We start from the raw sequence: 141162 nt of genomic DNA, 5'->3' as shown, positions 1-141162 counted from the left end.
AAGGTCCCTTCCAGCCCTACACTTCTATAATTCTATGAAAATTCAGAACACGGTGAGCGCCACTCAAGGGCTCACAAATTATTTAAAGGGATACTACCCATTTCCCATACTAACCCAACCGGCCTGGCCTCCACTTAAGACTTAGGTTGATACTCAAGGATGTGAAAAATCCATACCTGTGTGACATAACTATGCCAGTCTAGTGTAGATGCAGCTAGGTCAATGGAAGGATGCTTCTGTCGACCTAGTTACCAGTGCTCAGGGAGATGGAGTTCCTACAGCAATAGGCGTAGGATATCTCCACACTATGGGGTTATGCTGGCATAGCCGTGGTGATGTAGCTATGCTACTATAGTTCCCATAATGTAGACGTAGTCTTACAGACGAGGAATTCTTGTTTTCTAGGGTACAAGAGTGTTTATTGGTTGTGTCTACACCAGAGAAATATGGTGTAATAACCAGAGTTGGTTTAAATTTTTCATGTAAACTTTTTTTGGACAAAAAATGTGGGTTCCCCCCCCCAATCAAAATAAACCAAATTGTCCAGAAGCTGGAAATTTGTCAGTATAAATGTTGAGGTTTTTGTTTAAAAAAAATAAAAATCGGGTTTTGGTTTGGGACACTTTTTTTTTTAAACCCAAAACAGTATTTTGAAAACTGAACCTTTTATGGTTTTCAGATAATGGAAAATTCCCCCTCACTCCCGACCAAGAACAATGGAGACGCTTCACCCCTCCCTCTGCTGAAAGCACATGAGTAATCCGTTCCCACTCCCACCACCCTTCAGAGCAATGGCAGCTGCTGGGTGCTGAGTGCTTTAAAAAAATCTGACCACAGGCCTTGAGATTCTCAACCCTGAGTCCCGCCACTGGACCACGCTACTGTCCTGAGAAGAGCAATTGCTCTACTGTCTCTGCTTTCCCGTTATTTTGTCTTGCACCAAGACAGTACCTTGATAGGGTGGAGGGATCGGTGGTAATTCCAGTTTTCCCATGTGCTAACAGACTTAGGAAAAATAAGGAGCATTGTCCACAGCTAAAGCTGATTGGAAAATGTTTGTCAAAACAAATTTTCTGCTGGAAAATGCCATTTAGGCTAAGCTGGCATTTTTCTCTGAAATTTTATCGATTTTGATGAAATTTCATTTTAAAAAATATTTTGAAGCTCTTGAAACATCCCAGAATTACTTTTGTTTCTAAACGTGTTGCATTTTCTATGAAAAAAGTAATACAAACAGGTCTCCGTTGAAATGAAATGTTTCAAATGTATCAAAACAGAAGATTTCAAGCGACCCAACGTGATTTGATTCGATTTTTTTTTTTAAATTTGTTTCATGAAAAATTTAGAAATTTTGGCTTCGGGATCTAACAAAATCTCAAACTTTTTTTTACAAGATGGAAAATCTGTTTTCCAGCCAGCTCTCCCCACAACCCTGGGATTAGCTTTACGGGCTCCTCCCTCCAATAGGTGCAGGATTTTTCCTCCTCTCCAGCCCTGCAGCCTAGACCAGCTGTTTGGAATGTGATCAAATAAGTCAGCAGGGTGGTGAGTCCTAATGAACCCCCATCGCTACAACCTGAACCAATTAGGAGCAAGTTGCATTGCCTTGGCAAATCTATGGGGTTTGGATATTTTCTACATCAGACCCCCGGAGGCAGCCCTGCAGATTTTGAGGGGTCTGGGATGACACTTTGCAGCGGCCTGGGGAGAGGACTTGAGCTGAAATTATAAGGTTGCGCAATCCATGAAGAAAGCCAAGGGGGAAATAATTAGGAATAATTACAATCAAAAGCTCCCTGGAGTGTGTATAGTTCCTTATTGGAAAACAAACACAGGGATCAAGTTAGATCCAGGTAAAATACTGTTTCACTAACATAATGGATGTGACATGAACCAAGAGAAGCAGAATTTCCCAGGGCCAAACTATCTGTTATTATGGTGGTATCAAGAGGCACCAACTGAGATCAGGGCTCCATTGTGCCAGGTGCTGCCAAGACACAAGGCAACTGCCCCAAAGAGCTTGTGCTGTAAATGGACATGGCCAATGGAGGGGAAGCAAGTTGCCCAAGCTCACACATCAGCAGTGGGATGAGAATCCAAGACTCCTCAGTCCCAGCCTGTTGCCCCATCCAGTAGACCACCGCCTGTAACTCCATGATGTCACTGTGCTACCATCGTCCCTGGGGGTTCATGTGGGCGGAGCCATGGAACCCCTCCCATCGCCGCCTCAAGCACCGCATGGCGGGCCCTGCTGGCTCTGGCTGTTGTACAGGTATCGCAGGTGTTGCTCCCCACAGGTGTGCCGCAGAAGAGGCCTCCACAGAGCCCAGGTTGTTTTACCAGTCGGTTCTTCCCTTCTCTCTGTGAGTCTGTAAGCGAAGCGACGGTTTTCGTTGGAGGAAGTTCCTAGCTGACCAGGCTGGAACAGATCTGCAGGGACGTGGCCTTCGGGCTGCTCACAGGTTCCATCGGGTTATTCAAGCTCACGTCCCATCCCTCAGCCAGGCTCGTGCTCCCTCGCCCAAAACTGAATCGCTGCCAAGTGCCCCAGCCTGCCAGACGGCGTCTCCCTACGCACACAAACACACACCTTCCTACCGACACGTATCGCACACAGCTGCATGTGCACACACAGGGCCACCTACCTAGCCTCAGATGCACACTGCACATCTACACACCCACCCACACACGCACACTCACCCTCCCTTCGTTCATGCGCAGTGCCCAGCCTCCCAAAACCAAAGAGACCCAGCTGAATACATTTCCTTCCATCTCCCTCACAGAAAGCACCTGCGAGCGGTGAAGGAGCAGGAGAAAAGTCCGGCCGGCAGGCGGATTGTTCCTGACAGGTAAAACCCTTAAATCAGGGGCTTAGGAAAAAGTGCCCTGACAATAGGGCTGAGTGCACTCACGCAAGGACGCCTGACAACTGCAAACCTCGGTGAGGACATTGCAGAGCCCAGAAGGACGGTCTCACGCGAAGGATTCTAATCCCTCTCTGTGGCGACATCTGCTCCAGCAACACGCTGACCTGTACCTCCATACGACAGCCTCTGAGCACCTCACAATCTTCCATGTATTACCAGCCTCCCACCCCTGGGAGGTGGGGAATTGGTGTTATCCCTATTCTACCAGGCACAGAGACACCCGTTGGGGCACCCAAGATCACACAGGAAGTGTCGGGGAGAGCAGGGAATTGGACTCCCGTCCCCTGAGTTGCAGGCTAATGCCCCACCACTTGGCAATCCCACCTCTCTGGCACTACAGCAGCTCTCTAGGGAGGGTGTGGCAGCTCCTTCCCTGGAGGTTATCACAAGGAAGCCAGATTGGCTTAGACACAAGGAGGAGGGATAGCTCAGTAGTCTGAGCCTTGGCCTGCTAAACTCAGCATTGTGAGTTCAATCCCTGAGGGGGCCACTTAGGGATGGGGAGCAAAATCAGTACTTCTGCTAGTGAAGGCAGGGGGGCTGGACTGGATGTCTCGTCAGGGTCCCTTCCAGCTCTACGAGATTGGTAAATCCTGCATTTTGGCAATGGGCTAGACGTGACCCTTGCAGGCCCTGCTAACCCTATGACACTCCAACCACTAGCACACATGCTATAGGGAACAGCCCTGCAGTGCTCCATGGCCCAGATGTACAGCACCTGACGTCTGTTTGGTATGTGTAACAGCCTTGCCTGCACTCAGGCCCTCCAGTGCTAATCCATGGCAGCTTGAGGGAAAGGACAATGGTCCAGATCTTTAATGGTCGTCTAGGCTCCTAACGTCCAAAGAAATCAGTGGACGTTAGGAAATAAATACATTACCTTGAGGAGCTGGGTGTAAGTCCTCCTAGCTGGGAGCTGTAGCAGACTTGTGTCCTCTGTGGATCAAATACGGGGCCGGGGAGGACAAGACGCTGCAGAGGGGTTAGAATTTGTTTGCAAAGTGCAGAGCTGTGTATGGACCGGGGCAATTTTGTGGATGAACCAATAGAGACCAGGTAGTAGAAAAGTTTGAAATTTACCCGACTGGTTAAGAAATTGAGCACCTCCAATTATTTTTGTTACCCTGCTGCTTCCCCCGAAGCAGGTTGGAGTGGGTGTGTTTCCTTCACCCGATACAGCTTGTCTTTTAGACTAGGAGCTCTTGGGAGCAGAGACAGTTATTTTCTGACCCAGCAGGCCTCTGGGAGCTACCACAATTTAAATGTTCAGGTCTTCTCTCTCTTACATGCTCTCCAGTGGGCTCCCTTAGCGTCTTCCCTTGTGGACTTCTCTAGCACGTCAGCTGGGCTTGGGACAGGTTTCCCTAGCCCATCCAGTGTTGCCAACACTAGTGATTTCCTCAGCTGCATTTGGGAGATTTCTCAAAGCCCCAGCTCCTGGACTCCTGGGATTATGCAAGACTCCCAGCTTTCCTTTAAAAATAGGAAGTTTTTAGCCCTTGTGGTTGCAGAGGAGAGCTTGGAAACGCAACTCCTAAAGGTTAAAAAAAAATATAGGACCCCCCTTCCCAAAAAAATCATTATACAATATATTTTTTAAAAACTCATGGTTTTTAAATGCCTAGTCTTTACAGCGCTGTATCATTCATATTATAGAGGCACCTAGAGGCCTTATTATGCGGGTCCCTGCACAGACATTCCCTGCCCCCAAAGACCTTTCAATCTACACAGTGGAGAGGCAGGGAAACTGAGGCACACAGCAGGAAGAGAACCCAGGTCTCCTATGTCTGTGCCTTTCCTACTGGACCACATTGCCTATTAGTTTGCGGTTAGCTAGCATCTGTGAGCAAATGACAAGTGGCTTGCACTGAATTCATACAGAGCTGACCAGCAGAGGAGAAATACCTCTGGAAAAAATCAAGTTCTGGCCAAAGAGCTGAATGACCTCTTGATCCTTACAGGGGACAGTTGGGGAGGAGAAATGGATCTATCAGGTGATCCTGCATTCCGGGCATTCCAGATGGTGGGGACGGGGGTCTGGAAATGCCATGCCTGTGCCGTTATCTCACCATTGCTCAAAGAGGCACTGTGGTGTGACATGCCAAGAAAAGGGCTCTGAGACAGAGGGGCTACTGTCCCGCAGCCCCTGAAAGTCAAGACGCAGCTAATTAAGGCCCCAAGAGGTTCTGTAATGCAGAAGGAATGGGACGCGCGCCGTCTGCTTTTCGCATTCCTCACTAGCCCTGGCTAACATCTGGGGGTGGGGGTGGAAGGTAACGTATTGGGGGGGGGCGGGGGCTGTGAGAACTGAGGATGAAATGGAAGCAGTGCCCTCTCCAAGGTTTGTTTTTCTTTTCTTTTCTTTTTTTTTTTTAAGTCAAAGGCAAATTTCTCTCCCAAAGCTTGCCAGGTCTCGAAAAAGCCTTTAGATCTGGGAAGAGTGATCGTAATGAAGACAGATTAGCCGCGTTATTACACAGTAGGGTGCGAGGAAGGAACAGTTTCAGTTGGCCTTGGAAATAACGACTCCTTGGGGATCGCTCTCCTCCCCCACCGCCCCCGGCCTAGGTACCATGGGAACAGCACACGTATTCCAGTGGCTGAGATCCCAATGGGAAAAAGGAGATGCGTTCCCATCCCTCTCCATCCTGCCCCTACTTCAGAGTTCTCAGATTCAGGGATCTGGGTGGAAAGCTGATGCACTTCTCAGTGCTGGGATGGATGAGACTCAGAGGGGGCCAGGGATGGGGGTCGGGGGCCTTAAAATATTTGGAAAGGGAGGGGGGCTTTGAAGGGCGAGTCTGAACAGGTGTCCCCTGGAAACCTAAAGCCCTCCCTAAGTTGGTCAGTCTCAACAAGGTTTGGGAAGGTTTAAAGACAGAGGTGCTCCTAATGGAGCTCAGAGCTGGGCTCTTGCAAAAACCTGGTCTCAGCTGTGAGGTCTGAGAACTTGAAAGAATAGTCCAGGGCTCTTTTTAAAGTCCAGCCCCAGGGGACCAAATATTAGCATGTCTCCCAATCTTAGCAGAATCCCTGTGCTTCCTGCAGCTGATTTTTAAAGGCCTGCTCCAAAGCTTCCCATTGACACCCATGGGTTAGAGATCAGGCCCCAAATACGTGTCACGTTATTTTATAGATTCCGAGGCCAGACTAGACAATTGTGATCATCTAGTTTGACCTCCTGCATCACGCAAGCCAGAGAAGTTCCCCAAAATAATTCCTAGGGCAGATCTTCTAGAAAAAACAGCCACTCTTGATTTAAAAATTGTCAGTGATGGAGAATCCATCCCGACCCTTGGGAAATTGTTCCAGTGGTTAATTACTCTCAAAAACTGATGCGTTATTTCTGGTCTGAGTTTGCCTAGCTTCAACTTCCAGCCATTGGATCGTGTCAGCCCTTCCTTAATTAACAAACAGTGGAAGCAGCTAGTCCTTAGCAAGAACAAGAAAAAGCTCTCCAGCAATGTTCAGTGTGGGAAGCTCAGACAGGTTTGAGAGCACAAAAACCCCAAAGCACCTCAACGTTTACTTAGAAAATGCCTTTTCTCCCCTGCTGTTCCGATCATTCCAAACTGGCTGAACGCGTGTTGGTCCAGCTTCCAAAATAAATTGATCTCTGGGCTGAGCTGCAGGTTGGAAAATTTTAGCCCGGAGAGGTACAGGCTCCAGAAAATTATGAGCCGCTGAAATCAGGAGATTATCATGAAAGACCTGACGTGACCTCCATGACACTACGTGACCTCCACCCATTCCACGCCTGTTGTAATAGCTATCGGGAAAGTGTTTGTTCCATAGACACACGTCATTTTAGAAGAGGACTGCGAGTAAGTGACTCTGTTTTATTCTCTTTAGGTTCTTACACAGCACTCTTCTGAGCACCTGCCGGTCATGCATTAAGCAGCACAGCTAATGCCCCAGGGAGAGAAGTGTGCACGGGAGGGGGGGGCGGCGGTTTGGTTTGGCATTGTTTAAGAACATATGTGCACGCAGGTTGCTCCATGTTTATGTTCGGAAAGGCAGGTCAAAGCAATGCACTTTGCACTTGAAGCAGAAAGTGGGGAGGTCTGTGATGGTTCTGGGGGAGCTCATTCCACTGTCTGTGACTCCCCCCCCCCCCCCCCCCGAGAAACTTCTGTCTCCTGCACACGCGGGATTCACTTTTATTGTGGAGAGCTCCATGGTGGCAGAGGAGTGGGTTGTCAACCAACCACACACTTCATCCTGGAGCGTTAGTCTCCTTTAAGGACCCTGAGCTCAGGCCATGGAGTGTCTTGAAGATCAGGACCGAGGCCATGGGCTGATATTCTAGGAGGGGCCAGGGTAGGAAGCAGGTGGGATGTGCTTGTAGTAGCCGGTGTTGCTGAGGCACCTGGAGTTTCCTAAGAACTGATGGTTTCATGCCCATGTATCGTGCATTGCAATAGTCTAGTGGTTTTCAAGCTGTGCCCTGTGGGTCCGCAGACTCTGTCTATAATTTACCAAAGGGGTCTGCACCTCCAGTCCAAATTTTTTAGAGGGCTGCAAATGAAGAAAGGTTGAAACCCCCTGCTCTAGTCCAGCTCAGAGGGGACAAAGGCATGACTAATCGAGGTCAAGCCCATTAATGACTCAGTATAGTTGCTACATCCTCCTGGCCGCATGTGATCCGATTAACCTTTATTTAAAGTAACGAAGGCATTAATAGGGCCCCAATTACCATCCCATCCCAGCATTTCACAATCTTGAATGCATTTATCCTCCCAAGGAGGAGGGTACAAGACGGGAAGCCTCCTGATTCATACTGAGAAAGCAGGGCAATCGGCTAGTTATCTCAGGTGCATGTACACGAACGCAAGCAGTCTGGGAAAGAAGCAGGAAGCATAGGAAGTCCTGGCACAATCAAGGAACTTTGATATTGGAATAACAGAAACTTGGTGGGGCAGTTCACATGACTGGAGCACTGTCGTGGATGGGTATAAACTGTTCAGGAAGGACAGGCATGGGAGGAAAGCAGAAGGGGTTGCACTGTATGTAAGAGAGGGGCACGATTGCTCAGAGCTTCAGTTTGAAACCGGAGAAAAGCCTGTTGAGAGTCTTTGGGTTAAGTTTAGAGGCGAGAGCAACAAGGGTGATGTCATGGTGGGCGTGTGCTATAGACCACCAGATCAGAAGGATGAGGTAGACGAGGCTTTCTTCAAACAACTAACTGAAGTTTTCAGATCACAGGCCCTGGTTCTAATGGGGGACTTCAATCACCCTGACATCTGCGGGGAGAGCAACACAGCAGTGCACAGACAATCCAGGAAGTTTCTGGAGAGTGTTGAGGACAACTTCCTGGTACAAGTGCTGGAGGAACCAACTAGGGGCCGTGCTCCTCTTCACCTGCTGCTTACAAACAGGGAAGAATTGGTAGGGGAAGTAGAAGTGAGTGGCAACCTAGGCAGTAGCAGTGACCATGATATGGTTGAGTTCAGGATCCTGACAAAAGGAAGAAAGGAGAGTAGCAGAATACGGACCCTGGACTTCAGAAAAGCAGACTGACTCCCTTAGGGAACTGATGGGTAGGATCCCCTGGGAGGCTAATATGAGGGGGCAAGGAGTCCAGGAGAGTTGGCTACATTGTAAAGACGCCTTATTGAGGGCACAGGAACAAACCATCCTGATGTGCAGAAAGAATAGGAAATATGGCAGGTGACCAGCTTGGCTTAACAGTGAAATCTTCGGTGAGCTTAAACTCAAAAAGGAAGCTTACAAGAAGTGGAAATTTGGACCGATGACTAGGGAGGAGTATAAAAATATTGTTCGAGCATGCAGGTGTGTAATCAGGAAGGCTAAGGCACAACTGGAATTGCAGCTGGCAAGGGATGTGGAGGGTAACATGAAGGGTTTCTACAGGTATGTTAGCAACAAGAAGGTGGTCAGGGAAAGTGTGGGACCCTTACTGAATGGGGGAGGCAACCTAGTGACACATGATGTGGAAAAAGCTGAAGTACGCAATGCTTTTTTTGCCTCGGTCTTCCCAGACAAGGTCAGCTCCCAGACTGCTGCACTGGGCAGCACAGTATGGGGAGGAGGTGAGCAGCCCTCGTGGTGAAAGAACAGGCTAAGGACTATTTAGAAAAGCTGGACATGCACAAGTCCATGGGTCCAGATCTAATGCATCCAAGGGTGCTGAGGGAGTTGGCTGATGTGATTGCAGAGCCATTGGGCCATTATCTTTGAAAATTCGTGGCAATCAGGGGAGGTCCCACATGACTGGAAAAAGATAAATGTAGTGCCCAAATTTTAAAAAGGGAAGAAAGAGAACCCGGGGAACTACAGACCAGCCAGCCTTACTTCAGTCCCCTGCAAAATCATGGAGCAGGTCCTCAAGGAATCCATTTTGAAGCACTTGGAGGAGAGGAAGGAGATCAGGAACAGTCAACATGGATTCACCAAGGGCAAGTCATGCCTGACCAACCTGGTTGCCTTCTATGATGAGATAACTGGCTCGGTTGATATGGGGAAAGTGGTGGATGTGATATATCTTGACTTTAGCAAAGCTCTTGATACGGTCTCCCACAGTATTCTTGCCAGCAAGTTAAAGAAGTATGGATTGGATGAATGGACTATAAGGGGGCTAGAAAGCTGGCTAGATTGTTGGGCTCAACAGGTAGTGATCAATGGCTCGATGTCTAACTGGCAGCCGATATCAAGCAGAATGCCCCAGGGGTTAGTGCTGGGGCCAGTTTTGTTCAACATCTTTATTAATGATCTAGATGATGGGATGAATTGCACCCTCAGCAAGTTCACAGATGACACTAAGCTGGGGGAAGAGGTAGAAACGCTGGAGAGTAGGGATAGGGTCCAGAGTGACCTAGACAAATTGGAGGATTGGGCCAAAAGAAATCTGAGGAGGTTCAACAAGGACAAGTGCAGAGTCCTGCACTTAGGAAGGAAGAATCCCAGGCACCGCTACAGGCTGGGGACCGACTGGCTAAGCAGCAGTTCTGCAGAAAAGGACCTGGGGATTACAGTGGATGAGAAGCTGGATATGAGTCAGCAGTGTGCCATTGTTGCCAAGAAGGCTAACGGCATATTGGGCTGTATTAGTAGGAGCATTGCCAGCAGATCAAGGGAAGTGATTATTCCCCTCTATTCGGCATTGGTGAGGCCACACCTGGAATATTGCATCCAGTTTTGGTCCCCCCACTACAGAGGGGATGTGGACAAATTGGGGAGAGTCCAGTGGAGGGTAACAAAAATGATTAGGGGGCTGGGGCACATGACTTACGAGGAGAGGCTGAGGGAACTGGGCTTGTTTAGTCTGCAGAAGAGAAGAGTAAAGGGGGATTTGATAGCAGCCTTCAACTACCTGAAGCGAGGTTCCAAAGAGGATTGAGCTAGACTGTTCTCAATGGTGGCAGATGACAGAACAAGGAGCAATGATCTCAACTTGAAGTGGGGGAGGTTTAGGTTGGATATTAGGAAGCACTATTTCACTAGTAGGGTGGTGAAGAACTGGAATGGGTTACCTAGGGAGGTGGTGGAATCTCCTTCCTCAGAGGTTTTTAAGGTCAGGCTTGACAAAGCCCTGGCTGCGATGATTTAGTTGGAGTTGGTCCTGCTTTGAGCAGGGGGTTGGGTCACTAGATGACCTCCTGAGGTCCCTTCCAACTCTGATATTCTATGACTCTATTTGTAGTACTCTGGCGCAATCAGAGCTAGAGCAGGTCCGGCTCCTTTAGTGGCAATTTGCACCTCTAGCTCAAAGTGTAGACGTCCCCAGGATCACACAGGAAGTCTGTGTCAAATAAGGGCATTAAACCTGAATATCTTCAGCGCTTGGCTAGTATCTGAGTCTATGAACTATCCCTATTGGTAGTGAGTGATCAGAACAATTCCTAAAGTTCATGGTGGATTCTCCATCATTGGCAATTTTTAAATCAAGATTGGATGATTTTCTCTGAGATTTGCTCTAGGAATTATTTGGGGGCAGCTCTCTGGCCTGTGCTAGGCAGGAGGTCAGCCTAGATGACCACAGGGGTCCTTTTTGGCCTTGGAATCTATGAATCTAATGGCCACTCATCTCAATCTTTATCACACCAAGATCCCCCTTTTCCACGCTGGATCTTCCCTGCCCCTCTTCTATGGCAACATGGGAAGGGTGGTCATGACCCCATAGCACCTGTTCGTGAGCCCAAGTTAGGAATCCCTGTAGTAGGTGATAGAAATGGTGCGTCTCTCTCTTCATACCTCCATTTTCCAAGCGATCCTTTCAGACACAGGGCATCTGTGTCTCTCCTGACTCAATAAATCTACAATTTAGTTTATAGGAACTCAACCAATTATTTAGCTATTGGAAAATATGGAAAGGTTTATGTTTTTTTTAAAGTTTACCTAACAATATGAATGCCAATTGCAACATACAGCTGCTCCCTGCTCCGCATAAAGGTAATTTTTGTCTGATTTTTTTTCCAAGCAGACCTTGGTTAATGTTGTGTGTCCTTGAGCAGACTCACTGTTTGTTTCATCAGTAACAAACCCTGGTGCATGGGGAGACAAGTAGCTTTTGGAAACTGGTTGATAAGCTGAAGTCAGGACTTTTAACGGTATGTTTGGTAGGTGCTGCTTCCTGTTCTTAACTGGATCATTTTCAGTGCTGCTGCTGTATCTTCTGCAGCCATCTCTGCAGGAACGGCAGATAATATGAAATCCATGCTGCACTGGCACAGAGACAACTTTGATTGTGCCATCTTCTTGGACAGCCCATTCTTTCTTGTCCCATCAAGATAAGTTAGGAGAGACATCAGTATTGTTGCATGAGAAGAGCAATCTAAACTCCAGCAAGCTTTGCAATCTATTTTGTACAATGGAACTTTATGAATCCAAAAGAGAGACTCCCCTATCCACCCACCCACCCACCCATCCCCAGAGTATTTTAACAACAGTTTTAACCACAGTCCTCTCCTTGCAGTTGTGAGTGGATGATGCCTTCTGGCAACTTCCCTCCACTCACAGTTTGTTGTCCAGGTTGGAAAAGGCAAGTCACTCTGCTGTCCCCTAAACAAAGGGCTGCCCTAGGAGTGATTTCAGCTTTGATTTTTGGGGAGCCCACACCAGAAGCCTCCCAGTAAACAGTTGCTTCAGCCCCAGGCACCTCAGTGCTGCCACCTTCCTCAGCTCAGCTGCTGCCTTGCCTCCAAAGAAACCTTTTTATCTGGTACCAATAACTCTGCCTTTTTCTCCAGCTTGTCCCAGGTTCCCCTGACCAGCTATGTTTGTCATCACTCACAGTCAGGGTGACCCCTCGTCCCAAGCACATTTGCTCTAGATTTTTTCTCTCTTCATTTCCCAACAGGGGCAATAGCATTTTCTTGCCCCTGAACTCAAAACTTTACGGTATTTTAACCAAAATGCCCCCAAACTGTCACATAAGTGAAATGCAAATGAAGCCAAGCCCCTTCAGTCATTTCCCCTTGCTCACCAACAGATGGCAGCAGGGTCCTCTCTCCCCTATGAAGCCTTTGTCCCTCTGGCATTTGCTAGCAGTTCTGGGCTGCTCTTCTCCCCGTTCACCAACAGGTGTCAACACTGAGCTTCCTTCTCTCCAGGGCTTCGGGCTACAGGACTTATATCAGCACCTAGAAAGACAATTAGAGAGAGAGAGATTCAGAGACAGATGTTCGCCTTCCCTGACACCTGATCCTTTCAACACGCTCTTCCTCCTTCAGTTTATCTCAGTGTCCAGGACTGGTCCCAAGCTGAAGGGCTAAATGTAGCATGCTGGGTGTTTAAACGATCAGGGAGTATCGTGTCCAGTTCTGGGCACCACATTTCCGGAATAATGTGAACAAATTGGAGAAAGTCCAGAGAAGAGCAACAAAAATGATTAAAGGTCTAGAAAACACAACCTATGAGGGAAGATTGAAAAAACTGGGTTTGTTTAGTCTGGGGAAGAGATGACTGAGGGAGGACATGATAACAGTTTTCAAGTACATAAAAGGCTGTTATAAGGAGGAGGGAGAAATATTGTTCTCCTTAACCTCTGAGGATAGGCCAAGAAGCAATGGTTGGACATTAGGAAAAACTTCCTAACTGTCAGGGTGGTGAAGCGCTGGAATAAGTTGCCTAGGGAGGTTGTGGAATCTCCATCATTGGAAATTTTTAAGAACAGGTAAGACAAACATCTGTCAGGAATGGTCTAGATATTATTTAGTCCGGCCTCGGGTGGACTAGATGACTTCTCAAGGTCTCTTCCAGTCCTACACTTCTATAATTCTAAATACAATCCCTGCACCCTTATGTGACACCCTAAGGGTGAGCTCTGCGGAGCAGTATTATAAGGCTGTTCGCTCAGGCCTATTTGGTCTCAGGGTGTGACTACTAAAGACTGGACCTCCCAGCAGTGTTCAGGGTCAGGATAGGTAGCGAGGAGTCCAGGATGAGGAAATATGGGAAAGTGGAGCAGGAATTTGGGACCAGGAATCACAACCAGAAGCAAAAGAGACCAGAAGGGGACACGTAGAGAGGTGAATAAAGGTTTGTTCCTGTCCTACTTCTCCACAGAAAGCTGGAGATGTTGTATTTACTCAGCAAATTGAGAAGGAAGCCAAAAGATTGGCTGCCCTCCTCCAACCCAATATCCGCCACCGGGCACAGGCTTCGAAGCACTTTATAAAGGTGCCGTGTTCATGGGGTTGTTGGGAATGAGACCTGAGTCTGGCCTGGCAACCAGCTGCCCCTGTATTTGATTATACCTGGTCAAGGTAAATATTGGCTCCATTTGGCTATTCCAGGAGACAGGTAGCAAAGCTGGAACCTGTTTTGGAAACTGGAGGTGCCAGCTTGAAGGGCATTGCTCTGAGGAGACATTGTGTCAGTAAAAATACAGCTCTCAGTGAAGGGGCAATGAGAATCTCCCGGTCCTACAGAATCCATCAGGGGAAGGGACTTTTCCAAAAATGTGTATGTTCTATTTCAATTCAACATGCCCCCCAGCCCCCCAAAAACACCTTTTGAAAAGTAGGAGCTGGTCCGAAAATGGTATGTTATTTCTGGGGAAAATTTGCAAAGAATTGAAAATGGGGAAGGGGTTGGGGGGTGGGGCTTTGTGGAAATGTTTAGGTTGATTAAAAAACAGTGATGACGTATTTTCATTTTTTTTTGTGCCCCAGCTGAAAAGCGCTCGGTTTTCATCGTCAACCTGTGAAAAAAAGTCCAAACATGAAAATTTTCCCAGGACACTTCTTTTGTTGAGAGAAAAAGGGCCATTTTTATGGGGAGGGGGGAATATTGGTGGGAAACGTTTGCCCCACTGCATGGCAAAGGAAATTAACTTCGTGCGGACGAAGCATGCTTGGCTTGAGCTACTCCATAAGGCACAGCTCCACGCCATCCTGCCTCGGAACAGATCAACGAACTGCTTTCACTGACCCCGCGTTGCCTTTGAAGACGTGACTCCTGAGCGGCACTGGTGTCGGTGAGCGGCGCGCCAGCCCAGTGTATCCAACGGAGAGATCTGTAAGAAGGTCTAGCTAAAGTGCTTGCCCCTCCCCCCCCAAGCACCTCTCAGTCTCAGAACCACCATTGAACAGCTGGGAAACTGAGGCACAGAGAGGCTAAGTAACTTACCCATAGCAGCCCAGGGTCTTGAACCCAGGTGTGAGACTCCTTCCTCCACTTTCTGTAGAGGCCAGCCCAGACTATGCTATTCACTCACGTTCAGCCTCATGAACGTGATTGTTAGCTTATGGGCCAGGATCTGCTTTTCAAGAGGCTGCTGGGTAGATCTGCCTAGCGAGTGCACCACACCTAGCATTCTTTTCGATTCCCTATCGGATGCAGGAGGCTGCATTTCCTCAGCCGCTTTCACTCTCTCCGGGCACGTCTCATTTGTGTAATGTCCCGAGTCAGCTGGTTATTTCTGAGGCAGAGAGTTCCACCCTTCTGCCCGGCCAAGCTTTAGCCCTGCAGACCAGATACAACTGTTTCCATGGTGCTGAACCGTCTTCTCCCGTTCCAATTCTGAATTGTCACATGACTTGGGTTGCAAGCTCGTTGGGCCATGAACCATAGTTCTTCGTGTGTCTCTACAGCATGGAGCACAGTGGGCCCTTGATTTTTCATTGGTGGCCTCCAGGCGCTGCTGCAGTATTACTGTGATGGTGATTATGCTCAGGTACCTCGTGCTGGGTGATCTTATTAAAGGCTAGACAGACAGACAGACAGACATGGAGAATATTAGACTCATAGACTTTAAGGCCAGAAGGGACCATCATGATCAAGTCTGACCTCCTGCACATCACAGGCCACTCCTGTAATAGACCCCTAACCTTTGCCCGAGTCACTCAAGTCCTCAAATCATGGTTTAATGACTTCAAGTTACAGAGAATCCACCATTTCCACTAGTTTAAACCTGCAGGTGACCCATGCCCCATGCTGCAGAGGAAGACGAAAAACCCCACAGGATCTCTGCCAATCTGACCCATGGGAATATTCCTTCCCGACCCCAAATCTGGTGATCAGTTAGACCCTGGGCATGTGGGCAAGACCCACCAGCCAGACACCGGGGAAAGACATCTCTGTGGTAACTCAGAGGCCTCCCCATCTAGTGTCCCATCATGGGTTATTGAGGGAGGGACAGTGGAGTGGTTTGTGCATTGGTCTGCTAAACCCAGGGGTGTGAGCTCAATCCTTGACTTTTATCCTTAACTTAAATAACTCCTCTCCCTCCCTGGTATTTCCTGTGAGATCTTGGGCAAGTCATTTGATGGCTCAGAGCCCCAGATGTGCAAAGGGGATGATATTATTTCCATTGCCTACTTCAATTGTCAGCTCCTCTGGGCAGGGACTGCCTCTCTCTCTCTCTGTGAATGTACAGCACCTAGCAAAACAGGGCACCAATCTCGCTGGGTGGGGTAATGGCCAAAAGTTGACTGCCACTTCCAAGTACTACAACAGCACCATCATTTTTCTCTGGAAAACGTTGGGATGCCTCGTAATGCCAAAGGCGATGCTGAAGAAATTATGCTGTCTCGATGCCATAATAATGATGCTGTCTGAAACCACTTGCTAGGGAAATACTTGAATCCCGTGGAGTCTCGCGCAGCCGTCTGCAGGGAACAGAATGCATTTCTCCCTGGGTGTCCTGTCCTGTGTTCCTTGGGTGCTGCATCAATCAGTGCCGGATTAAGGAATTTTGGGGCCCTGTGCAGTATGGAAATCAGGGTCCCCTCCAATTTTGCCCCACTACCCCTCCATCATGGGGAGGGAAGAGGTGGCTGGGCCAAATCCGAGCGAGTGGCATTGTGACTCGGCCCACGGCGGCCACAGCATCGCTCAGGTTCGGCCCCCTGAGGTAGGATCCTCATGCACCAAGTGCGCATTGATGCGAGGCCCAGATTAAGCAATCAGTCGGCTCTGCCACTCCCTCATTAACCTCCCATCTATCCAGTCCCCTGAACGCCTCTTCTGCACAGCTAGCACCGTGCTGACCCTGCAGATTAGAGCAAGCCATGTGCACAATCACAGACGCGAAGGGACCTCAAGAGATCATTTAGCTCAGCCCCCTGGCTCAGACCTGACAGGCCTGTATCGAACCTGTTCTTAAAACATTCTAATGGTGGAGATTCCACAACCTCCTTAGGTAACCGTGTCAACTTGGTATGGTGAAATCCTCGTGGTACCAGGGTCTACACAGGAGATGCTATGATGAGCAATATGGGGACGTGTATAGGGCACTGGACTCTGGGACAGCTGTAGGAATAATCAGTTTTTCGGTTTATTCGCCAAATGGAAAAAATTGAGGGGAAAAAAATCATTTCCGGTCAACCTGAAATGAATCTTTTTTGGTGAACTGAAAAAGTTTGTTTCAGGTCAAATGAAATGTTGAGTTCGACCCCCAAGCAAAATGTTTCGTTTCGTTATTTGAGGGTTTGTTTGTTTTTTGGTTAACCTTTTAAAAAAAATAACATGGAAATAAACTTCAGAACACCAAGGCATTTCAAAGCAAAAAGTCAAACCATTTTGTTTTGAAAACGTCCACACTAAACGTTTTGATTTTTTTGTTTTCAGTTGGTTGGTTTTGAATGAAATAATTTGGCCAATTTCACATGAATTTGCTAAAGGTTTGTCAACCCAAATCTGCATTTTTCCATGAAAAAAAGTTGTGCCTGAAGCATTTCATCCAGCTCTGCTCAGATCTGGGTTCTGTTCCTGGGTTTGCAAGTGACCTGCTCTGAGGCCTCTGGTAGCACTGTGTTAAGCAACTTGGTTGTCAAAAATTGCATTTAAACATGGTCTGGCCTTAAAGTCTATAACTATGGTAAAATTTCCTAATATGGCCAATACCTTGGTAGGGCTCATTAAAACTGAAATGCGCTTTTGACATGGCTGGTCACTCAGTCTCATTATTTAGTTTCAATTCATACACACATTCCATGAAAAGGTGTGTCTGTCTTTTGCCCAAGGCACTTCTTGCCACAGTTTAAACAAACAGTTATACAAATAAATTCCTCCAGAGACCCAGATCTAACCGGCCAACTGCAGGTTCTTATTTTGTCATTTTTCAAGCTAACTTTTTTAATGAAACAGAAGAACGTTGCAGTGCTTCCAACTCTACTGATTTTAATCATGTGATGCTCGGTGTTTTTCTTAAAGCCCCAGCTCCTGGAGTCATGGGATGACCTCAGACTATCGGCTTACTTATCAAACTATAAGAGCATCTAGCCTTTCCGGTCACAGAGAGGAGCTAGAAAACGTGAAGACTTCCACTTCAAAACCCAGAAGGCACCATAAAAAAAAGCTCTTTAGTCATTTTAAGATCTCATGATTGTTAAGCTGGTCTCATGATTGATGGGGGCGGCCTGATCGCTTGTGGCTGGTCATTTTTGAACACTTAAGGTTGGCATTCCTGGGGTCGATGGAAGACTCTGCTGCACGGGTCAGTCTCCGACGTCACTACCAGAAGTCCTTCCAGGGCCACCCGGCCTTCCTGTAGGCCACACAATCAAAGGCCTCCCAGTTTCTAACCTGTCAATTTTGCCCCCCTGTGGTGTATTGCACCACCCTAACGAGGGCTCTTTCTTAATGGACCTGCAGCTGCTTTTATTTTTATTGCAGTGTGAGCCTCCACCAGCCAGCAATGAGAGAGCCAATGCCAGGGGAGCTTGCTGAGCTAAACATCTCAGCCACTACACCTTGTGCTAACAGACTAAGCCCCAGCACTGACACACCGGTAACAGACTTGTTCTCAACGCATCAAGAACTGATGACTAGTCAAAGTTCCCCCCAAGCCAATGGCTCACTGGACTGACATGGAAAAGGCATGTCAGTTTCACGTCCAGCAGCACACAAGGGAGAGATGGACCGGGCAACATGTCCCACCACCTTTGACTGGGGTCAGGGACCCATTTGGTAGCTGGGTAAACCGGAGGTGACCCTTCAGCGTGAGATCAAGCGAGACTCAAACCCACAAACGTCAGGATTGTGGTCAAGCCCCCGTAACCGCTCAGCTACCAACTGGGCAAAACTTTCTAGAGGAATCGTTTCTTCGATTAAAACAATGCTCTTCTGGTGGACCCGGAACGATCCACAAAGGTGACATGAATCGTTTTGGCCAGTCACAAAATGGCTGGGGGAGGAAGAGATGGTGCTGCCCCCAGACCCACTGCTGCCTTATAACTTTTAGGCCAGAGGTTAGGGCCTCACAAACCCTATAGAGGACCCCTCTTCAACCCCCTCTCCTAGAACAAACACAAGCTTCTTCCGAGTCACTGAAAATGACAAACCGATTCAGATCTGGTTCAGCGTGAACTGATTTGATTTATTGACTTCGTTTTTGGACCTGTCACCAAACAGACAGATCAGTTATTTGCTCAGCTCTGCTGTGAACATGCAATGGCCAGGGGGTGACATAGGAACCTCATCCTGAGTATCTGAGATGCACAACAGTTCACATTTTGAATAAGTCCCTGCTTATCTGATGGCCGACACTGGGGATTGAACCAAGGACCTAAAAATTGTGAACTCCAGTAGGTTGAGCTGAAGAAAAAGTACCTACAGCTAGTAGCTGGAACAGATCACAGCCTCTGTAGATCTGGGGACTATTGACATATAAGTCACCCTATTTGTGCCCCTGGAGGTGCCTAAATTCATTTCAAATATATGAACCATGCAAGATACAGTCCCCTGCTTCTGGGACCAAACTATTGCAAATGGCAGCAGCAGAAAGAGATGAATGGAACATTGTGCCTTCAGCTGGGAGGCAGCTCAATAGGTATTTACAGACACTGCTTGCGTGTGTGTGTTTGTACAGAGTTTAAAAGATGCAAATAACTGGCCTGTTGGAAACATTGGGTAAAATTTCACTCATGTCTAGAAATAAGGATGCAGGAAGGAGCAAAAGTCAACATGACCTGAAAAAGCCCAGACAGGGATGGGCAGGCAGGCTGGGTGACATGATTTATTCTGTTCATAAGGCAGGAGGGTGGGTAGGAAGAAAAGCTGAATGCATATTTCATGGGCACGGAGAGATGCCAGCCTGCATGCCGGTATCTGGATGGAGCTTCTTTAGGTTACAAGCGAATCTTTGCAAGCGTGCAAAAAAAAGGCACAAGCGGCCTTTGCCACGTCAGTTTGCTATTGGTTGTTAGGAGCCCATGAGCCAATGAAAATAAAATAGACTCTTATTTGTTTTGTTAGCAACACTCTGGAAGAGGCTCTTTCAGACCCAGGCTTTGGGGAGGCCAAATCTATCCATGACTAATAGTCATTCTGGCCCTACCTGGGATCAGAGGCCCCATCATGCTACGAAGTGAGAGACAGTGCTTGCCCCAAAGAGCTTACAGCCTAGATAGGCAAGACAGGGAAAAGGGTGGGAGGAGAAACACAGGGAAGCCTGATCCTCAGTGGTATTTAGGTGCTTAATTCCCCGATTTCAGCTCCTAAGTACCCTGGAGGATCTGGGCTGAAGTGACTTGCCCATGGTCCTGGAGCAGAGGCAGGAATTCAACCCAGGTCTCCTAAATCCTAGTCCAGTGCTGCAGCCATCGAACAAGGCTGCCTGAGAATTGGAGAAAGCAGACCATGAAAATGCAGCGTGCGCTCACATGACCTTAGCACTGCCCCCTAGTGGCACTAAAAGGCAGAGACAAGAGGGAAGTACCATCTAAACCAGAGCCACAAACAAAAGTAGCTGAAGTGTGTGATTAGTGGCTGGGGCTATTATGGGGCAGAGTTAAAGCCGGCTGAGCGCTCTCACTGCATTTCCACACCTGGATTTTGTTTAGGTTTAACCTTAAACCAGAGAGTGTCCTTGATCTGAGGAAGAATCACAACAGCCCTGTAATGTATTTGACCTTAAATTACCAATATGTGCTCTCAACTGCACCTTAATGTGTCTTTTGTTGGGGAATTTGTTAGGCCCCAGAACACGTGCACACAACCCCTTTGCTTGTTTGGTGTCGATAGTCACCAACGTGCTTACCTTTTTAAAGGAACCAGCTCACAAACCCACAAAGGAAGCACCACAAGGCCCAACTTATCACAGCGCCTCTCGTGTTTGTTTAAACAAGGAGCAACGTAAAGGCCAGGGAGAGGTCTCCTCTGCAAGTCAGAAGCCAGTACATCACTTTGACATTCTACTGTGGGGCGGGGGATCTGCTCTTATTTTGCATACGGATGTGTGCTATGCAGGGGTAGGGTGGGCATGGGCCCATGTTTGTTCGTTCGCTCATGCTTCAGGGTTTCAGCTGACCGCCTGCAGGGGTCAGGAAGGGATTTCCCCAACCCTACCTCAGTGCATTCTGGGTGATGGCTTTGTTTAACTCCTTCCTCTGAAACCAGGATGGCCACAGCTGGAGCTAGGACATGGGGATGCAGGCAGGACTCTGAGGTGGCATCGAGCATTCCCTCTGTCAGCTGTGTGGCTGGCTGGTTTTCGCTCATGCGCTCAGGGTCTAATTCGTCACCAGATGAGGTCAGGAAGGAGTTTTCCCCAGGTCAGATTGGCAGTGCCCTTGTGGGATTTTCACCTTCCTCTGCAGCATGCAGGTGTGGGTCACGTGCCAGGATTATCTGGGTGTCTCTCACTTAATTCTTTCCCTGCCATTGCAGGGGCTTGGGTACCGGTGCACCTCAATCCCCCTAGGCTCTGCCCATAATGGTCTAGTCTCCTGGGTGCTGTAATACTTTAGTCTAATTTTCAGTGGCTGGGTTTAGTGTGTGGGTGCTGGTGGGGGCCTGTCCTGTAGAGGTCAGGCAGGATGACCGGGTAGCTCTGTGACTCCATTTCCAGATTGTCAGAGACTTGTTTTGAAGTAACCTTCTCTTTACCTTTTTAAAAAAAGTTACGTAAGTACCTTAAGTGACTGATGCATCGTTATCAGCTGATTTTTTTTCTGGGACAGGCCAGCTGTTTAAAAGTTGTGCTAAGAATTGCTATGTGGCGCTTTCGTTCCCACCCGCCATTGGGAATTAGCACCGTAAACCAGGCTGGGATTCCTGGTGGGGTTTACAAGGGCTATAAGAAATGAGGACACACGGAGTTCAATGGTTAGGGCACTGGCCAGGACCTTGGAAAACCCAGGTTGGTTGTTTGTATGGCAGTAGCACCTAAGAGCCCTAGTCACAGGCCAGGATCCCATTACGCTAGGCGCTGTACAAACACAAAATAAAAAGATGGTCTGTGGAGCTTCCAATCTAAAGATGAGTGACAACAGAGGGATACAGACCAGCCGACAGAGGAATGCAAGGAAACGACAGGGGTCACTGTGGTAGGCAGGGGTCCTTCATCTATCTTCTCTTTGCAGTTTGTAAATTCTTTGCAGTAGGGACTACGATATATTGGTACCATCTAGTGCGACAGGGACCCTGATCCTGCTGGGGCTCTCGAGGTACTGTAAGCCACCCTATGGTGCCTGTGAGGGAAGGGGACACTTAAAAGCAGTGTAATACATGCACCAGGTTAAACCTGCTGACACTGCAGCAGTTTGGATGGTTAAGTATGATCCCCCAGCAGACTTCTACAACCGCTTTTACACGCACGCTCCACAAGCAGCTCCAGGGAAGTCAGTGTCGTGTCGTCAGGTGCAGATGTCTTTGCAGAAGCCGGGTGAGAGCCGGCAGGAGCGGGAGCCCATCTGTACTGCTTGTGTCAGCTAAAAGCACAGTGGCTTTGGTGCCAGATCCACATGTCTAGGAAGTAAAGGGCACGTACATATACAAGGTCTCAAGGGATTAAAATCCAACTAGAATTCCAAAGAATAAACCACCCTTCTCTCTCTTTCTCCTGGATTTACTGACGCAGGAGTTAATGACATTACTTGGTGTCAGCTGTTTAGGTCTCCACCCTACACCCCTGTCAAGACACCTGATTGTTACGTGACACTGCAAGAGCAGATTAAAGAGGCCTTAAAGGGGCTTTAAAGGTGGGTAGAAATGGCCTTTTAAGACTATAACCTATGTATGATCCTCCCCCAGTTAATGCAGAACTGGTGTAAGATGGCCCTTGCTCCCAACCCCTGGAAGGGGGGATAACCAGAGTGCACTACAGCTTTTCCTCTGCTTCCAAGGGACCATGGGAAGCCAAAGTTAAATTAGAGCAACCTGGAGGCTGCTCTAAGTTACACTGGGAAGGAAGGTGGGTGCACACAAGGCAGGAACCTTCATAGTCCCTGAACTGGGTGGCTTAAATGCAGGAATGAGGTTACTGAGAATCAGGCCCAAAGCATCTTAAAGTACAGCTCACACAGGTGGTGTGCCAGAGGCAAAACGGCAGCGTTTACATGATACCATAATAATGGGGATGTGCCCCAGATGGGAGCAAGTCCACAGATAGTTCATAGAAACCAGCTGAACCAGAGCCAATGATTTAAAATGTCTGAAAAGGAAAGAACCTTCGAGCCGGAAGCTGGGAATCCTCCACAAGCATCTTTTATCATGAAATGCGTCTTTCCTCTTAGGGACCCAGGTGAAGAAAGAACTGTGGGGAAAAACTAAAACTAGTCAGTGTAGACAGCTTATTGAAAGTGATATTTATTTCAAAATACAAAAAAAAATGTATTAAGTCTATTTGCCATCCATACATATGAACAGTTTGTTAGAGAAAAAACGTTGGAGTCCCTTGGTTATTAGGACAGACAGTTTTACAGACCATTTTATTTAACGGCGAAACTTTACAAAAAATACAGTTTCCATTTTCAGATATTTACTTGCCGTCCAAGATTTTAAAAAGGTACTAAATGAGCTTGGTATAAAACACACACAGACAAAGGAAGTTACAAACCAGTCTATGAAGAACACAACCTAGTCGGGGGCAAATTTTGTACAAAACTACTGCTTATACAGGTACAGGAAAAAAAGGTATAAAATATTCCCTATTCGGAGACAAAATACAAAAGCACATTATTGAATTCTTTACTTGATCATTAAAAAGGTACATACGTTGGAGAGAGAAACTAGGGTTGGTGGTTTGGGAAACTGTAGTCAACCCCCCCACCCCCACTCCCTGACACCACCACCCCCCCCCCAAAAACAAAAAACCCACCACCAGGCTTCAAAATAAATTAGACAGCTGAATGCATCAGCAAAAACAAAGGCTGGGATTTTCAAATGATAGTAAGGGAGTCAAACACCCAGGGGAAAGTTTTCAGAAATACCTAAATGACCTAAATGCCCAAATCCCATTGACTTTCAACAGGCTTAAGTGCTTCTAAAAATTTTTATTTCTAATTCCCCACTGAACATCAATGGGATTTTGGTGCCTAATTCCCTTAGGTTCCTTTGACAATCTCAACCTGAATGTACCTAAAAAATATGCCTCTGGAAGCACGTTTTAACCTCAATCAAGAGCCTGGATAACACACCACAGCGTCGCACCTTGTGTCATCATTTATACCTAGGCAAAATGTTACCAAGCAGCGAGGGGAGAATGCAGATAAGGGGGTGTTTCGCACCCACGCTGCTCAGCTGTAAATGCATGCCCACGAATGAAGGTGACTGGCGAGAATCAAACCCATGGTCTCTTGGTAGGACTTTAAAAATCAAGGAAGCAGGAAAACAGCTGCAGAACAAGATACATATTAAATTGTTTGTTCTTTGTTGCTCTGGGAAACACTTGTAATATATAAATATAAGAAACAATCATAATCAATACGTTTATACTAACCTACAAGAAGTTGTATTTGTACCTGAATTCCATAAACAACATATTATGTTAAAAAACGGGAGACTTGTTTTCCTTGGTCAGAAAAATGATGCTGCAGAAGTGGCACCTGAGCCAAACAAATCCATCCCCATGGATCATCTGACTCCTGGCTGCTTAAAAATGTGCTCGCAAAAGAAACTATCTTGTTGTTTTCCTGTCAGTTCTACAAGAAGCAAGCGCCATATCCTAATCTGTCTCAGACACCACAGGCGCGATTGATAGGTAGGCACTGATTTCAGGGGACAGGAGGCCAAGCTTGCCATTGGCAGGAAAAAATGCTGGCTTTGCAAGACAGCAGAGTTCATATGGGAGTCGCTAGCAGGACAGATACAAAGAACCAACGAGTCCTTGTTAGAATCACTATTTCTGACCATCAACCCAAAGGGCTTACGTTTTTCTGTCCAGTTCCTACCAGCTGCAAGCATATCTATTTGCCGGCAATCAACAGAGCCGCGGTTTCCTATGTGCTGGTATCTAACAGGGTTTCTTCTAACATCAGCCCACAAAGCTTCCATCCCCAAGTATTCCCATTCCATAAAATCCCACCCCCACCCACCAAGAAGCGTAAGAGTTAAGTTCTTCTGCTCACAGTGGGAATGCTGAAACCCATGCCATTGCCTTCCCCTTCCCTGAAATCTAGACACCTGTAAGTGTAGAGCAATCAGCCCTGTGAAACGGACAGCGAGAGTTTCTAGAAGCAGAAAATAAATTCCTTGAGTGTCCAAAGTTGTTTGTAAAAATAGGTTTCAAAATACAAAAAAAAAAACCCAAGAAAAAAGGCGAGTGTGCTTCTGACAGTTTCCATCATGCACTGGTCCATGAGCGGAGTTCATAAAAACTCTTATTGAGTCATTTAAGATTTCTTTGATTGGAAACCAGTGCAAGTCCCATGTCTGTTGGAGTGGAGGTTGCTGATTGCTGAGAGGGGCGAGTCTGGATGCTTTTGACAGACTCTCTCAAGGATCCAGCTTTTGGCACAGTGTCATCATAACAGCTTGCGATGGAGGATCTCCCAGGCCATCCGCTTGCGGAAGTAGGGCATGTGTTGCTTGGGGGAATGGAGAGAGAGAGAGAGAGAGAGAGAGAGAGAGAGAGAAAAAACACACACACATTAATGTCCCTTTTCCTAATAGATGGTTTCTACGCCCGATCGCCACAGAGTGCGCATTAATTACAGATGTGCCTGTTCCCCATGAAATGGAACCAAGTGCCTGAATTGAAATTCAGTGGGATGTGAGCACCTAACTCCTTTAAGCTACTGTGAAAATCTCTGCATGTGAGCAGAGATGAAACCGTGATCGTTATGTTCTTTTCAAGCCAATCTACTATTAACCTCTTAAAAGGTACAAAAGAGAGTTTACACTGGGAGGGGATGGGGGTGCTTTTGGTAGCACAAATTTGTAAGGCCAGTAGAAATCCTCTGTGCCACTGGAGTCCCAGTAAGGCCTACTCTGAGGACTTCAGTGATGCACACACCTTGTCCTTTGCACAAGAGTGAGCTTTGTAAAGAGAACAGCACAGCTAGCAACAAATAGGGAGCAAGGGGGACCCTCTAAAATAGATATTGATGAAGGGGAAAACAAAATCTGAAGATAAACAAATATGTCATCTAGTCCTATGGATCCTGGGGTGTTAAGGGACCTAATGAATGATTGTGCTAAGTGTGGAAAATGATTAGAAGCTGAGAAAGGAGCAGAAGATCCGGAAAATAAAGACATTCAGTGTCTACTGGCAACATTGTTATTGTTATTGACCATCCTACTACCGTTCCGTGTGAGCCAACCCGCTGCCAATGGGACCCTGCGTTAGTCCCGCAGCGTACACCACCATGTCAGTGCCCAGCTTACCTGGGTGAAATTGATCGGTCTGTCTTTGGTAATGCAGTCGGCATATTTGCAGGCAAACATTCCACAGTCGCTGCCATTCATTTGTTGAGGGATTTCCTTTAACAATAAAAACAAGCCCTGAGCCTCTAGATTTCGACGAGACCAAAACTCCCCTTAACTTTAGCAAACGCCCCACGGATAAAGGGCCACAAGCAATGAAGCGGGTAAGAAAACCCCAGGGTGTCTCCATGTTCTTGAGATTTAGGGAGTTGGGGGAAAACGAAGCTTCGAAACAGATGGGCCAACAGTAGCCTGGGCAAATGGGGATTAAAAACAAACAAAGTGTGGAGCAACCCACGCTGGGAAGCAACTGAAATGAGGAGACTGATGGTGCATCATGGACTCCAGGTAGTCGTGCCTATCTAGGCACCCTAAGGTCTGAGGACTTCAGTCATTCGTGAACTTGTCTTGACAACACCCCTGTAGAGAAGCGGGGAGGATTAGCCTCATTTTACAGCTGGGGAATGGAGGCAGAGAGAGCAGTGACTTGCTTTAGGCCACATAAAAAGGCTGTAGCAGAACCAGGAACAGAACCTGGGTCCTTCTAACTCCCATTCCACTGCCTTAACCATATGACCATCCTTCTTCCCTGGTGGGATGGAAGCGCTATGCACGGAGAGCGAACCCTCTTGGGGCTGCTGCTGACTCGTCTTGGAGAAAAGCGGCTTTCCCATGCACAATCTCTCACTGTCACCTGATAGTTAACAATGGGGAATGATTAGGCCACGACACAATTTGTGCAGCTTTCTTGGTCCCCTACTATGGGCTCTAGCTGCACGAGACCAACGTACCTGACTCTTCTTGCTGAGCAACAACCAGTTGTTAGCATCAAATTCTTTCCGTTTTTTGTCAAGACTTTCCTGTTTTAAGTATTGCCTGCAGGAAACAGGGGACAGAGAATGTGCTTAGAGAGGGGAAAAACCAACAAACAAAAACCCAATTGTTTTTAATTCACAGTTAACCTAAAACGTCCATCTCCAATTAATTCTGAGAACTGGGCTTCGGAAGCTTAATATTTTCCTCTCTCCTGCTTGGCAGTTCTTGCCTTCTTAACACGGAATTTTAAAGTTCTGGGCAATCTAAAGGCGGACTGAGCAGAGCTCTGAAACTCATCCCCAAAATATCCACTGTCAAAGCCACAAACCTGTCCGCAGAAATCTCCTGATTAATCAAGGAGTGACTCATGATATGGAAGAGCCAAAACAGCCACCGGCTTGGCTGGAAAGGCTCCTGCAAAATGAGCTTTAGGTTTGGAGACTGAATTCACTTCTCCAATATCTAGAGCTTCCTGTAGATTGTTGCCTCTCACATTTTGCTGTCTTCATTCATCATCTCCTCCTCCCATTTTAATTTGCTATCCTCGGTGAATGTGGACAACAGCAATTTGTTGCATGTCTGTAGATGTTACATAGTAGCCTGGACACTAAACTTTGAAGGACACTACGTAACTTGCTAACTCTGCAATGTTTCTTCCAGATCTCTTCACCCAGGGTTCCATTCTGTCATTGATACAACGTTTGATCTTCTTCTTACCAATATGGAGGGACCGACAGAGTGAGTGAGTGTGTGTAATAGGAAAGCTTAGAACTAATGGCCATGAGTTATTTGAATGCAACATAGTAATGCCGGGCAGAGAAGGGGAGGGGCAGGGGTGCTTCGTGCAATGCAATGTCTCAAGGATTAGATTTCAAGGCAGCATCTTTTGGGAATTAAGCAAATCACACTCAGTCCAACAGTGGGAAAATGGGACATCTGAAAACACCAAAATTAAGGTGCATCAGACCACAAAAGCCATCGAGAGAATGCAAAAAAACAAGAAGTAGCCAAAGTAACTCCAAAGACGTGCAGGGAAAAAATGAATTTGCACCAGAAAAAAGAGGAGAGAATCCAACAAGAATATATCAGCTATATTAGCTAAAGCAGCAGGGGAATCAGGGCAGCAGAATGAGCTATCCGCTCGCCAAAGGGGAACAGACAGGGCTTTTACAAATCCATTGGGAGGAAAGGAATACTAGCAACGAAGTAGATGCATTACTAAGTCAGGACAACTCCTATAGAGAAGTCTAGAGAGGCCAAGCTATAAAATTGCTCTATAAAAACTGTCTACAACACGAGAAATAATATTTTCAGAGTTTAAGGATCAAGGAGACCATCAGATCAACTATCCTGACCTTCGGTATATCACAGGCTATTAATTTTCACCCAAATACTCCTACATTAAGCCCAAAGTCTTTAGTTAGACCAAAGCGTTTCAGTCCTCAGTAGACTAAGCTGTGTACCACATACAGAGACTAGGAGAGACTGAGGTGCCCAAGGCCCCTGCAATGGCAAGAACTGATTGGGTGAGATATGCCCAGAGGATCTCATGTAAACCATGCCCCATGCTTTGAAGTATGCAACCCCCCAGTTCCCTGCCAATCTGACTGCAGGGAAATTCCTTGTAGACTTCTATCTTGATGACACAAAATGTAAAGGAAAATAGGAAAACAATCCATTCAAGAGAGCAAGCCCAGGTGAAGTGCAGCCTAGGGTGGCCAAGGAATAGGCTCGTGAATTTATTCACAAGGTGGCCCTCACTTCTGAGCAATCACTGAGATCAGGGCAGGTGCCTGAGGACCGGAAAAGGGCAAGTGTGGTACCAGTGAAATAACAGAAAATCTGTTGCTTAGTTATTTCTGTTCTGGAAAGGACCTCTGCCCCAGTCAGACATTTGGGCCACGCCTCTCTTCCAGAGACAACTCAGACCTCTCTTTGAAGGCCACACCTCAAAACAATCCCTCTCCAGGCAAGTGCTTCCACACTGCATTGAAACCCGAAATGTCTTATCAGTAGATTTATTATAAACCTCTTATGCAAGCTGTAGGCATGGACTCCAAAGAGGCCATCACAAAAATCACCTGAAGAACTAATCTTGGTTGGGTGGACTGGAGGTGAGGTCACTCCTAAAAAGGGAAATCAGATTTTCAGTTCTGGACCTTGATCTCATTCCCAGCCCCAAGCAAGTGGAGCGCAACTAGCGGTATGGAAACACTGGCAGGGCGGGAAGAGAGAAGAATGTTCAAAGAATGCAATTTCCCCCTTCCCTAAAGATTAGTATTTTGGGACTGCTCCAGGGAACACCTTCCTGCTGAAGGAGGCTGCTGCAGGTGCTGACGGATGACCAGGGGCCAGCTTTGCAGGTTGGTCTCCTCAGTAGTAGCTAAGGCACTTTCTGCTCAGGATGCTGGGGCGGGTTGACAGGGCTCCGATCCATTCTGGAATGGGTTTATCAGAAGCTGTGCAAGCCATGATGATGCAGAGCTCTGCCTGGCGTGGGAGGATTCCGATGCTCCACCAAGCCCAGGCGTTAAGGCTGCACAGTGATGAACAAATGATATTTCCCCTCAGCTGTTCGGTTCTCCTAAGGTAAATTTTCACTGCTCTTCTGCAGTCTAGCACATGCCAGGCTTTTCCTTTCAGCTACCTTGGACAGACCAACTAGTTTCCTGTAAGGTAGGGAATGCAGACTTAAATCTTGGTTACAAAGGACTCTGAACTCTAAAGAAAATGCTGTCCCGTTGGAAGGTCCCATAGGGTTTGCGTCTTCTCAAAGCAGAAATTTCAGAGATTCTTCTTGCCGTGGTGGTTTTGATCAGGAAGCATAGAAAGGAAATAAGAGATTAAATACCATGGGCTTGAATGGATGGGACACAGAAGCCAGTAGCACAGTGGGAAGATCCCAGCTCAGAAACATGGGCTTGGTTATCAGTTTGGACAGAGGTGCCAGCCCCAGGAAATGTGATCCGGTGCAGACTTGCCTAAGCCAGAGTTGATGACACATGGCAAGACACGAGGTGCAATGGTAGGATGCTTGAGGCCCAGCTCAAGGCCACCCTGTAAAGAAGTCCATAAGAGCAGGGGTCAATCATTCCATCTTGGCACTAGTAGGAGAATTTTCCCATAATCCTAAAGGTGTGGAGAAGCAGAGCTTCACCATCCAGCTTTACCTTCACACACACACACACACACACACACACACACACACACACCTCCATACCGTCTCTCTTGTACAGAGATAACCTCATGGGCAAGGCTGCACCTAAGAGAGTTTCAAGGATTCCTCTTAGATGCCTGGAAACAGTCTCAACATAAAGGAAGGTGAGGAAGCCAGCCAGTAATTCTGTCCGCTGGCTGGAGGGAAAAGGAAAGCAAATAGCAGAATTCTTCCTTTGCAAATCCCATTGGAAAATCCTGCCAATGGACATAAGCCTCAAGACAAGCAGCATAGATGGGGCTCTTCCATCCATGGTGAATGTGGTCAAGGTTAGAGAGACTCCAGGGCATCAGCTTCCTAGAGATAAGAACAATCAGGTTGTCTATCCCCGATTTCCAGGATCATCTGTGGAAAGAACAAGACCCGGGGCAGTCCCAAAACATGACCGCTATGCCAGAAGTATTTCTTCAAGGAGTTACAAGAAACTGGAATCTACATGCTGAAATGATGGCAAATTCTGTCACGGGCAGAAAGTCACTTAAGCTTCTATCAGAACAATCTACACAAGATGGGCACTGAATATAAAAGCAGAGTAGCTAAGCTGACAGCAGGTAGATAACTTGGAACAGCCCTGAATGAGGAGTGGGAGCTAGTCCATCCTTCCTTCACCGACGTGTCCATTCCTGGTGATCGCTGGTCTGTATCCTTGGAGAAAAGGCAGTCTGGATGCAAACAGGGTCTGGTGGGGGCAGTCTAGCTCCCTGGATATCAGCTGGAATTAGATTGTTCCGAGCAATATATTTTCTACCAGTGTCTGCTGGCATGGGGGGGAGATGGAGAAGCCTCAATAATCTATCTAGACTCCAAGCCCGTTCACTTGGCTAAGCAAGGACAATGGCTTCTAAGTAGGGGTCTCCTCGCCCTTCACTTATTCCAGCTGGCTGACTCAGCCAGGCTGTGAGGAAAGAATGGTGTCAAATACATGAGAGGAGGTTGCAAGATGGTGCGGTTCTGGAGAAGAGCCTTCTCTGGCTGGAGATTTATTTTAAATCTCCAAGTTTTGGCCCCAGACAAGGAAAGAGGTTGAGTGGGCGGGGAGAGGCAAATTGCTCACAACTAGCCCTAAACTCACAAAAAAAAGGTCTGTAAACAGGAAGCAGGGAGAGCTGAGCCCCCACCCTGTGCAGCCGGCCTGAGGAAGAGAATCTTGTGAGAGAATGTCTGGAGGTGCGGCAGAGCCCCCGTGCAGAAGTCTGAGCTTCCCACAGTATATACTGGCAGATAGGTGCAGCCCAATCCTATGGTGCTGGGGGGAAAATGTCAGGATCTAGGGAAAACAAGAACTTGCCCGTCTCTTATTCTTTGGTGCTTTGTATCTTTCACTGCACTACACAAGCACTTTCAGGATTTTTTTTTTTTTTTAAAAGAAGAAATCATACCAGTCTCCACATCTAAATTCAATCCCTAGTAAAATAATGGCATAACCACAGAGAATGCTGACCTGCACACACTCTAAAGAGAATACCACTCAGAACAATAAATAGCAGATTTATAGAGAATGCACCATGCGAGATCTACTGGAATGGAAATCAGAATGAGACCTCAGTTCTGCAACTGGATCTACGTGGGTGAACCACGAGTCTCTGGGCAGGCCTGGGGAGCCAAGAGCAGGATCAAGGTGTAGCAGGTAAAGGAAATGCAGCAAAGGTATAAACACAGCATATGAGCTCTAGTGAAGAACTAGATTCGGCGGCTCATGTAATCTAGAAATTTAGATCTAGAGTCATTGCAAGCCATATTACTGCAATGCTGGGGCTGAGAGGGTAAATGCACAAAGGCCAGGAAATTCTAGATTATGGTTTCTAGAACAGCACGGGAATTAACAGCAACATACATATCATTAACAGTGACCATCTCTTAGGCTGTTTTTCAGAAGTATCCCTTGGTGATTTACAGTCTCCACATATAAGGACCACTCACGGCACCACATGAATGTAGCCACAATAAACAAACGTGGCAACAATTGTGCATAAGCAACAACCGAAAACAAGTTTTTAGGGAGAGAAAGAAAGATGCATCTCTCCAATTGAAACTGCATGAGGAAATTTATGGAGGCAGAAATTTAATTTTCCCAGGTTGCATTTGGTCATGACATTGGGATTGAAAGGGATAAATCAAATCGATATAGTCAGGTGTTTTTTTTAAAATAGTATAGCTAAGAGTCTTCAGCTCCTAAATACCCTCCTTCCCCCAATAAATTTCGGTGGATTTATAATCTAAAATTCAAAATATTTTTCCTTCCAAGACCTTCACAAACAGAAGAAACTGACTGATTCTGCAGGTAAAACATTGAAACCGATGACAAATTTGCTGCTACATGCACACGGTTAAAAAAAACTGAAAAACCAAGGAAAATGTTCCCCTATCTTTCAAGTTCTGGGCATTCTTAGATGAGACTCGTAACCAGAAGTAAAAAGATTTAATAAGTATGATTTTTAAGTCGTCCCTTTAACACTCCTATTCTTGAGAAAATGATACTGAGATTTGTAATGACCATAAGAGGTTAGGACCTTAGTTTTACATCTGGTGGCTAGTCTACCCAAGAAGTGCTACTGATGCAGCTGCGCCACTATAGTGTGTCTGGTGAAGATGCTCTATGCTGATAGGAGAGAGCTCTCCTGCTGGCATCATAACCGCTTCCGCGAGAGGCGGTAGCTATGTCGGTGGGAGAAGCTCCCCCGCCAACATAGCACTGTCCATATCAGTGCAACTTACGAAGCTCGGGGTGTGGCTTATTCACACACCTGAGTGACATCAGTTATGCCGACATAAGAGGTAGTGTGTACAAGCCCTGAGTCAAAACACAAAATCTGCTAGTATAGCACAGGTCACTTTGCTACCAGGCACTGGATTTATGAAGAGGGATACAATCAAAAAAACAACTGAATAACTAGCATCACCTTCTTGGAGGATCTCCCATCCAAATACTGAGCAGGCCCAACCCTACCTCGCTTGCAAGATCTCATGCACAGCTACCATGACATTCACATACTCCAGACCCCCAAACAGCAGCGTAGAGCACAACTGCCATGACATTCACCCAGCTAGAGAAAGCTGGGGAATCATTATTCATTCCTAGCCATGTGACCTTCAGCAAATCACCGACCCGCTCTATGCCTGAAAATCATCCCCATCAGTAAAATGGGGCTAAAAATCATTTAAAAACTCACCACCTTCAGGAAGCTCTAAAGATTGAAAGCATGAAAGGGTCACTAACCATGAATAGGACCTCCGTCCCCTCTTCCCGGTGTGATCCTCCCAGTGCATTCAACCAAAAAAGCCTCCTAAAAGGAAACAAAGGGAAAAGCAATTATGGCACGGGCAAGAATGAGCTGTAATCGCAGGTTGCTACTGTCGATTCCAACTGTGCTGTTAGCCAATAGGCTGAAATCTTGGGTCTCAATCTCAAATCCCACCTATCCCATTAGCCAATAGGCCAAAATCCAAGGCCACTATGCTGTAGTTTAACAGTTTTGTTAGCTAGCGATCTAAAGGGCTGGGTCCTCTCAGCCCAAACCCTAAATGCACTGCTAGGCAGAACCTCCTGAATTATTTGTGTATCAGAGGGGTAGCCGTGTTAGTCTGGATCTGTAAAAGCAGCAAAGAATCCTGTGGCACCGTATAGACTAAGGTCTGTTAGTCTATAAGGTGCCACAGGATTCTTTGCTGCTTTTACTGAATTATTTGATCACATCTCAATTGTAGCGTTATTTACCGGATGTTGGTGACTTCTTGCTATTGCAACAGCAGTAAGTCTGAGACCCCTGTATTCTAAGCCCATTCTAAGTCCATTTTCAGAGGTTTTACATTTTTCTCATAATTCTTCCTCTCACGGATTTGTCTCATTCACATTGGAAATAAGGTGTACATTTTTAACCATGAGATCTATCAATCACTGGAACAATTTACCAGGGTCATGGTGGATTTTCCATCAATGACAGTTTTTAAATGAAGACTGGATGTTTTGCTACAAGGTCTGCTCTAGGAATTATTTTGGGGAAGTTCTCTGGCCTGTGCTATCAGACTAAATGTTCACAATGGTCTCTTCTGGCCTTGGAATCTATGAATCTCTCAGCCTAGCTGCTTAGAAATGGAAGAGAAGCCATGGAGCTATTTTTGTAGTGAGTGAAGTGATACTGGTATATGGAACTGAGAGAGCACTTGGAGATCTTAAGGGATGAACGGTGCTAATTATAATCAATATTATATTGAAAGTGATTCCTACCTAGGCATTTATATTTCACGTCCATATTTCATTTACATAACATTTACATTAATTTAGAGTATTGCCGACTGTTCCAATTCTAAATATGACTCGCTCAGTGCAAACAGAGAGAAACCAAAAAGGGTTTCAGAAAAAACACAGAACATATCCCCTGCAATACCGGAGCACATCACTTGAGTGTGCTGTGACTCTAAAGAGAGATTTAGCTACCAGACCAATTTAACCCTAGAATAAGAAATACTTTAACTGACATAGGAGCCTGAGTCCTATTTTCAAAAGTCGCTTGAGTCTAAGTCCCACTGATTTTAAATGAGACTTGGGGACCTCTGCATCTCGATGATTTCTGAAAATAGGAGGTGGAAACCTTTGAAAGTTTTGCCCATTTTGTATGCTGCTGCATTTGTAACCCTGCTCTAACGAACCAGCTTCTCGGTTTGGGAAACTGCAGGGGCTGCTTCAAACTGGATGGCTTTGTCTCATTTCTTTTCTTGACTTTGCAATACTTCAGATGAAAGCTCCTTTCAACTCTCCAGAATTTTGGGCAAGCATGTTCACACTGAAGGCTCCACACATATCCTAGAGTCGTGCTCATGGGCATGAAGGCAGGACCTGATTGTCAGCACGAGTCAGAGAGAGAAAATATCTTAGTCCCAATCCAGGTTGGTAACAGTAGCTAAGGTATGTTCATGCCTTGAGCTTCATCAGGGACATAAATGACATGCACAGACTTTCATCAGGAGCTCTGGTGCTCAGCACAAGACAAAACACCCACCACCTAGGTCATCATGGTCACCATTCACTATGTCTTAATGATCCTCTTGGGAGAGTGATACGTTTCGTGTTTTTTGGGAGGTGGAGGGAAAGCGGGAGGAATGCGTCAGTCTGTAATGGAGGAGCTAGGTTACCAAACTATTTGCCATGGACAGGCCAAGGTAAGGACATGGGCACTAGGTTTGCAAAATCCAGAGGGGAAACACCAGGTTCCTTCCTGGAGGAGATATCAAGAGGTGCCATCTCTCAAAGAGGCGGATGTTGGATTCTTGACCAGAATCCATCTCTTTGATCTGAAAATCAGTCCTGCTTTCTTTCTTTTAGGGAAGATTGTGATGGATTGACAATATCCTGTACTATCCAGAGCAACCTTAATGGAGTTAAGATTAAGTTTATTGAATTAAATTAAACCTCATTGAATTAGTGTTTTTGGAGGTCATTGTATTACAAATGCAAATGTTTATGTACTATTGTGTGATTTTACAGAACTTCTGTAGCAGAAAGACAAGATTGCGTTAATCTCTGGAAGGCATGAGGAAGTCTAAAGGTCTTTTTGGAACAATACATGAGAAGTGGACTATCTTGAGGTGAGGAGAATACAAAATTTCCCACTCCAGAGCCAACCTTTTGAAGGTATACCACAGGGAAGAGAGATCCTTTGCATACTACCTGCTCCTGGCAACTCCTCTTCAAAGACCTCTGAAGTGTATAAAAAGCAACTGAACATGTTATGAGTGTGCTTGTTTGGAGCTGAGTCTCTGATGAACTGGTGTGGAGGAAAATGGCCTAAGGCCTAAACTTTGGCTAAACTTTGGTCAAGTGAATTGTATGTATGGTCAGGTGAACTGTATGTGTGGCCTGGAGGAAGGAGGAAAGGTGTGGGGTAAAAGGAGAAGGGTAGACAGAAACGACAAAAGCAGAACTAACTGTAGAAATTATAAAAGCAGAACTAACCTTTTGTAACAGCTTATGATTAACAGCTGCCAGGTGACAGAGCAAGAAACCGCAAAGGGCAAAAGTAAGGAAAAACAGAAAGGGCTTGCTTTGCTTTATTCCTTATATGGATGGAAAACTTTAAGGAAGTATATGTAATTTTTGTGGTTTTATCCTATATAAGCTCTCGCATTTTATCTGTCGGGGGGGTTCGGCTGCCTTGGCTGACACCCCCATGCATGCGTGTTTGATTGATCAATAAAAGGCGCCTCAGGCTGTCTGATCCAAAATCAACCGTGTGGTCAATTTTCCACAAGGATGCCCCTAAGGAAGGATATTAAAAGACTGCACCTGACAGGCCTATATAGAGGTTGGGCCAGTGGTTCCATTCCCTGGACACAGAGAATCGCACTGTGCAATAGTGGTGCACTGATGGACCTCTTATCTAGTCCATCAGTGCACCACTATGTGGGTGCACCTCTTATCTAGTGCACCCATATAGTGGTGCACTGATGGACCCCTTATCTAGTGCACCCACATAGTTCTATTTCATCACCTTTCTGTTCAACATGAGTGGTGCTTAGAAAAGCTAGCGAGGCAGTGGGCTACAATGTCTTCAGTAGACAGATGTCACAGCTCCGTGCGTTTATTTCCTTAGGCCCAGATGTGGCAGAAGCTCAGATTCCCCAGTGTCAAGTAGAGGCTGGGTTTTGGGATGAGAGTTAGCGAGGTTAGGCCAACCCCACATAAAACAGAAGTTACACAGTGGGGAAACAACTGGAAGAAAGGGTGGTGACGCCTGCTCCCTCAGCTAAGAGGGTGTGCCATTGACCAAAACACGGTGGGAGTGGGCTCCTGCTGTATCCTTAGCTGCTTCTGGATGTTCAGCTACTAGCTGTGGAAGAGCACAGCTTTCCATGTAGTCTTGGAATCTTAAATTTCTCGTGTGTTACTTCATCATTTAGTTAGGAATATTTGTAACATTTAAACAAAACAGTGACACTCAAATACAGATCGGCTACTCACAACAGTATCCTGCAGGCTTCATTGTTTATGCCACCCATGGAATCGTAATAGGTGATGGTTTTCTTCCTGAAGTCTATAACCTACATAAAGAGAAAGACTTGTTAATAATACAGTAAACAAAGTGACTTCCTCTTTCCCAGGAAAGAGGTGTCTCGGAGGGACCACGGAGTTGTGCAGATACAGCAAGAGGGCTTAATTTGGCCCACAGAACCCTTTATTACTGGTAATCATGAATCAGAGTGAAAAACCTTGACTGGCTGTCAGAGCGTAGGATGAGTATGTGGGATCAATGGGGTGAAATCTCTTTATTCAAAAAATTAGCAAATCTGATATGAATCCCAGCAAGGCAAAAATGAGGTCGTCTCATTTTTACAGAGACACTTTTCGGTTAGAATCACGCTTTAAAAATGACACATATTTTGTGGCTCTCCATAGAATTCCTGATCTTTAGCCATGAATGTGAATTTCTCAGGGCATATCTGCCTGGTGCACAAACCACAAAAGAGATGGGGAAGTTTCCAGCTTGAACATAAATGAATTCATGCTGCATCTGTTCCAGCTAGTTCATTCTTTTTAATACAACATTAAACAAATTAATACTCACGGCTAGGCACCAATGGACTCCAAGATGAATAGGCACCAAGAGAACATCCACAGAGAAAACATCTACTTTTTTTGTCCACCGTTTCACTGCTTGGTACCCAGCAGTTTTTAATTTAGTAAAAAAGAAGGTATTAAACGCATGAACTGTCGGCAACCCCTTCTCTTTGCTTCGCTCCATCAGCAAATTCATGTAGAAATTAATTATCTGGGAGGGAAAAGCATCCATGTGTATCAGTGTTATACTGCTGGTAACTTTACAATAATTACTTTGCATGCACATGGAAAAGTGAGTTCTCTGAGCAAAAGAATATTTCTAAAAATGGATTTCAGAATTAATTTTAATTACTTGGATTTTGACATTTTGGCCCTAAGCACTACTAAGTAGTAGTTATTTCTTCAGAGTTCCTACAGTGTAGCTATAGGTAGCCGTTCTGCACTATGGACAACTATCGCTTAAGTTAAAATTTAGCAAAAGAGCAAAACGCTGCCCCATTCAGATTATCCACCATCATCCCACTCCTTCCCCAGTAGCCTTAGAGAAGGGGGGGGGGGCGGAGAGAACGGTGACACGTTTACTCACTTTAACTTACTACTAGAGCAGGGGGAAAAAAAATGTTCAATAGTAAGTTGCTGAAAAATGAATGTTTTGGACCAAAGAAACTAGTTTCAAATTCGGGTCAAATGTGGTGGATTTTTTTTTTCCAGCCAAAACTGAAGGAAAAAAAAAAATCAGAAACGTTGATTGGAATTGACATTTGAAGTTTCATTGGATCCAAACTTTTTGGGGGGGCCACTACACTGAAAAAAGTTAATTATGTGCTCGGCTCTACTTACTACCCAGGTCTGCTTGCATGCAGTAAACTAGGGTGTGAATTTAAAGCGCAGCAGCTATTCTGCCCTAACTCTCCATGTGGACGCACACAGCGTGCACTACAAGGGCCCTCGGACAGTTTAGCTAAGGGCACTCAGTGTGCCTTAAGAGTTCGTGCGGAGTAGCTACTGCTTCCCCCAGAATCTTTTCACTTTTAGAAGTAAGGAACCCGCAGTCGCGTTGGTGAAGGAGTTACCTCATCGTTAAGCCAGTTCAGGTTGTTCAGGGTCTGAATGTCTTTCCGGGTTATCGTTAACCGAAAAGCTTCACTCAGGACCTCATCCTGGTTTCCACTGCGGAATACGCTCTTGATTTCCTTCTCCATTTCCTACAGAGAACACAATTGTGATGGGAACAAAAAGGAATTTCTGATACTCCAGGCCCATAAACTCAAGCATTCTAGCTCTCTAAACTGGTAAAGAGATTTCCCTTTCCAAAGGGGAAAGGGAAAGGCTTGGTCCTATGACAACTCCAACAAGCAAAAAGATCCTGGAATGCCGAGCTCAGGAATCTGGCACAAAACCTATGTGGAGTCAAGGCCCAAGTTAAGAACAGGCTACCAGACATCTCTGAATGATGCGACAGTGACACTGCAGAAGCACAATGAGGATTTGGGTGTCTGGTTAGTTAACCCCACTGGAACAATACAAAACTGGCTTGAAGCAATGGCAATAGGAACAATACTGGGCAGAGACTGTCCATGTGGAAACTTCTCTGTTCTTTGGCTTCATTGGGATTCACGGATTTTAGGGCCAGAAAGGAGTCTGACCTTCTGTAGCACAGAGGCCAGAGAACCTCATCCATCAAGGCCAGCCTCAAGTCTGTAACTCCTGTATGAGCTATAGCATATCTTTCAGAAAGACACCCCGCCTTGCTTTACTTAACAAACAGCTTTTAGAGTACTATTTTCCCTTCCTCCCCGTGGTATTTTGATTCAATTTCAAGATCAACATCTGACACACACAGTGCTTCTCCAAGACTTGCTAATTGCCTCAAGTATTGTTAATCTATGCAAATCTACCTCTGTGATTTCAGGGAATTCCTCTTCGTTATCAGTTGATTTAGCATTCTCTTTCTCTTCTGGGAGAACTGTGACAGGGATCTCTTTCTCAAGAGGCACTCGAAGATTCAAATCCACTGGGTCCTGTATCAAATGTTCCTGCTCCTGCAATCTCTGAAAGAGAGATCTTTAGGTCAGCATAAGAGCCGAGGATTTTTGTAGCACCTTCTGGGTGTCAGGCGCCCAATTCCCAACCAGCGACTTGGACACAGGGACTCATTTTAGAGCTGAAGCTTCTCGTAAAGAGGCAAAAGGAGCAATGTAGTGGGTGAGTCCGTGCACTGAAGGCCCTAATCCCCAAACCATTACAGTCAATCATAGAATCATAGAATCTCAGGGTTGGAAGGGACCTCAGGAGGTATCTAGTCCAACCCTCTGTTCAAAGCAGGACCAATTCCCAACTAAATCACCCCAGCCAGGGCTTTGTCAAGCCTGATCTTAAAACCTCTAAGGAAGGAGATTCCACCACCTCCCTAGGGAACCCATTCCAGTGCTTCATCACTCTCTGAGTGAAAAAGTTTTTCCAAATATCCAACCTAAACCTCCCCCACTGCAACTTGAGACCATTACTCCTTGTTCTGTCATCTGCTACCACTGAGAACAGTCTAGATCCACCCTCTTTGGAACCCCCTTTCAGGTAGTTGAAAGCAGCTATCAAATCCCCCCTCATTCTTCTCTTCTGCAGACTAAACAATCCCAGTTCCCTCAGCCTCTCCTCATAAGTCATGTGCTCCAGCCCCCTAATCATTTTTGTTACCCTCCACTGGACTCTTTCCAATTTTTCCACATCCTTCTTGTAGCGTGGGGCCCAAAACTGGACACAGTACTCCAGATGAGGCCTCACCAATGTCGAATAGAGGGGAATGATCACATCCCTCGATCTGCTGGCAATGCCCCTACTTATACAGCCCAAAATGCCATTAGCCTTCTTGGCAACAAGGGCACACTGTTAACTCATATCCAGCTTCTCGTCCACTGTAACCCCTAGGTCCTTTTCTGTAGAACTGCTGCCTAGCCATTCGGTCCCTAGTCTGTAACAATGGGAGGAGTGCTTCGGTTCACGCCCTTAAGCCTTTGGCTGTGGAGGAAGCAACATAAAGCCAATAATGCCAGCTGGCTAGGCAGGCAGGGGCTAGAGAGAGATGGGTAGTGTTTGCCCTAGACAGCAATGGCCTCAAAAAGGAAAAAGGGAAGTGGAAGGATTTTGTTTGTTGGTTCCTCATGACCCCTTCTGATTTACATTTTAATGTGCAATCCCATTTATTTAGCAGACATTTATTTGTGATCCCCAGACCAGCAGCATATCCACTGGCCCACGCTACTTCCAACTCTATATATTTTAAGCCACCAACTATGTGGAGAAACCGGAAGGCAGCTTTAGACCCTAATGCTCAATGCTAGACATGGCCAAATGTTTTACCTGGCTCTGCAGCTGCAATGCCAAAGCTTTCTGCTCTTCTATTTGACGCAATCTCTCACGGGCTCGTGAATCGTAGACGCTGGTTCTAGAAAACAAAAGACATTGGTACAAACAGCACGTTTGTTTCAGGTGTTCAAGAGGACCAAAAAAAGGAAAACAGGTCATATTAAACCATCTACAGCCACGGGGTTAGCGTCTTGTCTACATTAACAGATTATCTGTGCACAGCTCTGGCACTACCGAACATACTTTGTATTACACCTCTGCCCCGTTATAACGCCACGCGATATAACACGAATTCGGATATAATGCGGTAAAGCAGCGCTCCGGGGGGGTGGGGCTGCGCACTCCGGCGGATCAAATCAAGTTCGATATAATGTGGTAAGATTTTTTGGCTCCTGAGGACAGCGTTATATCGAGGCAGAGGTGTATCTGCCATTCACGTTTACTTGGGTGGCGTAAACCGTTCATATTCTGGTAGCAGCAAAGGGGTTATGGATACCAAGTACCTGAAATACTGAGAATTGTTCACCTTCTGTTACTTGCTGTGCCCGTTTCCACCAGCACAGAACACTGGGAAGCTCCACAGTGCAGATTTCAGGCAGGTGGCGAACAATAAGAAGTTTCTATCGCAGCACCTCTCAGAAAGACAGCTGTGTCCTCTCCCAGCCCACCTGTCTCACTACAGCCCAAGAACTTCCAGAGAGGGAGCAGTGGCGGTTTGGTTTGGTTTTTCAAGGCAAAAATGGGATGAATCAGGTTTTATCTAACAGAAAGAGAACCACAGCACGGCCCAGAGCCAAGCAAAGCAATGGGAATCAGTGTCAATACAGCACTTAATACGTGGCTTAATCCTGCAAAGTGCCGAGCCCTCTGGCCCTGATCCAGCAAAGTACTTCAATACGTGCTTGACTTTACAGTATGTGAGTGTTCCCACTGAAGCCAGTCCACATGCACACTGTAGCTTGTCACCTGCTTCCCTGTTATAAGCTGGAAATATTCTGTAGGCATCACAGAGGAAGTGAACCTTATGAACGGAGCTGAAGGAGGATAAATACTGGGAAAAGTTTGTACCATGCTTAAGGGGATGACATGGGAGAAAGCACAGAGGTGCTTGAGGGAAAAGCAGACGAACAGGTAGAAAAAGCTGGTAGAAAGGTAGCTGTCAATGCTGTGATAGATCTGATAGGCTGGGAGGAGTTAAACTGCAAAGCAGCTTAAGGCAAAGGTCAAGAAGCTTGTATGCAAGGTGTGAAAGACAGAGCCGGGGATGGATTCTATGACAGCGGAGATATGATTGAAGCTAGGAAGAGGGCAAGATTCTGAATAGACTGAAGGGAGGCAAGATTGCAATAGTCAAGACATGAGACAAGACATCAGATAAGGGCCTGGATGAGAATTTAGCCATCTGGACGGGGGGGGGGGGGGGGGGGGGGGGGGGGGGGGGGGGGGGGGGGGCTGAAGATGCAGACAGGTGTGTTTGTAAATCACATTAGGTACCTATCTGCATCTTTAGGTGCCTACAAACCTTGTAAAACTGGTCTAGATCTTAGAGCTGTTAGGTCATTTGCTGACCTTCTGAATAAAAACAAACCGAAGCAAACGGAAAGAATCAAAATGTGAAGAACTTACAATTCTTTGATCCACAATTCTGCCTGGAAGAAAGGGAGGCTAAAAGAGGGGGGAAAACAAGACAAAATGTGAATATTGCCTCTACATGGACAGTAGACAAATGTTTTAATTGCTCACATAACAAACTACTGCAATCTGAGAATGCCACGACCCCTTGGATGAAAAGTGAAAAATTTAAGACCATCTTTAAAGTTAAGGTTCAAGTCAATTACATGCACATCAACCCAGTTATGAGAGGAAAGGAAAGTTCAACATCATAACATGATCAATCAACATGAGAACATGCGCCATAGAAGTATCAACAGAAACAGGAATACACATAAGTTCCTACAGCAACCTGAATTATTTCTCAGAGGACAAATATTTTCCCCCTAGTTTATTTTAAAAGTAACTTCAGCATCAAATGAAAGTTTAATACAGCATTAGCCAAAATTATCGGGTTAGTGGGCCTTTTAGTTGCAATCTGTAATAGAAATAATAACAACAGTAGTACACTTAAAAGTCAGACCAGCATAGTTATGTCAGTTAGAGATGTGATTTTTTACCATTTTACATTATACCATTGTATAGCTATGTACATCCTAGTGTAGATAAACCTACACCAACCTCAGAATGTCTTTGCCAGTTCGGGGAGCTGGCATAAACTATATCAGTGAAAGCACTTTTACCCCAGTACAGCTGTCACTCTACTAGGAAGGTTTTGCAAGTTTAATTATGCCAGCAAAACTATTAAGAGTAGCCCTGGCCTTGATTTTCCAACAGGGACTGCTAAGCACTTTGGAAAATCTGACCCTTAAGATTCTGTGCTTAAGATTTTATACTCTGCATAGAAACCATTTCTACACTTAACTTTCTGCCAGGATATCAGCTACGATACAAGCTGTGGGAAATAGGGGGAAGTCAGTTACATGGAAAATATCAAGCCTACAGGGGGAAAAAAAAACAGTGGGAGAGAAAACTAAAAAGGTCACAGTGCGGTGCCATTATGAAGACAGACAATATGCTATTTAAAAATGTATATGTAGGGAAATTGCTTGTAGTACTAGGTAGGTGACAGTACTGTTTGGCACATCACTAGAATTTTGCCACCTGGAATGGTCCTCCCAGTCCCATATATATCAATTTAAGAAGTGAAGAGAGAGACTAGGGGAAATTAAAATAGATGAGAAAGATGATACAAGGATCAGTGCATCAGACACTAAGGAGAGAATGGGGGAGATTTAATTCATGTAGATTCAAGTGCAGACTCAGAGACAATGCCACAGTCTAGAAATAGCTTCCAGGAAAGGTTTCCACTGAAGGGAATTATCCACAATCGCAGAAGAAAATGACATAAGGAGCAATGGCCTGAGCTAAGCAGAGAACTGTTTAGTGTAGGCTTTAGGAAACAGTACTCCCAGAGCAACTGGGCAAACTCCGAAGGGAGGTGCTCCAGGCACCATCACTGCAGACTCAGGGACATGCTAGATGTCAGTGGAAGCAGTGGAGGGAGGTACCCTGCATCATGGAGGTGATCAGAATATATGACTAACCTAGTCTTATGGAAAAGATAATCAAAGTGCAGAATCTGCGCAAGTTGGCAGGGACAGAGCAAAGAAAACAGCCAATTAACCAGAGGCAGGAAGATATTTTGAGGGTAATTACCACCCTTTTTATATGCTCCATTTTACAAAAACTTACCTTGGAGTCGGCGTTCTGGAATCTTTTATCTTGAGCACAATGACCGAGTCTGATCCTACTCAGAGCAAAAAAAAAAAAAAAGAATATTCATCAAACCCTGACTAGTTTTTACTATACTCCCTATGCAAATTTCTGTACCTTACGCCCCAGTCTCATACTTAAAACAGGTTTTCAGTCTGGATTCAAAATTCTGATCTTCATTTTAAACTTCAGACTGGGATGTTCAAAGGAATCTAAGGGAAGCAGATGCCCGATTCGGGTGCCTAATTCCCTTAGGTTCCTTTGAAAGCTCAGCTTTCAAGATTCTATAATCTAAACTTTAATGTAACAAGATTACAACTCATTCATGTTATCCTAGAAGATATTAGTGTTGAAAACTAAGTCTCAAACCATAAAAATAATCTAAAATAATACATAAAATTGTAACAGGCAGAGGAAGTATGAACGGCTTGAAAGAGGAGAGAACAGAACAGAGGAGACTAGAACAACAATGGGAAATAAGAAGCAGCAAGAAGGGAAAGAAAGAAGTAAGCTGTATGTTTGCTGTACTGTATTGCTGTATTTGATGCAATAGCTGCTGCTGCTGCTGTGTTTAAACTGACTGGATGCACAGAGTATTTGGAATGAACCTGGAAGAGTTTTGTTAACAGGTTCTCTAGATACATTTGTATTGAAACTACCACATTTGGGACCTGTGATTTTGATGCCAAGGACAATGCAATTTCGTAACCCCCTATTTATTATTAATTTATCCGGCTTTAAACTTTAACGAATAGGTCAGGGAATAGGATGGTGATAGAACTCCTCAATTTCTCTCTCTTTCCCTGCACTTCCCGACTTATAGCCCATCTATCAGGAGAGAAGATTCCACATGCATTATTGTTTGCAACATGCTTCGAGTCCCATGGATTAAGAGTGCCACAGAACGGCAAATAAGATTAGGAGTGTAGGCAGTGCCAGCTAAAACTGGCTGTCAAACACTTTCCATTATATGCTCATTTTTGAACAGCCATCTGAAACATACATCTTCGGGGTTGGAAACGGAATCTATTTGTGACCTTCACTACAGCAATCGCTACCAACGTCCACAATGATACGCTGACGTTGCCATCGACCTTGTAGGCATTTTGAACAAGGAGGCAATTTAACCTGTCTTCAAACATTTGCTGCTCCTACAATTCAGCAAAGCCGCTACAAGGACAGCAAATAAGGACCTACCCCCCATCTCCCACTAGGGGAATAAATTAGATCGAAGTCTGTCTGTGAACCGCAAGCAAAACTTGGGATGAAAGCGAGCAATGAGCATTGGTTTAAAATGTTACTCAAACCATTATTTGTTACATGTATTGCAGGAGCACGTAAGAGCCCGTGTCACAGGTCAGGGCCCCATTGTGCTTGGCGCTGGGGGGGAATACAGCACAAAAAGGCGATCTCTGACCCATACATTTAGTTGATCTCAATGTATTTTTACCTTCAGGCTGGGCGTTGGATGCTGGTGGATTATCTTGCTGATGCTGAGTGCAGGTATTATTGGACTCAAAAGTAACATTTGAGGGATAACTGGATACAGGGTACGGTGGTGGCTTGTGTGATGGCTGCTCCTGTGTTCCCAGAACACTAGCTGACTGGCTGCCTGGAGCGAGGCTGTATGTTTCAAATGGTTTTGCATTCTTGCATGGGGTTTCTTTCACTACGTTTTTACTGGAACTCAGACATCTGGGCCTACACACAAACAGAAGATTAAAGCTCCCAGAGAAGAAGAATTGGCACCACGGTACTGACTCTCAGTTGGGGAGGGTATTTCATATACTCACAGGTGGAGGGGGAAAAGCGAGGCTGGCTTGGATGTTGAGAACTGTTTTCCTGTGACCATCTGAAGCAGCTGCCTGTAGATCTCTCGCTCTTCCTCTCGAACTGTCTGTAGAGAAATAACCAGACACTTCACCACTGCCCTAAGACTCAAGTCAGGCTTAACAAATACAAACATTATCAATAATAGTAAGCGAGCAGGAGCAGAGACAGACACTGTGGATTATATACACTCTGCTAGAGCAGACACCCACCCGCCCACCAGGGGTCTCAGGAACATACAGAACTTAAGCTCCACAGGATCAGAGAGCTACCAGGGCTAGACTGATTGCAGGGCTTGCCAACTCCACAGGAGCAAGGCTGCAGTCCGAACTTCTGCCTAATGGTAACGGACAGTACATCAGAGGCAGGCACTACTCCATCGATAAAGGGGAACGTTGACTCTAGTCTTCAAAGTGCGCAGGAACCCTTTCTCAACTTCTTCACATCTCACAAGGCTGAATCAGGTCTCCTGAGGTTCTCTCGTCATTTCCCCCCTCCTGAGATTTCCTGGGGAAGTTGCCCCCATCCGGCCCACTCCAGTTGCAGCAGGATTTTGAAAGGGGTCTGGGTTGGAGTTCAGGAAGAAAGCAGCACTTGAACATCCCAGACAGCAGCATACAGTCCTATCCAACAGAAGATCTTGTATTCAAACTTAAGTCTCCCCTGCTTGTTCTTACCTCTTCTGCAGTGCTGACGAATCTCCTCTGGGTTTTCTTGGGGCTCAGAAGGCTGCGACGGCACGAGGGACTTGTAACGGGCTTGATTGGAAATGTTTTTTCATATGCGGATACGTGACAATGATGGTTTGACTTCCCTACAAAACTATTTGACGTTCCACTGTGGAAAGAGGACAGAATGTTAGTCTACAAAATAAGCATTACAATCACAGGCATGTATACATTTTCCCAGAAACCTCCTCAAAGAGCCAGGGGGAAAAGGAGACCGATGCAGGGCTGGAGCAACCCTTTTATTCTCTCTCTGGATTCCTGTATGGAGCAAGAATACAACAGAAACTCTCCCCCCAGGTAGCTCAGGGAGCAAGGAGAGCCTAGGGACACAGCAGGAAACTAGATTCTCCACTCTTCTCTCCAATGACCTGAGAAGGTGTTTAGATGTGCAGAGACTGCATTTCACTGCTGCCAATGGCATGTGCACATAGAGGGGGATGGGAGGGCTGGCCTCCGTTTGGGAGTGTTGATCCCAGGCCCACTCAAAAGATCCTTGTGAACATCAGCAGGTATGCAGGAAGCCCTTAGAACTTTTAATGATTTTTTTTTTTTTTTTTTAATATTGGGCCATCTTCTTTAAAGGGGGATCGGTCAGAAACTGGCATTTTGTTTGAAATTAAAAACAATCTAAAATTAACAGGAACACACACACAAGCTGAATTTACACTTATGTACAGTTCAAAAGTCTGGCCCCCAGATGGCACAATGATCCTGATTAAAACACAATTTTGAAAGTTAAGATGGATGAGATCTTAACTTGAGATGGCAATGATTTTATATTAAGAAGTCATATATTTCAAGAGAGAATAGGCCAGATCCTGAACTGGCGTAAGAGGTCATAGATCCACTAAAGCCAACAGAGCTACAATGATTTACACTAGCTGAGCATTTGGCCCTGTATTTTTAGTATCAGTTTCTATAGAGTCTTACTGCAAAGCTCTAATTTATTACCACCTAACTTGGTTTGTAGTATATCAGTTTTTTCCATTCTTATCCAGGTGCTCACCACACGAGATCATTTTCAAGGTGCGGTTGCTATGTGTATTTTCTTTTTATTGCGGAGAAGGATATTTCACACAGGGAGCAACAAGCTGAATGCTGTGTGTCTAGTTTCTGGGTATTCAGTGGAGTCCCAGCATCTCTCAGATTGAAACTTACCTTTCATTGAGCAGTCAATGAAAAACTTCCATCTATCAGTGTCTCCATTGCTATTGGTCAGAGAAGCAGAATTAACAGCTGCTTCACTGGTCTTGTTCTCACCTAGTCATATTTTTTTCCATTTCTCTCATCTCAGGCTCCAGAGAGTACAGTAATTCATGAACTCACTTTGCAATGCAGATATAGTGTCAATAGCTGCTCTATAGGAATTCCCATCTGTTCACAGTACTAAGTTTTTGTACTGGCATAGCTTTGTTAGGGATGTGCTTTTTTAAACAAATATAAATATACCAGTACAACCCCTAGCATGGACATATATATACCAGTATAAAGCTGTCTTCTATGGGAATAAGGTATACTGGCATAAATACCTCCATTCTAAAGGGGGCTGTACTGTTTTAACTAGATTGATATAGTGAAAGTGCCACAACTTGTGTATTCGGATAAGGTCTAAAAAGGAATTTTTAAACGCACTCAAAGTTGGCTTAAACCTGGTTCCCTTCTGAGTCTCTCTTACTCCCCCACCCTGCTCCCGCCTTTTCCCCCGATTGGCTGCCAAGTGACTATGGAATGGCAAAAAATGACCATAGCACAGTCGTGGAGAATGTTTCTCCAGCTATTATTTGATTGAGACTTTAAGGATCTCTGTGATGGGCCCCTCCCCCCAAAAGGCTATGTTTTATGCAAACTTTCTGAGGATGACAAATTATACAGCTGTGGCGATAAGATTTTCAGATATATCTACCATGTATGCAAGATAGCAGCTTGAGCCCAGGAGGCCCTTGGCCTCTATGAGGACGCAAAAGCAGAGTCACATTAGACACCAAATCATCACTCATTCAATGCTATACTGAACTTTGTTAACACATTGAAAGATTTGGGACTGTTTATCAAAGGCTTTTAAAAGATGTCATGCTGTTTGGGTGTCAGAGGGGGCAGTAAAAACTCCACAACACACGATTTCAATGACTGGTTTCTAATGAGGACCCTGTGGAAGAGTGTTAAAGATGGAGCAGAACCATACCCACCTTGGAGTTTTACGAGTGTCGAGATACAAGTTTCGACTCACTCTAGGTTTCTGTAACATAGAACCCAGGGTGGGTACCAAACCCCTCCCCTGTCCGTTGGCACTTGGTCCAAACGTTCTCAATTCCCCCGACACCCGGTAATAACTCTCAGAGGATGGAATTTCTGCCAGGAGAGAAATATTAAACAGTAAATAAAGAGTCCACATGTTCAGCTCCAACTATAAAGCATTAAACACTAATGGACCTCAGGTATAACTTGACTTCATTGGGACTGTCTACATGTGTAAGAATCCAACCACATGGAACAGCTTGCAGGATCAGGGCCTTAAGGATGCATTTAGAAATACCCACACTCCCCATGCCCCCCCTCAAAAAAAAAAAAAACAACTTGCACAACCCAAATGGCTGTAGAGATTTTATTCTAACTTTCCAAAAACATAATTCAGTCCTGGGGTGAGAAAATGGGATATTCAAAGGAACCTGGCCCTAACTCCCTTTGGAAATCCCAGCCTTAGACAATATTTGAGAAAATGTTATGCGTGACAAAGCAGGAAGTGCCAGCTTAGCCGGAGCTAAGTGTTTTAACGCAATGCTATAATTTCTGAGCACTTAGGAAGACACTTGCTGTGTAACTGAACTGACTCCAAGTAAGCATGTTTTACCTGAGTAGTAACTTGGACTGAATGATGCACTTCCCGTGGAGCATGTAAAAGATGTCTCCAAACTGCCAAACTTGTTTGGTAAAAACTACACAAAAAGAGAATCAAAATGATTAACTGTTAAGGTTATTATTTAAAGAAAAATGACACCGAGGCATGACCAATAAAGCTACGCTACTCTAATATCTTCTGCAAGTTACTAATCTATGACTGTGATCATAGGATGAGTTGCAACAGTATGTCAACACGGCAAATTTTCGAGATGCCCCAATCCACTACCAGCAGCCTTGCAAAATTCTCCCCTTCTGGGGTGAATTTTTTTTTATTTTATTTTATTTTTTGAGATGCCAGTAAAACATTAAGTTTATCATCACCACAATATGGGACAGGAAACCAGATTTCGTACCTAAGCTGGTAAATTTTCATAACTATCTTGCAAGTGCCCGGTTGTCTCAAAAGTAAGCATATGCAATTTTGTGTAGCTTCCATAAAATATATGGGAGAGTGTATACACACACAAGGGTGTAGCGTCCACAAAATATATATTTGTGTGTATCCATAGACGTGTGCAGCTTTCACATGATATATTAATATTAGTGTGTGCACACACATGCAAGTGTGGCTTTCTACATTGATCAGCAAACACAGACTGTACACTCTGGTGCAAGAGATTTTTTTTTTTGGTTATATTTTCAAAAGGCCTCAGATGTTACTGTAAAACAAATACTAAAAAGGTTGCAATTTCAAATGCGTATGCTTTTAGAATTCAAAGACTATCCTGCATCACTGTATTATCATTTATATTGTGGTAGCACCCCAGGACCCCCGTCACAGATCAGGGCCCACTGTGCTAAGTGTTGCAGAAACACAACAAAAAGACAGCCCCTGCCACAAGGAGCTTACAATCTGAGTGGGAGACAAGAGACCACAAGTGGATAGATGTATGGACAGGGAGAACACAAGAACATAATGAGAAGAAAACAGTCAACATGAACAGCAGCTGTCACAGCACATCAGTTGCCTAATTACTGTCAAATGTCTTGTACACATCACAGCAGAAAAGAGTTTGAAGGAGGGGTTTCGTTTTGAAACTGGCTCATCAGAAGATTAAAAGTAAGTTTGACCAACAGAAATATTCTGTCAAAATGATACATTTCAGAAACTCGAATTGGCAGATGTGAAGTTGTAAATGAGTAAAGAGAAATGATCCCAAACCTTGTCATCAGACAGTGAAAGCTGATCCCCTGGAATAGCAGTCTGTTGTAGAGGAAAGGCCTTGAATATCGAGTTATGATTAGCCAACGTTGCATCACCAGCTTCCATCCTCATAGGATCAGCAATCTCATCTGAGAAAACACAGCTCTGTATTCAATTCTCACAAAGGGCTCCCCATGAAGCAGGCATTTCCATGAAATCTCACTTTAAAAGAGTTTCTGTCCAGCTAATGCCAATGAATGGTTTAGTAAAAGCATCTGAACATACTGCAAAAGGCAAGGAGAAACAGTAACCCCAAAACAAAGGCATAGTCCTTTTACTTCTACCTAGAAAACATCCCCTCATGTCACGGAAACACCTGAATGTTTTGTATCCTTCTTTGCTTCTAATCCTCAGAGATCATCCCTCCTTCATAAATGATACAAAAACAGTAAAGAAGCCAATAAAAGTTTTATAATGATGATAAAATAATAATTAAAAAAACCACCCAGCTCCTATGTAATTTTCACCAGCAGATGATAAAATTGTTAATAGGTAAGAACCATCTACGTGCCAGAATATGAGAAGCAGCCCAATCTAGTCGGTAGGGCACAGAATTGGGAATCAAGACAATGGGGTTCTATTCCCGGCTCTGCCACTGCCCTGCTGTATGATCTGTGCCTTTGTATCCCCTCCTACCCTTTGATTGTAAGAGATGATTCTCTGCCCTAAAGTGTTTACAATCTCAATAGAAATGATAATGTGTTTGTCCGGTGTCTAGGACAATGGGGTCCTAACCTTTGTTGGGACCTCTAGGCACTACTGAAATACTAATATTAATTAAAGGATGTAAACGCCAAGAAGGGAGAGGAGTTATTTAGGATTGATAAATGGAGCTATAACTAGAGGAAATTAAGGGACAGAAAATTTAGGTTATCTGGAAACCCCCTTAGCAGCAAGCAATCTACTGACTGTGGAACAGTCTCACACATGAAGCAATGGAAGCCTCGCTGATTAAGACATTTAGTCCTGATCTTGCACTATCCCAGGTATTTTAATATCCTTGTTATATTTATGGGCATGAGTCTCCTCTCATTTATATCCTCTTATACTACCAATTTCAGTACACTTACTCCCAATTTATACTAATGTAACTGACAGCAGAATCTGGCCCTTTTTTCCCTCTCAAGTTTGCTACAGCACAGAATTGATATTGATCCTTCAATACAATTTAAACAGCATGAGGAATAAACAAACACGTGACTGAAAGTGCTATATCATTCGTATCAAGCCTGCTCCTAGTTCATACCAAAAGCTAGAGGCGGCAGAAGGGCCTGGAAATGAGATTCAGCTTACTGTGCATTTTGCTTCTTCAGTAAAAATGCAAGAACATTTTAGCTGCAAGTTTCTTTTACACAGATATAAGCCCAGGCAAAACACACAGAATTCCAGAGGCTGGGTGTGTCAAGGCAGCACTCAGATACCCTAGAGTTTGGTCCTGTACACACCTAGAGACAGCGCACCCTCTCTAACACAGTTTGGCAGAAATGCACATACACTTACCCATTTCCAGACTGCTCACATCACTGATGCTGACAACAAACTCAAGGGGACTGAAAAGGAAGAGAAAGAAAACATTTATACACACAATTCACACAACACAAGAGACCTCAAATAGCCAAATCAAGTATGAACCAAATTTCCAAGCAGACACTAGCTTTCCCTGAATGAAAAGAACACAGGGACAGCAGGAGAGATGGAACTTGCTACCCAAAGGTTTTAGAGCTTCCATCTCAGTCTGTTACACTGTGCACCCATTTTTCTGCACTAAATGTTGGCAGCTGCCATCTTTTCTACATGCCTAGGACTGCACCCTCCCTTCATTCCTGGGAGAGTCCCATTTCTCATCTGGTCTGCCAGACACCCAGTTGACTGGTGAGTTACCTACCACTATATAAACTCCGATAGAATGCTTCTGAAATGCAACAAATTACACTCACATCACCAACGACATAGGCCATCAGGCTCTCTAGCCCACAGGTATGCACGCTCCCCTCTGACAGAAGCGCCTCTGCTCCCCAGTGCAGCATGGAATAAGATTGGCCACGGAACCAGTGCTGGAGGATTTGATCTCCCATCTATTTGCTTTGAAAGAATGGACAGGTCTAGTACTTGAAAGGGAGACCTGCAGTTAGCTGCTGCAAGGTTCAATAAGTGATATTCTTGTTGCCTCAGAGTCAGAAATATCCACAAACACCCAGCTAAAGGGGGTTCATGAGCCATAAAACTGAACTCCTGATCACATATAGTCTTGAAGTTCCTACAGTACTTTTTGTAAGAGAAGATCCAGAGGCTTACACCCCTGCAGTGACAGTAAGCACCACATTAGGGCTTTTCTCCTTTAACTCTTGTAAAGAGAAAGCTTCCAACAGAAGGAACTTTTTTCTCTTTTCCCTTTAGTAAAAGGCAAGGAGATTACAATATTTTCCTTTCCTCCTGTTTATTCTGTACAAAGCACAATATGGATGGTGTTTGGTTTCTTTGGCTGGGATGGAGGCATAGAGGACACTAGGTGGTTTTAGGAGTTATGGAGGAACTACGGGGAGGATTTACAGGAGGGCTATATCAGGGGATGATGGAGATTAAAGGGTGAGATCAAGAGGTAAATTGGTGAGCGGGAAGTATTAGGGGTTACAAAGTAGAACGAGGGATTTCAGTAGCTGGGGGTGACACATACCAAGGTTGTTAGGAGCATGGGGGACACAGAGGAATGTTAGCAGATGGGATGCATACACACCAGGACAGGGAGCATTGGGACTACGGCGGGGATAACAGAGGGAGATGTTACTATGGAAGGGAGAAAGACATGAGGAGATGTTAGGAGTTATGGTGGGGGAATAGAAGGTATGTTAGCAAGTGGGGAAGGAAACACACATGACAAGGGGTAAGAGGTTAGATAGAGGGGAACACTAAGAATTATATGGGGTTACTGTGTGTATGTGGGGGGGGAGAACAAGGGGATAGGTCAGTGGAAGGAAAGGAGATCCACAGCAGCTTTCAGGCTTAGATAAGGGAGAAACACACCGGGTGCCTGACAGGGGGATAGTGGCAGATGCAGGAGACAATAACTATTAGGGATTACAGAAGAGATACAGGAGAGATGTTGGCAAGCCGGAGAGGGAGACACAAGGGGTATGTGTGTTTGGGGTCCCATGGGGAAAAGAGGAGACACAGGCATCTGACAGGGCAGGGAGGGAGCACACAGAAATCTGACAGAAGGATGTTAGCAGGTGGTGGGACACAAGGAAGTATTGGGGGTAAAGGTTATGGGGGTAGGGAGCACCATGGGGTCATGAGGTCTCAGAAGGATGTTAGCAGGCGGTGGAAGTGGTGGGACACAAGGAATTATTGGGGGTAAAGGTTAGGGGTGGGTGGGGAGCACTACGGAGTCATGAGGTCTCAGAAGGGTGTTAGCAGGCGGTGGAAGTGGTGGGACACAAGGAATTATTGGGGGTAAAGGTTATGGGGGGGTAGGGAGCACCACAGGGTCATGAGGTCTCAGAAGGGTGTTAACAGGCAGTGGAAGTGGTGGGACACAAGGAATTATTGGGGGTAAAGGTTGGGGGGGGGGGGAGCACCACGGGGTCATGAGGTCTCAGAAGGGTGTTAGCAGGCGGTGGAAGTGGTGGGACACAAGGAATTATTGGGGGTAAAGGTTAGGGGGGGTGGGGAGCACCACGGGGTCATGAGGTCTCAGAAGGGTGTTAGCAGGCGGTGGAAGTGGTGGGACACAAGGAATTATTGGGGGTAAAGGTTATGGGGGGGTAGGGAGCACCACAGGGTCATGAGGTCTCAGAAGGATGTTAGCAGGCGGTGGAAGTGGTGGGACACAAGGAATTATTGGGGGTAAAGGTTAGGGGGGGTGGGGAGCACCACGGGGTCATGAGGTCTCAGAAGGGTGTTAGCAGGCGGTGGAAGTGGTGGGACACAAGGAATTATTGGGGGTAAAGGTTAGGGGGGGTGGGGAGCACCATGGGGTCATGAGGTCTCAGAAGGGTGTTAGCAGGAAAGGAAGGAGCAGGGGAGGGGGGCGTTGGGGACACATTGGGGGAAGGGGTCAGAGTCTGACAGGGGAATTGCAGGTGGGGAGGGATCAGAGTGGGAGGCACTGAGGGGTCAGAGCTACCGGGGGGGGCACCCAGGAGAGGCAGCACAGCACCAGCAGTGGTGGGGGCCTCTGGGGGAGACACCGCCAGGGTCTGAGGGGAGGCTGCCCGCCGGGAAGGCGGGGGGGCGGGGGACGGACACACCAAGGATCACGGTGTCCGGCGGGGGTGGAAGCCGAGGGAATGGGGCGGGGGGACATGATGGGAGGCACTCGGGGGCAGGGGGAGAGTTACCGGGGGCCCGGGGGAGGGGCACGGCGGGGTCAGGCGGAGGAGGGGGCCCTGGGGGGGGCGGGCTCTGAAAGACCCGGGGATCCCTCACGGCCCGGGCCGGGAGCTGGGGGAGGGGAGGGGCACCGGGACCGAGGTCTCGGGGTGGGGGGTGGGGCGCACCGGGAGCGGGCAGGACGCTCTTACCGGAAACGGAACCGGGCGGAGCGCGCGGGCCCCTCACCCCCAAACCCCGGCAAACAGGCGACCGGAAACCAGGCGGGCTGTAGCGGAAGTGATGGTTGGGCGAGCGCCTGGGCGCGGGGCAGGTCGGGAAACGCGCGGTCAGCGTCACTCCCGGGGATGGGATGGGGCGGGGGCAGGGGGGGGGGGCTGTGCGCTGGGGGGAGGGGTCACAGCGGGGGGGGGGGGCTGTGCGCTCGGGAGGGGAGGGGTCACAGCAGGGGATGACCTGCTTTAATAAATGATCCTGCTCCCTCCAGCTGGGAGTGGGCCACCCCTGCTGCTTTTCAGAAACCCACTTCTGCTGGAAACTACCTTAAAACATATTTCAGCTGGAGCGGTTGGTGAAAATGAGGGAACCTTGGCGTGCCCCTGCCCCTTTCTGTGAAGCTTGCTGAGGCGGCGTGGCCTGGTGCATATAGGATGCCGGACTGGGACTTGGTTCGGCCAGCCAACGTTTAAATCAAAACAAACCGAAAAAAAATTCAGTCAGCTGCAGAAAACTGTGCGTTTACCTTTATCCCAGTGGTGAGGGTACTTGCCTGTACATGGTAAAGCCAGGGTTGAAGCCCTACTCTTGCAGCAGAACTTGAACTCAGATCTCCCCCCCCACGTAGGTGAGCAGCCCAACCGCCAGGCTGTAGCCTAGTCCGGTCTCAAGCTCTCCTGTTGAAGGTCTTCTACTCTGTATAAAAATATATAAATAAATCTACAAATAAATCCCTTAGTCTCTAAGGTGCCACAAGGACTCCTGTTCTTTTTGCGGATACAGACTAACATGGCTGCTACTCTGAAACCTATAAAAATACAGGTTTCAGAGTAGCAGCCGTGTTAGTCTGTATCCGCAAAAAAAACAGGAGTACTTGTGGCACCTTAAAGACTAACAAATTTATTGTAGCATGAGCTTTCGTGAGCTGCAGCTCACTTCTTCGGATGCATAGAATGGAACACAAAAAATACAGTTCCACCCTGCTTAGCTTGGTGATTTAGGCACTCACCTGGGAGGTAGGAGATGTGGATTCAAATCTTCTGCCTGCCTGATTCAGAAGAAGGATTTAAATCCACATCTCCTACTTCCAGGCGAGTGCCTTAATGACCAGACTAAAGTGTCTCTTTGGCTTTATAAGACTAACAACAAATCAACCAGGGCAAATTCACATATAGTTTTGGGTCGATCAAACCTGTGTTTTTCAGCAAATAAACTATTCATCTGAAAAATGTCACCCTGCTCTACTTGGGATATCTGGTTTTATTCCCAGCTGTGCCATTGACCTGCTGTGTGACCTGGGGCAAGTCACTTGTCTCTGTGCCTCTCTTTTCCTTTCCCACCTTTTTGTCTGTTTTGTCTATTTCAGTTGCAAGCTCTTTGAGGCAGGGACTGTCTCTTACTATATTTTCAAACTTAGCACAACGGGACCCTGGCTGCTGTCTATATTTCCCTATGGCGGGTCTCTTGGGTCTGCCATTTTACAAATAATAACACAAGGCAGTCTCATTGAGGAGTAGAACAAGAGAGGCTGTGGACCTGCTTTCTCTTTTCGAAGCTGCAGTATTATCTCCAGGCATTGATACATACAGTCTTTGGCATCAGGCAATATATAATATCTTGGGAGCTACTGTTTCCCTTGGGTGTTTTTGAACTAGTCTTTCCCTATTCCTTGTAACCTTTCCCATCATCCTGTGGGCGTGTTTATCTTGCCATGTGTTGTGTGAATCGCATTGTGTTGCTCACTGAAGAGAAGTAATTATGTTTGAAGGCACCTACTCTCAACCCTGACTTGGCATTCGAAATGTGTTTGTGTTTGAGGTTGTATTCTGGCTTTGATGAGTGACACTACAAGACCCAGCCGTCATCCAGCGTTTGTCGTCTTATATTTAAAACCTACCTCACAGGAGTAAGTACAAGATTTGTGTTACTTCTTGGCCATGAAAGGACTCATACAGGGGCGGCTCTAGGTTTTTGGCCGCCCCAAGCAGTCATGCCCGGGAGGCGCCCCCAAGCCGCGGGAGCAGTGGACCTCCCGCGGGCATGACTGCAGAGGGTCCACTGGTCGCACGGCTCGGCTGGACCTCCCGCAGCTGCGGGCGGTTCGCAGGTCCGGCGGCTCCGGTTGAGCTGCCGCAGTCATGCCTGCGGGAGGTCCAGCCGAGCCGCGGGACCAGCGAACCGTCCGCAGTCATGCCTGCGGGAGGTCCACTGGAGCCGCCGGCCGAGCGTCCCCTCCGCAGTCATGCCTGCGGGAGGTCCAGCCGAGCCGCGGGACCAGCGAACCATCCGCAGTCATGCCTGCGGGAGGTCCACTGGAGCCGCCGGCCGAGCGTCCCCTCCGCAGTCATGCCTGCGGCAGGTCCGCTGCTCCCGGGGCTCCGGTGGACCTCCCGCAGGCATGACTGCGGCAGATCTGCCGGCCCAGCCTGCCGCCCCCCCGGGAAAGGGCCGCCCCAGGCAGGTGCTTGCCCCGCTGGGCTCTGGAGCCGGCCCTGGACTCATATCCATTGCTTGTATACATGCAAGATTACAGCATTCCTCTTGAACTTGTCAGCCTCGCTAATGATGCTGCACCCTTGGATATTGCCATTCACTACAGAGCACTTCCGTTAGATAATAATCATTGTATTGGGATGCTGTCCCCACCTCCCTGTGATTTCTGGTTGCTTAGCCATGCCCACGAATCAGTCCGGTTAATTATTTGTCTTCACATCCTTCAGAAATCCTTAGCTCAACCAGAAGTAATACCATTAGCTCAGGGCTTCTTTTCATGGAATGAATGGAGAACTCCCAACTCCCACTGGAGTAGCCTTTTTGGTAGTTCATGCAGAATGCGATCCTGCTGTTCGTTCAAATCATGATGGTGCTTTCTGCAGTGAGAATCCAAGAGAGGCCATTCTGTTTGTAACTTTAATTCACTGAGCAGTTGAAATAAACCATTTATAACTGAAATAAAGTAAATTTTATAGGCCTGGTGGTGTTGTTTTTGTGCACTTGGGGCAGGAACGGTGTCTGTGGGTGGAGGGGGTTTAAGGTAGATTGAAGCCACTTTGGCATTCCCTGTATTCTGTGGCTGTGCCTGGCCTGACTCCTGGTGTAAGTCAGAGAAACTGGAGGGCTGTCCTGACTCTACTTCCTAGGGGCTGGTGCGGTGCACTCTGGCTACACCCCTTATCCACTTCCTATGCTGTGGGCTAATGGTAGAGCTGTCGTAGAGCCTTTATCCTTATCAGCCACAGTGGCCCTCTGTGCGGAGGGTGCTCTCGGGAAGTGGGGACATTTATACCCGCTTCAAGGCACTTTTATGCTGCCAGAGTGACATAAAGAGGCCTTAGTGTAAGTGGGAATCAGGCCCTGATTTTTAAAATTAGTTTGCAAGGCAATGTGATTCAAACCTTTTCAATGTAAGGCCATGCCCTTTATATCAGCCAATCAGAGGGAGGCATGGGAGAGGCAGCTGCTCCAGCGGGCTGATATAATGGCTATAAATACAAGGGAGGAAAGCACACACTTTCCGGTTATGTGGTCTCCATTGGACCTCTCTGTAGTTGGGTCCAAACTTTTCATTTCTGTGTCACTTGCTTTCGCGGTTTTCTTTTTCTTCACCTTCTTCCCGTTCTCCCAGAAAAAAAAAGAGCCACCAGGTTAGTGGAGTTTGATATTTGCAGACTGATGAGTAATTTGTTGCTGAAGTGCTTAGGATCAGATTGTAACACTCTTGCTTGCACCTGGTAGTGCTTGATTCCCCAGGTATCATCTGGTTGATTATAATGGGGCTGCTGATGGGATAAGGTGCTACCCAAAGTGAGCAAGGACATCACAATCTAGCCCTTCTTTAACAAGTGAATGGAAACTGAGCATGCACACACGGGGTGGAATGCATCTGGGATGGGGAGAGGCTGGGGATATGAAGAGGATTTAGATGGAGTGAGTCTGAGTGTATGTGGGGGGGGGGGGGGTTGGAGCCAGTGGGCACGTTGGTGCTGAGAACTGCAAATAATGAGGGTGGGGGGGGAGGAATGATTCATCAAAAGGTTTTAATTGAAACATAGTGAGATTTAACAGATTTATTTGGGCCTAAGCTTTTGTGGGTAAAAACCCCACTTCTTCAGATGCATGGAGTGAAAATTACAGATGCAGGCAGTATATTGATGCAGGAATTACCATACCCGTCTCGTCACGTGTCAGTATATTTATGCCTGCATCTGTAATTTTCACTCCATGCATCTGAAGAAGTGAGGTTTTTTACCCACGAAAGCTTAGGCCCAAATAAATCTGTTAAGTCTTTACGGTGGCACCAGACTCCTCGTTGTTTTTGTGGATACAGACTAAAACGGCTACCCCTCTGATAGGGAGGTTTGTTGAAGTTGGATGGAGGAGAGGGAATTACAGCAGAGGATAGAAAACAATGGCACTTTAGTAGATGAGCAGGGAGAGATGTAGTGGGAATATCAGGTGGAGGATTTGGGGATTTCAGCAAATGGAGAGGTACAGGTGTGGGAAATACCTATTCTTTATTGAGCACGGACAATGTACTTGGTGCTTGACAAACCAATAACCAGTCAGTGAGTTCTGTGTATCGGTGCAAAGACAGGTTTGCTGCTCCTTTTGGCCTTTCGCTCCCTAGATACCAGGACCCATCATGCCACCAGACCAGGCGTGACAAGTGCTTTACAAATGAGTGCCATCAGAGCACAGCGATAATAAAGAGGGATCTGGTCTTGTGTACATCCCTTGAAATCTGGCTGGATGTCTCAGCTAGTCCTGTGTTAGCACACTCTCTCCCACTGGGTATTCAGTTATGAGCCCAGGCATGACAGGTTGGGTGCAAGGCTGGGTTTTTTCATCTGACTCAGGTACAGAAGGTGGCCCCTTCCCCGGAATGAAAGCTGTCTAGCACAACTACTTAGTATGGGAATCCCAGGAATCGCCCCACCATGCGGATGCTGATGAGTTCTAGGCCAACGTGCTCAGGGAGTTTCTGTCAGGCTTCTAAGAGTAATCATCTTGGTATTCTTCCAGTGGGCGATGGTGGAAGACCTGAAATATTTCAGCCCAAATGTGAAACCTCTTTGGATTTCAGGTTTTTCATTACATATCAAAATTCCCTGCAGAAAGCCAACACTTTTCATGATTTTTTTTTTTAATCAAAGCCCCAATTTTCCATCAAAGAAGAGTTTAAATGGAAAACTTTCAACCAGCCCCAGTGCTTCAGCTTGGAGCATGAAGGGAGCTCCGAGACAATCTGGCTGATGGCATGGACTTAATAAAGAAGGGTTATAAATGCACACAACAGGCTTGACAACCTGCAGAGCTCCCTCAGCTAACCACCCCTCTCTTCCTTGAGAGACAACCAAGACAGTTGACAAGGGGAATGTGTGTGATGATTAAAGCCAAGCCCTCAATTTGCAGTTCACCAATGTTAGCCCATTAATTTAACTTTCCTCTGTTCATCAACCGTTAGCCAACTGATCATTATTTTGGTTGGTTTGTTAACAAGGGCATTGCAGGCAAATCCTGTCTACATCACAACACAGGCTTTCATTGTGTTATTGCTGCACTCCTGCCCCATTCATTGGCCAAGCTGGATGCGAGAGAGGAGGTGTCTTGTGGTTAAAGCACTAGACAAATTCAGACTAGAAATAAGGCTCCATTTTTTAACAGTGAAGATAGTTAATCATTGAAACAACTCGCCAAGGGCTGTGGTGGATTCTCCTCAACTGGAAATTTTAAAATCAAAACTGGATTTTTCCCCCACTAAAAATATGCACTAGTTTGAACAGGGATTAATCCAGGGAAGTCCTGTGGTCTGTGATATGCGGGAGGACAGACTAGATGATCACAGGAGTCCCTTCTGGCTTTAAACTGTATGAATTGTGACTCAGGAGACCTGCCTCTGCCACATGCACCCCATCTGATCTCAGGTAAGTTATGCAGACCTTGATTCAGCCACCTACTTAAGCATGTGAGTAGTCCCACTGAAGTCATGGAAGTGATGCATATGCTTAGCTACCTGCCAGAATAATGGGCTCATGCTCTGTGCCTCAGTTTCCCCATCTGTAAAATAGGGAAATAGTACGCTCTTTGGGGCAGAGACCATCTCCTACAAAGTGTATGTCCAGCATCTAGCACAGCAGGGCTCCGATTTCATGAGGAGCTTCAGCTAGAATTCAAGTAATAGCAGCAGTGAATGTGGGAAGGGTGCAACATGTATTTTTAAATCACTTAGTCAATCAGGAGTAAAGAGAAAAGGTCAGAAACAGGATACGTGATGCCTGTCTACCAAAAAATCAAATGTTTTCTCTGTTGGCATCAAGTTAAATTACTTATTTTTAAATACATTTACATTTTCTGGAAATACACTATTGGTTTTGCAATGTTACTTTTATCATCTCTGGTGACTTAGTTCCCCCACCTACATCCACCATGGAGACCATCCATCCCAGGCATCAGATTATGCTCAGTGACAGTGGGTGTCAATTCAGAGCAAGTCCATAGATAACGCTCAGCGGATCTGCACAGCGTTTAAACAAATAAGAGTTAGAATGAGGCAGGAATCAGTCACTGTATCCCCTTGCCTTATTCAGTGTGTGCCCTGTGAGACAGGTTCTGCAGGGAGAACAGTGTGTGATCATGCATCTCACACATTGGGGCTCCCTCTGGTTCTTATCTCTTCCCCCAAACTCTGCTGTTTAGACCAGGACTGTCCTGGGGCTTTAAACACCCACCCTTGGAAGCTGCCGCCCCAGCCCATGTAGCAGGAGGGGATGGGGATGCTTCCATCCCTGCCAGGAGTAGTGCTGGCAGCTAAAGCTATGCCATCCTATAGCTCCTATTACAACACTCAGCAGCCCTAAGGATACGCTGACATATTTTAAGGCAGGGTCGGGCAAACTACGGCCCCCGGGCCACCTCCAGCCCGCCAGCCATTTTAAGCCAGCCCTCAAACTCCTGCTGGGAAGTGGGGTCTAGGGCTTGCTCCACACTGGCGCTCCAGCCAGGGAGCAGGGTCGGGGGCCGCACCACATGGCTCCCAGAAGCAGCGGCATGGCCCCCCTCCAGCTCCTACGTTCTCCAATGGGAGCTGCAGGGGAGGTGCCTGCGGATGGGGCAGGGTGCACAGCCGCCTGGCCACGCCTCTGTGTAGGAGCCAGAGAAGGGACATGCCCCTGTTTTTGGGAGCTGTTTGAAGTAAGCATCACCTGGAGCCTGCACCCCTGAGCCTCTCCCTGCGCCCAAACCCCCTGTCCCAGCCCTGATCCTCCTTCCTCCCTCCGCACCCCTCGATCCAAGCCCGAAACAGTCTCCTGCGCCCCAGATCCCTCATCTCCAGCCCCACCCAGAGCCCACACCCCTGCCCCAACCCCAATCCCCCTCCCACACACTGAACTCATTTCTGGCCCCACCCCAGAGCCCACACCCCCAACCACAATCCTCACCCCCTTCTGCACCCCAGCCCCAGGTTTGTGAGCATTCATGGCCCGCCATGCAATTTCTATTCCCAGATGTGGCCCTCAGGCCAAAAAGTTTGCCCACCCCTGTTCTAAGGCCGACACTAATTGTTTCCATGGAGGGGAGGGGAGGGGATGCTACTACAGACTGACTCACTCTCCCCTCAGTCGACTCACCCCGTCCTGCTTCCCTCACTCACCCATTGACTCCCCCTGTTACTCAACTCCTCCTTCTCTCCCACCCCACCTTCCCAAGCCAACGGATTCCCCTCCCATCCCAGCAACCCCTGCTCCCACCCCACCCCAGCTGCCCAGTGACACATCTGGCTTCCCCCAGCCCAACAACCCCCCCCATTCTGCCCCCTCCCCTAGCTCCCCCACACCATCTCCCTCTGCCTCCCCAGAGTCCGTGCAAAACTGTCCCAATACTGGCAACTACAACAACCTTTCCCCCTTCTCACAGTAGCCAAAATCCAGCCCTCTGCCTCCAGCTGCATCTGATCTCCATCCACTTAACCCTTTGCAGGCTTGTTTCCTTATCCCTGTAGGCACAGCAGGAAAGGAGGTTGTGGGTAGTGGCCCTGCACGAGTAACCCCAGACAAGCTTTCTAAGGATTTCTTAGGATCCGAATGGGAAATAAACATTGCCGTAAGGTAGCTGAAGACCGTAGTGTACTGTGATGCTGGTGGAGCAGGGAAAGTGTCTTGAAGAGCCCTCTCCTTCTTCAGATTGCTCCTTGCAACAATTGGGTTGCTGCAACAGCTGGTTCACCGTGCGAAGGTTTCCTTCACAACTGTAGGGAGCTAGAGGCTTTGACCAATATTTTTTTTAAGCAGCCTCTGATTCGTGTTCCTCAGTTTTTCAGTGACCAACCTGAGATACCTAGGCCCAGATCCTCAAAGGTACGCAGGCTCCTCGCTTTCATTGAAATCAATGCCTAAATGCTGATCAGGATCTTGGCCCTAGAGGCCTGCTCTTCAGAGACGCTAAGAACCCGCAGTTCTTAATGACTTACTGTAGCGTGGCAGCCAGACTTGGACTCCATCGGAGCCACTTCCCACGCTGGGACCGGAAGGAGTACGGTGCCAGGCAAAGCAGCCAAGTGTGCTGGAGCAGAGGGATCTCAGGGCAGCTGGTGGCAAAGCAGAGCTGGCGCAGACCGCACGGCTACGGAAATCGGGGGACTGTGGGACAAAGTTGAGAGGTAGCTTAAAAAAAATCCCCCCTCTGGTTAGCTGCCTCCTGATGCAGCAGAGAGACCATCCCATCAGTCCTCACGGGGCGGGGGGGTGGACCCCCAGGCCGTGGAGATGACATAACCTGTGAACAGAGAAACTGTCGCCTGGGCTTTCCAGTGACATCACAATGACTGTGTTCTGTGCTAGCGACCCATGGAGGAAAGCAGGGACTGAACTGAGAACTGCTGGGGAGGCCTCCCTATTGGCCTGAGAGAATCTAGCCCCATGCTAGTTAGGGGGCTTGACTTGGGGGTTCTCCTGGGTGACTGGCCCAAATGTCCACTGAATATGGAGATTTGGCAGGAGAGAGAATTAGGTAAGCCCTACAGCAGGGGTTCTCACCCTTTTTCTGAGCCCCATATGCTATAAAAACTCCATGGTTTTCTGCATATAAAAGCCAGGGCTGGCGTTAGGGGGTAGCAAGCAGGGCAGTTGCCTGGGGCCCCACGCTATAGTGGGGCTCCACAAACCCAAGTTGCTCCGGCTTCAACTTCAGCCCCAGGTGGCAGAGCTCAGGGGCCCGGACTTCAGCTCTGCACAGTGGGGACTTTGGCTTTCTGCCCTGGGCTCCAGTGAGTCTAACGTTGGCCCTGCTTGGTGGCCCCCCTGAAACCTGCTCGCCACCTGACTGCCTCTTCTTAGATTGGATGGACAACAATATTGTGACAACTGTTTGGCTTTTGCCCAAGCCAGCAACACGCCATCCAAAAGGAATGCACCGTTGCAATCTCAGGTGTATGAAAGTTCATGGATGGCTTTGCAGATTGATTTTGTAGGTCCTTTACCAAGGAAGCAGAGAGGCAATGGTGGTTGTCGATCCTTTTTCAAAGTGGGTAGAGGCATTTCCTCTAAAAGCCACAGCCAAGGTCCTGGTAGAACAGTCTTCTCTCAATGTGGTGCTGGGTGTTGTAAAGAGACATAGGAACAGCCCTTGTCCCCAAAGAGTTTAAGCAAAGTTTGAGCCATGGAGAGCTGAGGTAGAGACAGATCTAGCAACCCCGCAAATCCAAGAGGATTGTATGCCCTGCCCTTACAATGAGGAAAATGTTGTGCAGTTGATCATGGGATAGAACAGAAGGGATTGACCCCAAATAACCACAATTTCCTGAGCGATGAATGGGTATCCCACACTGTACAGTGACAATCTCCCACGAGGCTGTGTGCCCGAAGGACTTGGGATGTCTGTCCATCCTGTCACAGCCCTTTGTTTTCAGGTTTTATTTTGTTTAAAATGTCCCAGGAATTTATCAGTATTTATTACAAAAATGTAAGAATGGGTGAAAATCAGTGCAAAAAATTAAATTCATGGTTTTCTGAGTAAATATTGAGATTGATATTCGGGGACAGGAGGATGACCTGGGCCACCAATTTACCGAGCCGCTCTCTCTCCTTCTGGAGCAGAGAGCTGGTTCTGGGGAGCTCCCCTCTTCTGAAATTCTGGTGAAAATGGTAAAACCTGAATAATGGAAAACCCAGGACACTTTCCGTGAAAACTGGTAAAACCCCAACAGTGACAGTGTGCCCCACGCTTCAGCCAGTGCAACCTGATGCTACATGGACACAGTGCACACTGACTGCGCCCGCTCTCTGCTGAAAGCGCTTGGTCGGCGGCAAACACTGAGCTTTTTCAGCAGACACGATGCGTCGTGTCCACGTGGCACCTTTATACCAGTATAATCTCCTCTGTAAAGCGCTTGGAGAACTACTGATGAAAAATGCTATCTAAGAACTAGGTGTTGTTATCAATCTAATGAGAACTGCATCCGTCACTAAGTGTTGTGTTACTATAAAAATCACACCCCCCAATGAAAATTATTAAACTGGTACAACATATGCATACACAGCAGGCCCCAGAGCTTTCATTTGCAGATGGCTTCCTGGTGGGGGCGTTGCTAACCCCAGCCCCTCCCCTCAAATCGAGGTCCCCAAAGTGTGCAGGCGGCATTAATGGTTTTGTCTCAGCTTCTGCCTGGAAGATGTTGATGTAACTGAAAGCTGGTGACCGCCAGAGTTCCACTGAGATCGACAGTGAGAAAGGGCCCGGAGAAAGGACAACCGCTTTCACACCAGGATTCAGTGTAGCGACAGGCTGACGGGATCATGTTGAAGTTAATAACAGGGTGGTGCATGCAGGGCACAGAAGTTTTATTTTACTGCAGTTATATAGGCCCGGCTTTGCCAAAGTGCTCTCTGACTTGGGTGCCTGATCTGAGGCACCAAAGAATGATACATCACACTTTTATGGAGAAGGCTACATGGTCTAGTGGTTTGGGCACTGGACTTGGACTCAGGAGACCTCCTTGGACTCAGGCTCTGCCACTGACCTGTTGCATAATCTCAGGCAACTCACGGCCCCACTCTGTGCCTCAGTTTCCCCTTCCACCCTTTGTCTGTCATGTTAGTTTAGATTATAAGGTTTTCAGGCAGAGAGGCAGTGCGACCTAGTGAATAGAGCGCTGGACCACAGTGCACAGATACCACAGTGTTGAACACGCTATGCAAACTTATATAGAATAGAACAGGCTGGCACTCAAATGACCTCGGTTCTATTCCCAGCTTTGCCACTGACCTGCCAGGTGACCTTGGACAACTAACTTCCCCTCTTTTTGTCTTATTATTCAGGGCAGGGACTGTCTCTTCCTAGGTGTTTGTACAGCACCGAGCACAGTGTGACCCTGGTTTTTGTTCAGAGCCTCTGTGTGCTCCTGTAACACAAGGAATAATTACCACCATTTATGGGGGAAGGATAGCTCAGTGGTTTGAGCATTGGCCTGCTAATGCCAGGGTTGTGAGCTCAATCCTTGAGGGGGCTATTTGGGGATTGGTCCTGCTTTGAGCAGGGGGTTGGACTAGATGACCTCTTGAGGTCCCTTCCAACCCTAATAATCTGTCATGCTGGATTTCTTTTCTTTAAAACTCACCCCAGGATGAAAATAGGCAAGTCGGTTTCTCTTTTGTTTCTGGTCACTTTCTAGGCAGCTACATGGGTTGGTTCTGGTGGCCTGGAACAATAATCATCATAGCACCTAGCTCTTATCTAGGGTTTTCCATCAGTAGATCAATGGAGATCCAAATCAGGCTAAAACAGTTTTGGGTCCAGATGCTGCAGGAAAATTTTCTAAAATGTTTTTACTGGAACATATGAAAAAAAAAATCTATTAATAATGGAGTTTCTTTTTTTAACAAAGCCTCAATTTGGGACTTAAGCCACCAGAGAAGGTTTCTTTAAATGTGCCTTTGAGCCGTTACCCCAAACTTGCTTTACACCACTCTGATGTGAAGGGGCCTTAACATGAACATAAATGTAATTTATACTCCCCTGATCGTTGTTAATACCCAACTCTTTTATGGTGTTTTTCATCCATAGCGCTCGGAGCTTTATAAAGGGGGTCCGTATCATTCTCCTCATTTTACAGATGGGGAAACTGAGGCACGGGGCAGTGAAATGACTTGCCCGAGTTCCCCCAGCATGTCAGTGGCAGAACGTAAGGCCCTATACGCTGCCAAAGCAGTATACAATGGCATTACCATAACTGAGAATCAGGCCCACGATGTTTGTATTTGCAGAAACTGTTGAACTTTCGGACCTTGGACTCGGCAGGATATTTGGAGAACAGGTCGCTTTGATCAGATACTTCTGCTTGCTGACCAGCTGGTGCACACTGCTGCTCAGTGACTAGGGACATCTGAGAAAAAACCCGCAGAGGCACAGTATTCGCTTTTCCCTTCTGATTGTGCGTTGGGATTTTGCAGATCTAAATTTCAGCTCATACCATGTGGCTTTGTTACTTTGCAGGAATGTGTCTGTAGATCGGTGGTGTGTCCAATCAGAACAAACAACTAAACAAACAACCCCCCCCAAAAAAACCTATTGAAAAGGGCCCAAAGCAGCAATTCCTAGCTGCTCTGCCAAAGTCTGTATCCGTTGGTCCCTCAGTCACACAACGTGACAGCTCATTGCGCGCATCCAGATTTAGGTGCGGCTGACGCTGCACAGAGTATAATTTACAGTATGACATTTTGGCTTGTTGTTTACCGAGTGGTGGTGCTTTGAAAGGAGATAAGCCCCAACTGCAAGAAACTGTCCTGGTCCCAGAGACAGTGTGGGAATCGGGCAGGCAGGAGGCACCTGGGAAGGGGCTCTCCTTCATCAATCTATATATTATTTTTATATTCCAGCTAAGAAAATGTTGCAGCCACCAGAAAAACATGAGCACACACGCAATCTGGGGAGTGGGAAAGCCATCGCTGTGCTGACCTCGGGAGGAGACGCGCAGGGTAAGGAGATACGCGGCACTGTTTGTGTTTGGAGTCTGTGAGTTTGAATCAAAGGGTGTGATTTTCAAAAGAGACTAGAGGTTCTGGTTGCTTCCATTTTGGGAGAGCCCAGCGGGAGAACTCTGGAGATTTTCAGGGAGCGCTGAGCACCCCCGCCAGAGAGCATCAGGTCCCTTTTAAGGCAGTGGTTCTCACTCAGCCTTTCCAGACTACTGTGCCCCTTTCAGGAGTCTGATTTGTCTTGCGTACCCCCAAGTTGCACCTCACTTAAAAACTTACAAAATCAGACATAAAAATACAAAAAAAAGCGCTGAAAAATTGCTGACTTTCTCATTTTTACCATCTAATTATAAAATAAGTCAATTGGAATATAAATATTGTACTTACATTTCAGTGTATAGTATATAGAACTGTATAAATAAGTCGTATGCAATTTTAGTTTGTACTGACTTCGCTAGTGCTGTTTCTGTAGCCTGTTGTAAAACTAGGCAAATATCCAGATGAGTTGATGTACCCCCGGAAGAGCTCTGTGTACCCCAGGAGTATATGTACCCCTGGTTGAGAACCACTGCTTTAACGTGTCTCCAGTTGGGAACTCAAAAACCCCCAGTCGTTTTTTTAAATGGTGACCAATGTGTGTGGTATAGATATGTTGGCAAGATACTTTTGGGAAATCCAATCCTTATTTTGGTGCTTAAATGCGGTATTCCCTGAGCATCCAAAATCATGAGATAGGCATAAAAATCATGGGGGTGGGGGTGGGGAGGGCTTGAAAGAAACAATAAATTGTGGGTGCGTTTTCTTTGCCTTTTGGGTTTTGAGCCTTTAGGAGTCATATTTTCAAGCTTTTCTCCATAACCACAAAGGCTAGAAACATACTTCTTTTTTTTAAAATGAGAGCTGAGATTCGCATCATGTGGCTCCGGGAGCTGGGGCTTGGAGAACATTATCTATCCTGAGGCTCTCAATAAAATCACAAGGTGTGATTTTGGATCAGATGCCAACCTGGCTCAGGTGACCACGAGGCCTTGTGGCTTTAACCACTACTCGGGAAGCAGTGCAAGGATCTGTGATGGCACCTAGAGCCTGCAATTGGGTTCATAAACCATCAGAGAAAAGATACAATAATGCCCCTTACCGCCTGATTTGCAAATGGGGCCTCTCATTCCAAGTGCACTGGTTGTGGGGTAGGGGTGTCTGAAACAGAGCTCTCCAAAAATCAAGGGGTCCAAAATTTCATATAGATATAAAATTTAAAGCAGGTCATTTTTCAGATGCTGCTTTGGAAGATGTTAATACAGTGGAACCCATTTATGTCGACCTCGGTTAACTTGCCAACCCTATTAAGTGGACGGTTTACAAGAGGAACCGCCAAACGCCCTGTTTGCCTTATGGGTTTCTCATCTGTTATGTCGATTTGCAGAACCCTAATATCTCGAGCCCGTCCCCGACCCACCGTGTCCCCAGCTGCCCAGCCACGCGGTTCCCCGGCCGCCCGGCTCCCCAGCCCGGCGGTTCCCCGCGTACCCGCCCGCCCAGCTCCGCTTCCCCGCCTGCCCGCCCCCGCATACCCGGTCCCTGCCTGTCTCCGCCTGCCCGCCCGGACCCGCATACCTGGTCCCGGCTCGCCTGCCGCCCGCCCGCCCGGCTCCGCCTCGCCTCGCCTCCCGCCCGGTCCCTGCCTGCCTGTCCCCTACCAGCCGCCCAGCCACGCGGTTCCCCGGCCGCCCGGCTCCCCAGCCCGGCGGTTCCCCGCGTACCCGCCCGCCCAGCTCCGCTTCCCCGCCTGCCCGCCCCCGCATACCCGGTCCCTGCCTGTCTCCGCCTGCCCGCCCGGACCCGCATACCTGGTCCCGGCTCGCCTGCCGCCCGCCCCGCCCGGCTCCGCCTCGCCTCCCGCCCGGTCCCTGCCTGTCCCCTACCAGCCGCCCAGCCACGCGGTTCCCCGGCCGCCCGGCTCCCCAGCCCGGCGGTTCCCCGCGTACCCGCCCGCCCACCTCCGCGTCCCCGCCCGCCCCCCCCCGGACCCCCCCGGTCCCTGCCTGTCCCCGCCCGCCCGCCCGGCCCGCATACCTGGTCCCTGCCCGTCCCCGCCCGTCCCCGCCCCACATACCTGGTCCCGGCTTCTCCTGCCGCCGCCCGCCCCGCCGCCGTCTCCGCGTCCCCGCCCGCCGGTCCCCGCTTCCCCGCCCCGCATACCCGGTCCCTGCCTGTCCCCGCCCGCCCGGCCCGCATACCTGGTCCCTGCCCGTCCCCGCCCGTCCCCGCCCCACATACCTGGTCCCGGCTTCTCCTGCCGCCCGCCCGCCGGCTCCGCTTCCCCGCCCGCCGGTCCCCGCTTCCCCGCCCCGCATACCCGGTCCCTGCCTGTCCCCGCCCGCCCGCCCGGCCCGCATACCTGGTCCCTGCCCGTCCCCGCCCGTCCCCGCCCCACATACCTGGTCCCGGCTTCTCCTGCCGCCCGCCCGCCGGCTCCGCTTCCCCGCCCGCCGGTCCCCGCTTCCCCGCCCCGCATACCCGGTCCCTGCCTGTCCCCGCCCCCCCCAGCCGCCCGGCCCGCATACCTGGTCCCTGCCCGTCCCCGCCCCACATACCTGGTCCCGGCTTCGCCTGCCGCCCGCCCGCCGGCTCCGCTTGCCCGTCCGCCCGTCCGCCCGGCTCCGCTTTGCCGGATCCAGCCACGTGCAGGCAGCGCGGTAAGGGGGCAGGGAGGGGGTGGGGGGGGTGGATAGGGGTTTATCTCGATCATTGGTTATCTCGATGGCTTTTGGCAAACCCCTAGGCCGTCGAGATAACAGGGTTTAACTGTATATGGAGATATACCTGTCTCAGAGAGCTGGAAGGGACCCTGCCTTCACTAGCAAGGCCAAGTATTGATTTTGCCCCAGACCCCTAAGTGACCCCCCTCAAGGACTGAATTCACAACCCTGGGTGTAGCAGGCCAATGCTCAAACCACTGAGCTATCCCTCCCCCCACTGAGCTAGTTTGGACACTACAGGGCAGAGTCATGTACCTGGATCGCTCCAGTATTTATTTTCGATTTGGGAGCATCAAGTGTGAAGTCCTGTGAGCTGATTGGCTGAGTAAAATAAATGTCTATTACTCTTATTCGACTCCCGCTAGCCCTGCAGAACCCACACAGCTACGGGAGAGGGGCCTGACGCCTGTGCCTCTTGTGGAGCCATAGAATTATTAACGGAGTCCCGACTGCAAGGCCAGATTCTGTCCTCACTTACGCTGTTTGACTCCACGGGCGGCAAGTTTCACTGCGGATGGGCTCTTGTCCCCGCAATCCGTGCTCGAGCGTGACACCATGCAGCTTCTTGGCTTTCAGACCCCATGCGGGGCTTACACAACACGGGAGTGCGCATTGTCAAGTGGGTGGAGCACAGGACTCCTGGGTTCTATCCCTGACTCTTGCCCAGGGGTAGGGCAAGTCGCTACCCCTGCCCCAGTTACCCTTTCTGCAGAAGAAAGACGATCACGCTCCCCTGCCCCACAGGATCAGTGTTTGTGAAGTGCTTTGAGCTCCCCAGCTGGAAGGTGCTTATTAGAGTGACTCTTTAGTGTGTGGATGGAGCAGGTCTGGAAGTAAGCGAGGACATAAAGATGCATGTAGTGGAAATGTCCAGAGGCAGGTGTATATATGCAAGCAAGAATCAGGCTGGAGATAACAAGGTACTAACCTCATTATCTCCAGCCTGATTCTTGCTTGCATATATATACCTGCCTCTGGAAATTCCCACTACATGCATCCGACGAAGTGGGTATTCACCCACGAAAGCTCATGCTCCAATACGTCTGTTAGGGTACGTCCATACTACCCACCCGGGTCGGCGGGTAGCGATCGACTTCTGGGAGTTCGATATATCGCGTCTCATCTAGACGCGATATATCGAACTCCAAACGCGCTCCTGTAGACTCCGGGGACGGGGGAGCCGCGGACTTCGATCCCGCGCCGTCAGGACGGGTAAGTAGTTCGAACTAAGGTAGTTCGAGTTCAGCTACGCTATTCGCGTAGCTGAACTTGCGTACCTTAGTTCAAACCCCTCCCCCCCCCCAGTGTAGACCAGGCCAAAGTCTATAAGGTGCCACAGGACTCTTTGCTGCTTTTACAGATCCAGACTAACACGGCTCCCCCTCTGATACTTGACATAAAGATGGAGGCCCGCGAAGTCACTTTCACAGAGACCCATTGCAGTCAAACAGCACCATGGGCTTCAGTGCAGCTTGTGAGCGGCAGCCTGCATTCGGGTGCCTGGCAGAACAGCTCCACACAGCAAAGCAAGGGCTGTGATGGCTTTTAGCAGGGTGCAGCGTGTGCTGCCCCTTCAATTTCCCTGCCCTGGGGCAGCTCCTGGTTGCAGCAGGCTCTCCTGACGCTTGCAGTCAGGGAATGCAAGGAGGAGGGTTATGTGCAGGAGCAGGGAGCTGTGCAATGCTCCCTGCGCACTTTCCTCCTACATCACACTCATTGTGCACCCAATTCTAGCCCACCGGACCACACCACTTTAGAATCCCCCCTGTAGACGAGCAGACTCACCCCTGCGGCGCCTCCTGCTGGTGACTTCTGGGAATTAGCTCGGTTGCAGCTCCGGAGCGCCCTCTGCAGGCCGGTGATCCACCGTCCTCTGGCCCCCATGCCCCTCCCAGGACTCCAGTGCCCTGTTAGCTAGGGTGCTGCCCACTGGCAGTAACCCCTTTCTCTCAGGGTCTCCCCTCCCTGGGAAACCCCCATCCTCTATCCCCACCTTGCCTCAGTATATGGCTACTGCCAGTCATGGTCTAGCCCCACGCCCTGGGGCAGGCTGCAGTATCAGCCACTCATCACTGGCAAGGAGGGTTTGGACCTGCTGCCTTGGCCTACCCCTGGGCTGCCCCCTGCAACCCCCAGTACCTATTAGCCCAATGCTAGGCCGCAGCCTGGGGCTTTCCAGGCTGGAGCTCCCCAGCTCCTCTGCCTTTCCCCAGCCCTGCTTCACTCAGGTACCTTGTCTCTAGCGTCTAAGCAGCCAGGCCCAGCTCCCTCTACAAACAGAGAGTGAGTGAGAGTCTCTTTGGGCTTCTGGCTCCCAGTCTCTTATAGGGGCCAGCTGGGCCTGATTGGGACCTGGCCACAGCTGTGCCTACTTCCCCCAATCAGCCCAGGCTTCTTGCCCCAGCCACAGCCCTCTCCTGGGCTGTTTGAAGCCCTTCAGGGCAGGAGCAGGGGACGACCCTGCTACACCCCCTTTGCTTCCTCCCAGGCTTTGAACTACCGCACGGCAAGGGGAGCCTAAAGCCTCTTGGTCAATTGCTCTGAACCCTTCAGACAAGGCTCTGCCATCCCCGTCTCTCCTGCTGGTCGCTGCCTTGTTGTGTTTCTGTAACATAAGCTGTTCACAAGGCTACGGTGTTGGCCTGTCGCTCAGAACCCAAACGGCACTTTGGCTGGTCCCTACCCTTTGACCCGTCCAGCTCGGGGGATCCTACCAGGAGTGAAAGCTCCCACTGGCACAGCTTCCAGGGACACACAAGCCTCCCTCTCCCCCGCCACTCCAGGTGCAGTCCTCAGGGAAGGTCGATCTATTGTTCTCAGTGATATTGAGGTAACCAAGTCTCTGCAGACATATCCCAGATGGCCCCTGCCCTGAGAGGTGAGGCAACAGGTCTGTGCAATAAGCAGCTGGGAGAGCACCAAGTAACGGGGGTTCCTCTGTGTATCTCACATACTTGTACCGACCCTCATCTCAATCTCTTTACTGTATTTGTCCTCACACACCCCTATGAGGCAGGGCAGGGCTGTCATCCCCATCCCACAGATGACGGGTACTGAAGTACAGAGAGACTGACTTGCCTAAGGAGCTGGGAACTGAACCAGGAGTCTCCCAGGACCTAGGCAAGTGCCCTAAACACTAAGCCATTCTTCCTTCCACCAATGAGCTGTATCATTAGCTCACCACAGTCTATGACTGAAGATGCCTTTAAGCACGTCCACCACAATTTACATTAGAGGGAAAGCACGAACATGTTAAAGGAAACAGGGTAAACTCCCGGAATGGCTCAGACCCGAGGTCCATCTAGCCCCGTGTCCTGGCCCTGACAGTGATCAGCACCAGATGCTGCAGATGAAGTTGCAAGACTCCTGCAGCTATGGGATGTGTCCAGAGAGTAAAGTGTATACATGGCAGTGAAATTTCTTGGACGGCTCTCTGGTGTGGGTGTGTGTATGAAGCACCAGGCAAGGTGGTAGCATGGAGGGTAAACTGGAGGAGAATCTGGGGCTGTGGAGATAGCACATCCCATGTGCCCTCATTAGGGCGGGTGGTCACACATTAGTAGAGCACTGGTTGGTAGTTGGTATCAATCCTGAAGGTATTCAGTGGGCAGGCAGGAGCTTATCTCATGATTGCAGGAATAGGTGGGAAGAACAACAGGGGAAGAGTTAAGGGGAACTTACTCTGCGTTTCCCTACTTGTGTCTGTTTCAAGACTTTCCCTAACTGAGAATTTTCTGGCTTTTCCAATGTTTGATTTCATTCTAAATCACAACGTTCTTCTAAAGTTTGATCTCCTTAAGTTATTGATCAATATCTGCAACCTAAGTCCAGTTTAACAAAGTTTTTTTGGTCTGGGAATTTCCTTTTTTTTTTTTAATTTTAAAGGAAGTTCTTTCATACTTTGAATGTTGTTGGTTTCCTCAACTGAATACTTTCAAAAGTGACGAGAGCTTTTGGGAGCCCTATTTAAGGCACATTAAGGGCCCGGATTCTCAGAAAGGGCTGAGTCCTCCACCCTTTGAAAGTCAGACCCCTTTAAGGCATCTCAGGTTGGGCACCCAAAATCCCTAGCCACTTTTGCAAATCCTTGGCTGGGTTATGTTTGTCTGTCCCTCTGTGCTGTAAATCACAACAGAAGATCTGCGTAGCTAATGTCTGGGACGCCCCCCTCCCCCCAGCCCGCGGTTTATAAATGGTGCAGGAAGCTTATGGTGGGAGGATTGGTGCCAGCCATGCTTTGGCATTGCCTGGCTCTTTGCTCTACCTCCACCGATCTAGCAACTCTGCAGAACTCCCCTCCCATGTGAGAGACTCAGCAGCTTGCAGCAGGGGGTAGAAAAGTGACACACTCATCCTCAGAGAGTGGGGAAGGTAGAACGGGGCTGGGGGAATCCCCATGCCCCCTTAGCTGAGGGATGTCCTGCACTGGGCCAAGCAAAGAAAGGGGCAGGGAATAGACCGGATGGCTTTGATCTAGGCCGTGCGGGTGAAGTGGGTGCTGCAGGGCTTGGGGGTAATTAACTCGGCGACGCCAGCCTGACGCTCCAGGAGCTGTGATACCAGCCACGCACCAGCACGCACGCTGTGATACCACGCACGCACCAGGAGCAGTCTTGGCTAACGGCAGTTAGCTGGGGTGACTGTATGGGGGACCCTCTCTGGAAGGGTCAAACAATCTCACAGCTGAATTCGGGTTGATTTTTTGCTAAGCCGCACCCCTTTGGGCTCAGAGCCAGCTGATGCACAAGGGGAGAAACCGCCCTCGATGTGTAAGAAGGTAAAGATTCCCATTCTCTCTGTGCCCCCTGTAGACTGAAACAGAGCCTTGCTTTTGGAAAGGGGTCCAGTCTTTGATTTAAAAAAGACTCCAAGGGGTGGAGAATCCACCACATCCCTTGCTCCAACGGTTAATCGCCCTCCCTGCTAATCACTGCGTTGTAAATTCTGGCTTGACTATGTCTAGCACAAATATCTTTTCTCCTTTATCTTAGTTCTTACTATCTCCCCTCACCGCTTTGCTATTACAGGGTATCTGTAGGATCTCGTCCAAGATTGCATTGTGCCCGATACACTCCCATTGTGCCTTCGGACAAGGCTGTTGTCCGCACAAGGAGGGTAGCTGTGGCTGCAAATACCCCAGTGGGAGAGGGGTTGTAATCCAATCCCAGAGTACTCCTCTGTCCCAAGGAGAGGCCTCTCCCGCTGGGGTATTTTCAGGCGCGCTGGGTGCCAGGGAGAACCGCAGGCATTTACTGTTAAATGTCAGCAGACCAAAAATAAAATGTGAAAATCATCCGAGGGATCAGGTGCATGAGGCAGCATCATCCAGCAGTAAGGGGCTCCAGGCACACAGGAGGGCCGAGTTATGTTAGGCAGCACTGGGCAAAGAGATGGAGCACAATTTGGGGAGCCGAGAGCCCCCCAGGTGACACAGAACCAGCTCCCTGCATGTCTTAGCGTGGCCTGGGTTTAGGGCAGAGGCTAGGCTGGCACATCAGCGGCTGTGCTGAACCACTGCCCATTGCCCACACACGGAGTTGCAGAGGGAGCGGCAGGGTCTGGAAGCGGTCTTTGTCCTCCGCTGAAGGGGACCACCCCACACAGGGGATGGAGCGTGATGTGTCTGTGTCACAGCCACCCACATAGGCCTTGTGCTGCCCCTTGACGGCCACAGAGGAGCTCTTACTTAGCAAGGAAGCTCTACAAAGAGAGAAAAAGGCTGGTCCAGCGGCCAAGGCACTGGGCTGGAACTCGGCAGATGGGGGCGACCTTGGACAAGTCACGCCTGGTTTTCCTCCCACCCTTTGTCTCTCATTTCCATTTAGACTGTGAGTTCCGTGCGCCGCCGCCAGGGACTGTCTGTGCCCAGCACCTGGCGCAATCGGGTCCTGATCTCAGGTGTAGCCCCTAGTTCCTAGTGTAATACAAATAGGTAATAATGATACGCTGACTCAGTATAGCTGCGCCTACGGTGCATTGACTGACATGTTAGTTCCAGACATAAACCCATATCAGCCACGGTACGTCCCTTCCTGAGATATTTACTCCCTTTCAAAACACTTCGGGGGGCTGAGTGAATATTAACGGGTAAGCCAGTGCATGCATCTGCCCCTCGGGTTGTATTAAGCAGGGTTGGCAAATAACTCTCTTTGCCCAGTTTTACCTGCCAGTGCCCATAGCTGGCATCAAGGACACTGGAAGAACTGGGCATCTGCCCGTTCACTTGTTTGCATCAGATATCAGCATCTGGTAATGCTCGCGGCCGATTGCTTTGTTCAGGTCCAATGCTTCTAGGCACAGCCTCAGCACTCCTGTGGGGGAGAAACTACTGGTCATTATGGAGTTAACCCCTCCCTAGGATCATCCACCTGGACAATGACACCTTTCCACTGTTTCAAATCTCTAGCTGAAAGCCTTGCAGTCCAGCTGGTTTTTTTCTCATGGAGCGTTTAGTGTTAGTTCTACGGGGTCACTTTAATGCTGTATTATATTCCCAAGGAAACTGCTTCTAACTGTGAAACACAGCTGGGCATTTTCTTTAGATCATCTGGCTTAGCCAGCTGGAGCAGAGATCCCTCCCCATTGTCATTACCCATTTGATGGGTTTAAGATGCAGGCGTGCTCCCAAGCCATGCACAGCTGGCAGGTCTGTTTCCAATGCAGAATTGTACTAACCAGTGCCTTTGTTTGTGCACTGCAGTGGGGGTGTCTTGTATAGAGGAAGGGTGGCTCAGTGGTTAGGTTGTGAGGCTGGTACAGATGCAGGTTCAATTCCCTGATTTGTCAGACTCCCTGTGGGATCTTGAGCAAGCCACTTGGTCTCTCTGGGTCTCAGTTCTCCATCTGTAAAATGGGAATAATTGCCCTGTCTCAGAGCAGTGTTGGGAAGGGAAAGTTTCTTGCTGACCACCAGTTAGTTGGGGCAAGCTTATGCCCTGAAGCATGACAGTTTGTCATTAATTCACTACATTAAAGAGTATGAGGCGCCCAGATGCTAGGGTATAAAAATACCTTAGATAGGGTGACCAGATGTCCCAATTTTATAGGGACAGTCCCAATTTTGGGGTCTTTTTCTTATATAGGCTCCTATTACCCACCACCCTTCGTCCCGATTTTTCACATTTGCTGTCTGGTCACCCTAACCTTAGATAATATCTGTCATTTACATTGCGGTAGCACCTAAAGGCCACAACCAACTTGGGCACGATTGTGCTAGGTGCTGTACAAAGCTAGGATAAACGACGCTCCCTGCCCCAAAGAGCATCCAATCTCAAAGCCAAGATGGAGCAGGTGGAGGAGACAAACCAGTGGCCCACGGTGAGTTGGGGGAGACAGGGTGATGTATAAATAGAATAGGATGGGCACATTTCTTAGCTGGTCAGTAGCAACGGTCCATCCTGCATTCACTTTGGGCCCGCCATCTCTTGTCAACGGCTCCATGAATTCCCATGATGACATGACTAGGCTGCCCCCAGCCGTGTCGGGGAAAGGCTTGACTAGTGCTGAAACCATTCCTGTCCTTTAGGAAAATCTAGCCTTCTCCTGCGAGTGTCACCTGAAAGCAGGAATCTATCCAGCCCAGAACTGCTCAAAAAAGCCCCTTCCTGTTACTGCATCAGAAACCCCTGAGCTCCATTATGTTGGCCAGAAGGGACCATCGAGGCGGTGGGATGTGTCAAAAGCATGTCAGTGACTTAGGAGCACTAGACCCATTGGCTTTCGGTGGGGCTTGTGTTCCTAACTCACTTAGACACTCTTGAAGATCCCAACCCTTGTCTGAACTCCTGCATGGCACAGGCCAGAGAATGTTACCTGGCAATTCCTCTGTCGAGCCCAGTGGTTTGTGATTGAATTGGAGCACGCTACTGAATCAGAAAGCCACGTCCCGCAGAGATTCCCTTCCATTATGGAATGAGATGGCAGGTGTTTTGCATCCAAGAGTGATTTCTCTCTCTCTCTCTGCACAGGCATGAATGCAGCTGTCCGGGCCGTTGTTCGAGTGGGCATCTTCACAGGAGCCAAGGTGTACTTTGTTCATGAGGTTGGTATGATCGTTTCCTTCTTGAATGGCCTCCCCCACCTCTGCTCTGAACTGCATCCAGCTTTGCTTTCATTGGGATTTTAGTAACGTAATGTCTCCACAGTACATAATCATTATAAACGTAGCCCATTGTGTCTAGAAAAATCCCCATGGCAAAGGGCGATAGGAAGGGAAATCTCTCCTGATTTTCATGGGGTGCTTGACGTAATATCTTACAGTTAATCCTTGGCCTCCACCCTAACTCCCTGCCCCAAAGCAGAACCTACATCCCTGAACCTCAGCCCGCTACCCCAAACCTGAACTCGCTACCCTAAATCCCAATCCTCTGGTCCCAGGCCCCACAATTCCATCAGCAGCCTGCACCCCTGCAGTAACCTCAAAGACCCATTCTGTGTCTACACACACAGCCACTGAGAGACCAGGACCTCACCTGAGACCAAGACTCACTGACTTAATCAGAGTCAGGGCCGGAGTTGATATTTTGACATGTATTTTGTGATGTCTCCACGGGACATACTGCTCTTAAAGGTTCCGTGTTAGTTTTACTGTCTTGCCTTGTATGAAAAGGAAGCCGGCTTTAGAGATGAGGAGACATCTGCCACGTGGAAAGAGGAATAGTGAGAAACGGGGAAAATATTAGTTATCTTGAACCGCAGCTTATTGTTCATTATTAATATTGTCTATCCATCTATTACCACATGTTCCCATATGTCTGTCCATCCATCCTTTCCTACATGTACCCATCTTTCCATTGCCCTATCATCTATCTATCTATCAATCAGCATATTTATATGCATCTCTCTATCCATTCATTTCTACATACACTCGTCGAGCCATCCAACACCGTAAATACTCACCTAGCCATCATTTCTAATATGACCATCATCATGTTATCTGGGCAGCAGGGACAGATGACCGTTATACCAATGTTCCCTCTAATTTTTCCCATCCACATGCAGAATGAATTTTGTTATGTGCACCAATATGGAGGTGATGTGTGGCGGGGGTGGGGCCGAGGGGTTCGGAGTGTGGGAGGGGGTCTCAGGGTTGGGGCAGAGGATTGGGGTGTGGGGAGTGAGGGCTCTGGCAGGGGGTATGGGCTCTGAGTTCGGGCTGGGGATGAGGGGTTTGGGGTGCAGGCTCCCCTGGGGCTGCAGCAGGGAGAGAGGACTCCCCCCAGCCCTCTTTTGCTGCAGCAACCCCAAGCCGGGGGAGAGGCAACTTTCCCCAGCCACGGCAGCTCCAGGGCTGGGAGAGAGCTGCCTCTCCCTGGCCGTGGCAGGGCCGGGGCCGAGGGAGAGGCACCTCTCCAGTCCAGGCCCTGTGGCTGCGGCCCTTAATAGCCTGCTGCGCAGCCGCGCAGCTTAGAGGGAACTTAGCATTACACGTGCCTGCTTCCTAGTGATTGTAACTAATGCCACATGCTGGGCTAAGGGGGAAGACCAGGAAAGGTGTGAGCAGGTGTGGAAGGGGAGGGCAGTAAGCACAGGAGAAAGCAGACTGGAGCAGAGGAAGCTGTAGGCTCAAGCATAGGAATGCTCCCAAGTCCATTGCACTGCCAAGGAAACCTGCGCCGCACTTTCACAAGACGAGCCTAGGAGCTTAAATTCAGAACCTTGCTAGACACGGAAGAAGTGGGGTTTTTACCCACGAAAGCTTATGCCCAAATAAATCTGTTAGTCTTTAAGGTGCCACAGGACTCCTCGTTGTTTTTGCTAGACACTAAAAATCAGGGACTGAATAGACACTGGATTTTTAGCTTATTACAACCCACGAACAAACCTTCCCCCCCACACACACACCTGCTTTCCCCCATGCTCTCCTCCCTGTGACTGGAGAGGTGTTAACAGGCCACTTCAACTCAAATGGTCCCTTGAAATGTGTGTTAACTACTTGTGCTAAACAATCTGCTCCATCTTCTATTTCGCTGTGACACTTAGCGCTTGTCTTCAGGTCTGGGAAACTTACTCAGGGCTTGGCTACACTTACAAATTTGCAGCGCTGCAGCAGGGTGTGAAAACACACCCTTTCCAGCGCTGCAAATTGCGGCGCTACAAAGCGCCAGTGTAGTCAAAGCCTCCACAGGGAGGTGGAGTACGGACAGCGCTGGGAGAGCTCTCTCCCAGCGCTAGCGCTTTGACTACACTTAGCGCTTCAAAGCGCTGCCGCGGCAGCGCTAAGTGTAGCCACAGCCTCAGTTTAAGTTTGAAAGCTTGTCCCTCTCACCAACAGAAGTTGGTCTAATAAAAGATGCCACCTCGCCCACCTTGTGTCTCACTGGATTGCCAGTCTGTTCTTTGCTTACTATGCTCTATTGTGCCTGGACCACGGACATCTTTCCTACCCAGAGTACTTTGTTCAGAACCGAACTCAGATCTACTGTTGTCTTCAGTTCTCTCTGGGTCTACCCAAAATGGTCCGTGCAATCTTCTGAGTCAACAACAGGCCGGTGAGATACAGGCTTTGAAATCAGTCGCTGCTGGGATTGTTGAAACCCTGCGATGGATTGGGTGGGATATGGGCAAGAAAGTACCTCTGGGTGGGGCTGGGGAGCAGGGGTAGGGAGTGCGCATCTGAACGTTCATGGTTCCATTCCGTTCGAGGCTCACTCTGCTTAACTCTGCTCCCCAGTTCCTGTGGGCGCCCTCTGTCCATCCATCACCATAAGTGTCCATCTCTCGATCCTAGCGGTAACCGGCGTAGGAAAGCCTTCAGACTTGCCCCTAATCTCTTTCCTGTGCCTTCCGTTCTAGGGTTACCAAGGCCTGGTGGACGGCGGTGACAATATCCAGGAGGCCACATGGGAACGCGTCTCCATGATGCTTCAACTGGTAGGTCCTGGCCTGAATCCCCTTGCCGGCTGTGAAAGGGAGACAGTGCCCTGGGCCACTATTGTGGCTGGGCTTTACAAAGGAGCCAGGCACCCAACTCTCACTGAATTTCAGTGGGATTTGGATACCTAAGGGCCAGATTTTCAAAGGTGCTTAAGGGGCTTTGGCACATATGTCCTCATTGAAAGTCCCTGGGACTTGTGCTGCAAACTGCTTTCCTCTAGGTACACTTACAGCAGCAGGTAGAATACAGGCGCTACCCATGTAGTAACTACACGTGGCAGTGAAAGGCTCCGGCAGGGGGGAGGCCGCGGGCAGAGGTTCTGGCAGGCGGGAAAACAAGAGCACTTGTCTTTAAACCAGCGTATAAGACACGTTACACATGAATCGTGGCTGTGCCACACGCCCCAAGCAGAGGGGGCAGCGTGTCGCTGGGTTGTAGGGTGACCAGAATGTCCCGATTTTATAGGGACAGTCCCGATTTTGGGGTCTTTTTCTTACATAGGCTCCTATTACCCCCCAACCTCGTCCCGCTTTTTCACACTTGCTGTCTGGTCACCCTACTGGGCTGCCCTAGGATTAGCCCAGGATATCTGGCACCACAGAATACTTCCCCTTCCACGCCAGTTTGGCTGAGTGGGAGGGAGGGGGCGGGGCTGAATCCAGGCTCCGCCCACTCACATGCATGGGAGCGGGGAGTAGAAGCCCTGCAAGCTACTTCCCACCTCCCCACAATGCTACCTGCCCTGTGAACAGCCAGCACAGGAGACGAGGGGAGCCCCTGGAGGCGTACAGCAAGGCTCACCCCACCATCTAGTCCTAAATCGGCTACTGGAAGCAAGCAGCTAGGAGGGAACACAACGTAGGCCCAGAGAACACCATTGTCTCCATCCCAGGGAACAGCAGGTTAGCAACAGGGACAGGGAAATGTGCCATTAAGTCACAGTCACCACAGCTTTTGCCTTCACCGGACCCGTCTGTCCTCCCAGGGCTGGAAGAACCATTGATTCTCGGAATGACTTTCAAGGTCATTGCACTTTCACGGAAGGGATTCCTGGCAGGAGGAAAATGACTGTCACATCTTGCCCTTTTCTTCGGCGGGGTCACAGGCGAGGGCTCGGGAACTTGCGGGTAACGCTATCCCCGAGGCTGGGGTCACGACGAATGTCCGAGACCTAAAATAACGGGAAAGCAGAGCTGAAGGCTGCCAGCAGCCCTGCTTGTGATCGGGGACCTCGGGTCGGGTTTCACAAACAAGGACGGCAGAGGGCTCGTAGGGACGAGGCAGTGCCCAGCTCTAGGCAGTGAGCCACCCTCGAGCCGGAATCAACGGGCAGGAAATCAGACCTCCCGCTCCCCCCACATGTGCAAACGGTGTTGTTTCAACCCTGATTCTAACTCTAAGGGCAAAACTGACCCCTCTGCAGAAACTAGCGCAAGCCCTATGCATCATTTTAAGTCCTCAAAATAAGGCAGATGTGGAACTTGCACGGGTTCCAGGCCCTCGGGCTGGCCTCCTGCACAGAGGTGAACTTCGCCCTCTGAGAGGACTCCAGGGGGAATGCAGCGGGACACGGCTGCCATAGATAAGTAGCTGCTTGTGTTCTGGAGCTGGGGGTCTCGATCTTTTTCTCTCTGAGCCTCCCCCCAACATGCTGTGAGAAATCCATGGCCCAGCTGAGCCACAACAACTGGTTTTCTGCATCGAAAAGCCGGGGCTGGCATCAGGGGGTAGCAAGCAGGGCAATGCTATGTGCACCAATATGGAGGTGATGTGTGGCGGGGTGGGGCTGAGGGGTTTGGAGTGTGGGAAAGGGCTCAGGGCTGGGGCAGGGGGTTGGAGTGCAGGGGGTGGGGAGTGAGGGCTCCGTCTGGAGGTGCAGGCTCTGGGGTGGGGCTGGGGATGAGGGGTTTGGGGTGCAGGCTGCCCCAGGGCTGAAGCAGAGAGAGAGGACTCCCCTCAGCCCTCTCTCCCCACCACAGCAGCTCCGGGGCTGGGGCCAGGGGAGAGGTGTCTCTCCCCACCACAGCAGCTCCGGGGCTGGGGGGTCCTCTTTCCCTGCTACAGCCCCAGAGCTGGGAGAAGAGGCGTCTCTCTTCGCCGCGCCACAGCCCTGGACTAGGGGAGTTAGGTGCACAGCCCATGGTGGCCTCCTGTGCAGCCGTGCAGGCGCGCACCTTCGCTGTTGGAAATGTGCCCCTTACCTTGAATTTGAATCGGTCTGGCTTTACCTTCCAGCCCTTGGTTCTTGTCCTGCCTTTCTCGGCTAGTTACGGAGCCCGCTCCCGGGGGGAGGTACTTTTACACTGTAATCAAGCCACCTCTCCATCTTCTTGCTGATAAAGAGCTCGATGTGTTGAGTTTACGTTTTTTTCTCCAGCCCTGTGACTCTTTTCTGCGTCCTCTCCAATTTGTTAACGTCCTTTTTAAAACATGGACACCAGACCTGTTCTTGGCATTCCCATGTCAGTCTCACCGAGACTCCCGTCTGACTTGCAACCTGCTGGCCTCCACGCCTCAATCAGCTCCTGCGACAGACCACACAACCCTCTGGGTGAGTGGGGGTTGGGGGTTCCCTATTGACCCCCCTTCTGCCTCCCTCCCAGGGCGGCACTGTAATTGGAAGCGCCAGGTGCCAGGACTTCCGCACGCGCGAGGGTCGTTTGAAAGCCGCCCGCAACCTGGTGAAGAGAGGCATCACCAACCTGTGCGTCATCGGGGGCGACGGCAGCCTGACGGGAGCAGACACCTTCCGGGCCGAGTGGAGCAGTTTGCTAGTGGAACTGGTTAAAACAGGTACCGTGGTGACAAAGCAATAGGTGGAGTGGGAGGGGGTGAAGCTTTCCAGCCTGCCCGAGTGTGGCCAGGAGCCCCAGTAATTCTTCCGCATGGCCTCCTCCTTCCCCTGATCTTAGGGTATGGCTACACTTACAAATCTGCAGCGCTGGTAGTTGCAGCGCTGGTCGTCCAGCTGTGCAGGGCCAGCGCTGGTGTGTGGCCACACTCACAGCTACCAGCGCTGGTGTGTGGCCACATTTGCAGCATTTGCAGCGCTGTTGGGAGTGATGAATTATGGGCAGCTATCCCAGCATTCAAGTGGCAGCAACGTGCTTTTCAAAAGACGGGGGTGTGAGGCAGTGTGACAGGGACCGGCGGGGGGCGGGAGAGTGGATTTTTGGAACTGACACTGTGCAAAATCAGAAAATTTTCCCACCCCCTTACTGTTAACTGCAAACAGCCTGCATCCAACATACTCTCTTTCCCCCCTCTGCCCCCCTCCCCCAGTTTCTCTCAAGCAAAGCAAACACTCAGCCCCTGTGAATGACTCCTTTTCTCGCTGCTGGTCAAGCAAAATGCAAACACTCAACCCCCGTGAATCACGCAGGGAGGAGGATCTCATTTGATTGTTCACAGATTGATCACAGCAAACAGGAGCTGATAAGCAGCTCCGGAGAGCAGCAACGGAGCTCCGGAGGTTCACAACAAAACAAAGAGAGGCTGCATAACAAAACAAAGGGAGTAATTTAGTTAAAAGCATTCTGGGATACACCCTTATACCCTGGAGGCCAATCACAGCGCTGGTGTGTGGCCACACTTGATGACCAGCGCTGCAGCACCAGCGCTGCAATCCTTATTCCCCATGCCGAGTGAGGTGTACGGCCAGCGCTGCAGCCAGGGAGTTGCAGCGCTGGAAGTGCCCTGCAGGTGTGGCCACTTACTAATTGCAGCGCTGGAAAGCCTCCACCAGCGCTGCAACTCGCAAGTGTAGCCATACCCTTAGTTACAAAGTAACTGACTACCTCCGTCACTTGGGCCCCAATCCCTTTGCGGAGCTGGGCCCTGCTCTCTTTGCCACGTCACCCAGTTTGCCATGACCTCTCCACCCCTGAAGCCCCAGGCACTCCCCAAGGGACACTGGCCTATCTCTGCACGCCCCAAGTGCATGCCATCTCCCCAGCTCCCGCCCCCAAGACACCCACTCACAAGACAGTGCACGCCCTTCCCGGAGGCACCTCCTAGTGTGTGCGTCTCGTCCCAGGACACCCATCTACCCACGTGTGTTCCTGCCCACCCACTCCCGTGTTCCCCACCTACGCACATCCCCAAGCAGACCACAGTGGAGCAAAGATGGTGAGGGCGTGGAAATGCCAGACAGCAGAGCTTGCTGGGAAGTGGAAAAAAACTTCACAAACACTTAGTGAATTTCCCCTCCCCTGTTTTTCTATCCAGATGTTGTTCCTCCTTCGGCTCTAGCTGGAAGTGACGGGTTTGAAGCGTGGCTGAGGTGGTACTGAGAATGCTTTCTCAGGGGCTTGGCTCACATGCTCAGACCCTAAATGATGGCCATTTGTGGGGTCAGGAAGGAATTTTCCACATGGTCAGACTGTCAGGGATCCGGGGGGAGGGGGTTCGCTTTCCTCTTCAGCATGGGCACAGGTCGCTTGCTAGGATCATCTGTGTGTACAGGTCTGTCGCATCTTACACGCATTTAACATGCGTGATTTCAGTTTACGCGGTCGGCAAAAACAAACAAAAAAAAGAGAAAAATAACTATTTCAATACTGTACCTGTAGTGCGGGCGATTCCACCCGCCATTACACTCAATGTAATTTTGACTATACACAATTTTCGCTTTACGTGCTGACTGCGGAACGTAACCCCAGCGTAAGATGCAACAGACCTGTATCTCACTGAATCAATCCCTTGCCATTGCAGAGGCCTGGGGCCTGGGTGGCAACTCTGGCCCTCCTGGTCTCTGCCTCTGGCCCACAGCAGTTCTGTCTCCTGAGGGCTGTACTGCTTTGGTCTGGTGGCTGGGTTTGGTACGGGGGTGGCCTTTTGTGGCCTGTGATGTGCAAGAAGTCAGACTAGATGGGCTGGTGGTTCCTTCTGGCCTTAAACTCTGTGACTTTGGGCCTTACGCAAAGCTCCTTGAATTCACTGGGCTCTGGCTCAGGGCTGATACGCTCACCGCAGACTGTCCACATTCCAAGGGGCCCGTGGAATCTCTCCGCAGGGGGCGTCACGGCAGAGGAAGCCAAGAACTCGAGTCACCTGAACATTGTAGGAATGGTTGGCTCCATCGATAACGACTTTTGCGGCACGGACATGACGATCGGCACAGACTCTGCCCTTCACAGGATAATGGAGATAGTCGATGCTATCACAACGACTGCACAGAGGTGAGGCCTGGGGACGGGTCTGCAACTCACCTCTTCCTTTTCAGCATTGGCGGTGGGATACAGGGGTGTTGGGATGCCAGAGCCTAAGGGTACGTCCACACTGCAATCACGGGGTGGACCAGCCTGCCCAGCACCCTGGGTCATTATAGGGCAGCTTTCTGCCTTTCTGCACTTGGTTTTGTGTTCTGTGTCTGTACAGCACCTTGCAAAACAGGGCTCTGATCCATGACTAGGGCTCCTGGGCACTGATGCAACACGGATGATTATTAATAATGCTAATACTGAGGTGCTGCACAAATGCGTGGAGGGAACCAGTCCCAGCCCTCAATTGCTCACCATCTGCAATGTCGAGACAAACACAGGAGGAGAAATGACTTGCCAAAGGTCACTCGGGAGCACCAGGTGTGGTACCAAGGCCTTCTGAATCCCAGTCATCTGCCCCGATCCACTGGACTCGGCTGCGTCTCCACAATATTAAGGCCTTGTTACGACTTAGGCTGATAGATCTGTGGTGTTGCTGCGCTGCGGTAACTGCTGGGTGCACTCTCTCTCCCGTCTCTTGCAGTCACCAGAGGACGTTTGTGCTGGAGGTGATGGGCCGTCACTGCGGGTGGGTAAATCTTTCCTTTCTGTGCGTTTAACGGTTCTGCATTTTCGCCACCCTTTGGCCCAGCGCCCGGGGAGGCAGGGTCCTTCCTTCACAGGAAGTGGAGAGGCTAGAAAGAGGGGCCAGTCGCAGGAAAAGACGGGCCGGAGGGGCAAGCCATCCCACCTGTCTTTCCCACCAAGGAAACCAGTGAAAACCCAGGGGTGGAAAAAAGTCACTCTTAATTGTAATCAAGCTGGGGGAACCTGATCCAGATGCAGAGAGGCCAGCATGAGGCCTATGCACCCTTAGGGCTTAAGTGACATGTAAGTGGTGCTTAGGCCTAGTACTGCCTCTCTGCATCATCTCTCTCACCCACTATTATAACAGTCTCCTCTTTCCAGCTAGGACCTTCCTAGCCCCAGATGGGATTCTCTGATGACGCGGCTGCAGGGGCATTTCTTGCCCGAGGCGAGTCACTCTGCCGCCGCCACAAAGCAGCATTAGTCTTACAGTTCGGACGGTAGAGAAGGTTGTGACTCGCTCGCTGTTTAATAAACGTAACAGCAGGGCAAGCTCCTCCGGTTTGGAGAGAAGAAAGGCCGAGCCAGGGAAGGGAAACCGACGAGTCCCTGCGTCGTGAGGATCGGGGGCTTGGTCCCGCTCCCGTTGAAGACAGTGGGCCAGTTCTCAGCTCGTGTAAAATGGTGTCGCTCCATTGAAATCAAGGCTGGAATTCTGGGGCGCAGCGGAGTGTAGGGTGACCAGATGTCCCGATTTTATAGGGATAGTCCTGATATTTGGGGCTTTTTTTTTTAATATGGGCTCCTATTATCCCCCACCCCGTCCCGATTTTTCACACTTGCTGCCTGGTCAGCCTAGCGGAGTGTCCCTTTTGACCTTGAGATCTGTGGCTGTATCAGAGTTTTGTTAAGTTGGCTGCAGGTGGAATTCTCCCCTAGCACAAGGCTGGTGTCCCTCTGCACTCATACGCCCCCATAATAGGGCTTGAATTGCCCTTCAGCTGCCCTTGTGCGGGACCCTTTTGCACCAGTCTGCAGCATGGTCCCCCCACGCCCCTCAAAACTTCAGGAGGTTTGAAATTTCATCAGAGTTAGTTCAGAAGAGAAACAGAGCGCCAGGGAACTCAGGGGGGCCCCAGGGCCTCGAACAGAACTGCATGGAAGAGTTTATTTTTGCATGCAAATTTGAAACTGGCAAGCAGTTACTTCCAGAACGGCTCCCTCCAGCCCTTGCCATCAACGGCAGCTTCTCCGCTTGCTAAACATGAGGCACGAACTTTAAAACTCGCAGCACACCCCTGGCTCGCTAACCTTCCTCCTTCTCTCTCGCCTTAGCTACCTAGCTCTCATAACGGCCCTGGCTTGTGGGGCCGACTGGGTTTTCATTCCCGAATCTCCGCCCGAGGACGACTGGGAGGAACACTTGTGCAGGAGGCTAATCGAGGTAACCCCAGCCAAACTTCTCATAGGCGACTCCTGCTTTGCACAGATCTCGGATTGGGATGCTAGGATGCTCGAGAGTCAAGCTCTGAGAAGGACATTGGTCTAGTGGTTAGGATACTGGTCAAATCCTGGGGTTCAAGTCCCTGCTCTGCCACTGCTTCCAGTTTGACCTTTGGCAAGTCACTTGGGCCCAGTTCTTCAGAGAGATTTAGGTGCCCAACTCCCACTGACATCACTGGGAATTAGATGCCGAAACACCTGAGCCCTCATCTCTCTGTGCCTGAAATTCCCCACGTGGAGAATAGCACAGCTCCACCTCACAGGAGGATTGTGAGCATAAATCTACTTAAAGATTGTGAGGCGCTCAGATACCGTGGTAGTGGAGGGCCATATGCGAACTGAAGCTAGATTGAGCTCGATGCTTTCCCCTCTCCATTTGGTCCGGTCTCCTGTTGGATGGAGTTTCCGGGGACAGGAAGGCTAATTGGTCAGGAATTTTGTGACGAAACATTTCTCGCATCCAGGATGGGCTTTCTGGAGAGAACGAGGAGTACTTGGCACCTTAGAGATTAACAAATTTATTTGGGCATAAGCTTTCGTGGGCTTAGCCTAAATAAATTTGTTAGTCTCTAAGGTGCCACAAGGACGACTCATTCTTTTTGCTGATACAGACTAACACAGCTACCACTCTGAAACCTTTCTGGAGAGAGACACCCCAGAGTAGCCCACTGACCTGATCTGCCAGAAGCCGGCAGAGCAGAGTCTTGAACGAGGCTCTTCCATATCCCAGGCCTGAGATGGCAAAGGTTAATTAGTGGCAGGCTGCAGAGATAGCCAAGGCGAGGGGGCTGGGTGCCCTAACCACTAGGCGATTGGCCACAGTGGTGAGTGCGCTGTCATATGCTGATCATGGGATCAGTCTGCGCTCACAAAAAAACAGGCAGGGCCTCGGCGTTGTTCTGACGTGGAACAAGAATGTCGACAGCTCAAAACTGGACTTCTGGCTTCCCAGCCAGCCCTCACCAGCACCCAGTGCTCTGCTTAGATCCTGCTTCAGCCCACGGCGGTAAGTGAGACTAGAGCAGTGCATTGGCCCTATTCTGTCCCCTGCGTGGGGGTGAATCCAACCCGCACTGTGCAATTTGACACGTTCCATCAATGGGTTGCTTTCTCCTTTCCTTTCCTTCAGACAAGAGGCCGGGGATCGAGACTAAACATCATTATTGTGGCTGAAGGAGCCATCAACAAGCAGGGCCAACCCATCACCTCGGAGGACATCAAACACGTGAGTGGGGGTTGGGGTCAGCTCTGTGCTCGGCCCCGAGAATATGTCTCTCCTGATCTACCAGATTGCACCTGTCTGCTTTCAAATTACCACCAACGCTCGGCTCGACGGCTGGTGTAAAGCAGCATTGCTCGACAGAGTGTTGGCGATTTACCGCAGCCACAGAGATGGCCCCAAAACTGCATCCCCGTTTGCTGCTGCCCGAGATGCCCGTAACGAGATTTGCAGGGCCTGGTACTCTTTGCTGGCCAGCATTTGTGCTGGGTCACAGCTAGCCAGACATTATGGCTGGGCAAGACAGGGCTCCGCTAGCAGAAAGCTTTAAAACCACCCTCAGTTGCAGAGCCTCAGCTGGTGTCAGTCGCCCGGCACGGCTCCATTTGAAGGCTGAGGAGCTGGCCCCCAGATCTTAGTCTCCAGTGGTCTCTGCTGTTGCATGTTCACTCATGTCACAGTCTGGCCTCTTGAGATAAAGATGAATCTCTTCTGTCGTTTTCTCGCTTCCCTTTAGTTGGTTGTTAAACGCCTTGGCTATGACACGAGAGTCACCATCCTCGGGCACGTGCAGCGTGGTGGGACCCCCTCTGCCTTTGACCGCATCCTGGTATGAACATTTGCTATCTCCTCCATCCTTCTCCTTCTAGTTGAGATCCTTTTACAAACCCTAATGACCCCCATTGTGGCCTTCCCTCTAGACAGAGCCAGGGGACTCCGGAGCAGAGCATAGAGTCATGGGAACACAGGGCTGGAAGGGACCTCAAGAGGCAGGATTAAGCACACATAGAATATCAGGGTTGGAAGTGACCTCAGGAGGTCATCTAGTCCAACCCCCACCTAGATCATCCCTGACAGGGATTTGTCTTAAAAACAACCTCCCTAGGGAACCTGTTCCAGCGTGTCACTGTTTAACCAGTGTTTCACACTGGCCCTGGCCAATTTGGGGCCCCCGGAAAAATCTCCCCGGGCTGGAGAGGCTCTTGCTCCAGCAGGGGCATGGAGCTTTTCCAGTCTGGGGCCACAGCGGGGGAGGGGGGTAAGGGCAGAAAGGACGGGATCCTCAGGGAAAAGAGGTGCAGTGGGAGGTGCATGGGGGGGCTTCAGGCTCAGAGCGCTGCAGCTGCAGCCCCCAGACGTGAGGGGCTCCGGGCTTGGAGCTCTGGCCAGGGCTGAGAGCTCCACTGCAGTCCCAGCCGGGGCCATGGTGGGGGTGTGTTGGGGGGGGTTAAGAGTAGCATGCAGGGGCAGGGCCTTGGCCGGAAGAGGTGGGGCAGGGGGGTGCTACCCTCCCCAAGGGGCACTTCACGCACTGCCCCTGCACACAATGCACAGTTAACCTGTGGAACTCATTGCCAAGGGATGTTGTGAAGACCAGTAGTATAATTAGGTTAAAAAAAGAACTAGATACGTTCCTGGAGGATCGGTTCTTCAGTGGCTATTAGCCAAGATGGTCAGGGACATAATTCCCATGCTCTGGGTGTCCCTAAACCTCTGACTGACAGAAGCTGGGACTGGATAACTCAATAATCGCCCTGTTCTATTCGTTCCCTCTGAAGCACCTGGCATTGGCCACTGTCGGAAGACAGGACACTGGGCTAGATGGACCATCGGTCTGACCCAGTCTGGCCGTTCTTATGTTATGTGCTAAGGCTGTTCTCATGCCCCCCTTCAGCCTTCTCTTCTCTCAATTAAACATGCCCAGTTCTTTCAACCTTTCCTCAGAGGTCAGGTTTTCTAAACCACTTCTCTTTGTTGCTGCTCTCCTCTGGACTCTCTCGCATCGCAGTCGCATGGCCCTGGTGCATCATGGGAAATATAGGCCAGTTGGCAAGCCCAGCCCAGAGAGGGGAATTGAGGAATAAGACACCCAAACTACAGCGCCCATGAAGCACCACGGTTGCATTTTAGCACTGAAATATTTCTGGTTTTCAATGAAAAAAATCAACATTTTCCTGGAAAGCAGACACTTTTCACGAAAAAACTAGTTTAGCTGAAAAACAGATTTTACATTAAAAAAACAGCTTCAGTGGCAATTATTTTGACCAGTCCTAAAAAGGGCCACCACCCTCCATTCATCAGTAGGGATTGAACCTGTGACCTCCAGCTCCAAATGAAAGAACAAAAGGAGTAGCCCCATTACCTGATAGCAGTAGTAGGCTGATATCTTCTATGTAGACTAGCCACCAATGGTAGGGTTGGGGGAAGAGATCTACTTATCGATGTGTTACACTGTGTTTTTTTAAGTTCCTTCTAAGGACTGATTCAGGGGAATCTGTATTGAGGGTATAAGTGGGAGCATGGGATATGGATGTCCCAGGAAATATAGAGCCATCAAGGATTAGAGCCCCTTCTGTGTGTCTCAGGGAAGCAGAATGGGGGTGGAAGCAGTCATGGCCTTGTTGGAAGGGACCCCGGATACCCCAGCATGTGTCGTCAGCCTGTCCGGGAACCAAGCTGTCCGCCTGCCTCTCATGGAGTGTGTCCAAGTGGTGAGTATTTCCCTCCCTCCACTCCAACCGCGTCCAGTGTGCTAGGTGCTGTACCAACATATGGTAAATGACAGCCCCTGCCCCAAAGAGTTTACAGTTTAAAAGACTGGTGGATGAGACTAACAATAGGGTGGACGGGAATAATACAAATAGATGCTTTAAAACAGATGGGCAGTTCTTAGCCAGTCGGTAGCAGAGATCACAACTTGCCATCCACCTAGACATCACCAGGGGCCGTGTTCTCTAGATATCATAGTGTTCCTGATGTTGATTGGCTGAACTTCTGGAGAGCAGGTATGAATTAAGGCAATCTAGTGTCTGAGGGCTTGGCTACACTTACAAATTTGCAGCGCTGCAGCAGGGTGTGAAAACACACCCTCTGCAGCGCTGCAAATTGCGGCGCTACAAAGCGCCAGTGTAGTCAAAGCCCCAGCGCTGGGAGCCGCGCTCCCAGCGCTGTCCGTTATTCCCCACAGGGAAGTGGAGTACGGACAGCGCTGGGAGAGTTTTCTCCCAGCGCTGGCGCTTTGATTACACTTAAGCGCTTCAAAGCGCTGCCGCGGCAGCGCTGCCGCGGCAGCGCTTTGAAATGCAAGTGTAGCCAAAGCCTGAGGCTCATGTCCTGTCCCCACAGCCCTGTGGCATGGCCCCACCCTTCCTAGGGGAGGTATCAGGTTTCAGATTTAAGATGAATGGAGCAGTTCACACCTCTTGGAGCTCTTGTTTCAGGCTCTTTGCAGACTCCAGCAGGCCTCGGTCAGTCTCAGGTCACACTTCCAAGCTTTCCTGTGCATCTACGAGAGCCAGGAATAGTATTTTTAAATTAAAATAGATTCTGATCTTAACATACGGCCCAGGCCCGTAATGCCTTGCTCCAGATCTGCTTGTGCTTAATCTCGTTTTCCATCTGGGGTTGCAGTCGAGTTAAAATGAGATTTTTAGAGACAGATCTTTAGATCTTTTCTTTTTCCTGCTGCTTCCTCCTCACAGACCAAAGATGTCACGATAGCAATGAATGAGAGACGATTTGAAGATGCTGTTAAATTGAGGGGAAGGTGAGCGAATCTGCTATTTAAAATAAGATATTTAAAGGATCAGGGACCTATTGTGGCTCTAAATATACTATAATAATAATTAATAAATAATCCCTAGCTCTTATCTAGCACTTTTCATTAGCAGATCTCACAGTGCTTTACAAAGCAGGTCAGTATTATGACCCCCATTTTACAGATAGGGAAACTGAGGCACAGAGGGGCAAAGTGACTTGCTCTAGGTCACACAGCAGGCCAGTGGCAGAGCCAGGACTCCAGTCTCCTGAGTCCCAGTCCATTGCTCTAGCTACTAAGTCACACTGCACTGAAAAGAAACCAGCGTTCCTCTAATGGTGCTTAATTGGGAGACTTACAAGTAGGCGAAGCTCACAGCCTCCTCCACAGCATGAAGATGCTTATCTACTACAAAAAAGAAAGGGGCCCATTTTTACAGGGAGGGGAATTAACCATTGGAACAACTTTCCCAGGAACGTGGTAGATTCTCCATTGCTTTGGAGTCTTTAAATCAATGCTGGAATATTGAAATGAAAAATATTCTAGCTCAACCACCCAGATATGGGCTGGATGCAGGATTCATTGGGATTGGTTCTCTGGTCTGTGTGATGCAGGAGGTCAGACTAGATGATCAGAATGGCCCCTTCTGGCCTTGAGATCTGACTCCCTCTCCTTTCTTGCAGGAGCTTCCAGAATAACTGGAACGTTTACAAGTTGCTGGCCCATGTGCGCCCACCCTCTACAAAGGTACGAAACAAACGACAGGTGGCTCCTCGTCCATTTTCTTTATGGTTTGCGCAGCTGTGTATGCATCAGGGCTGGGATTTTCAAAGGAGGCTTAGGGAGATTGGCATCCAACCCTCCCTGTTAGTTTTCAATGGCTAATGCCCCAGGCTCCTTTGAAAATGAAAGTCTAGACAACTGATAGGCAACCGTGGCTCGCAGGGTGCCTGCGTCCCATCAGGGTAATCTGATTGTGGGCCGTGAGACATTTTGCTGATGATGACCATCCGCAGGCACGGCTCCCCGCAGCTCCCAGTGGCCGCAGTTCGCCATTCCTGGCCAACGGGAGCTGTGGGAAGCAGCGGGTCACAGGGACATGCTGGCCGCCACTTCCCGCAGCTCCCATTGGCCACGGTTCACCATTTCTGGCCAATGGGAGCTGTAGGAAGCAGCGGGCCACAGGGACGTGCTGGCCGCCGCTCCCCGCAGCTCCCATTGGCCACAGTTCACCATTCCTGGCCAATGGGAGCTGTAGGAAGCGGCGGGCCACAGGGATGTGCTGGCCGCCGCTCCCCGCAGCTCCCATTGGCCAGGGTTCGCCATTCCTGGCCAATGGGAGCTGCGGGGAGCCGTGCCTGCAGATGGTCAACGTCAGCAAAATGTCTCGCGGCCCACAGTCAGATTACCCTGATGGGCCGCTGGTTGCCCACCACTGGTCTAGACCCTCAGTGTGCTGTGGGGCCACGTGGCTGTGCCAGTGCAAGGCTATGGGCCAGCCCAAAGCTGTACATCTGTGCCAGTGCCACGGGGCCTTGCTGTCCTGGTGCAGTGGGACCTTTCCCCCCTTATTTCAGCAGGCCTGGCCGTTTGGGGAGCATTCCTGTTTTCTCTGTTTCTTTCTCAATGCCATCTCCTGCTCCCCTCACTGCAGAGCGGGTATAACCTGGCCGTGATGAACGTCGGCGCTCCAGCCTCCGGGATGAACGCAGCCGTGAGGGCGGCCGTCAGGATTGGGCTGATCCATGGGCACAAGATGCTGGCTGTGCACGATGGGTTTGATGGCCTCGCCCACGGACAGGTACCATCTAGGACAAGGCTGCTCTATAGCATCCTTCCTCCAGACAGAGCCTCCATGCGCTGTGAAGCGCTCTGACGAGCAGCCGGACGAGAGGAACATTCAGAGCCATGGAGAGGAGGGAAATCTGAGGCGGAACAGGGGGCTGATGAGATAGGGAGGCCGTTCCAGAGAGCGGCAGCTGCAGAAGAGAAAGTTCTTCCACGACACGTGGCAAGAGTGTCTGGAAAAGGGTAGCGCTAGAGGAGTGGAGGTCTAGAGAGAGAGGCTGGAGCAAGCCCATGGAGGCTATGGATCCTAAACTGAACGGGGGAGCCTATGACAAGGCTCCAGCCCTAGTCAGGTCATGTTCACCACGGCAGGGTTATGGAGTGAACAATCAAGGTGAAAGAGAAAAGGGTCATGGTTTAGTACTGAGCTTCCAGGCAGTGTGGACAGAGAAACCGGATCAAAGGCGGCTGTGGGCAGTATCTGTATCTCAGCCCAGTGGTGCCTTTCCGTCTCCGGAAGACACAAGCGTGTCCCAAAGAATGTCCGCGCTGATGTGGATTCTGGTTAGATGCAGCACTGAGAACTATACATAACGATCTTGAACGCGTCTTCCTGAAGGTGTTTAACTCTGTACATACGTGGGGAGACATCGGGTGCAGTCCCACAGGACGCGATTCAAATTGCTTAGGAAAGTTCTGTCCGGTAAGAGCTGCTCTGCACAGACCAGCCTCACTGTTGCCTCTGAAGCACTGGGGTAAATGACATCACAAGACGCAGGGCACTGGAGAATCAAACCCACAATCTCACACCAACATCAGTTGCTTACTCTCTGAACTGGGGAATAGTTATTTCAAGATGTGTTTGGGCTCAGTAGGTTCAATTTCCCATTGTGAGTCACTTCCACTGTCCCCACCTTGTTACCATGTAGGGAAATTGTTCCCTCCATTGTTACTGGCAAATCAAATAGCCCCACTCTTCGTAACTCCTTTCTTCTCTTCCCTTTTCACCAGGTGGAAGAGATTGGCTGGGGAGGCGTAGGTGGCTGGACTGGGCTTGGTGGGTCGAAACTTGGCACAAAAAGGTAACCCACTAAAGCATTCTTCCTCTAGCTAGCTACCTGCGTGTCCTTCAAGATACTATTACCAGAGCGGTATCAAACGCATGCTTTGATCAGCGTCATCGCAGGCCTGATTTTCAGACATGTGGCACCAACTGCCGCGACTCCAGGTGAAATCAGTGTTGCAATGATCAGATGGCAAGTGTGTTAAGCCCTTAACTAGTCTGGCGCTGGCAAATTGATCCAGCCTCTTCCTTGCATTCAGCAAATTGAGCCCCATCCCCCCAGCAAATTCCTCTTGTGCCATCTCCTCCAGCCCAGACTCCGTGCTCTCCACATCCAGGGACTCCACAGGCCCAGGAGGGTGCATTGATGCTTTTTCTGGCTTTTCTGCCTCCAACAGGACTCTGCCTAAGAAATACTTGGAGGAAATCAGCGCAACCATCAGCAGTTTTAACATTCATGGGCTGATCATCATCGGGGGCTTTGAGGTGAGTCAGGCAGGCTGCAGTGAGTCTTTACAGGCTGGGGCCTGTAGGGGAGCAGGAGGCCAGCCACCTTTCTCCACCCACAGAACACCCCAGAGGAGATCTCAATCCTGGGAGATGTGAGGCCAGCTGCTTGGCCAGGTTCAGAGATGCTCACCAAGAATAGGGGGTCGTTAATGGAGGAACCTGACCATTCCCAGGCCTGTCAATGCCTTGAAAATGCTGGAAATCTCCTGCGGTGACTCAGGAGCAAAGATCATCCCAATGCAGCCTGAGTGCTGAGTCCCATCCAGAGCGGGGCTCAGCCTCTGGGGCTCCAGTTACCAGGGCATTAAGGAACTCAACCTCTGGGCTGATCCCTTCCAGGCCCATCTCTTTTTCCGGCCCCAGGCTCAGGGGAGCTGTTAGGGTTCCATTTCCTATGGCTTCCTAGAATGGCTGGTCCCCTCACTAGGTGTCTGGGTGGCATTGCTGGAGCTGGATCAGAAAGCTCCTGGGTTCTCCATTTCCGAGAGGACCAGAACGTGTTTGTGTGGGACACTGGGCGATCTTCAGCAAAGCTCTCGTGGTAGATGCAGGGCACTGGTGTCAGGTCTTTGCCCCTCTGTGCAAAACACCACACTGGGCACCTGCTGGACACGCTGCCTGTCTTCAGGCTTTTAGGGTGTGGGGGGGAGCACCCACAGGGCCACTGCTACCCCACCCTGAATCAAATGGAACCAATCTTGATCCCACCCCCAAAGGCCTTAGACCCAGCAGAATACCCTGCCTGTCCTTCCTGTGTACCGTGCCTACCACCTGGTCTGGAGATTCCAGGCTCTATGATAATACAAATAATAAATACCTAACTGTCTCATTCTGGGTACCATTAATCCTATCTTCACACTGACCGTTTTCCAGATGCAGCATCAAGGGAAATCCTGGCCCCATTGAAGTCCATGGCAAAACACCCATCTTCAGTGGGGCCAGGATTATGTTACCAAACTACTAAAAGTTAGGAAAAGCTTCCAACTCAGTCACCATCCTCCCTGCCCCTAGAGGTGAACGTGGCGCCAGCCAGAAGCAAACCCGGGGTGTTTCAATGCCGCTCTCCCTTTCTTCCGGGCATCCCGTAGGCTTTCACTGGGAGCTTAGAGCTCGTGGAAGGTCGTGGCAAGTACGAAGAGCTCTGCATCCCGCTGTGTGTTATTCCAGCCACCGTGTCCAACAACGTCCCTGGCTCTGACTTCAGCATCGGCGCAGACACCGCCCTCAATACTATCACCACGGTAAAGCATTTGAAATCTTCCTCCGGGGGTTTCCATCGCTCCACTAGCAGCATGATTTGTAGATTCAAAAGTCATAAGGGACCATTGTGATCATCTCCTCTGACTTCCTGCCTAACACAGGCCAGAGAACTTCCCTGAAGCACCTGCTGTTTGAACGAGAGAGATCTCTTAGAAACAACATCCAATCTTGATTTTAAAATTGCCAGTGATGGAGAATTCGCCACATCCCTTGGTAAATTGTTCCAGGGCTTAATTACACTTACAGACATGAGCCTATTTGTCGTCTGAATTTGTCTAGCTTCAGCTTCCAGGCACTGGATCTTGTTAGATCTTTGCCTGCTAGACTGAAGAGCCCATTAGCAAGTTTTTGTTCCCCATCTAGGTACCAGACCGTGATCAAGCCACCCCTTAACTTTCTCTTTCTTAAGCTAAATATTTGAGCTTCTTGAATCTATCACTAGAAATAAGGCTATGTTTTAGTCACAGGGTATTTTTAGTAAAAAAGTCATGGCTAGGTCACAGGCCCTAAACAAAAATTCACAGCCTGTGACCTGTCCATGCCTTTATTATATACCCCTGACTAAAATTTTGGGGGGGGGCTACAAGGGGGGGCGCCGCTTATGTTATATTCTTACTAATTGTCAAAAGGAATACAAATGTTTGCTGTCTTTGTTATACACAGATCAGCAACAAGTCCATAGTAAAGGTTAAAAACATATTGAAAGTTATTAGTTAGTGTCAGTAAAGGAATTGTGTAATGAGGTAAAAATGAAAGGTAGAATTGCTGAAAAAGATTGAAATATTTCTTTATGTAGAAAGGAAATTACTTCACAATTCCTTACCTGTATATTTCCCAGCTGTTAAGGCAATACCTTGGTTATTTTTTAAATTTTTATTAAAGCAACCTTAACTAAATATAAATATTTTTTCCTATGAAATTTTCGTTTGGAGACATCTGTCTTATTTCATTCAAGAGTTGATCAATGGTTTTAGTGCCATTCTAGTTACCAGAGCCGGGTGGAATGTTTTGAATTTTGACCCCCGACCATCTCAATTGTTCTCCCTACCAATGGAAGTGGGAGATTCTCCATCCCTGGAAGTCTGAGAGTACATCTACACAGCAGTTGGGGGTGCGATACTTCAGTCAAATAGCAGTTGGTCGCAGCAGTTCACGTTAGCTGGCCGAATACATACCTAGGATCTCCAGCCAAACTAACGCACGTACTTCTACCCGAGCTGGGAATTACATCTCCCATCTGCAGTGTGGACATCCCCTTCAAGTATGGTATAGCTCAAGCAGAAGTTATGGGCTTGATGCAGGAATTACTGGGTGAGGTTTTCTGGCCTGTTTTATGCAGGAGGTCAGACTAGATGAAGTCAAGGAAAGTGTGGGCCCCTTACTGAATGAGGGAGGCAACCTAGTGGCAGAGGATGTGGAAAAAGCTAATGTACTCAGTGCTTTTTTTTGCCTCGGTCTTCATGAACAAGGTCAGCTCCCAGACTACTGCACTGGGCAGCACAGCATGGGGAGGAGGTGACCAGCCCTCTGTGGATAAAGAAGTGGTTCAGAACTATTTAGAAAAGCTGGATGAGCACAAGTCCATGGGGCCGGATGCGCTGCATCCGAGGATGTGGATGTGACTGCAGAGTTGGTGGATGTGACTGCAGAGCCATTGGCCATTATCTTTGAAAATTCATGGCGATTGGGGGAGGTCCTGGATGACTGGAAAAAGGCTAATGTACTGCCCATCTTTAAAAAAGGGAAGGAGGAGGATCCGGGGAACTACAGGCCAGTCAGCCTCACCTCAGTCCCTGGAAAAATCATGGTGCAGGCCCTCAATTAATCAATTCTGAAGCACTTAGAGGAGAGGAAAGTGATCAGGAAGAGTCAGCCTGGATTCACCAAGGGCAAGTCATGCCTGACTAACCTAACTGCCTTCTATGATGAGATAACCGGCTCTGTGGATGAAGGGAAAGCAGTGGACATGTTATTCCTTGACTTTAGCAAAGCTTTTGATACGGTCTCCCACAGTATTCTTGCCAGCAAGTTAAAGAAGTATGGGCTGGATGAATGGACGGTAAGGTGGATAGAAAGCTGGCTAGATCATCGGGCTCAACAGGTAGTGATCAATGGCTCCATGTCTAGCTGGCAGCCAGTATCAAGCAGAGTGCCTCAAGGGTCGGTCCTGTGGCTGGTTTTGTTCAATATCTTCATTAATGATCTGGAAGATGGCGTGGACTGCACCCTCATCACGTTTGCAGATGACACTAAACTGGGAGGAGTGGTAGATACGCTGGAGGGTAGGGATAGAGGGACCTAGACAAATTAGAGGATTGGGCCAAAAGAAATCTGATGAGGTTCTACAAGGACAAGTGTAGAGTCCTGCACTTAGGACAGAAGAATCCCATGCACTGTTACAGACTAGGGATCAAGTGGCTAGGTAGCAGTTCTGCAGAAAAGCACCTAGGGGTTACAGTGGATGAGAAGCTGGATATGAGTCAGCAGTGTGCCCTTGTTGCCAAGAAGGCTAATGGCATTTTGGGCTGTATAAGTAGGGGCATTGCCAGCAGATCGAGGGACATGATCATTCCCCTTTATTCAGCATTGGTGAGGCCTCATCTGGAGTAGTGTGTCCAGTTTTAGGCTCCACACTACAAGAAGGATGTGGAAAAATTGGAAAGAGTCCAGCTGAGAGCAACAAAAATTATTAGGGGGCTGGAGCACATGACTTATGAGGAGAGGCTGAGGGAACTGGGATTGTTTAGTCTGCAGAAGAGAAGAATATGGGGGGGATTTGATAGCTGCTTTCAACTACCTGAAAGGGGGTTTCAAAGAGGATGGATCTAGACTGTTCTCAGTGGTAGCAGATGACAGAACAAGGAGTAGCAAAGAGTCCTGTGGCACCTTATAGACTAACAGACGTATTGGAGCATGAGCTTTCATGGGTGAATACCCATGGTCTCAAGTTGCAGTGGGAGAGGTTTAGGTTGGATATTAGGAAAAACTTTTTCACTAGGAGAGTGGTGAAGCCCTGGAATGGGTTCCCTAGGGAGGTGGTGGAATCTCCTTCCTTAGAGGTTTTTAAGGCTCGGCTTGACAAAGCCCTGGCTGGGATGATTTAGTTGGGGATTGGTCCTGCCTTGAGCAGGAGGTTGGACTAGATGACCTTCCAACCCTCATATTCTATGATCACAGTGGTTCCTTCTTGCCTTAAAAATCTCAGGGAGGGGGAATCAGGAAAAAATGTTGATGAAATTAGAGAGATGAAATTTCAAGAAATAAATAAATTCAAAGTTTACAAAATTTCTCAAAATTTCCAACTGAACATGAAAAAAACCTCAAAAGGTTCTCCCTCCCCTCCCCCCAAATGAACTCTAGCAATCACCTGATTTCTATATTTCTCTTCCGAGGGCTGAATCCATTAGATTGATTCACTGCCCAGCTCCAGGCTACATTACGGTCAAAATTCCGAGCATTGTTTGCGTTTTCAGCGCCACTGCAAATATAAAATGTACATGAGTTGATCCATAACAGCTGCATCTTTCTAAGGCCTCAGTTATGAGCCTTCTTGTATGCTCATGAGGAGCCCACTTCTCCTGCATGGGATATCATGATTGCCAGACACTGGGCAAAGAAGGGCATGGCCTTTGGGCTGCTAATCCCCTTGCTTTGCAGGCGGGTGGGCAGAACCAAAGCAGTGCCCCGCCCTCCCAATGCACCAGCCAATGCAGCTGTGCCAATGGAGGGAGGCGTAAGCTATGCCAGGAAAAGGGTTGGCAGCTAACTCCGCTCCCATGGAGAGATGGGGAAGCAGTGATTGAACTGCTATGCTCAGTCTCCGTCTACTTTCTGCCCTGTCCCTGGAGCAATGCAGCCGCATGCTGCCACTATAACTCAGGCCGGATTGCAAGGTGCCAATCCACCCCTAAACTTCAGTGTGGCACCCCCATTATCTGCTACCATTCTCAAAGTCACCACAGCAGAACATGATCCCAGTGAATCTGAGGCATTGTGGAATTCTGCAGTTAAGAGAGACCTACACTTCAACCTCGCTGCTATTAAAGTGAGAGTCCCTCCGCCCCACAAGCCTTCCTGGTCTGGGACGAGTGGGCAAGTCTCTCTACCTCGCTTCCGATGAAAGACTTCACTGGGTGTTTCACAGACATGCCCCATCCCCACACCCCCAGAGTAGTTTTTTAACCCTCATTCGTATCACCCCAGCTTTGATCTCCTTTATTAAGCGGCTCTAAGTAAATCTTGTTCCTATCCCCTCCCCAGACCTGTGACCGCATCAAACAATCTGCAGCCGGCACCAAGAGGCGGGTGTTCATCATCGAGACCATGGGAGGGTACTGCGGCTATCTGGCCACCATGGCAGGCCTGGCTTCAGGAGCGGACGCGGCTTATATTTTTGAAGATCCCTTCACCATCCGTGACTTACAGGTGAGAGTCTCCTTACCTACAAACAACTCTTCTGTTCCCCTGTGCTCAAGTAGACAACACAAGTACACTGTGCATAGACTTCTTCACCTGGAGTCCAAGCACTCTCCACTGGACAGGCGTGGAGCTGCAGCTGCGCAGAGGCATGTACCTAGAAAGCACAGTGGGTGTAGTACTGAGAACCAACAGGGCCCGATGGTCTGACCCACCCCCATTCAGTGTGGTGCTCTGCTCGCCCTCGAGCGGTGGATGGGATAGCACCACATACAGGCTGATGAGCCTGCTACAGACTTGGCTAAGAGCGATGGACTTTTTAGCTCAGCCAGTGGAGTCTGACGGTCAAGAGGCCCCAGGTTTGTTCCCCGCTGCTGCTGAGCCGCCCAGGGGCAGGGCATTCCACAGACTTCAAGGCAAGTTCACCCCGGCAGAAACCAATGCAAGTCCGCCAAAGGCAATGGAGCAGTGCCGGCTTAATTCAGCCCTTGGCCTGTATCCCGGAGGGCAGAGATGCAAACTAATCGGAGGGTGTCAGTGTAGCGGGATCCCTGGGGAATCCACGGAGGTTGGTGTGGACGGACTTGTCCCACTTCCTGCTGGAAAGGTTCGTGTCAGGCAAGGGAGCAAATGCTGCTCTCAGCGACCCTGATCTAAATCCAGAGCAAAGGCCCTAGGCTGCAGTGGAATTATTCCGCCTTGCATAGGGCCTGGTTCTTACTTACACCAATGCCCTGGCAACGCAAAGGAACTGGAGCTTGTGAGCACTTTGGCGCCTGGACTGGCTTTTTGGCCTGTCTCTGTACAGCGCCTAGCACAATGGAATCCTGGTCCATGCCAGAATTCAAATCACAAACAGTAACAGTGCGAATAAGAAGCCGGCCCATAGACTTTAAGGCTTGAGGGAACCCTTCGTCATCTACTCTGACCTCCTGCATCCCACAGGCTGAAGGATCTCACCCAGCGCTGGGGTTAGGGGCATCTACTCCTCCAAGGGTCCACGCAGGCACCACTGTTTTGCCATTGGCTGTAACGTCTCATTAAAATCAGTGGCAGTTCTGAACCCTCAGTTACTGCAGTCTAGGTAGACATCACACAGGCATTTCAGCAGCCTGGTTAGCTTTGCTGTTGCTCTCATCTGATCGCTTTCGCTGAGCTTTATCGACTGACCGGAGATGCTTTCCTGCTCCCCACAATGGGGATTTGCGTTTACTCCTTTAAAAATTTGCTTTTAAAATATCTGGGTTTGCTTTAAAAAAATTTCACAGGACTCTAAGAAGCCTCCTGCTCTTTTCTACGTTAACAGGTTAACGTCGAGCATCTGTGTGAGAAAATGAAGACCACAGTGAAGAGAGGCCTGGTGTTGAGGTAACCAGCATCAAAACATGTCAGGCTGGGGACAGGCACAGGCTGCTGCAGGGGCCAGTGGCTGAAGCACTGGACCAGGACTTAGGAGACCTGGGTTCTGTTCCTTGCTTTGCCACAGCCCTGCTGGCTGGCCTACGGCAAGTCACTTGCTTTCTCGGTCTAGCAATTTCCTCAGGGATGAGACTTTCCCCTCTCGTAAAGCACTTTTCCATGAACGGCATTAGATAGGCCATATTATGCTGGACACCTCTTACGTGGGATGTATATTCCACAGCCTGTATTAACAATGCTGCTAGGAGGGGATGGAGAGGCAATCAGAATCCTGGTGCAAAGACCACCAAGGGACCTTGGGATTCGTAAAATACAGTCTACAAGGCAACATTTTCAAAAGCACCTAAACCACTTAGGCCCAGATCTGCAAAGGTATTTAGGTGCCCACTCACAAATGAAAACCGTAGGCGATAGAGGCCCAGCATACTTCCAAAGGGCTGACTCTGAGCTGCCATCGAGCTCTGCCTCACCAGTCTATACTTCTCTCTTCGTGAAATCTCCTTCCTTCCCCAGTTTTTCCCCCGATCACCCAATGCTTTAAAGCCACTTATTTTAGTATCCTGTCTCCGTCTGTCGTGTCCACCCCTCGTTCACTTGGGCTTTCGTGTTTGCACCTCGCAGGAACGAGAAGTGCAATGAAAACTACACCACCGACTTCATCTTCAACCTGTATTCGGAGGAAGGGAAAGGCATCTTCGAGAGCAGGAAGAACGTGCTGGGACACATGCAGCAGGTACACACGAAGCTGGGGAGGTAGTGCGGCCTAGTGGATAGGGCACTGGACAGGGACTCAGGAGACCCGAGTTCTGGTCCCAGCTTTGCCACTCCCCTGGTGAGTGAGCTTGTGCAAGTCCCTTTCCCTCTTGATGCCTCCGTGTCCCACCCTTTGGCTGCTTAGACTGAGCTCTTCGTGCCAGGGCCGGTCTCGGTACCGCTCGGCACAATGGAGCCCTAATCTCAGTCAGGGCCATTATAATACGGTAAATAACAGAGGACGCTCTCCTCTGGACAGCAAAGCCCCTCTCACTTCAGTACCGTCTTTCCTCTGCCCTACTGCTTCATCCAAGTGACCCAAACCTCTGAAAGGAGCAGTTGGATTGGCTTCCAGCAACATCACCTTACAGGGGTCCCCCGCTGCCAAAGACCCCAGGCCCCCTGAATCCTCTGGGCGACCCTGCCACCTTAAAGAGCCAATAGCAGCTCTTCTGGGCTCCCAAATCCTCTGATGGGAGAGAACCATTCTAGATGGGCATCACCTTACTGGGCCAAGCACTGGGGGGTCTTGGTGTTGATCACAGGTGCTGGAATTTGGGGTTGATACAGTAGCCCTTGTACGATTTTTTCTGCCTTCCGGGTCGGTGATGCGCCAGGTATCCCGTTGAAAGGCAACGAGTTCTCCCTGTTGTCATGACTCTTCTTGCCTGAAACCAAACTGACTCTCTCGGTGCGAATGGCAGGGTGGGACGCCGACTCCCTTCGACAGGAACTTTGGAACGAAGATGGGTGCGAAGTCTGTGGCATGGCTCACCGGAAAAATCAAGGAATACTCCAGGCACGGTAGGTTCCACATCACAGTGGGAAGAGACCCCCCATGGCCCAGGCAGAGCCATCCACCTACCTTTCTGTGCAGTAGTTGGGTGAACGTCACTTGCTTTCGTGGCTACGTTCAGGGTGGATAAAAATTTATTTTAAAAAAAATCTGATTTTTATTTAAACGGGATTTGTTCTTGAAATTAAATCCATTTTTCTTTAAAATTAATTTCAAATAACCTACCTAACGCCTAGACTTACTATAATCTTTTAAAATCATTTAAATTAAATGAAAAATATTCAGACAGTACATGATTGCTGTCGACGTTTTAAAGAAAGTCAAACCACTGATGGGGGGAAAAGCACCTGGAACTAGAATATGCTGATGTGCAAAACCACCTTTTAGCAGCAATGGCCTCTGCTGCAAGCGCAGAGAGACTATTTTCTTCAATTCAATTTATTCAACTAGTTCAGCTCCATGATTAGTTCGTCTGAAGTTGAAGAACTGATTGGGAGTTGAAAAAAGCAGGAAAGTTTGTTTTCCTCTTTCCATCTAGGGTGACCAGACAGCAAGTGGGAAAAATTGGGACAGGGGTCAGGGGTAATAGGCACCACAGCCTATATAAGACAAAGCCCCAAATATAGGGCCCGTCCCTATAAAATCGGGACATCTGGTTACTCTATTTCCATCTAAATGAGGTGTGAGAGGATGAGATCTGCTGGCTCTAAAATCTTGAAGGACAACTGAAAAGTTGTGTTGGCAGAGCGACCTCTCAGGTATGAAAAATCCATACCCCAAGAGACATAGCTAAGTCGATCTAATCCTGGTGTAGATAGTGCGAGGTCGATGGAAGATTGGTCTATCACCCACCTGGTGCCCTGACCGCTGGCCTACAGAGCCACTCTCTCTCTCTGGCCCAATGACTATTTAAGTATTTAGCCACAGTGGGATGGTCATTGGGCCAGAGAGAGAGAATGGCTCTGTAAGCCAGCGATTAGGGCATCCACCTGGGAGGAGGGAGACCCAGCATCCAGTCCCTTGCTCCAATCGCTCCATTCATAGAATATCAGGGTTGGAAGGGACCTCAGGAGGTATCTAGTCCAACCCCCTGCTCAAAGCAGGACCAATCCCCAATTAAATCATCCCAGCCAGGGCTTTGTCAAGCCTGACCTTAAAAACCTCTAAGGACGGAGATTCCACCACCTCCCTCGGTAACCCATTCCAGTAACCACCCTCCTAAAAAAAAGTGAAAAAGTTTTTCCTAATATCCAACCTATATCTCCCCCACTGCAACTTGAGACCATCACTCCTTGTTCTGTCAATTATTTATCCAGAGTGGAACAGCTTCAGCAGGAAAGGTTGAGGAAGTCCCCCCACCAGCCTATCCCATAGCTCAGTGGCTAGAGCACTTTTTGGAGAAGTAGGATTTGAGGGATCTCCCTTCTCACATCCCAGGCGAGTGCTCAAACCACTGGGCTAAGAGTAGGCACCGCCCCTCCACCAACATGTTGAACGAGACCTGATCCAGCAGGTGGCCTTTCACCTGTCTTCTCCCAGTTTGTGAATCACTCTGGGACCAAGGTGGTAGATGGACATCTGGATTCCTAGAGGGAGGCAGCAGTGTGCATGCCCAGAGGCAGAAACATAAGCACCAAGGTAGCTTTTACCCTGACAGCTTACGTGAGTGAGTTCAGGTGCCTATGGGTTCTGAGTTTTGTGAATTGCAGTGATGCCAAAACAGGGACTTAGGTGCCTAAGCCCCCCACAGAGGTGCTAACTGTGTGTGGATCTGAGCTATAATGACCAGAAAACAATCAGATCAGTTCACCAACTACAGCCAATGCTTTGTTTAATAAATCAGTTGGTTTCGATAAAAACATTCTTATGTATTCAGCACATTTAAGGTATCTTGAGTAAAAAATTAATGTAGTAAATAAGAAATGCGTCATTTGCCGTTTTCTAAGAGTAAAAAAAAGGAAAAATTAAGAATTTGAATAAATAGATGTTAAGCAAATAGACATTACAGCTTCCTGGTTTACAAAAAGAAGCACCAAATGTAGTGAAAGGGCTGCATTTAGTTACAAACTAACATGTAGGGATAATTCAGTGGTTTGCACATTGGCGGCCTGCTAAACCCAGGGTTGTGAGTTCAGTCCTTGAGGGGCCATTTAGGGAACTGGGGTAAAAATCTGTCTGGGGATGGGTCCTGGTTTGAGCAGGGGGTTGGACTAGATACCTCCTGAGGTCCCTTCCAACCCTGATATTCTATGTAGTGGTTATCAACTAATGAGAATCAGGTTTGTTTTTTTTAAAGGAAAATAACTAAAAAGTACAAATGCAAAAGAAGATTGAAATGGATTATTAAATCAGGGGTTAAAGCCAGTGATTTAAAAGCACTTGGCAATCCATGCTGGGGGAGCCTGCAGTGTTGCTGTAGCTGTGTGGGTCTCAGGATATTTGAGACAAGGTGGGTGAGTGTTGCAGGTACAGTATAGTGGGTGAAGGCGCTGCCGCCACCTAGTGGCAGAGGTTGAGAACTGTAAGTTCTCAGTGTATTTTCACAAAGGTGGTAACCCTAACGCAGCGCCTTTAGGACCTGGTTTTTCAGAGGTCATGAGGATGTTTCAGACTGTGGGAGAGCAGCTGGGTGGGGAGGCCACTCCTCATTTCTGCTGGGGGGGCAGGGAGAAACACAGATGCGGGTACAAGCGCTAGGACCAGCACTGGCCCTAGGAACTGCAAGAGCATGAGTCACAGACAGCTAGGGTACATTTGGGGGAGAAGAGAATTTGGCCCTTCAAAAACTGCTGAGCAAAGACTTAACAGAGGCTGGGATGAGGCTTACGGCACCAAAACAGTCTGGCCTAGAGGTTAGAGCATTTGGCGGACTCCGGAAACATGGGGGCACCTGTTGGGTGACCTGGAGCAAGTCACATCCCCTCTCTGTGCTTCAGTTTCTCCATCTGTATAAGGGGGATAACAAAACTGACCTTTGTAAAGTGCTTTGAGATCTACCGATGAACAGAGCTAGGCATTATTATGGAACATGGAGCAGCAGGCTGCTTAGCGCATGAGGAGGTGGTTAGAAGTGAATTGCCAGGGCCACTACGTTCACCAAATGTGGTTGAGGAGGAAGGATCCTTGCATCCAGTTGTGCTTTTCCACTTACTTTGAATTCACCTAGCGTCAGTCCCCAGGAACATACAGATTTCAAAATCCTCATGTCCTCAGGGATATTCGCCCCATGCAATCACTGGGCAGGGTGGAACCTGTTTCCAGGCAGAATGAATGGCTCAGGGGGACTGTGCAATCCCATAGCATTCAGCAAGAGGCCTCCCTGTCACATTTGAGGGTGGCCTAAGGCTGCCTCGCTTTGTTCTCTGCCTCTTTGTCCAGGTTTTTGCCCCCTCTGCACATGCAGTTGGGCACACAATCAGCGAGCTGCAGATGAACTGGAGGGATGGGTCCTGAAGTACTAAGATGGGTTCACTCCAATTCCTTACAGGTCGTATCTTTGCCAACACTGCGGAATCAGCCTGCCTCTTGGGCATGCGCAGACGGAGTCTCGTCTTCCAGCCACTCGCCGAACTCGAAGAACAGACAGATTTTGAGTAGGTTTTCCAAATATTCTCCCCCTTTCCTGTGCATCTACCACACTGGTGACAAATTGACGAGTAAGGGAGGATACGAAAACAACATTGGAAAGGGTTAGGAAGCAAGGAGGGAGGTTGTAGAGGGCTGGTCTCTAATTATGATATTCCTGTGTCTTACGTTGAACATCAGGTAAGTCTTCCAACTGGGGAGATCTCTCAGTGTACAGAATAGCATCCCAAGAGAAGTGGTGGAAGCCCCACTGCTCAACTCATTTAAGAAACCGGGAGAAGACAGAGTAAAGGGGGAGGGATAGCTCAGTGGTTTGAGCACTGGCCTGCTAAACTCAGGGTTGTGAGTTAAAATCACTGAGGGGGCTATTTAGGGATCTGGGGGAAAAAGTCTGGGGATGGGTTCTGCTTTGAGCAGAGGGTTGGACTAGATGACCTCCCGAGGTCCCTTCCAACCCTGATATTCTATGAAGAGTACAGAGCAGTTGTGCCATAAAGCACCTTCCAGTATTGCATCAAGCGACATGCCTAACGTGTGTCCCATGTTCGGGAGTGGTTTTTACAATATACATTCCTCTCTCCTCAACAGGCACCGCCTCCCCAAACAACAGTGGTGGCTAAAACTTCGTCCAATCTTAAAGATTCTGGCCAAATACAAGGCCGACTTGGATACCTCTGAGAAAGCCCACCTGGAACACATCACGCACAAGGGGGTGCCTGCTGAAGCCAACATCTGAACCACTGGCGAGGCAAAACAGCTGGAACAAGAGCAGATCTGCCTCTGAAAATAGCTTTTGGCATCAGGGACCTCTGAAATAAAGTTCACTGTTTTAGCTCACGTCCCCAGCTCAGCATGCAGCAGTCTAGCATTTATACAGTAGTTGGGGCTGCAGCCAGCCGTGTGTGTATGAAAACAAGACACACAACTCACAGGATGGCAATGCAAGATCCTGGTATATAAAACTGCCTAATTTACTGGTTAAAAAAAGTTTTGAAATGCACTTTCTGGGGCTGATTTAGCTTCCACAGGGTAGTTTAAATGGATGCGTCGATCAGGCTTCTTTTACATCCGAGTTAACTATTTTAAAACGTTAGAGTCTAATTTATGTAACGGTTTTAAAAGAAACCCGCCGTGTTTCTGAAGTAGCTCGTGTTATGGCAGGAAGTGCCAGCGAAATGAGAATAAACGTTATGGGTAGAATTACTAGAGCACCTCTATGGTTTTAACTTCTCCAGACACTTGAATGAACAGGAATCGTCTGCATCAACCTGTCTGAATCATAGACTTTAAGGTCAGAAAGGACCATTATGATCATCTAGTCTGACCTCCTGCACAACGCAGGCTACAGAATCTCACCCACCCACTCCTGTATCAAATCTGTGTCTGAGCCATTGAAGTCCTCAAATCATGGTTTAAAGACTTAAAGGTGCAGAGAATCTTCCAGCAAGTGACCCGAGCCCCACGCTGCAGAGGAAGGCGAAAAACCCCCAGGGCTTCTGCCAATCTGCCCTGGAGGAAAATTCCTTCCTGACCCCAAATATGGTGATCAGCTAAACCCTGAGCACGTGGGCAAGACTCACCAGCCAGACAATTCTCTGTAGTAACACAGATCCCACCCCATCTAACATCCCATCACAAGCCATTGGGCATATTTACTGCTAATAGTCAAGGACCAATCTCATTACTCCATCCCCTCCGTAAGCTTATCAAGCTTACTCTTGAAGCCAACTATGTCTTTTGCCCCCACTACTCCCCTTGGAAGGCTGTTCCAGAACTTCACTCCTCTGATGGTTAGAAACCTTCGTCTAATTTCAAGTCTAAGGGTATGGCTACACTTACGGTTTGCAGCGCTGGTAGTTTGCAGCGCTGGTCATCCAGCTGTGTAGGAGCAGCGCTGGTGTGTGGCCACACTCACAGCTACCAGCGCTGCAGTGTGGCCACACTTGCAGCATTTCCAGCGCTGTATTGAGAGGTGCATTGTGGGCAGCTATCCCAGCATTCAAGTGGCCGCAACGTGCTTTTCAAAAGAGGGGGGTGGGGTGGGGTCTAGTGTGACAGGGAGCGGGGGGAGAGAGAGAGTGGATTTTTGGAGCCAACACTGTGTGTGAGCTTCCCGGATTGGAAAAATCACAAAATGTTTGCGAACCCTTAAAGTCTTGCAAACAGCCTGCCTCCAACGCTGTTTCCCCTGCCTCTCATTTGATCGTTCACAGCCAGATACAGATAGCTCCTGTTTGCTGTGATCAGTGTTTGTTTTTTTAGATAAGCAGTTCAACAGAGCTCGGCTCCGTTCTGTTTCATTCACTCTCCCTGCCTGCTTCTCATTTGATTGTTTACAGCCAGGTACAGATGATCACAGCAAACAGGAGCTCTGTTTGTTTTTTAGATAAGCGGCAACGGAGCTCCGATTGGAGCTCGTTCACAACAAAACAAAGAGAGGCTGCATAACAAAACAAAGAGAGTAATTTATAAAAGCATTCTGGGATACACCTTATACCCTGGAGGCCAATCACAGCGCTGGTGTGTGGCCACACTTGATGACCAGCGCTGCAGCACCAGCACTGGAATCCTTATTCCCCATGCCGAGTGAGGTATACGGCCAGCGCTGCAGCCAGGGAGTTGCAGCGCTGGAAGTGCCCTGCAGGTGTGGCCACTTACTAATTGCAGCGTTGGTGGAGGCTTTCCAGCGCTGCAAATCGCCAGTGTAGCCATACCCTAAGCTTCCTGATGGCCAGTTTATATCCATTTGTTGTGTCCACATCGGTACTGAGCTTAGGTGCTGGACAAACACACAACAAAACGACAGTCCCTTCCCCAAAGAGCTTATAAGGGTCTGTCTACACTGCAATCAGTCAGAGGTGTGACTGCAGCACACGTAGGCATCCCTGAGATCGCTTATTAAAGCAGCAGCATAGCCATGGCGGGGATATGGGCTCACTACTGGAGTATGTACGCAGGGTCTGGGTGAGATTCTACTTCAGCATCCTGCTTTTCTAGCAAACTACTTCAATCAAATACTTAACCGATCAATGCACTATGAATGCCACTGTTTGAACACACACTAGGCATCATCTGTTCATGTCCAGCTAGCTGGATGCTTCACACAGCACTGGTTTCTGAGCACCTCACTTTCTCGAGTGGAATTTCTCCTCAACACCCTTCTGCAGCAGAGAACTATGAGCCCCCTCACTGGGGAAACAGAGGCACAGGGTCAACTAGGTCACCCAGCAGAGAATGGAACCCAGCTCTCCAGAAGCCTAGTCTACACTAGTAAAGGATTACCTGTATAGCTGGCAAACCTTCCTAGGGCAGATGCATCTCATACTGGCTGGTGCTGGGATAGCTTATACCAGCTCCTCCAGTGACATAACCTATGCCAGCAAAAGCACTTTGGAGCTGGTATCACTGCATCTACATTAGGGCTTTTGCCGGTACAGAAAGGTCACCAAAAGTCACTCCTCTAACCAACATTTCTATGCTGGCAGAAGTGTCTAATGGAGACCTGGTCCGAGTCCTAGTCCCCTAGCCTATAATGCCCCCCCACAACCATGATCCCTCCCCCTCCGGGATGACAATTCCGTATCACAACACACAGTAGCCAGTAGTTCGCAGGAGCTGAGGCCAGAGCCAAAGAATGTTACAGATACCATCTCTATCAGCTTCGTCACATGCACGTGAATTCAAGCCCTTTATCCCCTCCACTGCTGCTAATACCTTCATTCGAAAGGTCACACTGCAGCAGAGGTGCTAGCGGGTCAGATACTTGGACAAATACCAACAGCTGCGCTAAACAAGCCCTCCTCAGGAAGAGAATCCTGGTCTCTGGAGGGGCCGGAGGAGGGAAATTCAAGGTGAAGAGGAGAGACAGTGGAAGCTTTTTATTTTGTTAAAAAACAGAAAAAAGAGTTGACAGTGTGGCAGAAAATCCCCCCCCCCCCCGCGCTCAATTTTTACAAAAAATTTCAAAACAAAATGTTGACATTTGTTTTCATTCTGAACTAGGGCCTGTTTTTTAAAATAAGTTTTTCTAGAAAAAGAGTAAATAAAAATAAAGTGAGTGCGGGGGAAAAAATGACATCTTGTCCTGGAGGGGAGTTTGTGTTTGTTAAGACAAGTGGACTATTTCCCACCAAAACAATAAATTGGGGTTCCTCTCCCCAAAAAAGATTTTCCCAAAACACACTTACCTTTTTTCAACCAGCTCTGAGGAGGTTGGCTTCTCCTGGCACTAGCTAAGCTGATGGCCCTCATGGCTCTTCTGACCAGTAGCTAAATACCCTCGGACGTACTGAGACCCATCAGGTCCCATCATCCAAAGGGCAAAGGCTACCTTCCCTTCCATTTTCAGGGGCTTCCCAAACACGAGAGGAGAGGAGTCATTTTAGAGCTGAACTCGGTCTCCTAGAAATGCTGCGATCGTTGCCAGGACAGCAAAAGGATTTGTGAAGAGTCTCAGGGCACGTCTACACTACAAAATGAAGTCGACGTACAGCCACTGCAGTGGTTCGTTTGATTTTTAAGGTCCACACTAGCTCCTTCAGTCAGCGATGTGCATCCTCACCAGGAGCGCACACACTAATTTAACCAAATCTCCGCTCCCACCCCAATCCCTCACCAGGAGATAGCTCAGGCTTGGGCTCGGGCTCCCCTTTTCCCCCTGCCCCCACTCATCCTTCACCAGGCCAGGCTCAGAATCTCCTTCCCACCCCCTAATCCCTCAATGGGTGGCGGGGCTCCAGCTGTCAGCTCCATGTAACAGGCAATGTAAGCAATGCGGTGCCTACACTTTCACCGCGTCAACCTAACAGCATCGATTTAAGCACTACGCTTCCCGCAGAGGTGAAGTTATTAGGTTGGTGTAGTGGGCGAGTTACATTTTCGCATAGACACTTACAGTTAGGTCGATGTACAGCACTTCTCTGTAACGTAGCCCAGGCCTGAGCAACAAAGCCAGTTTAATAGGGAGAGAATCCCATAGTACCCAGACAGCATCAGTGAAAAGAGAGCTAGCACAGGAGCTGCTTAGAGCTGGTCTTGAGTGGTTTATTTTTGTAACTATAAAATACAGAGAGCAACAAGACAAATCGCTACAGAAACCAGAAGTGGGGGGGAGTGTTTCATGGTTCCTGGCAGAGTTTTATATACAGAAGACCTTTCCAACAGCTCCTTTTCCTATTTTGGAACAGTCTCCCTAGTTGGATGCTGTCACTCTGTGTTTCAGGGAACGCCCCACTGAAAACAGAGTCTTGTTAAAAACGGGGCACTGCCTGAGGAATTGCTGATCAGTTCTCCCTCCTGGAAGTGCTGCGAGCTCTCACACACGCTGCTCTCAAAAAAAAAAAAAATCAGTGAAATGGCAGTGGAATAGCGTAAAACCAAGTGTCAGACTTTAACCAAACACCTTCAAACGTGTTAGTGTGAGTGAATATGTCACAGAAACCAAGTGCCTAGGGTTACAAGCCGAGAATCCCTCCCGCTCCAGAATACATTCACACCAGGCAGGACTGGAGATCAGTAGCGCAGGGCACCGCCACCACTGGGAGATGCGAAAAGCATGTTCTCAGCAGGGTGATCTCCTGAAGCAGAGAACAGCCCTCACCACGGAGCAGACCCACCCCACACTTTGGCATCTAGTTCTTTCACCAGAGGACCTGAACCATTTGAAGTGCAGGATTTTGAGAGGGGCTGTTCATTAGGACAAAGTGTGGTTGTTGCCGATTGTATTTTCGAGAGGGCGCACCCTTTATATTGTAAGAATCCCATAACTCTCCCCACTTTAATACCTCCCCCTGCCCCCCACCCGCCTGCCCTACAATCACACCCACACAGCACTGCTTAATAGCCACCATTACTGCAGTCATGGTCAAGGACAGCTCCACTGGAGCCTTTCTGAAATCAGCCAGAGACGATGCAGTTCAGGGGCTCTGGAAAGTGCTGCTGGATCCCAGCAGCAGTGCTGGGTACTACTCTTTCCTTAACGATCCCGCAGCAGTAGTGAGCCAGGCGACCTCTCTTACTGGTGCTACGGGAGCACCAAGGCGTCTCACACCCACCCTACCCTGCTCTTGGAAAACGCCTGCGTTCACGCTACTTGCTTTGTTAGGAACACATTTAAAATATCTCCTTCCCCCACAATTAAGAGTTGATGCATCTTAGAAATAATAAGTGGGGGGAGGGAAATCCCCCAGTGCATGTTGTGAAGGGAAAACCGGTGTCTCTCCAGACAGGGCTTACCTTCCCTACAGTTCTCCATCTCTGCTCATGACTCCCTCCATCCAGAGGGCTGGGTGCTGTGCTTTAGGCGTGGGGAGGTGCAGTGCGGAAAGCATTGATTAGAGATACAAACACTCTGTAGGAAGGAGCTCTCCTTCCAAGGTCTATGAAAAAATACAAACTAAATACATGTGCTTGGGGTGGGAACTACCACTAAAACTAACAAGTCTGCAAGCAGGAGTCCTGCTTGCTGCCTGGTTGACTCAGTCGAGACAGCACAGAAGCTGACTGGCACCAGCTCACTTCCTCCAACAGGCAAGAGCAACCATGTGGGATTTTCCCATGCTCCAAGACTCCGCCCCATACTTAATTCCTTCCAACAGGAATAGATCCCCCCTTGCCTGCTCTCCACACCTAATTGAGAAGGCATCTCTCTCGCTAAAGGCCACACCTAAGTCTCCAGAAAGCAGGATGATAATTTGTCTTTCCGTGGCAGGGAAGGTGACAAATTCTGTTCCGCAATGTCTTGTGAGACGGCCGGTGGCTTGGTACTGAACTCGGAGAGCAATCCAGAGGCTGGAGATGGGGAACAGGCCCGTGCAGGAAGAAATAGCACAAGTATTTCCCCTCACACACCTTTCAAGCCACCAGTAGTGCCAGCTGCCACCATGGAGGTCACCGTCCTGTATGGAGCTCTGGGTGAGACAGGAGAGGGAGCCCTAGAGCCTGGAGTAATCTTGGATGGCGACTGATCATCAGCTTGACCATCAGAGTGAGGAGGAGGAGGAACCCAGTGTCTGTGATGTCACGGATCGAGTCACAAATCTAGTTATGTTACTGGCATCCCCATAAAGCATAAGGAATAGGGGGCAGTGAATCAAGCACAGAATCCCCTAGAATTTTACCGCTCGCTTATCTAAGGAGCAACAGATATTCTTTCAGGGACTCAGGCAAAGGAAGCTCCTTCACTGCATCCGGCAGGAACTGGACACCCAGGCTACGCCGCAGCGCGTAGCGAGACAGTGTCTTTAAGGTACCTGGGGCGGAGCAGAGCAGGGTAAGTTTTTCACACAGCTGCTGATCTCTCATTACCTCCCTGGGCATATTCCCATTTTTCCTTAAATCAAAGTGTCCAATAGCTCTGTGAAGAAGATCAAAGCAAGAATCTTCTCGCTCGGTACCAAGTCCTCTGACCAACAACGCAACCAGCCTAGATATCGGCGTCTGGCCTTTCAAATTAACCACCCTGACCTCCGCTCCGAAATCCAGGAGTATGCTCACGCTCTCTAGGTTTCCCTTCATGGCAGCCCAGCTCAGGGGTGTGTCATCATTATAATCCCGAGCATTAACCAAGGCGCCGTTCTCCAAAAGCGTTCGGACACACTCCGCATTGTTTTTAAAGGCAGCCCAATGGAGGGGCGTGTCCTTGTTCCCATCCAGCGCACTGGGGTTTGCGCCGTATTCTAAGAGGATCTCAACGCAGGTCTCATCTTTTTCTGCTGCATAATGAAGGGCTGTTCGGTTGTACCCGTCTAGGGCGTTGACCTGCAGAGACAGAGGAATGGATTCTTGGGAGACGGGTGTTACGCATTAACAGATCTTTGGGATTTGCAGAACATTCGGCATTAACCTAACTCTGCTCCCACTGAAGTTGGTGGGAGTTTTACCAGTGTTCGCAGCATTAACTCTGCATTGCAACACTCTGACAACGTAGGGAATTTTTACCTCTGTTTTACAGAAAAGGAAACTCAGGCACGGGGGGGAGGGGGTCAGTGACTTGCCCAAGATCACACAGGAAGCTTGTGCTAAAGTCAATAACGTAACCTAGATCTTCAAACACCCAATCCTAGGCATTAGCCACAAAACCTCCTTCCTCCCCAAACTGGTGTGTGTGTGAGAGAGTCAAACTGCAGACACACGCTCCCAAAAAAGGTAAGGAAAGACTTCCCGAATTGTGTAACATCAGCTGTGCAGCTCTGTAAGTGCACATTTGCCAGACTAGGGCATAAGGCAGATGCCATTAATACAAGTCACTGAACTATATACAAGTGCTGTACATCTACACAACTTTAAGCCTTCGGAGTTAAAATACATCCTTTCAAGATCATGGTACAGTAACTATGGTTCACTGAGAACCAGACGCACACCAAAACCGAAGGTTTTTTTTGTTTTTTTTTTCAGGTATTTTTGATCGGTTGGCTGCAAGCTGATTTTCTTTCAAACTACAGGGCGTCTTTACTGCGGCTGCATCAGCTCCCAACTGAATGGCTCTCCTGTATCCAGTTTAAAGGAATGTTTTTTAAACCCTTTTACCTCCGCTCCTTTTTGCAGCAGTAGTTCAACGCAATCTGCGTCGGCAACCATACAAGCGCAGTGTAGCGGCTTCAGAATGCCGTGCGTACAGTTAACGTCGGCTCCCTGAGGAAAAACAGGGAATAGCGAATGGCGTTAGTAAATTGCATCTATTCCGGCCCATTTTACATCATGGCCTCTGTCGCATACGCCATACCAGTTAAATGTGAGAGATTCCCACACCGGATGCTACATACTGAGATGGTTACAGTATCAATGGAACCTTATTATAAAGTGTTTCTAAACAGATGTCCCAAGCATATAACACTCATGAGTAATATCAGGTAATTTTTTGTATTAGAACCTGCAACTTGGACCACTTTCTAGATCCTCATATGCAGAACACAAATCTTGCAGCTTCTGTCGGTATCTTTGTAATTCACTCCCCTTTGTTGCTACTATGGCTCTGGAGAGGGGTTCCCTCCCGCATCCTAAGAGCTGCCCTTATCTCAAGCCCAGGAAAAAGTTCAGATCAACATCTTCGCAACCCATGGCCCTAATAAACCTGGATCACTAGCCACTGGTGTCACAGTTACCAGGAACACTGCACCTCTAACATCATCTGATCCTGTTGAATGCATCCCCCACCCTCAGGCTTGAGGCCTCTAGCAGTGACCTGGCTGAGGATGGAATCACACGATTCTCCCACTCTCAAGAGCAGGCCCCAGGTCACAGTCTCCTGGTACTAACCACGGTTGCCTCAGCAGGTCTGACTTGGGCTCAGACGCTGCAGTTCTGTTCCCTTCAAGGCACCAAGAGTGGTAACCAGTGACCAAACAGCCTCCTTAAAGCTAAGTATCATTTACTTAAAACAAGAGCATCCTAGAGAAAACATCTTTAAAACAATAAAACAAAGTATACTCAGGTCTAGTTTAACCCTTTGTAACAGGCGACTTCCAGTTCCGGCAAAACAAGGTCTGCAACTTGTTGGAGGCAGGATCCATTGGCTTCAGAGTGTGCACTTGGGAGTTCTTAGCTAGGAAGCCATCGGTGTGTGCTCATGCACAAACGCCACTCAATTTGAGCATTACAGGCATATAACGAACATTGCACTACCCCCGCTATAAGTTAGATCAATACGATCACCCAGGAAGTTCTCATAATGTGCTATACAATAACTTCCCCTCTGACTGGTCACGTACAGTGTTCATAACATTATTACATATCAGCTCCGTGTCAGTCACACCTGGTATATGAGCCATCTTCCAAACAAACACGGGCAAGCAACTTCTATCAGCTGACGTTTCCTTCGGACTCAAGAATCATTGGTGGCAATTTATTGTACGCTGAGAAAGCTGGCAGCAAGTTAGTTAACCCTTGACAAATTCAGCTGCAGTTCCAAATTCTATTCCTGGACCGCCCTGCTTTCTAGAGAGAAGCCTCTGGTTCCATAGGGGTTCTAGCAAAAGGCAGGGGTGGGCCCTGTTCCTACTTTTCAATACTGCACCTGATCACTGGCAGCCATTTGCCAGCAGCATGCAAGCATCTGACACATTAGGACTGGCAAACAAATTTATATAACGCAGATGCCGCCCAGCTAATCTCAGGTTAAGGTGTGTCCGGGCACCTGTATGATTTTGAAGTACTGTTCAGCTATAGAATACACTGCATGAAGCCAGGGATTCTGCCTACTTCAAAGGGCTTCCTTAATCACCAAGCTGATTTATGGCACTTGTGCTGGGCTTGCTTAACCTCGAAATACCTGGGGATTAAAAAAAGCTCAGCAGCTGCTTGAATCAGTCAAGGCTCATCTGGACCCTCTGCCATTTACAAGCGAGTGAGTAATCTGACACTATGACAAGTGCTCAGCCTTTTCCTTTGCAGCAGGCTGAGCATATTTTACAGTGTAATTTTAAGAATAAGGTTTGGAAGAGTTTGATATTTAAGCATTTGAACAATATGCAGAATCTCAGTTCTAGGTGCCTTTTCTGGAGATTAAACAGCCCCCCAATTTTCTCCCCTTCTCTCATGCAGCCAGAAGTGACATGACATTCCCAAAAAAAACCAAGGAGTCCAGTGGTCCTTAAAGACTAACAGATTTATTTGGACATAAGCTTTCATGGGTAAAAAACAGGGAATAGCGAACGGCGTTAGTAAATGCATCTATTCCGGCCCATTTTACATCATTGGCCTCTGTCAAATGGCGTTAGATGCATCTGAAGAAGTGGTTTTTTTTACCCACAAAAGCTTATGCCCAAATAAATCTGTTAGTCTTTAAGGTGCCACCGGACTCCTCGTTGTTTTTGTGGATACAGACTAACACGACTACCCAGGAGCGCCGGCAGCCTTTTTGGTGCCCTAGGCGGTGGAAGGTCCCGCCCCCAAAATAGCACCCCCGACAGAGGCAGCGGAAGGTCCCACCCCCGAAATACCACCGATGACCATGGAGGCCGGATGTTCGGCCACCCCCCCCCAAATGTCAGTGCCCTAGGCAACCGCCTAGGTCGCCTAATGGGTTGCGCCAGCCCTGCGGTTACCACTCTGATACATGACATTCCTGTTGATCAGTGCTGGAGAAAAGTAATTGCCAGGAGTCTGCTTGGCAGAAAGACTCTTCTCCGTCTCATTGATTATATGGTTGACTCATATTCCTTCCACACCCCTCTATTTCCTGATACATTTCTAAGGGCCCTTCATATTCTCTCTGAGTCTCCCCCAACACACACACCCACCGAACTTCTGCAGCAGCCCAAAATGACAGGAAAAAAGCCGCAGGTTTTTATTACGTTAAATAGAATGAATTACAATCCATACCATACTGCATTCGTTAGTTCAATATTTTGCTCAAACGCACTGATCGGGAATGCTTCCCTGGTTATCTTACACGGGGGCAGAAATTTCAGAATGATGGTATTTAACACTGACAATAGCAGTGGGCAGAAGAAAAAGCTGAAGGCTTCGTTCATTGAATGTTGCGGGAAGAGCGAGGAATTTTATGGTAACTGGGATGAAGATGGTGTGGATTTTTGTTAATGACAAAGGCAGGTTTGTGAAACTCCTACACCAAATGCGAGCAGAAGGATACAGGACATCAGGCTTTCCATGTATTTTCAAATATTCTAACACTATTAAAGGTTGAATTTAGTCTAAAGCTTTGAAGTTCTGCTGTTCTGAGAGTTTTCCCCCCATGAAAAATAGGTGCTAGGGATCATTTTTAGTTGACAGTTCCAGTACAGTCGTACTTTTCTTTCTTTCTTAAGTCACCTGGAGGTAGAGACCAAGCACGAAAACTTTCAGCCCTAAAGGTCAAACATTGGAATTGCCATCTCTCGTTTTTAAATCACAAGTTCTCAGATTAGTTGGTGTTTTTCTTAAAGCTCCACCTCCCAGAGACCTGTAATTATGTGAGACTCTCAGCTTTTCTGGAAAAAAAAAAATGTTTCTAGCCCTCACAGTTATGGAGAAAAAGCCTGAAAAAATACCCCTCCAGCTGAAGAAATACAAGGCAAAAAAAGAGAGAGAACCCCAATTAAAAAAATAATCTCAATTTTTGAAGGCCTGAATCAAGACTTTTGAACACTTCAGATTGGCAATATGAGGGTGTGAAGCCAGAAGCTAGAACAGAAAGTGTTCAATAACTAACTGTATTGGCACAGGGATACATGTAATAAAGAAACCAAACGCAACAAGAGTAGCATGTAGCTCAGAAGACAAAGCGTCTTCTGCCTCCTGCCGGAGGCTGCATTCTCTGACAGGTTAAGGTAAACAGTTACAAGCAGGCTTCTCATCCACATGGCAGGGCTGCAAATTGCCTGCTGCAATCCCTTGTTTTAGTACCTCCATGTAGGATTTGGAAAGGTCTGAACCCTCTATGGAGGTCTTTATATAGCATCCGTTTCACAGTACCTCTGCCCTTAGGGAAGCAGTTTCTCTCAGAGGTGAGATACAGATCAACAGAAGAGGATTTCGAGGGTGGAAGATCTGCATGAGCTCTGCAACATAATTATGGGGCGCTGAGTATTAGACTCAACGCAGCAGAGTTAAATTTGTTGTGTGAACCTTACCTCTCTAATTTCCCTGAATTGTGGCAGTATGACTTGATATCCGCCTAGCCACCCAATCAAGCTATACATTACCTCTATTACCATAGTACTTGCTGGTCCCAAACAAAATCAGAGCTCTGCTGCTCTGGACACGGTAAAAGACAGTCTCTGCCCTGAATCCAGACAGACAAGACAAAGAATGAGGGGAGAAAGCAGCACAGAGAGGGTAAGGGACTTGCCCCAAGTCACACAACAGTGGAAGAGCCAGAAACAAAAGCCAGGTTCATGCCCCAGGGTGCCTCTCATTCACACACACATACATTAGATGAGCTAGAGATACAGAGATATGCAGATAGAGAAGCAGGAGCTTTCAAAACACAACACTAAAACAACATAGCATTTACATACCCTGCTGATAAGATCTTCAACATTATCATGTGGGAAAGATCGTATGGCTGTTATAGTGCGGATCAACCGCTCTGACAAGGAGTATTTACTCTGAATGCTCTGCATAATATACCACATACTGGAACTCAAGCTCCTTCAGTTAATTCACATGCTCTAAACTGCCTGGAAAGAAAAAAAAAAGTTTTAAACAAATTATTTCTTCACTCCCCTGCCAGCCACACACCAGGCATTATTCATCTCAGTAAGACGACTCAGTCTGACCATGAGATTGGCCAGACTCCCCTCCGTTTCCTAGCAGCATTTATAGCAACAATATTTGCTCTAAGAACAGGAGTACTTGTGGCACCTTAGAGACTAACAAATTTATTTCAGCATGAGCTTTCGTGAGCTACAGCTCACTTCTACTCTGAAACCTGTCAATATTTGCTCTCTTTCTACGAGAGCTTCAAAACTAACCGATGTTTCCCCTTCAGACAAAGATACTTTTATCCCTGAATTTTAACAGCTGCATGTCTGTGACCTTCCTATGTTCGCAGTTTTTTTGAAGCCAAAGACGCTTATTGGTCATTTGTATCACTGTAATGCCGAGGGGCCCCAGCCATGGTCCAGGACCCCATTGTGCTAGACACTGTAAAATACAGAGCAAAATTACCGTCCCTGCCCTAAAAAGCTTCCAATCCTACCATCTCCCCACCCTACCCCTTCCTCTGATGGCAGGTAGCTCTCTGAGGCAGGATCTATAACTTCATAGCAGCCCACAGCACACCTGGCAACTAGGAATCATGGCATCGTGCAGCAAGTGAAAGGACACCACAAGTGAGTGACACTTTCCAGCCTGAGCCCTTAATCTCTCTCTCTCTCTCTCTCTCTCACACACACACACACACCTACCTGCCTTCACCCAACACTAGTCTGGGGGGTTAGAGAGAGGGGGTGATGGCCAAAGGGGCCAACAGGGGGAAGGGAGAGAACAAGTAGGGACTGGCTAGGGGGAGGGAAAGGGGGACAGCAGAGGAAGATAAAGAAAGGGTGATGGGAGGCAGGGGGAGGAGGAGACAGGCAGGGGTAGGGATGACGGGGGGGGGTGACGGCAGTGGGGAGAGAGGGTGACAGAGGGACCAATGAGGCAGTGGGGGGAGGGAGCAGTTGGGAGAGGGGTGACGGGGGAGTTGGGGGGAGGGGTGACGGAGGGACTGATGGGGCAGTGGGGTGATGGGGGTGACAGGGAAGGGTGACGGGGGGACCGATGGGGCAGTGAGAGGAGGGGATGACAGGGAGGGGTGATGGGGGAGTTGGGGGAGAGGTGATGGAGGGGTGATGGAGGGAAGGGGATGACGGGGAAGAGTGACGGGGGAGTTGGGGGAGGGGTGACGGGGGGGACTGATAGGGCAGTGGGGTGAGGGGGGTGACGGGGAGGGGTGATGGGGGAAGGGGGTGACGGGGGAGTTGGGGGAGGGGTGACGGGGGAGTGGGGAAAGGGGGTGACGGGGGAGTGGGGAAAGGGGGTGACGGGGGAGTGGGGAAAGGGGGTGACGGGGGAGTGGGGAAAGGGGGTGACGGGGGGACTGATGGGGCAGTGGGGGGAGGGGATGAAGGGGAAGAGTAACGGGGAAGTGGGGGGGAGGGATGACGGGGAAGGGGAGGGAGGGGTGACGGGGGAGTTGGGGGGAGGGGTGACGGGGGGACTGATGGGGCAGTGGGTGGGAGGGATGACGGGGGAGGGAGTGACGGGGGAGGGGGTGACGGGGGAGGGGGTGGGAGGGATGATAGGGGGGCCAGAGGGAGGAAGGGTAACGGGGCAGTGGGGGGAGGGGAGATAGGGGGACCAGAGGGGGGAGGGGTGACGGGGCAGTGGGGGGAAGGGTGACGCGGGGCTGTGGGGGGAAGGGTGACGGGGAAGGGGGTGACGGGGCAGTGGGGGGAGGGGAGATAGGGGGACCAGAGGGGGGAGGGGTGACGGGGGAGGGGTGACGGGGCACGGGGGGGTGGGGTGACGGGGGGACCAGAGGGGGGAGGGGTGACGGGGGATGGGTGACGGGGCAGTGGGGGGAGGGGTGACGGGGGGACCAGAGGGGGGAGGGGTAACGGGGCCGGGGGGGGAGGGGAGAGAGGGGGACCAGAGGGGGGAGGGGAGATGGGGGAGGGGTAACGGGGCACTGGGGGGAAGGGTGACGCGGGGCTGTGGGGGGAAGGGTGACGGGGAAGGGGGTGACGGGGGAGGGGTGACAGGGAGGGATGACGGGGAAGTGGGGAAAGGGGGTGACGGGGCTGTGGGGGGAGGGGAGATAGGGGGGCCAGAGGGGGGAGGGGTGACGGGGGGACCAGAGGGGGGAGGGGTAACGGGGCAGTGGGGGGAGGGGTGATAGGGGGGCCAGTGGGGGGAGGGGTGACGCGGGGCTGGGCACCGGGACGGGGCGCGGGGCCTGGCCTCACTCACCAACCCCGACAGCGCCGCTGCGCCCCGGACATAGGGGAAATGGGATCCCGCTGTCGCCAACCGGAGGCGGAAACTCATCGGTCGGAAGGGAAGACAACTCGCCTGAGGCCAATGACGAAACAACGCGCGTGCGCATTGAAGGACTCCGACTGTTCTGCTCCAATCCCCTCCTCCCTCCCCCTGAAGGCCCCGCCCCTCACGCTGCTCTGCTCCAATCCCCTCCTCACTCACCTTACAGGCCCCGCCCCTCACGCTGCTCTGCTCCAATCCCCTCCTCCCTCACCTTACAGGCCCCGCCCTTCACGCTGCTCTGCTCTAATCCCCTCCTCCCTCACCTTACAGGCCCCGCCCCTCACGCTGCTCTGCTCCAATCCCCTCCTCACTCATCCTGCCCTGCTCAATCCTCTTGGCCCAACCCCCCCTCCCCCCAGCCCAGCTGGGCCTAGTGGGTCTGGGAGCCTAGAGGCCCCTAGTTCTGGTGACAGGTTTTGGGGGACCCCTAGGGTGACCAGATGTCCCGATTTTATAGGGACAGTCCCGATATTTGGGGTGTTTTCTTATATAGGCTCCTATTACCCCCCACCCTCTGTCCCGATTTTTCAGACTTGCTGTCTGGTCACCCTACCCCCCTCCCCGGCCCTGGCTGAGTGGGGGGTTGGGGTGGCTGGTGCTGGGCTGCATAAGCCCTGGGTGCCAGGGAAGGGTGGGAATAGGACCCAAAAATCTGGGGCCGGGGGGGTGTAGAAACCCTCCTGGTTCAAGGCTGAGCCAGCCCCTGACTGGGGGGGGATGGATGGGAAGTGTCTGGAAGAGCCCCCTGTGGACAGATCATTCCATAATCACCTCTGCTCCTCTCCCCTGCCCCCTCCACGCAGGCGTTCGGCTTTCTCGGGGAGGGGGAGGGCTTCTTGTGCCTCCCACTGAAGGAGCTGGTGCTAAGGCAGAGGCTTGCCAAATACCAAGTCGGTGACCACCAGCTAGAGGGAGCAATCAGAAGACACCGAGCACGGCCTGATCCCTGAGAGAGGCGACTCTGCAGCCGGCAAGACAGAGACGAGACTGAAGCACAAGCACTTCCTACTCCAGTGTCCCAAACGTGAGGGGGTGAGACAGTGATTTGTTCAAGGTATATGGGATCTTAAAGACATCCGGTCAGAGGGTAAGGAGGAAAGATGGTGCCTGACCCTGGGAGAAAGGAGAGAGTTGGTGTCACGCTACAAAGGAACCTGCCACCAGATCAGGAATGGACCATCATGGCAAATGGAAACGGAATTGAAGTCTAAGCACATGCTATTCTGGGTGGGTCATACTTGCTCCTTATAGTCACCCAAGGGGGTCTGTCTTCCTATGCTTTGTCAGCTTTTATATAGCTTGAGTGCCTGGTCTGATTTGCTGTGTCAGTCCCTGTCTCTGCTCCTCCAGCTGTCTGTGCGGAGAAGCTGAGCCTTTCTCCAAGGAACTCAGATGAAATGCACAATGGCTCTCCCAATTCCTAATTGGGACCCTAGGCACTACCATAATACATAAAAGAAATAATAACTAGTGTGAGGCTTGAGTGGCTTCCCAGCAGCCCTGTTGGTAACCGAATTTGTGATGGTAGCCATGGAACACCTGTGGGCAACTGAAGCCAGTGGTTGGGCAACCAGCCTTGATTTAGCCACTGGCAACCAGCCTTGATTTAGCCACTGAGGTACTGCCTGCGTCCTCAGCAAACACGTGTCCCTGGTATTGCATTTTGCATTCAGTGGGCAGAAATCAGATTTTTTTTCCAGGTTTAACCACACAAATAAAGCCCCTGGCCTGCAATGCTCCACCCTAATTGCTCCATTGTTCAGGATTTTTCCTTCCTAGCTAGGAAACGAAAGGGTTACAACCATAGAGCTCCCAAATCATCTGGCTCTTAGTGGAGATGAGGGGAGATTTAACAAAGACCTTCCTGTTCTCAGCCTCCCGCTGACACCAAGTGGCTGAGCCTTGCTGCTGGGACAGCTCTCAGCTCCTTCTGCCTGCAATGGCTGGATCCCCTTCTCCACTGATGACCTCAGAAGGGGAGTAACTTGTCCCCATCCCGCAGCAGGAGCCGGTGAGTTAGGAGGAGGCATAGAGAGGTGGCACCTCCCCTGGGAAAAGCAAACAAGGGAGGCAAAAAAATCATTGCCTGTGCTATCGAAATCTGAGCCAGGCACCTCTTAATGAGGTGAGCTAAGAGGCAAGGATACAGAGGTGGCTGTCACTCTTTTCCTAGTCACGCCCTGTAGCGTGCTGTCTATCTTTAATAACAGTCCTCGGCTCTTCTATAGCGCTTTCTGTCAGTGGATCTCAAAGCATTTTACAGACAAGAGCAATAGCATGATTCCCATATTACCACTGGAGAAACTGAGGCAGAGAGCAGAGAGGTGACTTGCCTAAGGTCACCCCAGGTCTCCCAAGGCCCAGTCCAGTGTGGTGTCCACTAGCCCACACAGGTTCAAATAAGTGAACATGGGCCGCACCCAGTGTGGAAAGTGCTTTAGTCAGAGCTCCAACCTGATCCAGCATCGATGGATCCATGTGGACGAGGGACCCGATTCCCCTCCTTAATGTAGCAAATTCCCAGTCTGGATCAGCCCCAAGGTCCATCCAGCTCAGTGCCCTGTCTCTGACAGTAGCCAGCACGAGAACCCCACAGCAGGCAGATGTGGGATAATCGGCCCTCCCATTAAGGGGATGAGGGCCGTATTATTTGGACACCTAGGGGGGAAGCTTTCAAAAGCATCCGAGAGTCCGTGGAACTCATGCTTCTAAATCTCTTAGGTGCTTCTGAAAATCTCCTGACCATATATTTTAGAGACATTTTTGTCTTCTGGTTTCTTGTCTTCTGCTCCCATAGAGAAACTGAGCTGTGGGGCGGCGGGGATTTGGATCAGCCCATAAGGCAGCCCTGGAAATCAGGGGCAGCAGAGGAGTGTATCCAGATCCTTTCTCTCTGTTACGAGATGAGTTACTGCAGCAGCAGCCAGGTGGGTGGGGATCAGCAGTGATTTCTGGGAAGGCTAAACCTGAAAGCAGAACCACAAGGGTGGCCGGGTGAGCAGTCAGACTGATATATCATTTAATAAAGAGGCAACAGCAGGAAGAGCTGAAACATGGCTGGGTCCAGGATTCCGGAACACCAGGAACGGGTCTCTTACAGACCAGGGCGTACGGCCCATAAGTGCCCGAAAGGACAGAAAAACAGAGAGATCTTAACAAAAAACTGGGCAGTCATGCTTAAGATTGTCACCAGACTGTGGGTAAAGTTCTACCGGGCCAGGGAGAAGAGGACACAGCAATCCCCCTTGTTCTCAGCTGTATGGAGCACAGCGGACATGCAGAGCTGATGAACCAATCGGGATGGCTTTGAGGTGGCACATGACAAGGATATTTGGGGCCAGATTTTCAGTGTGTTGGGTGCACGCTGGGTCTTTTACTCATTTGCAAATTTGGCCCGTTGCGGTTTGTAAAACCTGGCCCTTAGCTGAGTGCCTCAGTTTTGTGCTGTATACGGTATAACTTATTCCCATCCGGACCAGCTCTTGTGGGACAACATGATCCTCCCAGTAGAGGACTGGACCCCAAATTTTCCCCTTACTTACACGAGTGGAAATCAGACTTTTCTGGTTTTCCAGATTTCCCCCAAATCAATAGGATTCTGCGCCTAGAACATTCCCTGAGATTCTGGACTAGATGAGACACGGCATTCAGAAGCTATCGCATGACTGATGGAAAGACAAATAGCGAAATGCCACTGAGTTGTGTACAGAGCTTCCCCTTGCTTGACCAAAAATCAGCAAAGCCTTAAAATGCCCCTCTCCTATGATGCCTGCAGAACACTAGACAAAGGCTAGACAGCTGGTGTGGGGATCACATTCAATCCAGTCTTGCCAACCCGGGGGAAGGGAAGTGCCTCCCAAAATCATGAGATTGGCTAAAAAATCCTGGGATTCAAAAAAATTAGGGTTAATTTAGAACCTTTAGGGGTCACCTTTTCAGTTTTTCTCTACTACTGCGAAGGCTAGAAACAAACTTAATTTTTTTAATGCAAACTGAGATTCACACCGAACCCCATGACTCCAAGAGCTGGGGCTTTAAGAAATCCCAACTATCGGATGAGTCTCTGCACACTGCACTGTTACCATAATCGTCTCCTCCCTGCCCCGACTGTTGGGGTATGACAAGGTTAAGTAAAGTATCATGGTAATAGGGAGTAAAGGCACAGGCAGGCACTGTTTCTTTGCTTGATAAAGGTGCCATCCTTCCCCCTTCCTTTCTGCGTGTTAAGGATAGATAAGCATTGCAGCTGCATAAGGAATGTGGTTGTCTGAAGGATCCCGTGTATGTGAAGAAGTGTCATCTTCCTCCCTCCCTTCCTCTCCCAGCTATAAATGAGCTTGGGGTCATGGCCCCTTCTCCTTCCTCTGTGAACTGCTGATTAAGGGAACTTGTGGCTACAATTATTGCAAAGAAATGTATCTTCAGGGTAAAAATGTCTGTAGCATATGCTTAATGCTGTAAGCAGGGGTGGGGATAATTATATTCAGTATATAGCTATTAATATTCATTAGATGGGCATTCATAGAATCATAGAGTATCAGGGCTGGAAGGGACCTCAGGAGGTCATCTAGGCCAATCCCCTGCTCAAAGCAGGACCAATCCCCAGACAGATTTTTGCCCCAAATGGCCCCCTCCAGGATTGAACTCACAACCCTGGGTTTAGAAAGCCAATGCTCAAACCAGCACTGAGGGTGTGAGTAGAGAGCCCAAGGGTGATTAAAGGCACTTATGTTAGCTTCCAAGCATTAGGTTATGTATGAAGCTACACTCTCTTTTGAATGCCATTTTCAGTTTTGGTCAAGTCACTCCAAATTCGGATTGCTAACCCTACACTGCATCTCCTTGAGGCACAGCACATTTCAAAAATCAGTCCCAATGACTACGTGGGAACTTGGAGCATTTAGAAGAATCTACCTTTAAACTAAAAGCTGTTCTTAACCTCCGCTATATACTGTGCCAACTATTTAGGCCAATGTATGGAATAAGTGGGACTCTGGCTCCTAGCCCTGTGTGCATTCCTCTAGATCACATGACCTCTAGGCGAGCACTATCTCCACTTTATGTATTTTAATTAAGCAGGGGCGGCTCTAGACATTTCGCTGCCCCAAGCACGGCGGCATGCCGCGGAGGGGGCTCTGCTGGTCGCCGGTCCCGCGGCTCCGGTGGACCTCCCGCAGGCTCCACTGAAGCCGCGGGACGCCGCCCTCCCGGCGACCGGCAGAGCGCTCCCCGCGGCATGCCGCCCCAAGCACACGCTTGGCGTGCTGGGGCCTGGAGCCGCCCCTGTAATTAAGCCATGTCTACACTAACGAGCTTACAATGGCATAGCTGCACCGATGCAGCTGTGCCACTGTAAGATTGCTTATGTAGCCACTATGCCAACAGGAGAGAGCTCTCCCGTCGACATAATAAAACCGCTTCCACAAACAGCAGTAGCTATGTCGGCTCTCCTGCCGACAATGTGCTGTCCACACCGGCACATCTGTCAGTGTAATTTATGTCACTCAGGGGGGTGTTTTTTCACACCCCTGAGCTAACTAAGTTATACTGACAAAAGTTGTAATCTAGACATGGCCTTAGTCTGTACCCACGTGGGAGCTGACTGACCCGCCATAATGCACATCTCAGTGCCGTGTAGAAGTTGGGCCCTTTGTATACCACAGCAGTTCCAAGAGCTTTCTAAGGCAAGCAAAGCAGCTGCTTTGCACGTGGAGACCCTCAGGTGTGCACAATACCATCGTACATTTCTGGACTCTCACATCCAGTGAGCGCTGATTTCTTAAGACAGCATGTGACACTAAAGAATTTCACAGGGATCATAGCATACACAAGTTGGTTTAATATCCAATTTCCAACAGGAAAACATTCAAAAGTCGTCAAGGATACCAATCTTCTCCAAGATAGATGAAAACAAACAGAGGGTTTCAAGGCCACGCTGCTTGGGAGCGACAATAAATCAAAACACACCAAACAATTAAAATTATCTCCCAAATGCGGTCAGAGTTGCCTCAAAGTCTCCAGAAAAATTCTACCGTGGTTTATATTAACTAAGGGTTTCGAGGGTGTTGTAGTAAATGTGGGGTTCACAGATTCACTTAGATCAACAAGTGTCACATGATTAACTCGGGGCTTACTCAACAACTATGTCGAGGGGAACAAGTAACGGCATAAAGAAATCCGTTTACTCAATCCGCCTCTGGGTCAGCCTGCTCCTTCCTTCCATCTCCAACAGTAACCGACTCCTCTTCAGAGCATGGGGAAGCTGCTACGTGGAACCAGAGGAGCACCTTGGAAAGCCAGCTCTTATGGGCTTCCAGGCATGGCGTAGCAGTAGAGAAACAAGAGAGCCCAGGCTTTCTCCAAGGATACAGAAGAGAAGATGAATGAGAACCAGCAACAAGGTAGGGCAGGGGTAGGCAACCTATGGCATGTGGCACGTGGCACGCGAGCTGATTTTCAGTGGCACTCACACTGCCCGGGTCCTGGCCACCAGTCTGCGGGGGGGGGGAGCCTCTGCATTTTAATTTAATTTTAAATGAAGCTTCTTAAACATTTTAAAAACCTTGTTTACTTTACATACAACAATGGGTTAGTTATAGATTATAGACTTATAGAAAGAGACCTTCTAAAAACGTTAAACGTTCTAAAAACGTACGACCGGCACGCGAAACCGTAAATCCGAGTGAATAAATGAAGACTCGGCCCACCACTTCGGAAAGGTTGCCGACCCCTGAGGCAGGGCGTTAAAGGGAGCTATGGGTCATTTACACCAGCTAGGGATCAGGCCCCTACTGATTTCAACGGCGCTATGGCAGATTTCCACCCGCCGGGGCTCTGGCCCCGCGGATTTCAGCAGCGCCCCTTGGTACAGCGCCGTGCGCCGGAGGCTGAAGCGCGCTGTGCCCGCGCTGGGCGGGCGCTGTTACCGCGGGACGCGCTCCCCGGGCGCTGCGCACCGGGGGGCAGCCCCGGCGGGTCCCCGGGCTGCGCGCGGGCTTCCCACCATAGAGCGGCCGCCTCCGCCCGCTGCCGGAGCTCACAGGCCGGGGGGGAGCGAATAGAGCAGGGACCTTCCTGTTCCCAGCCTCCTCCGGCTCGCTGCAGCCCCCGGGGAGCCTCAGCCTGCAGCCCCCGCGCGCCGCCCGGGAGAGCGCCCCGAAGCCGAGACCCCGGGCCCGTCCGCTGCGGTGAGCCGGGGCCGGGCAGGCGCAGGGAGAGGCGGCCCCGGGGGGAGGGAAGCGCCGAGAAATTGCTGCCCCTGGAGCCTGGAGGGCGGGGAACAGGGCCAAGGCGGCTGCACCCCCCCCCTCCAGCCCCTTGCAAGCGGGGGGGGGGGGCGGCACGGCCTAAGGGGCCAGCAGGCTACCGAGGGGCTTGCGACGCGCCCGTCCCCGGGGTCTGGAGGATCTGAGCAACGGAGTCTCCTGGGCGCGTGCCCGGACCTGCTGGGCTTCCCAGGGGAGAGAGGGGTTGTAGGGACGGTGCCCGCCTTGGCAGCTCGGCTCCAGCCCCCAGTGCCAGGGTGGGGGGCACCCAGGGGTGTGCGCTGTAGTGCAGCCGTGGATTAGCGGGGTGCTGGGGAGCAGGGGCTGGGATCCCTGGATGGTGGGGGGGAGAGGGGCTGCAGGGGAGGGGATCCCTGGATGGTGGGGGGGAGGGAGGAGCAGCAGGGGCTGGGATTCTGGATGGGGGGTGCTGCAGGGGAGCAGAGGGAGGGATCCGGGATCACGACAGGGGCTGGGGGTCCAGGATCTGGGGTTTGTTGCTGGTGAACCTTAGCTTAGTTCTCTCCCGTGGTATTATTCCAATTACTTTATATTACGTTACCACCTAGGGGCTCCAGCCAGGATCAGGGCACCATCATGCCAGGGGCTACGCAGATGAGATGCAAGGGAGAGTCCCTGCCCTGAAAAGCTCACGCGCTAAAGACAAAGTTGGGAGGGGAAACTGAGGCACAGAGCAGGGCGGTTACTAGCCCAAGTCACCCAGCGAGCTCATGGCAGGGCCAGGAATAGCCCGAGACCACGATGAATTGATTTTGCTGGTTGTTGCCCCAGAAGAGATCTGAGCTTTGTTTGCAAGAGGCTTAATTCAGGGCAGAGGCTGGTTCTGAGCCAGCCAAGCCCCCTTGTGCATGGAGGTCCTTCCCCGGAGCACGCCACCCTCTGCCCTTCAACTATCCTAGGATCCTGAAGAATTTCCCTGCGCCCTCTCCCATCTGCTGGGATTCCTCATCCTTTGGGGGCACGGGGGCGGGGGACGACGCATGGTAACAAAGCCTCAGTGACTGGTTAGCAAACCCCGTTGTCACCTACCTATTTGCCTTGTGTCTTTTGTTCGGGCTCAGGATTTCCCGGTTCCTGAGCCTCACGTGATAGTCCGAATGGAACAAGAGGGAGAGCCACGTGTCCGGGATTCCCAGGACTTGAGGGAAGCGGAGCTGCCAGGAGGCACCTGTGCAGGTGAGGGAGATGTGGAAGCAGCCCCTGGACATCAGCATGCAAGGGAAAGAGAGGAAATCCCAACACAGCTGTTGCAAGCAATAAAAGGGTGGCTTTGTCTCCCCCTAGCAGCGGCAATGTGTATTGCGGTATGCCTCTGCGCTAATCGGCCTGATTCTTTAGAGCAGGCCTCAGGGGCTTATGTTTCAAGAGCCAGTGTGGCCTAGTGGATAGAGCAGTTGTCTGGGCTTGAGAAGATCTAGCTTCTATTCCTGGCTCTGCTACTGAGCTGCTGGGTGACCCTGGGCAAGTCACCGCGCCTCAGTTACTCCCACTGTAAAAGGGAGAATAATACTGACCCGATTGGTAAAGCGCTTTGAGGGAACAAGTGCTGTGTAGGAGTTAGGTATTATCCAGCACCCTGCAGCTCCAGCTCAGTGTCTTCCAACAAGCTGCTTCTCATCTAGTTCAATACTACGGGCACCATTTCTCTCCCCATGGCAGGTGTCAGGTCTAAGCTTTCCACCTGTCCTCATTGACTTCCGATTCTATCCCTTCTCTGCACCCAGCTGTTCTGGAGGTGATCCCAGGTTCCCAGCAACCAAGTCTAGGGGGAACTGGGGGAGGGATAGCTCAGTGGTTTGAGCATTGGCCTGCTGAACCCAGGGTTGTGAGTTCAATCCTTGAGGGGGCCATTTAGGGAACTGGGGTAAAAATCTGTCTGGGGATTGGTCCTGCTTTGAGCAGGGGGTTGGACTAGATGACCTCCTGAGGTCCCTTCCAACCCTGAGATTCTATGCTGGATATTTCCAACAATCTTTCTCCAGTTTATTACTTGTAATGATTCCCCCCAAACGAGCAGAGGGCCCCCTGGTGGTAGGTGTTGTACAAAAGGGAGAGGCAGTCTATTGTACTGATACGGCTCCCATCACCGTATCACGGCCGTTAGCAGTCATCCTCCCAGGCAGAGCAGGGTCGTCCCCCCCAGCGTACACGTGGGAACAGAGAGCCTGAGGACTTGTACGCGGTCATACGGGTAGCGGAGGAGGAAGTTGTACTGAGATTTCCTGGATGCTAGTCAAATGCGCTAACCATTGGGCCACCTTCCTTCTCCAGCACCCCCCTCCCCTGAAGAGTTTATAATGGCCCATTGCCTCCTGGTATCCAGTGAGAGTTAGGCACCTAAATACATGTGAGGATCTGGGTCCAATTAGATAAAAGGTGGGAGGAGAAACAGAAACACAGAGAGGGAAAGTGCCCTGGCCAAAGTGGTGGCAGAGGCACTGATAGAAGCCATGTCTCCAAGTGTCAGTCCAGCACTGCCCACTAGTCTGCACAGCCTTCTCTGTGTTTAGCCCGGGACTGGATTCTCTCTCTTTGTTCCAGCCGCCGATGGAAGTGCGAGTGAGAACGAGGGGGAGATGCCCCAAGAGGGAGGCGCTGAGCCGCAGGGGCCCGTCTCTGAAAGCCTCAGGGAGGCTGTCTCGCAGAGTCCCGATCCGGAGAAAGCTTGCGAGAGTCAGGGCCGGCCGGAAAGGCAGCGGAGAAAGACCCCGGGCAAGAGGCTGGTTAAATCCGCCACCCAGTGCGAGAAAGGCTTCCGGAAACTCAAGGACATCCTGGTGCTGCGGCGATCACATTCCCGGCTGAGACCCACCATCTGCAGCGAGTGCGGCAAAGGCTTCAGCCGGAGCTCCGACCTCATCCGGCACCAGATCACCCACACCGGCGAAAAACCCTACACCTGTGCCGACTGCGGCAAAGGCTTCAGCCAGAACTCCAACCTGGTGACCCACCAGCGCATCCACACCGGTGAGAAGCCCTACCAGTGCAGGGACTGCGAGAAACGCTTCAGCGAGAGCTCCGCCCTCATCCAGCACCAGCGCACCCACACCGGCGAGAAACCCTACAAGTGCGGGGAGTGCGGGAAGCGCTTCAGCGTCAGCTCCAACCTCATCCGCCACCGCCGGACCCACACCGACGAGAAGCCCTACATATGCATCGAATGCGGCGAGAGCTTCCGCCACAAGTCGCAGCTGAGACGGCACCAGAAACTGCATGTGGCATAGAAGGCGGGGGGAGAGATCAGATACAGAACAGGTGGTTGGGTGGGGTGCGGGGGGCGGGTGGTGAGATGGGGGATTCCTTGCAGGGAGGGGACGGGGGGTGGCATGGATGGCTTGGGGGACGCTCTGTTGCTTAGGGACAGCTGGCGGTGGGATTAGATGGGAGACGGTTCCTATTTACTTATGCTCTTTTGACCAAGGCTGGAGGCCTAGGTGAGTTGGGTGCGTGATTCCCATTATATTGTCAGAGAATTTTGAAAATGCCAAAAGGATTTAGGAGCTTACGTCTGGTTGAACGACAGTGGGGCTTGTGGCTCTTTAAGCCCCATCGACTTTGCTCCTAAATCCCTCAGGTGACTTTGAAAATCACACCCTAGAGGGGTGCTTAACTCCCTTTGGCGCCTTTGAAAAATCTAAGCCTCAGTTTCCCCAGAGAGACTCCCCACCCAGGGGCTGTCACTGCCTTATTGGTGAAACTGAACAATGCCGAGCCGTCCCGAGAATGAAATCAAAGAGGCGGCGCAAACTGCACTGACAAAGCAGCAGCGAGAGGACGTCGGGAGCACCCGGCAGTGGCGAGTGGCAGACCGGAAGGAGAGAGGTACGCTGACATTGCAAAGAACGCCAGGATCCTGGGATCCATGAGGGAGATTCCTAGCATCCACCCAAAGGTGGGAATTCAATGTAAGGTGAGAGAGTCAACCACCAGGCCAAAGTCAGAGCCATGGCTGGATCAGGAGCACATGGGTGTCTATGTAGCATATTGAGCAGCTGTGCATAGTGTTTATTTAGATACATTCTAGCATTAGTGCCACATAGCACTAGGTCCTGGCATGTGCTCAACTGTGTTTTAAGTCCCACTGAAGTGAGAGAGAAGTCGCCGTCCCAGCCTCCTAACAGTTTAGTTTAACAGCCCTGATTCAGGCACGCACGGGCTATTGTCACATCTCCTCTCTCTCGAGGTGCATGTAACGGCTCCGTTCCCGTGTCAGCCTGCTCAGATGGTCCAGGCACTGTCCCAAAACATCACTGAGCAGCGGGAGGCTGATGAGCATGGCTCTGAAGGAACAGCAGAGCAAGGGGAAAGAACGTATTTTGAGGGAGGCCTTTCAAACAAGATCTGAAATCCAAGGAAGAAAGTGTTTTTTTTTTTTTAAGGAAAGACAAATCTTTGCATAAGGCAAATGCTCTTGAAGTGATATCCAAAGACGTTCTCAAGATCCACCTAGTGAAGAGAAACCTTCAAAGGTTCTCTCCTCTTCTGGAGCCATTCCAAAGAATGGGAGGCATATCTGTGGCCTGAAAAGAGCAGGAAGCAGCTGGAGATTGAGGTTGTGAATATGGCTTGGAGAAGGGACAGAGATCTCTCTTGACCAGAGCTGAAGGTCCACATGAACATAGAGAGGAAGGTGATAGAGAATGACGGAAACAGCACAAGCTAAGAGCAATCACCATTGTATAGTGCAGTGTTTCCAAAACACGTGAAAGATGAGCCCCGATATTAGCAAAATGAAATCAGTTGTGCACCGCCACCACCACTGTGTGTTGTTAAAAGCTGTACCCAAGCTGAGCGGTGGATTGTTGATCTTCATCATCTGACCCAGCCTTGCTTCACATACTTCAGTGAGCCTCGAAATAGCTCACAACACTGGTATTTAAAGCATCGCCATTGGCCTCTGAGCTAGTACCTGTTGAAATGAACTGGGCGTGGAGCTTTTGTTTCAGGCTCTCTGCAAACTCAGGTAGGTGTTGCTGCTGCATCAGCTTCCAAGGTTTTCTTCGCAACCATAACAGCTAACGACCAGGTGAAAGCTGAGAATCTGGAGAAGAGTTACAAGGTCCGCCCTCCCTTTCCTCTGGCTAATTCTTCACACGCCCCATTTGGGACATACACTTCACTCATTGGGAAACACTGATAGGCTGGATTCTCTATGGAGGTAAAATCCAGGCTGAAAAGGAAGGTCGATGAACATGTGAATGAGGTGAAAATAGATCTTACCCAAGATGGAAGCGGAAGCTCATATAACTGCACATGGTTGTCTCCACCACACCTCTGTTCAGGTGAATGGTGATGGTCTTCAGCTTAGTAAAGACCTGCCGTCATTAGAGCAGAAAAGTAGGTCCACCTGCTGAGATGAGGCTGAAGGAAGTGGAATGGAGGATTAGCTGATGGAGAGAGGTTGCAAGTGGAAAGAGCAGGAGCTGATGCCAGGGATGAAGGGTCCTTGAACGTCACTTCAGTCCAGTGGACGAAAAGTGGCAGAAACAGGGCCCCCAGCTGCAGACAGAGGGTAGGGACTTACCAGTAAAGCAGTAGTTCTCAAACTTTTGTACTGGTGACCCCTTTCACATAGCAAACCTCTGAGTGCAACCCCCCCCCCTTATAAATTAAAAACACTTTTTAATATATTTAACACCATTAGAAATGCTGGATGCAAAATAGTGTTTGGGGTGGAGGCGGACAGCTCATGACCCCCCATGTAATAACCTCATGACCCCCTGAGAGGTCCCGACCCCCAGTTTGAGAACCCCTGGTGTAAAGGGAGCCATAAGAAATCCTAGGAAGAGTGCAGAGGCACTGATCTGATGATGGACTTTGCAGAGCAGAAGGCTGGGAATTCATAGATTCAGATTTTAAAGCCAGAAGGGACCAACCTGAACCTCCTGTCTGACCTTTTGCATGACACAGGCCAGAGAAATTCCAAACAAATGAGGCTCTGGTTGCAGGAACGTGCAATGGCCGCAGCAAAACCAAAACCAAAGTGATGGGACAAGTCAAGGAAGATCGCCAGGAATGCCGAGAGACCTGCTGTAAATATTTAAACAAGGACAACTCCTTTGAAAAAGGGCTGGAACTAAAGAAAAATAACATTTTTTCCTTTTAAATAAAAGGTGGAGTCTTTTCATGAGATGAATGTTCTTAAGATGGTGTCTGGGAAATCTGGAGACCATCACAGTGAGTGAAGAGGACCCTTCAGAGGTTCTTGGATCTCACTGAGCTACTCAGGATAGCTACTCAATCTGAACTGGCTCAGATCCAAACTCAGTGGCATCTATCAAAGCAAGAAGAAATCCACAGGATCCAAGCACAAAATGACAAGAAGATCCTGGGGGATAAAATTAAAGGAGTTTCTTGGAGATTTAGAAGAAGACACAGGCAGGGAAAAACCAACTCTAGGAAACCTATGAAACAAGACTGCATAAGTAGAGAATGGTCCTTAAACATCAGCCTTTGATGACTACTGTCATGGCCACATGCCCTGGAGAAAACTGGAATTTGATCATGAAAACAACCACCGGAATCCAAGATTTTAACTGTCCAAAAACCCAACAAAACATCAATTGCGTCGTGAACCAAAGTTCTGAAATGGAGACTCTAGCTGAAACGTTGGAGGATGGACGAAATCACTAGCAGAAGAGACTCGAATTCCGATGGCAAGGGATACCGACGCTGTATCGAACTGGTACCTGTTTGGTGAAAGACCGAGATCTGGATCTTGAACGAGGGTATTCCCACATGCACATATGTATATCACTGTAATAGGGACAGATGTTTTTTAATGTCTGAGGCAAACTTAGCTTAGAGAACTATAAAATACAGTGTCAGTGTACATAGGATTTAAGAGTAGCATGGTTAACTATATAGCTAGGGTAGAATAGGTTCATAGGTAGATACAAAGTAACATGGGGATGAGAAGTTCTTCAGTAGAAACCCTGAACTCTGGAGGTTCAAATCCCGATCCAAACTATCCAAAGACTCATCTCCGGTTCAGAGTAGAGCCAGTTTAAGGCCGGGAAGCTGAGTGAGGGGACCGATTCCAATGAGAATCAGGCCCCTAACTCCCTTAAGCACCTACTGCCAGTCCCAGCATCTGATGAGGAGTGACTGCAGCGGAGGCTAGAATAGGTTTGGGTTTGGTTTAAGCTGATTAGACCTTTTGTACATACCTTGCTTTGAGCTACATTGCTCGCAAAGTGTTGTGTCCGCCCTGTACTGATATAAGTGTGTAACGGAGCATCCCAGGGTGCCAAGCTGCGGCTGGGCATTCTGGGAATTTTTGCAATAGATTGTGGGATACTTGCCAGTGGCTAATGCAATTGTGGGACATGGGGTCAAACTCCCATGATCCTTCCTCCCGAAACCCATAATTAATCTGGTTCCCACTAACCATGCTCTGGGCAACATTGAATTAAGAGTGTCCACGTGGGATTGCACCGTGTCAGTCTATGTATAGGCAGCCAACCCCCATCTCCACTCCATACTCTAATTTCAAGGGGATGTTTTGTGGAGGGGATGGAGCAGCAGAAGCCGGCTTGTTCTTTAATGAGAGAGGAAAACTAGGACAAGCGTAGTCACATTTATATGCTAGGCACTTCTGCAGCGTCTCGGTATCTCTCTTTTTTTTTTTTTTTTTTTTTAAATGAGCAGTAGGTTACTCACATCCATGGTCTTCGAGAGCAATCGCCTGGCCACGGCTGGAGAAAGAGGAGCCTCCATTTCCATTGCTCCCAGCCGGCAGCTGGGGTCAGTTTAAAACTCTCTTGTGGAGAGTTTGCTGCTGTTGTGAGCAGGGCAGTTGGCATGCCGCTCGGTAACATCCATTGCACCATCCGGTGCCTGAGTCTTGCCCTAGAAGCCGGGATAAAACTGCAGACAAACGGCTGCTGGTAGATGTTGAATAACTTGTAGGATTTCAGTTCAATAAACTAGTGGCTACTGTTTTTTTTAATTAAAAACAAAACAAAACCTGTTCCATGGGGTCTGGTTTCATTCTTGTCTTTGCCCCGAGTGATCAAAAATCATGAGCCCCCTCCCACCTCCCAAAAAGCATCAGATTGGCCTAAAAATCTTGAGATATAAAAACCAATAATAAATTGTACCTGTGCTTTTAATTTGCTGTCAGGGCGTATGGGGTCCTGCTTTCCAGCTTTTCTCCACAACCACGAGAGCTAGACACTGACTTTTGAAATGGAGACTGAGCCTCATGACTCCTGGAGGTGGGGCTTTAAGGAAAATAACTCTTGTGAGACTAGGCGCTACTGAGCTCGCTTGGGATGAGATTTTGCAAAAAAGGCTGTGAGGATTTGAGTCCAAGTTCCCCTTCATTCTTATAGGAGTGGGGTCCCCAGATCCGTTCATATGACTTTGAAATCTCAGGTTTGGTCTACGCTAGACAGGTTGGCATAAATGTGTTCCTCAGGGTGGTGAAAAATTCACCCTCCTGAGTGGCATAGTTAAGCCAACCTAAGTCCTGTGTAGACAGCGCTAGGTCAATGGAAAGAATTCTCAGGGAGGGGGATTACGTACGCCAACGGGGGACCCCTCCCCTCAGAGTAGGTAGTGTCTACACTGAACCGCTACAGCAGTGCAGCTGTAACATTTTAAGTGTAGAGAAGCCCTCACCCCGACTGCGTGGCTGGAAGCCAGCGCTGCAGCAGCACCTGTACGCTCCCATCCACCAGATCACAGAGAAGTTTGGGTTTTGCTT

At 49.2% G+C, this 141162-nt stretch overlaps 4 protein-coding genes across 14 annotated transcripts; 2 read left to right on the top strand and 2 right to left on the bottom strand.

Moving 5' to 3' along the window:
- Window positions 1-23406: 23406 nt before the first annotated feature.
- SENP1 (SUMO specific peptidase 1) lies at window positions 23407-55512 on the bottom strand. Of its 4 annotated transcripts, none has more exons than XM_044995651.1 (19): window positions 55435-55512; window positions 52852-52996; window positions 52415-52464; window positions 50873-51003; window positions 49661-49745; window positions 48999-49161; window positions 46762-46921; window positions 46048-46151; window positions 45705-45955; window positions 44234-44288; window positions 42554-42592; window positions 40922-41006; window positions 39463-39615; window positions 38638-38769; window positions 37572-37775; window positions 36968-37047; window positions 26771-26855; window positions 25941-26036; window positions 23407-25141 (listed from the first exon to the last, which is right to left on the bottom strand). In XM_044995651.1, exons 2-19 carry the CDS (start codon window positions 52863-52865, stop codon window positions 25079-25081), a joined length of 1950 nt encoding a protein of 649 aa, XP_044851586.1. In that variant the 5' UTR covers window positions 52866-52996; window positions 55435-55512; the 3' UTR covers window positions 23407-25078. The 4 variants fall into 4 exon arrangements, 3 of the variants coding, with proteins under 3 accessions (XP_044851586.1, XP_044851587.1, XP_044851588.1); XR_006574603.1 differs by lacking the exon at window positions 23407-25141 and adding an exon at window positions 33230-33296; XM_044995652.1 differs by lacking the exon at window positions 42554-42592.
- A 5583-nt stretch (window positions 55513-61095) lies between these two features.
- Window positions 61096-110904, top strand: PFKM (phosphofructokinase, muscle). 2 transcript variants are annotated; one of them, XM_044994620.1, is made up of 23 exons: window positions 61096-61383; window positions 68329-68427; window positions 79154-79227; window positions 81981-82058; window positions 84666-84855; window positions 87077-87242; window positions 87808-87852; window positions 89187-89295; window positions 90484-90579; window positions 91091-91183; window positions 92940-93065; window positions 94056-94120; window positions 94795-94858; window positions 95766-95912; window positions 96911-96981; window positions 97361-97448; window positions 98561-98713; window positions 102993-103157; window positions 104455-104516; window positions 105189-105300; window positions 106025-106124; window positions 109604-109709; window positions 110290-110904. In XM_044994620.1, exons 1-23 carry the CDS (start codon window positions 61329-61331, stop codon window positions 110435-110437), a joined length of 2412 nt encoding a protein of 803 aa, XP_044850555.1. In that variant the 5' UTR covers window positions 61096-61328; the 3' UTR covers window positions 110438-110904. The 2 variants fall into 2 exon arrangements, with proteins under 2 accessions (XP_044850555.1, XP_044850554.1); XM_044994619.1 differs by lacking the exon at window positions 61096-61383 and adding an exon at window positions 64291-64465.
- A 2768-nt stretch (window positions 110905-113672) lies between these two features.
- ASB8 (ankyrin repeat and SOCS box containing 8) lies at window positions 113673-125240 on the bottom strand. 3 transcript variants are annotated; one of them, XR_006574516.1, is made up of 5 exons: window positions 125095-125223; window positions 122658-122819; window positions 118228-118332; window positions 115936-117459; window positions 113673-115024 (listed from the first exon to the last, which is right to left on the bottom strand). XR_006574516.1 is itself a non-coding variant. In XM_044994621.1 (4 exons), the coding sequence occupies exons 2-4, from the start codon at window positions 122772-122774 to the stop codon at window positions 116827-116829; spliced, it is 855 nt and encodes a 284-aa protein (XP_044850556.1). In that variant the 5' UTR covers window positions 122775-122819; window positions 125095-125223; the 3' UTR covers window positions 113675-116826. The 3 variants fall into 3 exon arrangements, 2 of the variants coding, with proteins under 2 accessions (XP_044850556.1, XP_044850557.1); XM_044994621.1 differs by having other exon boundaries at window positions 113675-117459; XM_044994622.1 differs by lacking the exon at window positions 122658-122819 and having other exon boundaries at window positions 113675-117459; window positions 125095-125240.
- Window positions 125241-125507: 267 nt separating this feature from the next.
- Window positions 125508-135699, top strand: LOC123353898 (zinc finger protein 853-like). 5 transcript variants are annotated; one of them, XM_044995366.1, is made up of 5 exons: window positions 125508-125572; window positions 125970-126393; window positions 131399-131567; window positions 133514-133628; window positions 134994-135699. In XM_044995366.1, exons 3-5 carry the CDS (start codon window positions 131550-131552, stop codon window positions 135674-135676), a joined length of 816 nt encoding a protein of 271 aa, XP_044851301.1. In that variant the 5' UTR covers window positions 125508-125572; window positions 125970-126393; window positions 131399-131549; the 3' UTR covers window positions 135677-135699. The 5 variants fall into 5 exon arrangements, with proteins under 5 accessions (XP_044851301.1, XP_044851303.1, XP_044851299.1 ...); XM_044995368.1 differs by lacking the exon at window positions 125508-125572 and having other exon boundaries at window positions 125771-126220; XM_044995364.1 differs by lacking the exon at window positions 125508-125572 and having other exon boundaries at window positions 125771-126393.
- Window positions 135700-141162: the final 5463 nt, after the last annotated feature.

The sequence above is a fragment of the Mauremys mutica genome, chromosome 20 (assembly GCF_020497125.1).
Source record: "Mauremys mutica isolate MM-2020 ecotype Southern chromosome 20, ASM2049712v1, whole genome shotgun sequence".
NCBI lineage: Eukaryota > Metazoa > Chordata > Testudines > Geoemydidae > Mauremys > Mauremys mutica.
This window is presented reverse-complemented; position numbering and strand designations above follow the sequence as displayed.

What these genes read in the sequence shown, in the direction of transcription:
- LOC123353898 (XM_044995366.1), top strand. An exon ending in GCCAGGAGGCACCTGTGCAG is followed by an intron (nt 133,629 to 134,993) that starts GTGAGGGAGATG and finishes TCTTTGTTCCAG; the next exon opens with CCGCCGATGGAAGTGCGAGT.
- SENP1 (XM_044995651.1), bottom strand. An exon ending in CAGTCCAAGTTACTACTCAG is followed by an intron (nt 49,162 to 49,660) that starts GTAAAACATGCT and finishes CTCTCCTGGCAG; the next exon opens with AAATTCCATCCTCTGAGAGT. An exon ending in TGCTCAGCAAGAAGAGTCAG is followed by an intron (nt 26,037 to 26,770) that starts GTACGTTGGTCT and finishes TTATTGTTAAAG; the next exon opens with GAAATCCCTCAACAAATGAA.
- PFKM (XM_044994619.1), top strand. Translation starts at nt 64,375, where the DNA reads ATGCTAGTTAGGGGGCTTGACTTGGGGGTTCTCCTGGGTGACTGGCCC. An exon ending in TGTGCAGGAGGCTAATCGAG is followed by an intron (nt 89,296 to 90,483) that starts GTAACCCCAGCC and finishes CCTTTCCTTCAG; the next exon opens with ACAAGAGGCCGGGGATCGAG. An exon ending in CCTCGGAGGACATCAAACAC is followed by an intron (nt 90,580 to 91,090) that starts GTGAGTGGGGGT and finishes GCTTCCCTTTAG; the next exon opens with TTGGTTGTTAAACGCCTTGG.
- ASB8 (XM_044994621.1), bottom strand. Translation starts at nt 122,774, where the DNA reads ATGTGGTATATTATGCAGAGCATTCAGAGTAAATACTCCTTGTCAGAG. An exon ending in TTGAAGATCTTATCAGCAGG is followed by an intron (nt 118,333 to 122,657) that starts GTATGTAAATGC and finishes GTTTTTCCTCAG; the next exon opens with GGAGCCGACGTTAACTGTAC. An exon ending in TGCTGCAAAAAGGAGCGGAG is followed by an intron (nt 117,460 to 118,227) that starts GTAAAAGGGTTT and finishes CTGTCTCTGCAG; the next exon opens with GTCAACGCCCTAGACGGGTA.